Source organism: Pelophylax lessonae, assembly GCF_965119305.1.
Source record: "Pelophylax lessonae genome assembly, chromosome: 2".
NCBI classification, from domain to species: Eukaryota; Metazoa; Chordata; class Amphibia; order Anura; family Ranidae; genus Pelophylax; species Pelophylax lessonae.
In genome coordinates, this window is record NC_138769.1 from 49,936,832 (window position 1) to 50,081,010 (window position 144,179).

General features: G+C 46.1%; 1 protein-coding gene across 1 annotated transcript; it reads left to right on the plus strand.

The window, feature by feature from the left end:
- The first annotated feature begins 3,189 nt into the window (after positions 1-3,189).
- Positions 3,190-109,507, plus strand: BACE2 (beta-secretase 2). The gene is made up of 9 exons (XM_082245628.1): positions 3,190-3,546; positions 39,528-39,616; positions 55,840-56,056; positions 71,744-71,872; positions 75,230-75,364; positions 78,340-78,441; positions 91,445-91,597; positions 101,231-101,399; positions 109,005-109,507. The coding sequence occupies exons 1-9, from the start codon at positions 3,280-3,282 to the stop codon at positions 109,247-109,249; spliced, it is 1,506 nt and encodes a 501-aa protein (XP_082101754.1). The 5' UTR covers positions 3,190-3,279; the 3' UTR covers positions 109,250-109,507.
- The last annotated feature ends 34,672 nt before the right edge of the window (positions 109,508-144,179 follow it).

Here is a 144,179-nt window from a genome sequence, read left to right on the forward strand (position 1 = left end):
AGTCTCTGACCATCACTTGTATCATACTCACAGTCTCTGACTATCACTTGTATCATACTCACAGTCTCTGACCATCACTTGTATCATACTCACAGTCTCTGACCATCACTTGTATCATACTCACAGTCTCTGACCATCACTTGTATCATACTCACAGTCTCTGACCATCACTTGTATCATACTCACAGTCTCTGACCATGTCTTGTATCATACTCACAGTCTCTGACCATCACTTGTATCATACTCACAGTTTTTGACCATGTCTTGTATCAAACTCACAGTCTCTGACCATGTCTTGTATCATATTCACAGTCTCTGACCATCACTTGTATCATACTCACAGTCTCTGACCATGTCTTGTATCATACTCACAGTCTCTGACCATGTCTTGTATCATACTCACAGTCTCTGACCATGTCTTGTATCATGTTTGCAGTCTTTGGCCATCTCCTGTGTTTCACGTCTGTAGTCTCTGATGTTCTCTTGTACTGTATATTGTCCATAGGCTTTAACTACAGTGCATCCGGAAAGTATTCACAGTGCTTCACTTTTTCCACATTTAGTTTTGTACACAAAAACACTGGTTATGCACATATTTAACCCTTTGATTGCCCTAGATGTTTAACCTCTTGCCAGTCAGTGTCATATTTTTAGCACTGATCACTGTGTTAGTGTCACTGGTTCCCAGTGCCTGGACAAGCTCATCTAGAGCCCAGGGCAAACGTGCCATACTGCTCCCCTCCCCCACCCAAGATGTATGATTATGTGTCAGGAAAAATCCCTCCCCCCAAAAAAAATCGAGCACTAATTTGCATGCTCCCCCTAAGCATAAATCCCCCTTCCTCCCAGAATAAATCCATACCCCTGTTGAAATCCCCTCTCCTGGCACAAATCTTTGCCCCCACACCCCCAGCTTAAATCCTCTCTCTCCCCATATGCCCTTAGCACAACCCCCCCCCCCCCCAAAAAAATAAATAAATAAATACTTCCCCCTCCTAGCACAAATCCTCTACCCCTCAAATTTCCCCTCTGAGCACAAATCCTCTCCCCCATTCCAAATCCTCCCCGCCTAGCACAAATACACCCCAATCATCCCTACTAGCTTAAACCCCCCCCCCCCCCTCCAAAAATAAAAATTTCCGATCTTAGCACAAATCCTCCCTCCCTACCATATTACCTGTTCTAGCACAACCCCCCCCCCCTTTCCTAGCACAAATCCTCTTCACCTATCCCCCCCTCCAACACAAATCCCCCCAAATCCACTCTCCTAGCACACCTTCCCAAATTTCCCCACCTAGAACAATTTTTACCACCTACCACCCACCAGATTCCCCCTCCCAACACAAATTTTCTCCCCCAATCTGCTTATGGTGCCCCCCTACCTCACATAAAACCACAGTGTCCCTCCTACCCACCCCTTGTCCCGGCCCTGCTGGTACCCACAAAGTGTCAGTTAGTGTCCGATTGTCTGACGCAATAAATAACTGATCGATGTTATTACTGGTATAAAAAAAATAGTAATTCCAGTATATATCCCATACTTAGATGCCAAAACTTTTGTGCAAACCAATCATTATATGCTTATTGAAACCATAAATATGTTGTATAATAAATATTGGCCTAAATTTATGAAGAAATTCGATTTCTAAAATGTTTTTATTGGATGTTATATGTTATAGAGCAGAAAGTAAAAAAAAAAAAAAAAATTCTCAAAATTGTTGGTAGTTTTTTGTTTATAGCGTAAAAAAAAAAAAAAATCCCAGTGGTGATAAAATATCAGCAAAAGAAAGCTCTATTTGTGGGTGGGGGGATTACATCAATTACAGTGTTGCATGACCGCATAATTGTCAGTTAACCACTTTGCGACCACCGCAAGTACATATACTGCGGCGGTCAGCCCTGGCCAGGCAAAGTGACGTACCGGTACGTCACTAGCCTGTCACCGGCTTGTGAGCCAATAGCCAATATTCTCCCCTGTGTAAAAATGGAGATCAGACGGTTCTACTATGTAGGACCGTTGATCTCTGTTCTTACACCAGTAGCCATGTCCAATCACAGTTAGAAACACGCCCCTAGGACACACTTAACCCCTCCCTCTCCAATACAGTTAACCCCTTCCCTGCCAGTGTCATTTTTACAGTAACAGTGCATATGAATAGCACTGATTACTGCAGTAATGTCACTGGTAACCCCAAAAATGTCAGTCAAGGGTCCGATCTGTCCGCCGCAATGTCGCAGTCCCGCAAAAAGAAATTGCAGATCGCCGCCATTACTCGTTAAAAAAAAAAAAACACCAAAAATGACAAAAATCTTTCCCTTTGTTAATAAACGCAATAACTTTTGCGCAAACCAATCAAAATACGCTTTTTGTGAATTTTTTTTTACCAAACATATGTAGCATGAAACAAATTGGCCGAAAATGTTAAAAAATTTAGATTTTTACATTTTTTTGGGGAATTTCATATGAAAAAATGTGAAAAATATTGTTATTTTTGCAAAATTGACGCTCTTTTTTTGTTTATAGGGCATGATCAAAAAATCGCACAGGTGATCAAATACCACCAAAAGAAAGCTCTGTTTGTGGGAAAAAAAGGACATCAAATTTGTTTAGGTACAGCGTCGCACGACCGCGCAATTGTCAGTTAAAGTCACGCAGTGCCGAATCACAAAATAGGCTCTGGTCAGGAAGGGGGTAAAATCTTCCGGGGCTTAAGTGGTTAAAGTAACGCAGTGTCGTATCGCAAAATATGGCCTGGTCATGGGGGGGGCGTAAATCTTCTAGAGGTCAAGTGGATATTTTTTCTAAAAAAAATATTGTGTTTGTTGCACTCATTTTGTATTGCATTTTTCCCTAAAAAAATGTGTTTAATAAACAGTTGTTAAAATACTTAAAAAATTGTAACTGCCACTATTTTATTCTCTAGGGCATTCACTTTAAGTAAATAAAGAATTGTTTGTGGGGTTTAAAGTAATTTTCTTGCCCAAAAAAAAAATGCTTTTACGTGCAAAGCATGAAAAGATTTGCTATGCGGTGCTATGCGGTGTTATGAAGCTGCGCTATGCAGCGCCCTGCAGTACACATAATCCTCCATGAGAGGGCGCACACACACCTCTCTGAGTTGCTCCTAGGAGTTGGTAACTTTGTGACAAGTTGTAGAAGTTTGTTGCAGACTCCTCCCCGCCATATCCGTTGTTCTATCCCCAGGAGGGGGGTACAGAGGCGATCTCCGGGCGCTGTGTGCCGGGCAGTCATGCGGAGTGTATAGCGGACAGTGGACAATGAGGGGGGCTCTGCACACCCTCACCCTGCTGCTGGCAGTGCTGGGAGGGGCCCGGACCAAATTCTCCTTCCCTCTCCGGATCTCCCCTGCATTGGTCAGCCAGCCCCAGCCTGTGTCCACCACCACTGCCAAGGATATCATGGGGCTGGCCCTGGCCTCCGACCCCAGCGGGAGGATCAACTTCATGACTATGGTCAACAACCTGGAGGGGGACTCTGGCAGGGGGTACTACCTGGAGATGATGATCGGGACCCCCCCACAGACGGTAAGTCACCATACAGGGCATGGGGGGGGGGGGTATATAACAAAAGGCATCAAGGGCTGCTCAACCCTCCAGACAATTGTCAGTGGGTCTGGACAACTAAATCTTTCAACCCCATTGGGGTAGTTAAGGAGTTGTGCAATCCCCCCACCACATTATTAATGGGCTGTGCAATCTCCGCTTCCACTGGGGTAGTCATAGGAGTAGTGCAATCTGCCCATACCCCCCCCCCCACCACCGCCCCCCACCACCATAGGTGTGCACAGCTTATTGCATTAGGGTGTGCACCCCAAATTTTTTTTAAAATGGGCGGTGTCAGTGGGGCAGTAGAGGGCATTAGTGGGGCAGTGGAGGGTGTCAGTGGGGCAGTGGAGGGTGTCAGTGGGGCAGAGGAGGGTGTCAGTGGGGCAGAGGAGGGTGTCAGTGGGGCAGAGGAGGGTGTCAGTGGGGCAGAGGAGTGTGTCAGTGGGGCAGAGGAGTGTGTCAGTGGGGCAGTGGAGGGTGTCAGTGGGGCAGTGGAGGGTGTCAGTGGGGCAGTGGAGGGTGTCAGTGGGGCAGTGGAGGGTTTCAGTGGGGCAGTGGAGGGTGTCAGTGGGGCAGTGGAGGGTGTCAGTGGGGCAGTGGAGGGTGTCAGTGGGGCAGAGGAGGGTGTCAGTGGGGCAGTGGAGGGTGTCAGTGGGGCAGTGGAGGGTGTCAGTGGGGCAGTGGAGGGTGTCAGTGGGGCAGAGGAGGGTGTCAGTGGGGCAGTGGAGGGTGTCAGTGGGGCAGTGGAGGGTGTCAGTGGGGCAGTGGAGGGTGTCAGTGGGGCAGTGGAGGGTGTCAGTGGGGCAGAGGAGGGTGTCAGTGGGGCAGAGGAGGGTGTCAGTGGGGCAGAGGAGGGTGTCAGTGGGGCAGAGGAGGGTGTCAGTGGGGCAGTGGAGGGTGTCAGTGGGGCAGAGGAGTGTGTCAGTGGAGGGTGTCAGTGGGGCAGAGGACGGTGTCAGTGGGGCAGAGGACGGTGTCAGTGGGGCAGAGGACGGTGTCAGTGGGGCAGAGGACGGTGTCAGTGGGGCAGAGGACGGTGTCAGTAGGGTAGAGGACAGCCTACCCCCTCTCCCCCACCCACTGGGTTATTAATGGGGCTGTGCAATCCCCGCTTCCACTGGGGTAGTTGTAGAAGCAGTGCAATCTGCCCCCTACCCATAGGTGTACACAGCCTCTTTGATCAGGGTGTGCACCCCAAATGTATTAATACATGGGCGGTGTACCCAGTCCATTGGTTTAGTTGTGGGGAAGTGCGATGTCCCCTTGCCCTGGGGTAGTTGTAGGAGTAGTGCAATCTCCCCCCCCCCCCCCAGTCCATAGGTTTAATTATGGGGAGGTGCAATGTCCCCTTGCACTGGGGTAGTTGTAGGGCTCCCTTTATCCTGCTGGGGTAGCTGTGGGGGAAGTAACCCCCCTACAACGGAGGCAGTTGTAGGAGTAGTGTACCTTCCCCCTACCCACTGGTTTAGGTATGAGGAAGTGTAATTTCCATTTCCACTGGGGTAGGAGTAGTGCAATTTCCCCCTTTCCCCCCACCCACTGGGTTATTAAAGGGGCAGTGCCATCTTTGCCTTCACTGGGGTAGTTGTAGGGGGCAGTAAAATTGACACCTCCACCCCAATGCCCCAATGGGGTAGTTGTGGTGGCAGCAAAATCCCCTCCCCCTTCTTTCTACTGGGGTTGTTGTAGAGGCTGTGCAATCCCCCCCCCCCCCCCCCCGTCCCGTCCCCATTCACCACCTCACTGGGGCGGTATGATTGCCCTCTACACCCTGTGCTGGTATTCTTTTAGGGGCAGCAAAATCCCCCCCCCCCCCCCCACCGGGGTTGTTGAGGAGGCAGTGCATTTCAGTTTGATTTACAGTCCCAACACCGACCCCCCCCCCCCCCCCCCCCTCGGCTGGCTCTTGTCGGACGAGCCAACCAGCTCCCGGTCAGCGCTCTGACCGAAAAAAACTTACAGCAAGTCATGGGGCAGCTACAGTATGTCCCCCAGTAATTTCCTATTTTACAGAAGCCCCCCCCCCTCCCCCTGGATGTTATAGAATGCATTCTTTGCATGTACCCAATCTATGATGTGGATGTATTTGTTGTTGGTGATTCCTGATTTTCTGACATTGTTTATAAACTGAACTTTGTTTTTCCTTAATAATAATATACAATAATGACAATAATAATGATACATTGTGCCTACTCCCATTACTATACCAAGCAGAAGAGAAGAGTCCCCAGAACCCATCTGAGCTCCTCCTTGGTATACTGGGACCTCTACTGGAGAACCAGACCGGGGGGTCACACGCCAGTCTTTATTTCCCCTTAGTGGGGGGCACTGTACTGGAGAAGATTGCCTCTTCCTCCCCATCCATTATACAAATTCCATGTACAATTTTCCTGTAGGGTCCTTTCACACGGACTCCGTTTTTCTCAGTGGGGGATTGATCCGCTGATCCCCGCTGAGCAGGCGGATGACAGCTCCACCTCCGCGCTCTGTGTGCGGAGACGGAGCTGTCAGATCCCCATTGTCCTCTATGGGGGAATCGGATGAGAACGGACCGCTTGTCTGTTCTCATCTGATCCCATCCGATCCGGCCAGACGGATGGAAAATAATGTTTCCATCCACCTGGATTTCACGGACAGGATTGGATCGGATGGTAGCTGGTGTCAGCGGACATGTCTCCACTGACATCCGCTGCCCCATAGGGGTGCATGGAGCATCCAATCAGGTCTACCTGAAAAACTGACAGGCCAATCGAATCGGATCATTCATGTGAAAGGGGCCTTAGATTTACCAAAACCGTATAATATGAGGACAAACCTAAACACTTCCTATTTGTATGCAATCAGGCAGGCCCTTGCCTACGTAGTAGAAGGTAGATCTAAGGCTCCATTCACATATTGGCATCCCAAGTCGCGGGCGGAATTGCGACCATTCTGCCCCCATTTCCGAATCACAGCAAAACGCAGGATGCCCGCCCAATTCCCGTCACTTCCAATGGCACCCCAAATGCAGGGCGATTTTGCCATGATTGTTGCCCGACGAATCGCAGTAAAACCGCGCAAACAGAAAGGAGGGACTCCTGTCGCTGAAGAAAAAAAAAAAATAGAACTTCTTTTGGGGCGACAGGCATCCTTCGATTCTGTTTGCGTGATTATACAGCGCTTCGTCAGGGGACAAATGCGGCAAAATCTCATCACGTTTAGAGTGCCATTGGAAGAGATGGGAATCGTGCTGGACACCAATATGTGAACGAAGCCTATAGGAAATTGTAGAAGAAAATTGTATAATGTATGTTATATTCATGGGATCTGGGGGAAGAATATAAGGAGGGCCTGAGCATCCTTTTTGGGGTGTGTAGAGTCCATGCAGAGTCCGTACATCCCTGAGATGAGATTTTCGGGGTGCTCTCTATAATGTGTCAGGTGCGGCGTTGATTAAAAAGAAGCAATATTTTTGGGCAGTTTAATCATAACCGTCAGATGTAAATTTCATAGTTTTTTTTAAAAATTCCATAAAACATTTCTTCTCTCTTCTTTCACCACCTATTCTGCCCCGGCTGTGCTGCCTAAACCAGATATGTTGGTGCCCCTTGTACCCAACCAGATATGTGGGTGCCCCTTGTACCCGACCAGATATGTGGGTGCCCCTTGTACCCGACCAGATATGTGGGCGCCCCTTGTACCCAACAAGATATGTGGGCGACCCTTGTACCCAACCACATATGTGGGTGCCCCTTGTACCCAACCAGATATGTGGGTGCCCCTTGTACCCAAACAGATGTGTGCTCTTTGTACCCAACCAGATATGTGGGGGCCCTTTGTACCCAACCAGATATGTGGGTGCCCCCTTGTACCCAACCAGATATGTGGATGCCCCCTTGTACCCAACCAGATATGTGGATGCCCCCTTGTACCCACAGAGTCTCTCCAGAGTTGGTGTTTGTTCCTGTTTAGAACTCCAGTCTTCTATCACTTGGGTTCAGATGATCTCCCTTCAATTCTTGTCCTACAGGCTTAAAGCAGTATTAGCCCCGTTCACATTGGAGCGGCTTGTCATGCGATTTTTACAGGTCGATTCGCATGACAAGTTGCAGCCTATTGCTGGCAATCGCACGGTTCAGATCAGTGCGACCACCGACGCTGCGGTTCCGCATCGATTTGAAAAAGTAGTTCCTGCTCTACTTTTAGCAATTTCGGGTTTTCGGGTGCGACCTGCATAGACGTCTGAGCATGAAGCTGCACAGATGTCTTCCAAGTTGCACGATTCCAAGGCCGCAGTCAGCCTTGTGAACACAGACATCGCATGTGATTCGCACTGCATTGTTGTGGAGATTACATGCGATGTCTGTACAATGTGAATTCAGCCATACAGTTTGTATGGCTGAATTTGCATTGCATTTGCATAAAAATTCTGCAGGAACTTTTTTATTCCCGCGCTGGAATCAGAACACCCAATGCGATCCGATTCCTGTCCGAATTCACAGTTTGCACTGCGATCTGCGAACCGATGTGCATGGACACACAGGATAACATGGAAGGGCGTTTAGAGGCCCCCGGAACAGCAGCTGTAAAGACGTCCCGTGTGGATGAGCCCTAAATCTTTGGATGGATTTGTGAATAGCGTTGTCTGCCATGATGGGTCCGGACACTGGAGGGGATTTCCTATCTCAGGGGAGGTGATAAGCCGGTCACACTGTGTTTGGGTGTCACCGGCCTTTTGTGGCTTTTGTTTGATCTGAAAATAATGAGCCAGAATTAAAGGATTTTCACAGCTCTAATCAGATCTGGGCTGACCTGCAGCCTATAGCCCCGGGTCTCCAAAAAAGCCTTATTATAGAACAAAGGTGCACCACGTGGGGGGAGGGGGAGCAGTTGCAATAAAGTTGACAGTTCAACCAGTAGTATTTTAGTTGCAAATTTCCATTTTTAGAATGTTTGTTGTATTCTCTAATAATTACAGGGGGCAAACTGGTGATGATTTTCGTTTGAGTGACAAGAAATTTTGAAGGAGCTGGATGGCATTTTTTTCTGAATTTTACTGTGTGTAGTTTTATGGGGTAGAGACCAAGGAATGCATTAAAGTAAAACTATAGGCAAAATCTTTTTATTTTTTTATTTTTATTTTTTTATTTTTATTTTTTTTGGATGGATAGAGAGAGGGAGGGTTATAACCCCTGGCATATGATTTTTTGCCATCTGTGTTCCATTGGGGGGTAAATTCATTCACTTCCTGATCCATAGCGAAAACAGGAAATGAGAAAATCCCTGCAAATCTAAGGAACATCCTTGGAGACCTCCAGAGTGTCCACATTGAAAGATCCCCCCCCCCCCCCATTACTTTTCTGGGGACAACCCAAAATTTGGGACTTTCTTTTACAAGAATTTTATTGTGGTTTTGAAACAAAATACCATTAAAGAGGTTGTAAACCTCAGATTTTTTTTTTTTTTAAACGAACACCTGAAAGAAAAACACTTAATGAGCTAGTATGCATCGCATACTAGCTCATTATGAAATACCTAAGAACGAAGCCCCGAAGTGCCGACCGCTCACCTCTCTCATGGGTGACATGTTCTGTCACCCTTCTTCCGGGATTGCGGCATCCGGCCATCTGATTGGCTGGAGCCGCGGTGACGTCACTTCCGCGCATGCGCTTGGGAGCCGACGGTTACGGCACAGGGCTCTGAAGGAACTGCACCAGCGGCCGTTCCTTCAGAGCGCATGCGCCAGTGACGTCACTGGCTGCATGTAATGAAAAATATCTCCTAAACGGTACATGATTAGGAGATATTTACAGTACCTATAGGTAAGCCTTAATATAGGCTTACCTATAGGTACAAGTTGCAGAGGAGGGTTTACTTCCTCTTGAAGGCCCCTTTCACACTTGTGCGACTTGTCCTGTGACTTGGGACTGCCAAGTCGCATGACACATCATACCCCATGATTTCCAATGAGTACCGTGCATTTCTGTGCGATTTTAAGTCGCAGAGACTTCAAAGTAGTCCCTGCACTACTTTTGTCCGACTGATGTGTCAAAATAACAGCAAAATCGCACAACTTTTTAGGTCGCACAAATTCTTTTTTTTTTTTTCTTTTAAACCCTGGAGAGTATACATTACCAGTTGCCGACCAGCCGCCGCAGATATGCGGCAGCAGGTCGGCAGGTTCCCGCAAATCGCTGTACCCGTATGGCGGTTCGCGGGAGCGACCGGGTGTGCACGCGCCCCCTCATTCACCAGTGGGGAAGCTGATCTTCGGGTCCCGGGGCCACGATTGGCGCCGGGCACCCACGATCGCTCCCCATGGAGAGAGAACGGCGGTTTGCCATTGTAAACACGGCAGACCGTTGTTCTCTCTGCTATCAACACAGAGCTCCTGTGTTCCTGCTATTTAGGAACACAGGTCTCTGTGTTGATTCCAAAAGCGCATCCCCGCCCAGGTAAGAAAACACCCCCTAGGCATACATTTAACCCTTTGATCGTCCCTGGTGTTTACCCCTCCCCTGCCAGTGTCATTATTACAGTAAGGCCCCTTTCACACAGCCCCTCCGTTTATCTCAGCAGGGGATCCATCCCCCACTGAGCAGGATGACAGCTGTTCTCTGCGCTGTGTGCGGTGACACAGCTGTCAGGTCCCCATACATCTCTATGGGGGAATCGGATGGGAACAGACAGTCGGTCCGTTCTCATCCGATGCCATCCGATCCGATCCGCTGGACTGATGAAAAATAGGGTTTCCATCTGTCCAGATTTGACGGATCGGATCGGATGTCAGAGGACATGTCTCCGCTGACATCTGATGCCCCATAGAAATGCATGGGGGGACCGTTCAGATCGGCCAAAAAAACGGACAGGCGGATCTGAACAGTCCGCCTGTGTGAAAGAGCCCTAACAATGCATATTTTTAGCACTGATTACTGTAGTAATGTCACTGGTCCCCCAAAGTGTCAAAAATGTCAGTTAGTGGGCCGATCTGTCCGCCGCAATGTCGCAGTCCCACTAAAAATCGCAGAACACCGCCATTGCTAGAAAAAAAAAAAATAAACAAATAAATAGAAATCACATAAATCTTTCCCCTAGTTTGTAGATGCAATAACTTCTGCGCAAACCAATCAAAATACACTTATTGCGATTTTTTTTTTTTTTTTTTTTTTTTCTTTTTTTTTTTTTTACGTAAAATATGTAGCAGAATACAAATTGGCCTAAAATTATGAAAAAATTTGATTTTTAAATTTTTTTTTTTTATTGGGAATGTTATATAGCAGAAAGTAAAAAATAGTGTTTTTTTTTTTCAGAATTGTCGCTCTTTTTTTGTTTATAGCGCAAAAAATAAAAATCGCACAGGTGATCAAATACCACCAAAAGAAATCTTTATTTGTGGGGGGAAAAAAAGATCTCCATTTTATTTGTCGAACTACCGCGCAATTGTCAGTTAAAGTAACGCAGTGCCGAATCGCAAAAAATGGCCTGGTCATTAAGGGGACAAATCCTTCCGGTCCAGAAGTGGTTAAACAATGCAGTCCTGTATCGCAAAAAATGGCCTGGTCATTAACCACTTCCCGCAAACCGACGTGCCTGTGATTGTACCGGGATGATGCCCTCACCCTGTTACCATTTTTTTTAGAGCCGGCGGTCGGCTTTCTGGAGATCACCGATGCGGCTCAGCAGCTGCTCGGCCATTATCCCAGTAAGCAGGAGGGGACATCGTCATCCTAATTATCCCCCCCCCCCCCCCACACCTTCCGCGGCTCTGCCCGGGTCTCCCGTCCCACCAGGAGACCTGAACAACCAGCCGGCATGTCCACCGGCTGGTTGGAGTCCCGAACGAAGCTGGATTCGGTTTCAATCGGGTCTCTGATCAGGTAACTTGGAGGCAACAGGACAACGTCACTTCCCGTTTGCTTGGCTGCCTACGGTGCTGAATTAAAAAAAAGTGTCCGTATTAAAAAATGCAGATTTTGGCATTTTGAATACATTGAAGTGCAGAGGAGGGGTTTGGGGTCTTTTAGACCCCCGATCCCTCCATAAAGAGTACCTGTCACTGCCTATTACTGTCACAAAGGATGTTTACATTCCTTGTGACAGCAATAAAAGTGATCAGATGATTTTTTTTGTTAAAAAATAAAATGGCAAAAAACATTTTTTTTAAAGTGCCCCTGTCGCCGTGAGTTCACGCACCAAGAAAAACGCATACGTAAGTCGTGCCCGCGACTGTAAACGGTTTTCAAATCACACATGTGAGGCATCGCCATGATCACAAGAGCGAGAGCAATAATTCTAGCAGAAACCTCCTCTGTAAGTCTAAACTGGTAACCGTTAAAGATTTTTTAAATGTCGCCTATGGAGATTTTTAAGTACCGTAGTTTTGTTGCCATTCCACGAGTGTGCGCAATTTTAAACCACAACATGTTAAGTATTTATTTACTTGGAGTGACATCATCATTCACAATATACCAACAATATACAAAAAAATTGGGCTAACTTTACTGTTTAGGTTTTTTTTTTTTTTTTTTTTTAATTCAGTGAAATTTATTTATTTTTTAAAAAAAAGTTGCGTTTGAAAGACCGCTGCGCAAATACCGTGTGACAAAAAATATTACAATGACTGCCATTTTAGTCTTTGCTAAAAAAAAAAATATATATATATATATATATATATATATATATATATATATATATATATATATATATATATAATATGTGTGTAATATATAATAATGTTTGGGGGTTCAAACAAATTTTCTAGCAAAAAAAACTGATTTTAACTTATAAACAACGTATCAGAAATAGGTCTGGTCCTTAAGTGGTGAAGGGGGTAAAATCTTCCGGAGCTAAAGTGGTTAAATAATTTGATTTTTTTTTTTTTTTTTTTTATTATTTTTTTTTTTATCCAGTATTTTTTTTAAAGTTGGTGACAGGTTCCCTTTAAAGTCCCCGTTCCATTCTATAGATTGGATCCCATGGCTGCCTTTCCTTGTGGAGAAGATTGTGCCGGGACGGAGCCGGATTCCAGGATCGGAGGCTGAGCAGAACTCTCTGATTGTGTAAACATGTTCTCTTGTACGGGAAGGTACGGCCTGTACACATGAAAGGCAGGGAGCTGTACAGAGAACACAGCCAGGGGCCACATCATTCCTTTCCCAACCTGCCTAATGGCAGCAAGTATGCAGAGAGCGGAGGACGCCAGGTAGTGGGCCGGGGTGTTGGGCCTGGGGCGGTGGGCCGGGGCGGCCCCTTCTCGTCGGCTCTTCCTGTATTATAATGATCTTTTGGCCACTTTCAGCTTGTTTAGATCTTTTGTGGATACATTTTATATCCGAGCCAAGTGAGTGAATCATGGGTTTAGCTGAGTTCTCTTTGGAGAGCGTCACAAAAGGGTTCAAATTTCTTCTGGGAATCCGCTTAAAGCAAAGCAAACACGGTCACCCTACTGACTTAAAGGATAACTCCACTTTTGTGGCAAATAAAAAAAATAAAAAATATAGGGTATACAATTGCGACACAAGTCATATTGTAATTGAATGTTATTAACTACTTTAATACCGAGCACTTTTACCCCCCTTCCTGTCCAGGCCAATTTTCAGCATTCAGCGCTGTTATACTTTGAATGACAGTTGGCGTGGTCATACTACGCTGTATCCAAATAGATTTTTTTATAATTTTCTTCACACAAATAGAGCTTTCTTTTGGTCGTATTTAATCGCCACTGGGTTTTTTATTTTTTGCAAAAAAAAATGAAAAAAAGCCAAAAATCTCGAAGAAAAAAAAGGTTTTTCTTAGTTTGTCTGAAAATGTTGTAAAAAAAGTCATTTTTTATCCTTCACTGATGTGTGCTGGTGAGGCTGCACTGATGTGTGCTGGTGAGGCTGCACTGATGTGTGCTGGTGAGGCTGCACTGATGTGTGCTGGTGAGGCTGCACTGATGTGTGCTGGTGAGGCTGCACTGATGTGTGCTGGTGAGGCTGCACTGATGTGTGCTGGTGGGGCTGCACTGATGTGTGCTGGTGGGGCTGCACTGATGTGTGCTGGTGAGGCTGCAGTGTTGGGCGCTGGTGAGGCTGCGCTGATGTGTGCTGGTGGGGCTGCGCTGATGTGTGCTGGTGGGGCTGCGCTGATGTGTGCTGGTGGGGCTGCGCTGATGTGTGCTGGTGGGGCTGCGCTGATGTGTGCTGGTGGGGCTGCGCTGATGTGTGCTGGTGAGGCTGCGCTGCTGGGCGCAGGTGAGGCTGCGCTGCTGGGCGCAGGTGAGGCTGCGCTGTTGGGCGCAGGTGAGGCTGCGCTGGTGGGGCGGCCCCTGTTGGGCAATACTGATGGGCACTGAAAGGCAGCACTGATGGGCACTGAAAGGCAGCACTGATGGGCACTGAAAGGCAGCACTGATGGGCACTGAAAGGCAGCACTGATGGGAACTGATGGGCACTGAAAGGCAGCACTGATGGGAACTGATGGGCACTGAAAGGCAGCACTGATGGGAACTGATGGGCACTGAAAGGCAGCACTGATGGGAACTGATTGGCTGAACTGATTGGCATCGACTGGCGGCACTGTTGGGGCTGCATTGTAATCAGTGCCCTGATTACCTTTACATGCATTCCCTGTGAGGAGATGCCCCCTATTCGCTCTCCTCACCTTACACTTGAAGAAAAAAAAAGTTTTTCTTAGTTTGTCAGAAAATGTAAAAAAGTCATTTTTTATCCTTCACTGATGTGCGCTGGTGAGGCTGCACTGATGTGCGCTGGTGAGGCTGCACTGATGTGCGCTGGTGAGGCTGCACTGATGTGCGCTGGTGAGGCGGCACTGATGTGCGCTGGTGGGGCGGCACAGATGTGCGCTGGTGGGGCGGCACAGATGTGCGCTGGTGAGGCTGCACTGTTGTGAGGCTGCACTGTTGGGCGCTGGTGGGGCTGCACTGTTGGGCGCTGGTGGGGCTGCACTGATGGGCGCTGGTGGGGCTGCACTGATGGGCGCTGGTGGGGCTGCACTGATGGGCGTTGATGGGGCGGCCCCTGTTGGGCGTTGGTGGGGCGGCCCCTGTTGGGCAATACTGATGGGCACTGATTGGCTGAACTGATGGGCACTGAAAGGTAGCACTGATTGGCACAGACTGACGGCACTGTTGGGGCTGCATTGTAATCAGTGCCCTGATTACCTTTACATGCATTCCCTGTGAGGAGATGCCGCCTATTCGCTCTCCTCACCTTACACTCTGTCAGTGCGAGAGAGGAAAAGCCGATAAACAGCACTTCCTTGTTTACATGTGATTGGCTGTGATTGGACTCAGCCGATCACATAGTTAAAGAGCCGCAGCCTTGGCTCTTTGCTGAGATCGGGGTCGCACCGTGTCGCAGGAACACAGTGAACCCGCGATTGTGCCTTAACTGGACGCCGTCATATGACAGAATGAGAGCCGCACCTCTTTGCCGTCATTTGACGGCAGGCGGGTGGCAAGTGGGTAAAAATGACCTTTCCTTTTCAATCTGCAGGGGTGTAATTTTCTGAAAATGCAATATGGCTGCCTGGAGCTGTTCTGTACACAGAATGTATACTGACCACTTGTGTGATTGGCTCACCAATTTTCCCAGAACCCGGCACTAAGATACAAGTCAGATTTCCGGCATCCCCTGCAACAAAAATGGCATTTCTGGTGAGATATTCCCAAAGGCAAATCCTGTCTAAAGGGACACTTTTCTCATTAGAACCCTGCAGGTGCAGCAGGTGCTTGATGATTATAAAAATCACTTCCATACATATTTACTCAGCACTTCTTCAGTTACTTCCCGGTTTCTTGCATAGGTAAATGTCCTACATCCCAGGAGTCTTCAGGAAGGGAGAACGTTTTTTTTTCTCAGCTAAGCACACCCTCCTGCCTGCATGCCTGAGTTAAGGGCATATGAATTCCAGGAAGTAAATGCTGCATGAATCATTTGTCTATACTCCATGGCCATGAACCGAAATGCTAGGGGGTTGTTTTTCAAACTGATTTCTCAACAAAATAAAACATGGAGACATGGATGGGGGAGTTTGCTTTGAATATTGAAAATGAAGTAAAGTTCATCTTTTGTAACATATTACAGATGTGCTGGCCCCCCACACCACAATGCAGTGCACTGATTCTGACAGCTAGCGGGGGATCTTCTCCTCCTCGCTAGCTGTCACAATCTGCAAAAACGCGGGGGCTCCGCCTGCCTGCGTCATCCATTCACAGTGTTTTGTAAATGGGAAAACTACAAGTCCCAACAGCCTTTGTGGCTGCCAGCTTGTAGTTCTATCTCCAATAAATACCATATAACTGCCTGTATCAGAGGTACAACCAGACAGATACACAGACAGTCTGCAGGATCTTGGCATTACACCTGCTGATCGTGGGTGCAATGCTTTACAGTTCCATTACAAATAAAATAATTAGTGCATATTTTTTACACTGCGGCAGGCAGCTGCTCCTGCGCAAACCGAGGTAGGTATACGTCAGTCACGCGCCTGCAGCTAGGGGGCGAGCGCGTCCCGCCCCCGCTCGTCAGTGGGGACTTGATGTGCTGGGCAGGCGGATCCGATTGCCGCCTGACACCCGCGATCGTTCCCTGCTGAGAGAGAAGGACGGTCGGCTGTTGTAAACACAGCTGACCGTTCTTCTCTCTGGAATGACCACAGAGTGCCTGTGATCCTTCTATATAGGAACACAGGTCTCTGTGATCATTTCACATGCCATGCCTCCATACAGTTCGAAACGCGCCCCTAGGTACACATTTAACCCTTTGATCACCCACAGGGTTAACCCCTTCCCTGCCAGTGTCATTATTACAGTAACAGTGCATATGTATAGCACTGATTACTGAAGTAATGTCACTGGTACCCCCAAAAGTGTCAAAAATGTCAGTTAGGGGTCCGATCTGTCCGCCGCAATGTCGTAGTCCCGATAAAAATCCCAGATCGCCGCCATTACTAGTAAAAAAAAAAAAAAAAGACAAATCTTTCCCCTAGTTTGTAGAAGTGATAACGTTTGCGCAAGCCAATCAAAATATATTGCTTATATTGCTATTTTTTTTTTTTTCACCAAAAACCAAAAATATGTAGCAGAATACAAATTGGCCTAAAATAATGAAAAAAAAAAAAAATATATATATATATATATATATAATTATTATTATTATTATTTTTTTTTTTTTGGGAATGTTCTATAGCAGAATGTGAAAAATATTGTTTTGTTTTTTTTTTGTTTTTTCTTTCAGAATTGTCGCTTTTTTTTTTTTTTTGTTTATAGCGCAAAATCTAAAAATCGCACAGGTGATCAAATACCACCAAAAGAAAGCTCTATTTGTGGGGAGAAAAGGAAATCAATTTTATTTCGGTACAGCGTCGCACGACCGCGCAATTGTCCAATAAATTAACGCAGTGCCGAATCGCAAAAAAAATGGCTTGGTCATTAAGGGGGGGTAAATCCTTCCAGTTCAGAAGTGGGTTTTGGTGCCCAGATGCTGTGAAGATCCCCTTCAACCTTTAGGGTACATTATGTACTTTGGCTCTATGCCCTCTTTCCCCGCATATTCCCCCACTACCATCACAGTACAATTTTCTTCAATTTTTTTTTTTTTTTCCGGAGGGTTGAAGAGGACCAGGATGGGGGCTCTGGACACCTGAACGGTGGATCGATGCAGGACAATGCTGGATCTGCCAGGCAGGTGACTGCATATTTTGAATTTAACCCAGAATACTGGGGGGCGGGGGGGTTTAGAGGGGAGTGCCATCTTAAGGGCATTAAAGGGCCCCGGACAATGCAGTGCATTGAGGCCCCGCCTACACAATCACCCACGAGAATAAAAATGCAAATTATTGTTAACGATATATTTATTGGTACAGCAGTGCCAAGCTAATGACAGCTTCCAAGTTCGGCGGCTGGGTCCGGTGAACACACACATGGACGGGAGTCAGACTCCACTGTCCTGTGTGTTCCTGTTACCATGGGGGTGGACGGGCATTCCTGCACTTGTGGGCTCCCCCTCCATGGCCTCAGTGGCCTGACAGCAGCGCAGGGCCGACAGGCACTTGCCACCTGCTAAGTTCGGTGGCGTGATGCACACGGGAATCGGGACTAATGCTTGGCTGGGGCTGGGCGGGCCCTCGGCAAGTGGGGCCCCAGGGCAACTGCCCAGCGTGCATATTCGGTAAGATGGGCCTGATAGAGGGGAATCAATAGGGGGTCAGTAAGTTCCACTTTATTTGCTTTCTGTAATCAGTAGTTGTTAGCACTTTCCCATGTGAGCTCCATCACATAGCCTGCTTTGGAAGGAGTTGGTTTCATGGTCTATGTGACATTTGTCTCTCTCGGCATTTCCCTTTTTTCTGAGGTTCTGAGGAATAAAGACATTTCTGGTCAGTGAGATGTAAAGCTCCGAGTCATGAGCTTCCATGTGATCATCAGAGACTCTCCGGAATCTCTCAGCTGATGGTGCCGCACACAGAGGTCAGTGTTCAAATCTCAAGACCCACCCAACAAGACCTGAAGGATTCTCAAATGAGTTTTATCACCTGACATTCCCCATGTGCCTGACATAGCATGTGACTTCTGCCAGCCGTTGTGATGTCATTGTAGAATGCAGTGTGAGAGTCGCACAATGGGAACAGAAATGTCTCTTTACACAAGTCAGCCATAACTTTATGACTTTAAACCCTAAAAAAAAAAAAAAAAAAAAGGAGAAAAAAAAAACTTGTTAAGACAAAGGCATAATGAGCTAGTGTGCATCGCATACTAGCTCATTATGAAATACTTCCCTTAAAACAAAGCCCTCGCAGTGCCGCCCGCTCAGTGACAGGACGGCCAACATGCCCGCCCGCCCTGCTACCTTGTTCGCGTCCTCTGGCCATCTGATTGGCCGGAGGCGCGACTACATCACTCCCGCGCATGCGCACGGGAGCTGCCGTTCACGGCACGGGGCTCTGAAGGAACAGCACGGGTGGCCGTTCCTTCAGAGCACATGCGCCGATGACGTCATCGGCTGCATGCACTGTAAATATCTCCTAAACGGTGCAAGTTTAGGAGATATTTATAGCACCGATAGGTAAGCCTGAGGTCCGGTTCACACTTATGCGATGCGGGAAGGCTGCGAATCCGCAGCCTGTTCTCGCATCGCAAACGCACCCCCGGCAGTTCACACTGCCATATGCGATACGCTGGGGGTGTCAATGTAATCTTAACGACACCCCCAGATTGATCGCATATCGCAGTGCAATCTTGCAGTTCGCACAGGATCGGATCGCACAAGTGTGAACCGCTGTGCGATCCGATCCTGATGCGGCTGCCAAAAAGGGTCATGTGCGAGTTTGGTGCGGGTGCGAATTTAGCCATACAAAGTGTATGGCTGAACTCGCACCGCACAGCCGATCGCATGTAATGAAGGAGCAGTGCGCTCCGACATTACATGCGAACCCCGCACACGCACAAGTGTGAACCGGGGCTTAATATAGGCTTACCTATAGGCAAATGTCAACAAAGTGGGTTTACAACCTCTTTAAGTGAAAAACATTAAATATCTTGTTACAATTGCATCTGATTAGACAGCAAGTAAACATGTTGTCCCTGAAGTTGATGTGCCAAAATGAGAAAACTTTTTTGTGGTGTATGATTATTATTATACAGGATTTATATAGCGCCAACAGTTTGCACAGTGCTTTACAATATAAGGGAAGACAATACAGTTACAGTACAATTCAATACAGGAGGAATTAGAGGGCCCTGTATGGGGCTGTGTAGTCGCGGACCGGTCAGGGTGCTCTTGCTGACCCTGTGTCTACAGCCAAAAACACTTACAATAGGCACATGAGTATCAGAACTGGACCATAGAGCAATCAGTGGAAGCAGGTGGCCTGGTCTGATGAATAAAGTTTTCTTTTACATCATGTAGGTGTGTGTGTGTCACTTACCTGTAGATAAGGTGGCATCAGGATGCAGTATAGGGTGGAGGCAGTGTGATGCTTTGGCCAATGTTCTGCTGGAAAACCTCGGATCCTGCCATTCATGTGGATGTTACTTGACACGTACCACCTACCTAACCAAGAACGCCCCTTCATGGAAACGGTGTTCCCTGATGACAGTGGCCTCTTTCAACAGGATAATGCGCCCTGCCACACTGCAAGAATGGTTCAAGAATAGTTTGAAGAACATAAGGATGAGTTTGAGACATTGACTTATCCTCCATATTCTACAGATCTCAATCCAATCAAGCATCTGTGGGATGTGTTAGAAAAACAAGTCTGATCCATGGATCCCTCACTATTTGTTGGGTGATCATGCTATGGCTGGCCGGTGTATATGGTTATATAATTGTATTATAATCCTAGTGGTCGGTCATGTTGGGGTGCAGTGTTCTATGTATAGAGTGCAGTAGAATGGTATTATGGTCATGTCCAGTGGTCGGTCATGTTGGGGGTGCAGTGTTCTATGTATAGAGTGCAGTAGAATGGTATTATGGTCATGTCCAGTGGTCGGTCATGTTGGGGTGCAGTGTTCTATGTATAGAGTGCAGTAGAATGGTATTATGATCATGTCCAGTGGTCGGTCATGTTGGGGTGTAGTGTTCTATGTATAGAGTGCAGTAGAATGGTATTATGGTCATGTCCAGTGGTTGGTCATGTTGGAGGTGTAGTGTTCTATGTATAGAGTGCAGTAGAATGGTATTATGGTCATGTCCAGTGGTCGGTCATGTTGGGGTGCAGTGTTCTATGTATAGAGTGCAGTAGAATGGTATTATGGTCATGTCCAGTGGTTGGTCATGTTGGAGGTGTAGTGTTCTATGTATAGAGTGCAGTAGAATGGTATTATGGTCATGTCCAGTGGTTGGTCATGTTGGAGGTGTAGTGTTCTATGTATAGAGTGCAGTAGAATGGTATTATGGTCATGTCCAGTGGTCGGTCGTGTTGGAGGTGCAGTGTTCTATGTATAGAGTGTAATAGAATTGTATTATGGTCATGTCCAGTGGTCGGTCATGTTGGGGTGCAGTGTTCTATGTATAGAGTGCAGTAGAATGGTATTATGGTCATGTCCAGTGGTCGGTCATGTTGGGGGTGCAGTGTTCTATGTATAGAGTGCAGTAGAATGGTATTATGGTCATGTCCTGTGGTTGGTCATGTTGGGGGTGCAGTGTTCTATGTATAGAGTGTAATAGAATTGTATTATGGTCATGTCCAGTGGTCGGTCATGTTGGAGGTGCAGTGTTCTATGTATGGAGTGTAATAGAATGGTATTATGGTCATGTCCAGTGGTCGGTCATGTTGGGGGTGCAGTGTTCTATGTATAGAGTGTAATAGAATTTCATTATGATAATTTCCAGTGGTTGGTTATGTTGGAGGTATATACCTCGTTTCCACTGAGCGAATCGGTTCGGGTCGGTTCGGTTTGGTGCGCTAATTTGAGTGTTTCCATTATAAAAGTGGCCCATACAACCGAACCAAACCGCACCATTCCTGGTCCTCCTTCAGATGTAGGACCATAGGAAATGGTACGGTACGGTTAGGGCGGAGCTACTGGCGTCACACGATAGATTCCACTGATTGGCGGACAGGAAACCATCAATGCTCACGTCAAACGAAAGCGCAAAACAAACACCTTATTTGGTGTAAACCCTGCATGGTCCCTGGTGGCCCGACTTGCAGTGGAAACGCTCACCTGAATAGACCGGACCATTCTAACCCTTCCAAACTGTACCGACCCGAACTGTTCCGCTCAGTGGAAACAAGGCATTAGTGTTCTATGTATAGAGTGTAAAAGAATTGTATTATAATCATGTCCAGTGGTCGGTCATGTTGGAGGTGTAGTGTTCTATGTATAGAGTGTAATAGAATTGTATTATGATCATGTCCCGTGGTTGGTCATGTTGAAAGTGTAGGGTTCTTTGTATAGAGTGTAATAGAATGGTATTATGATCATGTCCAGTGGTCGGTCATGTTGGGGGTGTAGGGTTCTTTGTATAGAGTGCAGTAGAATTGTATTATGGTCATGTCCCGTGGTTGGTCATGTTGGGGGTGTAGGGTTCTATGTATAGAGTGTAATAGGATTGCATTATGATCATGTCCAGCGGTCGGTCATGTTGGAGGTGTGGATAGTCAGCACTAGTAAGGATTGTAGGTTATAATTATACGTTCTAAGATGGGTAGCATTGTAAGTTGTCAGGGTATGTTACAGGGAAGAGCTGTAATGTGTCACATAGCTGAACTTATCATGTTAATGAAATGCCACTGCACAAGTCTGACAGGTTCCCCGGTCTGTTGTCACAAACCCATGACCACCATGAGATTGGTTCACTGACAATGGAATTTTTATTTTTTTTCGCTGGAAACCCTTTACAGAAAACAACACAGAGACAGACTGCTGTAACAGAATCCATACTAATAAAATATTCCCTGACTTCTGCTGGACAACCCACAGGAGAAGTCCATAGGGTCCATTATATTGCATAAAGGTCACAGTGGGTTATATGTATACAAGGGTGGAGAAAGTATAATGTGTGGGCTGTTGCAGTCAGATTCCATATGTTATCTTCACTCACGCTGGTTGGTGTGATCCAGTTTTTTCCCATTTTTTTACTTATTTTTTACACTTATGCGTACACAATAATGTGTGCTTTTGATGCATGTTACAGCATGCATTATGTATGGACTACCTCCTAGCTGTGCAAGGTATGGCATTTAACAGTCAATGTTCTAACTAACTCTGACATTTAGAAACTGAAGGTTTTGTTTAGAATGGAGAACCTATTATCATGTAAACCTGTCAGAGCCCACTGATTCAATGGCTGACATGTACACGACTCAAGATTCTTGAGAGCCGGTTCACACTGCTGCGACCACCAAAGTCGCCTCATAAGGGGCGACTTCTAGCGCGACTTTTAGCGCGACTTGACGCGAGGCAACTTTGTAGGACTTTGTATTTGGCCAATCAGAATATGATGTGTTGTGACCTAATTTCCCTTTCCTTTTTTTTTGCTAGCATTTATCGGGCATTTTTTGGGCGTCTTTGGAGGCAGGCATGTCTTTAATGTCTGGGGGGGTCTAAAAAGTGTACCTGTGAAGTTTCATCTCTGTAGCATGTCCAGAACCAGAAAAAAAAGAGCATTTTTCTTATAATTTTTATGAGCGCATGAATATGGCTTCTCTCCACCTGGGCGTTTTTCTTGCAGGCATTTATCGGGCATTTTTGGAGGCATTCAGGACTTTTTTTTGGATTAGTGTCTGGGGGGTCTAAAAAGTGTACCTGTGAAGTTTCAGCTCTGTAGCATGTCCAGAACCCCAAAAAAATATAATTTTTCTTATAATTATTAATACAGCAGTGTGGCGGCTTCTCTACACGCATTTTTTATTGCTGGCATTTATCGGGCATTTTTTTGCCGTCTCTGGAGGCAGGCATGACTTTTTTGGATTCAGTGTCTGGGGTGTCAAAAAAGTGTCCCTGTGAAGTTTCATCTCTATAGCATGTCCAGAACCAGAAAAAAAAGCATTTTTCTTATAATTATTAATACAGCAGTGTGGATTCAGTGGGTTCAGTGTGGATTCTGGACATGCTACAGAGCTGAAACTTCACAGGGACACTTTTTAGACCCCCCAGACACTAAATCCAAAAAAAAGTCATGCCTGCCTCCAAAAATGCCCGATAAATGCCTGCAAGAAAAACGGCCAGGTGGACAGAAGACATATTCATGTTTTAATAAAAATTATAAGAAAAATGCTCTTTTTTTCTTGTTCAATACCATTTTTATGGAAAGTCGGATCACAAGTCGCTTCAATTATGATAAGGAGGCGACTCCCATTGAAGTATATGGGACAAGTCGGATCACAGGTCACCTCAAAGTAGTATAGGACCCTTTTCTGAAGTCAGAGCGACTTCAGTAGTGCCAATTAAGACGGCACTGATTCTCATAAGTCGCCCTAGTGTGAATGGGCTCTGAAAGTGCCATTTGACAGCTGAATGATAGGAACTGAAATCTGGCATGAGGACTTTTAGCATATGTAAGAGAGGTGAGCTGTTGTCCAAACTTTTGTATTTAAGAAGAGTAGTAACTCTGTAGAGTTTACTCTGTAGACTTGTTGGCTAAAAAGGCTTGTCAAGAAATTCTAAATTTTATCTCAAAAGCATCTCCGACTAATTGTCCAACCGACGCTAAAAGTCCATCAATGCAGGACCTTACCAGTGGGCTTTTAAGGTATCATAAGGCACTTGTGCATTTGGGTACTTTAGATTAAAAACTTGACATTAGGATTTATTCTCAACTTGACAGCAGTTGAGGCCCCATATACAGTGCCTTGCTACCAAGACACAAGTTCAATTTGAAGAGTAAGGGTTGTAGGTCAACAGGTTTTTATTTGCTTCAAGTGAAAATTCTGTATAATTCTATAGGAAGGCCAAACTTGCATGAGCCAGGTCAGAAGGAGTTCTCCTGTAGGTCAGAAGGACTTGTAAAGAATTTCTGGGTGATCTCAAAAGCATCTCAAACTAATGTCCAACCAATGCCAATCTCGCAAGCCAAAAGCCATCATAAGGCACTTAGGTACTTTAGATTAAAAGCTTGGCATCAGGACTTATGCCTCGTAGACACGCAACGATTATCGGCCGACCGATCGTCCGACTTTTGTCCAGAGTAGTGTTTCGTTGGTTGGAATGTGCCTAGACTGCACACGAATTTTCTCGGCCAACAAAAATCTACTTCAGAAGTGATGCCATGTGCTGGTTTACTTTCCGTGTGTTTTTTCTTCTCTGAGCATGCCCAGTCTTGCTCATCAGATTTTTGTCTGCCGAAATCTGTACTGACTGATGGAAAATCGGCCGTTGTGTTGACAGCCAACAGAAATTTTATAGCCTGCACACCAGATTTTTTTCGGCCGAAAAGTCGGAGTCGGTTGTCGGAAGCATCATACTAACAAGCTGAAAATCGGCCGATCGGACATTGGCCGAAAATTCACGGCCAATAATCGATGCGTGTGTACGAGGCATAAATCTTGACAGCAGTTGAGGCACGATGTACAGACCTTGCCTATCAAGGCACAAGTTCAATGTAAAGAGTAAGGGTTGTATGATGACAGGCTTTCGTTCGCTTCAAGCAACATTTCCGTTCTTTTCTATGGGAAAGCCAAACCCACTTGAAGCAATTTAAAAGCAAGTCAAAAGGACTTGTCAAGAAATGAAGGATCTCAAAAGCATCTCAAACGCCAATGACACAAGCCAAAAGCCCATCAACACGGGTCCTTACCAGGGTGCTTGAAGGTATCATAAGGCACTTAGATACTTTAGATTAGAAACTGTTTTCTAAGTGAACATTAATTTAGTTAAAATTTTTAAAAGTACAAGTTCCATAAAAGTAAAAGTTCCACCTAAGTTCCACCTAAGAGCAGACCCCACAAGACGCCCTCATTGTACCTTTTTTAGATCAAAAAGCTGCTTCTGTGCCAATTTAGGTCTTATTCAAATGATAGGCTTTGGACTGCACTGAAGCAGCCTTGCCCAGGGGAGTCCCAACACAGAGACAAGGCTATTTCCCTTGAGTCCTAGAAGTTCAGTTTACAACAGCATACTACACAGCCTCTGTATGAAAATACCACTGGTGTGAACAACACCCTTGTTACAGGTGCCTAACTTTCCATAACTAATATTAATCTCTGCCAACTGCCACATCCCGGAGGTTAGAAGTGCCTTTATTGCCTATGGATGTAGAATGGCAGTTGATGGGGTTTAGCCATTCGCTTCAGCCCCAGCAACAGTGGAACTAATTTAGAGAAGGACACAAAAGAAGCTCTTCTGAGTAATGAAGAAGGTGTCTTGTGTTGTGCTCACAGTACTCTAAAACATTAAGATGGAGTGAAGGTTTCACCAGGGGGGGGGGGGGGGGTATTGTGTACAGAACACCTCCAGGTAGCCATATTGCATTGCATTTCACAGAAAATTACAGAGCTGCAAATTGAAAAGGAAAGGTCGTTTTTAACATTCATTTACAATATGATTTGTGTCACAGTTGTATACACTATATTATTATTATTTTTTTTTTTTTTATTTGCTATTTTTTCCCCCACGAGAGGGGAGTTACCCTATAAAGAAAAATACCAGGTTTTGCTAATATTCTACATTGGTCCACCTTTGACCAATGTAACTATGTATATTCCATACCTGGCCGATGCCCATGTAAGCTGGATATTACGGAAGTAGACACTGCTTTTGGGTCCCAGCCGAGCAGCTCTCCTGCTTACTAAACACAGGAAGTTGGCATGGGCATCGTTCAGAGAATGCTTTAAATCTTGACGGGGGGGGGGGGTCTGCACGGATAATAAACGCAGTGATTATCAGTGCAGACCCTTCAGGATTGCCAACCTGTGCCCATTAGAGATGCCGGTCAGTTCCTCCTCATCAGTGCTGCCTGTCAGTGCCATCTATCATTGCCCATCAATGCGCCCCCCCCATGACTATTATTCAAGCGCCCCCCATGACTATTATTCAAGCGCCCCCCATGACCATTATTCAAGCGCCCCCCCATGACCCTTCAGGGTTGCCAACCTGTGCCCATTAGAGATGCCTGTCAGTTCCTCCTCATCAGTGCTGCCTGTCAGTGCCATCTATCATTGCCCATCAATGCCGCCCATCATTGTCCATCAGTGCTGCATATTAGTACCTCATTATCAGTGCCCCTTCAGTGCAGCCTCATCAGTGCCCGTTAGCGGAGGAGAAAACCTACTTCATTTCCATTATAAAAGTTTGTAAAGAAAACAAAGAAATTGAGACCCAAAGCAACCATAGTGACATGGCTCCATCCCTAGTAATGCATACAAACAAAAATACAAGGTCAAGGGACTTTGAATGCGGAAGGTCACTTTCCAAAAATAAGTATAAGAATATAAAGAAAAGATACGTATAATTTCAAATTTATTATGAACCATTATTATTAATCATTAAACACTATTCCATGATCATACACAATGCACAATGACAATTCCAAAATATGATACAAATGTCTAAAAAGAAGCTGACCGGATGTCCAGATTTTTTGTCTGTTATATCTATATCAGTCATGCATTTTCAATCTCTCTTGTATATATTTTTATGTATCAGCTCAATATGAATTTATTCTATCAACCATGAATTTTTATGTCAGCATCTTTTTTAGACATTTGTATCATATTTTGAAATTGGCATTGTGTATGATCATGGAATATTGTTTAATGATTTAATTTTTATTCTTATATTTATTTTTGCAACGTGACCTTCCTCATTCAAAGTCCCATTACCTTGTATTTTTGTATGTATATAATGGCAATGAAGAAAAACTTTTTTTTTTTTTCAAAATTTTAAGTCATTTCGTATTCGTTTTGGCAAAAAATAAAAAACCCAACGGTGATCAAATACCACCAAATGAAAGCTCTATGCGTGTGAAAAAAAGTTTCGTATGGGTACAGTGTTGCATCACAGCGCAATTGTCATTCAAAATGTAAAAGCGTTGAAAGCTGAAAATTTGGCCTGGGCCGGAAGGGGGTGAAAGTGCCCAGTATTGAAATGGTTAATATGAAGCCCAAATTGGTAATATAATGGCGGTTGATGAAAACTCAACTGGTCCACCTTGTTTTTGTTCTATAACTGCAGGTCAGAAGTTGGCTATATTGGCGCACATGCCCCCCATGACCATTATTCAAGTGCCCCCCCATGACCATTATTCAAGTGCCCCCCCCATGACCATTATTCAAGTGCCCCCCCATGACCATTATTCAAGTGCCCCCCCCATGACCATTATTCAAGTGCCCCCCCCATGACCATTATTCAAGTGCCCCCCCCATGACCATTATTCAAGTGCCCCCCCCATGACCATTATTCAAGTGCCCCCCCCCATGACCATTATTCAAGTGCCCCCCATGACCATTATTCAAGCGCCCCCCCCCCATGACCATTATTCAAGCGCCCCCCCCCCATGACCATTATTCAAGTGCCCCCCCCCATGACCATTATTCAAGTGCCCCCCCCATGACCATTATTCAAGTGCCCCCCCCCATGACCATTATTCAAGTGCCCTCCCCATGACCATTATTCAAGTGCCCCCCCCCATGACCATTATTCAAGTGCCCCCATGACCATTATTCAAGCGCCCCCCCCCCCATGACCATTATTCAAGCGCCCCCCCCCCATGACCATTATTCAAGCGCGCCCCCCATGACCATTATTCAAGCGCGCCCCCCATGACCATTATTCAAGCGCGCCCCCCATGACCATTATTCAAGCGCCCCCCCCCCATGACCATTATTCAAGCGCCCCCCCCCCCATGACCATTATTCAAGCGCCCCCCCCCATGACCATTATTCAAGCGCGCCCCATGACCATTATTCAAGCGCGCCCCCATGACCATTATTCAAGCGCGCCCCCATGACCATTATTCAAGCGCGCCCCCATGACCATTATTCAAGCGCCCCCCCATGACCATTATTCAAGCGCCCCCCCATGACCATTATTCAAGCGCCCCCCCATGACCATTATTCAAGCGCCCCCCCCATGACCATTATTCAAGCGCCCCCCCATGACCATTATTCAAGCGCCCCCCCATGACCATTATTCAAGCGCCCCCCCATGACCATTATTCAAGCGCCCCCCCCCATGACCATTATTCAAGCGCCCCCCCCCCATGACCATTATTCAAGCGCCCCCCCCATGACCATTATTCAAGCGCCCCCCCCCATGACCATTATTCAAGCGCCCCCCCATGACCATTATTCAAGCGCGCCCCCCCATGACCATTATTCAAGCGCGCCCCCCCATGACCATTATTCAAGCGCGCCCCCCATGACCATTATTCAAGCGCGCCCCCCATGACCATTATTCAAGCGCCCCCCCATGACCATTATTCAAGCGCGCCCCATGACCATTATTCAAGCGCGCCCCCATGACCATTATTCAAGCGCGCCCCCATGACCATTATTCAAGCGCGCCCCCATGACCATTATTCAAGCGCGCCCCCATGACCATTATTCAAGCGCCCCCCCATGACCATTATTCAAGCGCGCCCCCATGACCATTATTCAAGCGCGCCCCCCCATGACCATTATTCAAGCGCCCCCCCCCATGACCATTATTCAAGCGCGCCCCATGACCATTATTCAAGCGCCCCCCCATGACCATTATTCAAGCGCCCCCCCATGACCATTATTCAAGCGCCCCCCCATGACCATTATTCAAGCGCCCCCCCCCATGACCATTATTCAAGCGCCCCCCCCCCCCATGACCATTATTCAAGCGCCCCCCCATGACCATTATTCAAGCGCCCCCCCATGGCCATTATTCAAGCGCCCCCCCCCCCATGACCATTATTCAAGCGCCCCCCCCCATGACCATTATTCAAGCGCCCCCCCCCATGACCATTATTCAAGTGCCCCCCCATGACCATTATTCAAGCGCGCCCCCCCATGACCATTATTCAAGCGCGCCCCCCATGACCATTATTCAAGCGCGCCCCCCATGACCATTATTCAAGCGCGCCCCCCATGACCATTATTCAAGCGCGCCCCCCATGACCATTATTCAAGCGCGCCCCCCCCATGACCATTATTCAAGCGCGCCCCCCCCATGACCATTATTCAAGCGCGCCCCCATGACCATTATTCAAGCGCGCCCCCATGACCATTATTCAAGCGCGCCCCCATGACCATTATTCAAGCGCGCCCCCATGACCATTATTCAAGCGCCCCACCCATGACCATTATTCAAGCGCCCCACCCATGACCATTATTCAAGCGCCCCCCCCCATGACCATTATTCAAGCGCCCCCCCCATGACCATTATTCAAGCGCCCCCCCCATGACCATTATTCAAGCGCCCCCCCATGACCATTATTCAAGCGCCCCCCCATGACCATTATTCAAGCGCCCCCCCATGACCATTATTCAAGCGGCCCCCCCCCGTGACCATTATTCAAGGGCCGCCCCCGTGACCATTATTCAAGCGCACCCCCCCCCCATGGCCATTATTCAAGTGCCCCCCATGACCATTATTCAAGTACCCCCCCATGACCATTATTCAAGTGCCCCCCCATGACCATTATTCAAGTGCCCCCCCATGACCATTATTCAAGTGCCCCCCCATGACCATTATTCAAGTCCCCCCCTATGACCATTATTCAAGCGCCCCCCCTGACCATTATTCAAGCGCCCCCCCATGACCATTATTCAAGCGCCCCCCCATGACCATTATTCAAGCGCCCCCCCATGACCATTATTCAAGCGCCCCCCCATGACCATTATTCAAGCGCCCCCCCCCATGACCATTATTCAAGCGCCCCCCCATGACCATTATTCAAGCGCCCTCCCATGACAATTATTCAAGCGCCCCCCCCCCATGACCATTATTCAAGCGCCGCCCCCGTGACCATTATTCAAGCGCCGCCCCCGTGACCATTATTCAAGCGCCGCCCCATGACCATTATTCAAGAGCAGTTGAGTTGCGTTTTAATCTCCTATAAATCGTGAATTTAAAAAAAAATCGTCCAATTTTACAATATACAGCTGTTTGTGCGTTAGGATGTTTACAGTACATAACCGCTAAATCCAGTGACATTGATGATTGCTTACATCTCGGCACAGGATCTTGCTTTGTAAAGTCTTACTGTTTATTATTTTCTTCCTAATTTTGTTCCTGCGGATTGGGGGATCCTCCGACAGATGGCGGTATGGCTGGTAGAGACATGATGCATGACATGGCGCCAGGCAGCTCCTTTGACGAAACATATGTTTAAACAGATGAGCTGCTTTCCTCATTATAAAGTGCCAAAAGAACATGATTAACAAAATGAGCGCCAATAATAACATGTAATAATGGCGCGCAAAACCCAGCCGAGCCGGGCCAGAAAGCGATTGAGTGTGCGGCGCTCGCAAGCCGTTTTTTGGAGCAGATGGGCTTGTAATGTAATTAGGAATCTTTGTGTTCAATGAGGCATTATTTAAATTGGCTGCTAATTTTCACATCTATTAACCCGCTGAAAAATATAGAGAGCCGCGAGATCTTTTAAAGTGATTTCTGGTCGTTGAGCAGTAAAGAAATGTTTAATTTTCTATCCAGCCAGCTGGAGGGAGATGCTGATGGACGATGATGTATAGGGAAGGAAGGAAACTCTTCTGTGTTGCCCAATCAACCAATCAGAATCCAGCTGTCAATTTTTTTTATGACAAGTCAGAGACTAAGGCCCATTCAGACCTTGGCGTCTTGTTGCGTTAACGCACGTGCACGTTGCGTTTTGGGTCGCTGATTCCAATAAATGAGTCAGAAAAACATTCCCAAAAAACTGACATGCAGCATTTTTGTCAACGCAACACAACTCAAGGCAGAGCATTGCAGCTCATGTGCGTTGGATCTTTGTTGCCTTGATGAAGCATTAGTATGCGACTGCACCACACTGGAAAGGTGTGAATGGGCCAGCTGATTAGTATGCAGTGGCATAAAATAGAAGCTGTGGTCCATTATAACTAGGAGACTAGGAGTTGTGACGGACGCGGGCATCCAACAAAGGACCAGCCAATCCCACAATGAGCTGCCATTTACGTGGCTCGTGGGACCACAATCTAGGTGGCAGCAGGCTGAGAGCGATTGTCACTGGGCTAAAAAGGGAAAGGACCAGCCAATCTCACAACGAGCTGCCACCTACGTAACAATGCCACTCTCAGCTACACCCTGAACAAAGATTTTCCAGCTCGTGGGACCACAATCTAGGTGCCAGCAGGCTGAGAGCAATTGTCACTGGGCTAATTAGGCACCTAACCCTTTAAATGCCACCACCTCCATTTGGTCAGAGTGGGAAAAAGATCGTCATTTTAGAAATACCAATTTTGCTTTTAGAATATAGTCTGTAACACACAAGGTCACCACAGACATGTATGTTCAGAGGATTTATTCTAATAGAATAGCACTCTTCAAGAGACAGGTTCTTTGTTAGCTTGCATTAAGAGCTTAAGGACAAGGTTAACACTTTTTAAAATAAGGCTTTAATAATGAAAAGGTCAAAGTTGGTGCAAATAAAATATTTACAGAAAAAATATTTACAGAAATAAAGTATTTCATAGAAAAAGACAATTCAGCAATAGAAAAAATAAGGTAGAATTGAGGAGGAAGAATGCTTGCAGTCAATGTCCTGGGTGTTATCAGAGTTCAGTCGATGAGCCAGGTGTTATTGGTTCTCAAACTTGACAGATGTTCCTGCTTTGATGATGCCATGAGAACTCCTAACTGGCTAGGAATCTCCATTTTTGTCTTGGATCAAAGGGGTGTTGACAGATGTCCCTGACCAATAAAACGGAGTGGCCATTGGCATGTCCTTAGTTTGACAATATCAGGTCCCTCCTCTATAGACAGTTTTATACCACTATTCATCTATTCCAATATGTACCGGTTGTATTCTTGAAAATGATACATTGTTTAGCATTGAATTTTGCATCCAGGGATACTAAACGCAGGGTAGCTCAGATATACCTGTCACCCAGGGAATATCTGACAACTATCTTGCCTTCTGTATGTGCTAGTGTGGTCATGTATGACCCTAATTTGTTCAGTACGACATTTCTCACCCAAATATATACTTATTACTAATGTGTCAACGTTCCTGTCTGAGTGAATGAATTGTGTGTGGATTTGTTAAGTTTTGAATTGGGCAGGGCTCTATGATTGCCTTTTACGATCCCCATAAATTCTGGTTACCCTTAATGGGTTTGGTCATAGTTTTACGATAGGCCTGGACAGAAGAAACAGAAATCCTGCCAGGACTCAATTACAGGTTTACAGCTCTAACTGCTGTTTTTTTTTTTTTTAAGTCTCTGAGTTCAGATAACGGCTCTTTGAAGTGTAGAACCTATGCATTCGATGAATTAGAGGAGAAGGAAGGGATTAACCACTGTGGCATTGTGTAACTGTTCTGCAAGACTGGCATGGCTGACCTACAATGATTGAACAACATGGCTATTTGCTACAGCTTTTGTGTGTCCAATATGGGATATCATTACAGGAGTGATTTTATAATTATCAGTTGCTGCACCTGCTGGGGGGCGCTCTGTACACATTCTGTGTAGAACAGCTCCAGGCTGCCATATTGCATTGAATTTTACAGAAAATTAGAGCGCTGCAGATTGAAAAGGAAAGGACATTTTTGATTATCTTCAATTACAATATGACTTGTGTCACAATTAATTATATAGGCTATATTATTATTATTTTTTGTATTTGCTATTTTTTCCCCCCACAAAAGTAGAGTTGCCCTTTAAGCCCCTTAAAGTGAACCTTTGATTATAGAATAATGGGAGCTTCCATTGCTGTCATAGTCTTTAAACAATATCTAAAACCCCAGAACAAAAATGTATTGTAGCTTACCAGATGTGGTAAATTTTTATAAGCCAGGTCCTCTTCTCCCTAGCACAACGTAATATACACGCTTATTATTTAATGACCCCCCTTCCCCCCGCTGTGTAATATGTTAGTTTTTTTTATATCTAAAGGATGATAACTACATAATTGTAAGAGCTATAGAAGGCAGACGGTCCTGAAAAATCAGATCTAAAGAATGAAAATGGTGTTTCAAGTTGCAGGAATCTAATCAAACCTGAACTGACCTTTCCTAGTTGAGTGATATGTTAAAGTGCAATGTCAGAATAAGTTTTGGATAACGTGGGAACGGATTTTTACTGCAATCTATAGAGACAACTCTAATCACTTTTGTACCCTCTGACAGTGCGGTCACCAGACAGGAAATGAGGCAAAGTCTGTAATAGGGAAATAATAATATAATGTGTATGTGTATATAAGAATTTTCTATATATTCCCCCCCCCCTTCCAATCTTAAAACTGCATGTCCTCCATACTTACAGCCCCGGTTCACACTTCTGCGAGTGCCGGGTTCGCATGTAATGTCGGAGCGCACTGCTCCGACATTACATGTGATCAGCTGTGCGGTGCGAGTTTAGCCATACACTTTGTATGGCTAAATTCGCATCGCACCCGGAGCAAAGACGCACAGGATCGGATCGCACAGCGGTTCACACTTGTGCGATCCGCTCCTGTGCGAACTGCACGATCAAACTGGGGGCGTCGTTAAGATTACATTGACACCCCCAGCGTATCGCATATGGCAGTGTGAACTGCCGGGGGTGCGTGTGCGATGCGGGAACAGGCTGCGAATTTGCAGCCTTCCCGCACTCGCATAAATGTGAACCGAGCCACAGAGCTGTTCTCTGCTCACTCACAGCTGTCAAAAAAAAAGAGCCTCCAAATGTTTATCAACAAAGGCTGCTAGATAACTATAAACACAATGTTTTACAATGCATCATTTCACTCTTTTAGGCTCGGTTCACATTTACGCGAGTGCGGGAAGGCTGCGAATTCGTAGCCTGTTCCCGCATCGCACACGCACCCCAGGCAGTTCACACTGCCATATGCGATACGCTGGGGGTGTCAATGTAATCTTAACGACACCCCCAGTTTGATCGCATATCGCAGTGCGATCGCGCAGTTCGCACAGGAGCGGATTGCACAAGTGTGAACCGCTGTGCGATCCGATCCTGATGCGGCTGCAAAAATGCCTCCTGTGCGTCTTTGCTCCGGGTGCGATGCGAATTTAGCCATACAAACTGTATGGCTAAACTCGCACCGCACAGCTGATTGCATGTAATGTCGGAGCAGTGCGCTCCGACATTACATGCGAACCCGGCACTCGCAGAAGTGTGAACCGGGGCTTAGATCTAATCGCCGGTTCACATACAATCGACGCTACTTCCCGGGGCGACCCCCGAGATCGCGGTGCGAGCAGCGCGCCGCGACCTCGGAGCGGCCGCCACGGACTTCATAACATTGAAGTCTATGGCGGTCGCCTCCTGGTCGCCCCAAAGAAGCTCCGGACCCTTTTTCTAGGTCGGAGCGGCTTGTGTCGCTCCTATTAGAACGGGTCCGCAGCTTCCCTATGGGAGGCGACCTGTGAGGCGACCAGGTCGCCTCACAGGTCGCCCTAGTGTGAACCGGGGCAAAGGAATGAACTTCTGTCTGTAAGTGAGGGCAGTTTAGCCTCTTAAAGACTAAGCCTGTTTCTGACAATTGTTGCTTACAAGTTAAAAATCAGCATTTTTTGCTAGAAAATTACTTAGAACCCCCAAACATTTTATATATATATATATATATATATATATATATATATATATATATGTATATATTTGCAGAGACCCTAGAGAATAAAATGGCGATCGTTGCAGTGTCACACTGTATTTGCGCAGAAGTCGTTCAAACGCAGTTTTTTGGGGAAAAAATACACTTTTATGAATTAAAAAAAAAACTAAACGGTAATGTTAGCCCAATTTTTTTTTTTGTTTAATGGAAAAGATGATGTTACCCCAGGAATCGTGATCTTTATTCTAAGCAAAAAAATTGTGATTCTCATTTTATCCAGAATTGTGCAACTCTAATATATAACTTACAAAGCCATCTACGTCTCGGCCCTGGTCACGTCACTAACTCGGTCTCAATATACCAACCTAATCGCTCTCATCATTCCTCCCAAGACCTCCTGCTGTCAAACTCCCCCCATCACCTCCTCCCATGCTTGCCTCCGAGACTTCTCCAGAGCCTCTCCCATCCTCTGGAACACCCTACCCCAATCTGTCCGATTTAGCTCTTACTCTGTTCACTTTTAGACAATCCCTGAAAACTCTCCGATTTAGAGAAGCCTTTTTCTACCCCCACCTAACAACTGTACATTTATGTTCTCCATCAGCTCATCCCTCACAGTTATTGCCCTTTGTATTACTTGACCCTTCCTTCTAGATTGTAAACTCTAACGAGCAGGGCTGTCTGATTCCTCCTGTATTGAATTGTATTGTAACTGTACTGTCTGCCCTCATGTTGTAAAGCTTTATGCAAATTGTTTAATTTATTATATACAGTGCCTTGCGAAAGTATTCGGCCCCCTTGAACTTTGCGAACATTTCCGGCTTCAAACATAAAGATATAAAACTGTAATTTTTTGTGAAGAATCAACAACAAGTGGGACACAATCATGAAGTGGAACGAAATTTATTGGATATTTCAAACTTTTTTAACAAATAAAAAACTGAAAAATTGGGCGTGCAAAATTATTCAGCCCCCTTAAGTTAATACTTTGTAGCGCCACCTTTTGCTGCAATTACAGCTGTAAGTCACTTGGGGTATGTCTCTATCAGTTTTGCACATCGAGAGACTGAAAATCTTGCCCATTCCTCCTTGCAAAACACCTCGATCTCAGTGAGGTTGGATGGAGAGCGTTTGTGAACAGCAGTATCTCACAAAAGTGAGTACACCCCTCACATCTTTGTAAATATTATATCTTTTCATGTGACAATAATAAAGATATAATACTGCGCTAAATAAAAAACCTATATCAACAGAAAAAAGCAGCTTTCACCAATCCTGAAATGTGGATATAAATGAGCTTGCGATAACATGCAGCGCTTTTTATATTAAAATCCACAAAAGAACAATTGGGGATCAGAGGGAGACTCAGATCAGAGGGAGACTCCTCATAGTATAGTACATCAGACTAAGGTTTATTAAAAGTAAAATTGGCCACTTACACATTATCCAGTAAAAAACAGCATGAAATGATTTGTAAGCCGATCAGTAGCTCTGGACTCCAAAAAGATGGCCGCCGGATCCTCCACAGCAACAAGCGCCACGCCGGTCAGGCTCCGCCTACATGTTTCGTCTTACACAGACGTCATCAGGGGGCGTATATGTACGTGTGTATGTGTGTGTGTGTGTGTGTGTATATATATATATATATATATATATATGTGTATATATATATATGTATATAGATATATATATTTATTATCACATATGTATGTATATTAAGATAATATGAGAACATAAAAAATATAAGAATAGAAAATAATATAGAAATATACTATAATTAATAATAATAATATTCTAGTTTTTTATTTTTCAATATCAATGATAATCTTTAAAAATGTTATTTATTTATATATACAGTATGTATGTATGTATGTATATATGTATATATATATAAAATATTTTTTTTAAATAACTTCTATATTAATATAATCTAAATTAAAAAAATGAATATAATAAATAATATTTTATAGATTCATAAAATGTATTATATTCTTATGTGTGTGTGTGTGTGTATGTGTATGTATATATATGTATATATATATATATATATATATATATATATATGTGTATGTATGTATGTATATATATATATATATATATATATATATATATATATATATATATATATATATATTATAACATATGTATGTATATATTAATATAATATGAGAATATAAAAAAAAATAAGAAAAGAAAATAATATAGAAATATACTATAATTATTAATAATCTAGTTTTTATCTTTCAATATCAATGATCATCTTTAAAAATTATATATACCGGTGTGTGTGTGTGTGTGTGTGTGTGTGTGTATATACACTGCCTTTTTATAAGGTTGATATTTTTGGCAGAAAACAGGACAGGCCAGTCTTATGAACTGTATTACATTTTCAGGACTGGCCTGCCCACTCCCCAATGGCTGTTATTTGGTATACAATGCCCCTGTGTGGCCTTTGCCAGGCCCATGTGTGGGTGATCCTGGGTCGTGGGAGGAGCCATGAATGCGTCTTTTCTATACTGCTGAGGAGGAAGCCGTGTAACATTCCTGATCAGCACAGAGGAACTCCGCATATTTCTCCCTAACATGAGATCTGACCTTTCTGTAAGATTAATCGGCCCATCGTAAGTTGTATTCGGATTTTCCATATATTGTTGTATTAACATATTTCCAAAACTGCTCGCTCAGCGCTGTATTAATCTGCGCGCTGTCAGAGCCATGGCTATTTAAACGTTGGCTCACGGTCAACCTTCCCATTATCACATTCTTGTTAAAACCTCCATGTGCTTCTGTCTCCAGGCCCGGGTGCCGGTAGTAAATCCACGTAATTAATACGTTTATACATTCCTTTTGTCTTTGCTTCAATTATTCATGTACATGGGAAGTCTATCCCACAAATCTGCTATTTTAGTCTAGCTTTAGTTTAGCTATTGTAGTCGATTGTATTGGGATTTTGGGCCTTTGTAAGACCAGAATAATGTGCAAAAAGGAAACCAAAAATAAAAATAATCCAAAAGTACCAACTGTGTTTCAGTGCCGGCACAAGATCATCCAGCGCCCAGGGCAAAGATGCCAAATGGCCCCCTTCCCCCATTCATGATCCATTCATGATATGCAATTTTAGAGGGTCCTACACTCAGTTAACCATAGCGCCCAGGGCAACCGGCCCTGCTGTGCTTGCCATGCCAGGCCTCATTAATAAAAGTTTACGTATGGCAATTTTTGCACCGTTACATTAGTCCAGCTTGGACCAAAGTATGTATATAAAATCAAGCATCCCAAGAATTCTGCGCTCGGTGTCTACCACAATATGCAAACTCAATCCTGTGTACATGGACACATGGGCTAACATCCTGGGGCGTTTAGAGGCAGGAAAATAAAAAATGCTCCCAACAGCCACATTAAAAATATCCAGTGTACATGAGGTGAAAAGAGCGATCTATGTTTGGGTTGCTCTTCAGAGAGCATTTGTCAGGTGGTGACCTCACTTTCTGCTTTAACCCCTTGGACCCTGCACTAGCTGCTGCATACGTGGTTGTGGGTTAGTTGCAGAGTGTGTCCCATTCACTTGAATGGGTTGCGATCAGCAGGCGGTAGCGCCCACCGAAAGGCACAGAGGGTATCGCTCCTGCTGCAGGCACTGAAGCTGAGGATGGAACGTAATTGGGAAGCTGTTGTAAAACTACAGCTCGACTGTGGGATTTTACTGCAGCCCAACAGCTAGTGTAAACCAACACGAAGGGGTTCAGAGCACAGTATGTTGTCTGCTTTGACTGCAAATTCCAAATCTCATTGGGCAGAAAATAACTGTCACTTTTTGGCGAATAAATGTCCTCATCCTGATGGCTTTACTACTTTGTTTGCAAGACTGTTTAGTGTGTACACTAATCTGCTCAATCAGTGGCAGCCCATCCATTGGGGGGCACATGGGTGCCACCCCCCCTATCCATACGTCCGGTCCCCTAATCTACATGCAGGGCGCCAGATGCATGGATTCCAATGGGGTTTTTTTTTTGAAGCATATGATTAGAGCCAGAGGCTCTAATGGGCTTTAAAAAAAGGTCGGCTCAAGGTGCAGACCACTGCACCCTGAGCGCACTCAGTTGTGTGACAATAGCAAATGAATATTTACTATTGCCGCACTGATTCTCCTCCTGGCCAATCAGGAAGCGGGTACTGAGACCTGTATCCCAACTGGCCGAAAGGAGAAGGCATCCTATTGGCCAAGAAGGAGAGAGGAGACGGCCGCTGAGAGGGAACATGGAGACTGAGGGGGAAGCTGCCGCTGCTTGTCAGTCCCGGGGAGCAAGGTAAGTAAACTGGCACGTATGGTGGTGTGGGCTGGAGTGATTGGGGGGGGGGGGGGGTCCGTCTGTAACAGCCACCCCCGCCCCCCCCCCCCCCCCCCCGCCGACTGCTGGAGCACCAGCAACCACTGCTGCTCATGCTCAGCTTGATGTACAATCCTGCCATCTACTGGGTGGTAGAATAAATGACAACTTGCGTGCCAGATTTATGTCCGCCAATCCCACCAGTCCAGATGGGCCAGGATCCCAAACCCAGGGGAAGAGCAGGCCTAGATGTCGGCACTGGCGTGGGAGCTTGTAAACTTCCCAGCCCTGGGGCAATGTGAGTATTTGCATACATTAATTCTATTTTAATTGATAAGTAACTGCTTAAATAAATGCTGCCTTTGTTTATGGCCACAGTCCTTTAGGTTTGCCATCCACTTTTGAATTTGGAGTAAAAGCGCACCATGTTTGGAGCCCCCTGCTGTACGTATGTGGTATTACATGTGTTGGGACTCACTGGATACATTTTGTTTCTTTTTCAGGTAAATATTTTGGTGGACACGGGAAGCAGTAACTTTGCAGTTGCCGGAGCTCCGAATCCTGATATTTCCAAATATTATGACTCTACAGCGTGAGTGACCTACTATTACTTTACCTTCAATGCATATTGTATCGTTCCCTTTCTGATTATAATTTGCCCTCCCATCAGCATGCTATTTATTTTTTTCTCTCTATTTTGATTACATATGTATTTTGAGATCCTGGACATCATCACTGGGTCTCTGTTCTTCTTTATGCAATGCAGGCAGATCATGGCTGGTGGGAGGGTCCAGCAGGTTACTGTACATAGCGTCCTGCAAACATCACAGCGCCTCTCAAAAGCCCTCAGCTCTGATGCTAACGGTGGTCTGGCTTTTGGGAGGAGTTATGAAAACAAAATTACTTTGATAGGTGTGTCATTTGGAGAAGTAGGTGTTCCTAGGCAGGCTGCATGTAGACCACCCTAGGTAGCGTCACCTGTCTGCTGAGCCTCCATGATTGAAAGAACTTAAATCCAATAAATGCAAACGGCAGGCCAGGGACACATTGGGGAGGAAAGTGCTAAATGATGCTGGATGTCCCCCAGCCAGGAAATGAGGTGTGCTCTATCTGATTGGATGTAGCTTTCAATTCACAGTGTAAGAAGCTTAAAGTGTGCAGTGAAATCGGAGGAAGCCATTTCAGTCCAGGAGAGGAGTCTGTACAACTGTGCAAGACTGAAGGCAAGGCTGGGGTTCAGATTTAACCACTTGCCGACCGTATAACTTACATATACCGCGGTATGGTGGCACTGCTGCATCGGATCACATACGTAGTACATGATCCAACACTTCTGGGTAGGCGGCTGCTGGCCTGCGGGTACTGTGGACTCGATGTCCGCCGGGACCTGCCCATCCTTCGGTACAGAGGGGTAGCGGCAAACTCCTCTCCGATGGGTTCCTCTGGGTCCCGTCAGATTGGGTTCCTCTGGGTCCTGTCAGATTGGGCTCCTCTGGGTCCCGTCAGATTGGGCTCCTCTGGGTCCCGTCAGATGGGGCTCCTCTGGGTCCCGTCAGATTGGGCTCCTCTGGGTCCCGTCAGATTGGGCTCCTCTGGGTCCCGTCAGATGGGGCTCCTCTGGGTCCCGTCAGATGGGGCTCCTCTGGGTCCCGTCAGATGGGGCTCCTCTGGGTCCCGTCAGATGGGGCTCCTCTGGGTCCCGTCAGATGGGGCTCCTCTGGGTCCCGTCAGATGGGGCTCCTCTGGGTCCCGTCAGATGGGGCTCCTCTGGGTCCCGTCAGATGGGGCTCCTCTGGGTCCCGTCAGATGGGGCTCCTCTGGGTCCCGTCAGATGGGGCTCCTCTGGGTCCCGTCAGATTGGGCTCCTCTGGGTCCCGTCAGATTGGGCTCCTCTGGGTCCCGTCAGATTGGGCTCCTCTGGGTCCCGTCAGATTGGGCTCCTCTGGGTCCCGTCAGATTAGGCTCCTCTGGGTCCCGTCAGATTGGGCTCCTCTGGGTCCCGTCAGATTGGGCTCCTCTGGGTCCCGTCAGATTGGGCTCCTCTGGGTCCCGTCAGATGGGGCTCCTCTGGGTCCCGTCAGATGGGGCTCCTCTGGGTCCCGTCAGATGGGGCTCCTCTGGGTCCCGTCAGATGGGGCTCCTCTGGGTCCCGTCAGATTGGGCTCCTCTGGGTCCCGTCAGATTGGGCTCCTCTGGGTCCCGTCAGATTGGGCTCCTCTGGGTCCCGTCAGATTGGGCTCCTCTGGGTCCCGTCAGATTGGGCTCCTCTGGGTCCCGTCAGATTGGGCTCCTCTGGGTCCCGTCAGATTGGGCTCCTCTGGGTCCCGTCAGATGGGGCTCCTCTGGGTCCCGTCAGATGGGGCTCCTCTGGGTCCCGTCAGATGGGGCTCCTCTGGGTCCCGTCAGATGGGGCTCCTCTGGGTCCCGTCAGATGGGGCTCCTCTGGGTCCCGTCAGATGGGGCTCCTCTGGGTCCCGTCAGATGGGGCTCCTCTGGGTCCCGTCAGATTGGGCTCCTCTGGGTCCCGTCAGATTGGGCTCCTCTGGGTCCCGTCAGATTGGGCTCCTCTGGGTCCCGTCAGATTGGGCTCCTCTGGGTCCCGTCAGATTGGGCTCCTCTGGGTCCCGTCAGATTGGGCTCCTCTGGGTCCCGTCAGATTGGGCTCCTCTGGGTCCCGTCAGATTGGGCTCCTCTGGGTCCCGTCAGATTGGGCTCCTCTGGGTCCCGTCAGATGGGGCTCCTCTGAGTCCCGTCAGATGGGGCTCCTCTGGGTCCCGTCAGATGGGGCTCCTCTGGGTCCCGTCAGATGGGGCTCCTCTGGGTCCCGTCAGATGGGGCTCCTCTGGGTCCCGTCAGATGGGGCTCCTCTCTGATGGGGCTCATCTGGGGCCCCTCTCTGATGGGGCTCTTCTGGGGCCCCTCTCTGATGGGGCTCTTCTGGATCCCCTCTCTGATGGGGCTCTTCTGGGGAACCTCTCTGATGGGGCTCTTCTGGGGCCCCTCTCTGATGGGGCTCTTCTGGGGCCCCTCTCTGATGGGGCTCTTCTGGATCCCCTCTCTGATGGGGCTCTTCTGGATCCCCTCTCTGATGGGGCTCTTCTGGATCCCCTCTCTGATGGGGCTCTTCTGGGGAACCTCTCTCATGGGGCTCTTCTGGGGCCCCTCTCTGATGGGGCTCTTCTGGGGCCCCTCTCTGATGGGGCTCTTCTGGGGCCCCTCTCTGATTGGGCTCTTCTGGGGAACCTCTCTGATGGGGCTCTTCTGGGGAACCTCTCTGATGGAGCTCTTCTGGGGCCCCTCTCTGATGGGGCTCTTCTGGGGCCCCTCTCTGATGGGGCTCTTCTGGGTCCCGTCAGATGGGGCTCCTCTCAGATGCAGTCACTATTTGGCAGTGGCAGCAGCCACGTAAACTGTGGCTGCCTGAATCTAATGGTGGTTCCTTCATCCATACTGTCTATTGTTGGTTGGGGAAACAAGTCATTTTCTCAAGTCGTCTTCCAGAACAGCCCATGAGACCTAGGGCTCCACCAGGACAGGAAACACATTCCAATCAAATAAAAGACGTCGCCCTAGTCCTCACCTTCAGTATTAGTGTTTCCTCCGGACCGGGGGTAACATGTTCCTAGGAACTGAAGCTCCTGGTCTCATGGAACTGTCCTAAAAAGACCGGGATTGAAAGAATGCATCTTCTCCAGCCCAAGTGCGGTACCCTGATTTGTTGCAATGGGGGCTTACCGCTTTGTCTCCTGTATCTCGTGGTCCATAGGGGAAGGACTGTGGATGTCGTCAGTGGAATTGCAGGGGGAATCTTCTCCGTTTGTGGCGGTGTCCTTGGAGCAGCACAGGCTGTGTACCTGTAACGACACCAATTCAGCAGGGAAACCTGCAAGTTTGAATTTGGCGCCACGAGTGGAGGGGGCGGAACTCCGGCATTGCACCCTGGCCCCAGGAAGCGGACCAGGGCACTTCCGGCGCAGCGACGACATCCGCAGGCGCCGGAAACAGTAGTTCCAATTTCCTAAAGGCGCGAACGGGAGATGTCTGGGCCACCGGTGTAAGGTGAAGACCCAGCACAGGCTGCGGACCACCACACAGAGCAGGATGGATTGCGGCATCCGCTCAGGCGGTAGATCCCCAGTTTAACAGTGGCCATACATGCTTTGAAAAACATTGATTTATTTTCTAATCAATCTTCTCCAATCAGCATAATTGATCTATAGTTAGCATAATTGATCTATAAGACCCATGCGATCGATACGCCACACACAGAGAAGGAGATTTTGATCAATAATTAAGTTATGATTGTAACTTGCAATCATCTCTGTTTTCACCATGTAATCTCATCATCAGTCAAAATACGATCACATTCATGATCAAGTATCTCAGTTCTGCTGACTGTTGCGAAATGATTATTTTCTGCTATGGCCAATCGAATTTGATCGAAATTGAGTCCAAACCATTCGAAAGGGATGTTATGGCTATTCTATTTTTTGCAGATCTGATTGCTTTGATGTAGTTGCAGAAAGATTGGTTAAAAAGAAAATCGCTCTTCTCCGTTAGGGTTTGCCCCGCTGTGACCATTTTCTATAGCCTGGTATCTGGTAATGAGCCAGACTCTTCCTATAAGGAATTGCAGGCGGAAGGGAAGTGAGATAGAGTGGAGTTTCAGGTTACTAATCTGTCTGTGAAGCTGACAATGCGATAAGATCGGAGAATTTTCTCTAAAGCCCAGAGAACTGTTTTCAGTCAGTTTGTTTGTCCTCCACACACCTCCTATCCTTGTGCAACAGCGGCGACACACGTAATGGGAACCGCGCTGTTTACCAGGAAGGCAGTGACACCGCTGCTGATCCACGTCTGTGTACAATGCTGACGTGCCGAGGATATGGTCATTGTATGATCAGGAACAACTGACCTTCTAAAAAGCTATGGTCTTTTCTTAGGGGAGAAAAACCTAAAAAGAGCATGTCATAATTTTTTAATTTATTTTCCTTATTATAGTCAGGACGTCTACATTTTTATTAAAAAAATAAAAAATTATTGCAAATTAATAAAAATTATCTATTTGGCTTACAGGTACTCCTCTTAACATGTTTCCAATTTCTTTAAGTTCATAAAAAGGAAGAAAGTTGTTTACAGGGTTCAATAGCTCAAGCTTAAATTTGCACTCTAAAATGATCCATCTATCAGGCATCTGATAGATTTGGCAAGTTTTAGGCATGGTTTACACCTATGCATTTTTTAGTGCGATTTCAGTTTGGCAGAAACTACAGTCCATGTAACATGGTTTCCTATGGGTCCCTCACATTCACATCTGTGCATTTTATGGAAGGGCCAGGGACCAGCAGGGTTGTATTTTTGGTTCCAAAGACTTCAATGGATCAAAAACGTGTATTAAAAAATGCTAAATGCACCTGGAGTATTGAAACTGCAACCTGCATAGTTGTGAACCAGGCCTAAGGCAGCATTTCCCAACCTTTTTAACAAGGAGGAACCCTTGCAATAACTTTGTGGTCTCAGGGAACAGCACATTAGATTTTTTAGCACAGTACATTAGTGTGTTGGTCAGAGTGAAGAATGCTCCTTACATTTGATGTCATTGGGAAGAAATAACCCCTACAAATAGCTAAAATGATCGTTGGTGTCAAAGGTTACTTACCTGAGAGGTAGACATTGCTTATTGCTCAAGGAACCCCTAAAAAACCTCTGGAGGAACCCTAGAGTTCTATAGAACCCTGGTTGAGAATGGGTGATATAAAGACTTGTTCTCATCTGCTGAGTTATGATTAAGGCCTTCTGAGGCTAAAACACATTTGTGCTTTTTTTGTATACTGGAACCTTTTTATCATGCATTTCTAATAAACAAAGTTTTGTTGCTGTATTATTACAGCAATGCCAACATCCCCTTTATCTGTATGGAGACATTGCTCATGGGGACCCTAGCAACCTCTGGTGGAACCCTGGTGTTCTATGGAACCCTGGCTGAGAATGGGTGATATAAGGACTTGTTCTCATCTGCTGAGTTATGACTAAGGCCTTCTGAGGCTAAAACACATTTGTGCTTTTTTGTATACTGGAACCTTTTTATCCTGCATTTCTAATAAACAAATTTCTGTTGCTGTATTATTACAGCAATGCCAACTTCACCTTTATCTGAATAGAGACATTGCTCAAGGGGACCCTAGCAACCTCTGGAGGAACCCCGGTGTTCTATGGAACCCTGGCTGAGAATGGGTGGTATAAAGACTTGTTGATACCTGCGAGCATATGTAATGCTGTTAAGGTTAAAGGCAGTGGCGGCTGGTGCTCCATGGGCCGGGGGGGGGGGCGGCAGATGGACCACACCATACCCCCCCCCCTCCCTGGACCACACCAGCTCCAGCCCGCACACCCCCCCCAGTCGCCGGCTCACTCACCCTGGGCAGGCAGCGGCGGTGGGTTCCCCCTCAGTCTCGTCCATGGGTTGGGCTTCCCCTGCGTCTCCTCCCTCCTCCTCCTCCTTCTTTGCAAATAGCATGGCTTCTCCTTTCAGCCAATCGGGAAACGGGTCTCAGGACCCACTTCCTGATTGGCCAGGAGGAGAATCAGTGTGGCAATAGTGAATGTTCATTCACTATTGTCACACAACTGGGTGGGCTCAGGGCGCAGTGCTCTGCGCCCCGAGCCCACCCTTTTTTGAAGCCTATTAGAGCCTCTGGCTCTAATCGCATGCTTAAAAAAAAAAAAAAAAAAAAACCCCCATTGGAATCCATACATTCAGCGCCCTGCATGTAGATTAGGGGCCCAGATGCATGGATAGGGGGTTTCGGCACCACTGCGCCCCCAATGGACGGGCCAGTACTGGTTAAAGATATGACTTTTAAACTCTTACCACCTCCCCGGTGCTCACACATGCCTGCCAGTATACATTTGCTGTGTGCGGTGAGTGTTGGTTTTGACGCTCGCTGACCGTTCTGTGTCTGCATCTCAGTAACTAATTATATGTTTGGTTCTTTTTCTCACCCACACCGGAGAATGACGGGATTTAGTTTCTGTTTCTGCTTTCCTCTAGTTCAGCCTTTCCTAACTTTGGTTTCTACTGAGGTTCCTTTGAGTACTTTTCTAATGCGGAAATTTTTAAATTTTTCTTGCACGTGGTAAATTCTACATTTATTGCAAGAAAATGTATTTATACCCCAAACAATTCCAGTTTTTTTTTTTTTCTTAAAGCGGGGGCCCTGGGTGATAAAATAGTGGCAGTCACAGTTTTTTTTATGTTGCACGATATTTACACAACTACTTATCCAATGCATGGTTTCAGGAAAAATCATAAGGCACAGAGCAACTCTGATCGGTTCTGTGCAATTTGCTTGTGATTTCCGCTGTCTAGCATTGTGCATGTGGACAAGCAGTAAACCTAGTGCTGTTTTTAAACTGCTCCAGTACATTTCCATCTGCCTGCCATGTTTTTTTGTTTGTTTGTTTTTTGTGGTAGTATTGGAGCTAAAGGCAATGCTTTTATTTTAAAAGTTTATAATGGAGTACAGATTTAGTGATTTATAAAGGGATTTCTTTTTTTAATATCAAACATGTCATACCTGCTCTGTGCAATGGCCTTGCACGAAGAAACACTGATCCTCCTCTTTTCTGGTCCCCCCACCGCCATTCCTGGATCCCCCCCCCCCCCCCAGGGGCCCCAATAGCAAGCTGCTTGCTATGGGGGCATTACTGCGGGCTTGATCCCTGGCTAGGCAGTGTGTGTCCCTTGACACATAGAGCGTGACTTGGCCCCGCCCCCAGCTCTTTCCTCACAGGCTGTGATTGACCGTAGCAGGAGCCAGTGGCTCCAGCTGCCTCCTCCATGGCCAGTGAGGAGGCAGAGAGCTGCTGCTCTCATGCACAGCACTGGATCGAGATTGGGTTCAGGAAAAAATTAGGAAAGGGAGCTGCACACAGAAGGCTCATTACCTTAATGCAATAAAGTATAGCTAAAGGCAATTTTTTTTTTTTTTTTTCCTTAGTTTTGCATAGAGTGGAGAAGGATTTAAACACCAGTTTTCATTGCTCTCTGTGCTCCTATAAGGGACATCCCCCCCCCTCTATTTGTCCTGTTTAGCATTATCATCAAAGGTGAAAGTAAAAGAAAATCCCACATTTTGGGTTGTCCCCAGAAAAGAAATAGTGAGGAAATCTTCCAATGGGGACCCTAGTTCTGGTGACCTGGGAGTCCCCAAGGAATGCCCTAAATTTTCAGGGACTTCCTCTCACTTCCTGTTAGGCTACGGGATAGGAAGTGAAGGAAAAGCTCCGCAATAGGACACAGATGGCGAAAAAAAAAAAAAAAATCTAACCCTCCCTTACTCTATCCGAAATGAAAAAAAAAAAGTTTTGCCTATAGTTCTGCTTTAAGTTAAAACCACTTTAAAGGTAAACCATTCCACTTACTGAAATAAAAAAAAAAGCTGTAAAAGATTGGCGGCCGTTTTGCTGTAGTCATGCTTTAATTTCCCGCAGATGTACTAATAAAATGTAGCACAGCATGTTCTACCAGATAAACTTCTATTTCCTTTCCAATGGTGAGTGCAAACATTTCTTTAGTAAGACAAAATATGTGATATCTTCTCTTCCTGCAAACGGCTGGCCACGATTTCCTTCCAGCTCAGTTGACATTCCATCACCTTCATTGTCAGCTCTGCTCTATATTAGTACAGCTCTGTATACTTTGATATATCATTAAATGTATCCTCTTAAATTCATGCTGTGTACGTACCTGAATTTGATCTGGTATCAGCCTCTTATAGTCACTGTACAGCAGAGCTTTGACTGGGAGAAGAAGCAGTACAATCAGGTGTGTTGTGGTGCAAGGGACATACTGATAGAAGGGGAGAGCAGAGTGACTAAAAGAGGAGCTCATCAGTTTACTGCGTCTTCTGTCACTGTCCAATCACAGGCTGGGGGAGGGACAAGACCAGTAAGTGTTACTAAACAGCAGCGGAGGAAAATCGGATCTTTCCCCTCCCTAATCCCAGAGCTGTGCTGTGTAATTCTCTTAAATAGATGGGCAGAAATATGACTTTTTTGGAAGTTAAACTTTAAAACTGCTTCCTTTTCTGTTTTTAGCTGTATGCTTAAAATTCAGCATTAAAACGAATCCTACCTTTAGTACTTCTAGTGCAAAGTAAGAGCATCCCTAAAGGGTAACTCCACTTTCGTGGGGAAAAAAATCAGCAAATAAAGAAAAAACAATATAGCGTATACAATTGCGACACAAATCGTAATTGAATGTTATTAAAAATTACCTTTCCTTTTCAATCGGCACCTGTTATAATGTTCTGAAAGTGCAATATGGCCGCCTGGAGCTGTTCTGTACACAGAATGTATACTGACCACACCCCAGAAAGATCATTTCCTGCTTGTGTGATTGGCTCACCAATTTTCCCAGAAGTCTGCCTAAAGCCCCGTGCACACGCAACGATTATCGGCCGACCGATCGGCCGTCTTTTGTCCAGTGTTGTTTGTTGGTTGAAATGTGCTCTAGACTGCACACGAATTTTCTCGGCCAACAAAAATCTACTTCAGAAGTGATGTCATGTGCTGGTTTACTTTCCCTGTGTTTTTTCTTCTCTGAGCATGCCCAGTCTTGCTCATCAGATTTTTGTCTGCCGATATCTGTACTGACTGATGGAAAATCGGCCGTTCTGTTGACGGCCAACAAAAATTTTATAGCATGCACACCAGATTTTATTTGGCCGAAAAGTCGGAGTCGGTTGTCAGAAGCATCATACTAACAAGCCGAAAATCGGCCGATCGGACATTGGCCGAAAATTCACGGCCAACAATCGTTGCGTGTGTACGAGGCATAAGATACAAGTCAGATTTCTGGCATCCCCTGCAACAAAAATGTCATTTTTGGTGAGATACTCTCAATAGGAACACGTCTAAAGGGATGCAGGCCCAGCAGATTTCCTCATTAGAGCCCTGCAGCTGCCACAGCTGATAGATAATTATGAAACCACTCCCATTAAATCCACTCAGCACAGAGGCACAAACAATTTCTTTCTTCAGAATAACAAAAGGTAGGAATCTGCAATAAAGTTTGTTAAAATTCTTGTAATGTACAGAGATCACCCAGAGGGGAATGTTTTTTTTTCTCAACAAAAGTGGAGTTACGCTTTAACTTCCGCCCCTCCCCTGCAGCATATACTCGCCCTCCTGCCACTCCCATTAGGGTAGATTTAGATGTGCGTTTTAATCCCCCTTGCCTCTGAACTCGCATCACGGTCCAGAGGCTACTGACAGGCGGTGAGGAGGCGTCCACACCCCCTGTTTTCACCCCATTTTTGCCGACAAACATGCACGCGGTTTCATAGTGTTTGTGGCATTTTCCCATTGACTTGAATGTGTATCATTTGGCAGCCTTGCCACCCAGGACAGGATATGAAAGCCCTTTAAGAACTCCAAATAGTCAGTGCTTATTTAGAGTGATGGACCTCTTAACCTTCTTAGCGGTATTCCCGAGCGTGGCTCGGAGTTAAATTTCAGAGCCAAAAGCGGTAACCCCGAGCCACACTCGGGGTACCGCCAGAAGCATCGCTGGATCCTGTAAGCAGGGTTACTTACCTTGTCATCGGGATCCAGCGATGTGCCCCAGCGGTGTCTTGCGGCGGATCTTCCTCCCGATCCTCTTTCCGTGCCCCGACTTCCGTCTCTTGTGACGTGACATTCGTAGGGGGGGTGGAACCGGCGGCAAATTCAAATGTAAAACACACCAAACACACTGATACTATTCAAAATAAAAAAAAAAATCACATTAGTTTGCCCCCCCCAGTGCCCTTTCCTGCAGTTTTACTGTACTTTTGATGTGTGTGTGTGTGTGTGTGTGTGTGTGTGTGTGTGTGTATGTATATATATATATATATATATATATATATATGTGTGTGTGTGTGTGTGTGTGTGTGTGTGTGTGTGTGTGTGTGTGTGTGTGTGTATATATATATATATATATATATATATATATATATATATGTATATATATATATATATGTATGTGTGTGTGTATGTATATATATATATACGTAATTCTTGTGAATGAGCAGCCCAAACCAACTGTTTACATTTATTATATATATATATATATATATATATATATATATATATATATATATATATATATAAAATAAATGTATATAGTTGGTTTTGGCTGCTCATTCACAAGAATTACATGCAAAATAATGGTACCGCTTTCAGCACCTTAAATCCAAAAGAATCATACCGCCAGGGAGGTTAAACCACCCCATGTGACAGATCTGAGCTGGTCACACTAGTCCATGCTCTGAAAAGCGATCTCTGGTGGGGCCCATGTCAGGCATTCAAAAGGTGATCCTGCCGCCTACTGAATGCCTGTAAATTCCAATTTACAATGGGTCAAATTCTCTGCATTACAGTGGAACTAATGTGCCATGGGTTTGGTTTGCGGTTAAGCCGTGGCCCTGTTGACTTGAATGGCTGAGTTTGACAGGTGGTAGTGCCTGTCAGCTTGGTTAGACTTGGCTGCAATGCTTTGTGCATGAACAGTTACCTCTGACTGTATTTTAGAGCAGTGTTTCTCAACCTTTTTTTTTAGTTGAGGCACCCTTTAAAATTATTGACAGTCTCGAGGCACCCATTCTAAAATGTAAAAACTGACTAATAGGTTTACACAATGCAGCAACATCCACACGTAGGACACCCAACCCTTAGAGGTAATTTATTCTTTCAAAGAAAATACGCTTTTGCACACTGGTACTGACTAGTATTCCATTGTTTCTCTTCTCCCTCTCAGCCAGCTAATGTCACCCCAGTGCCGAGGGAGAGGGGCACAGGAGGGTCAAACAAAGATGCTGCGGTGGTAACAGACATCCTCCTAATTAACTGATGACATCACTGGTTGTTAGGATATCAATGTCTAGAAAGTCGTAATGGTGCACAATGAAAACCTGTGGCTTTGTGTAACTGAAAGGCAGGCTTCATCCACCTACTTGCTTGTATACAATTTTTTTTTTAAATTCTTTTTATTTCAATATGTGCATAAAAACGAACATTCCAAACGTCCTTTCAACAAAGGGACAAAACAATATAAAATAAAAAAAATATACAATATCCAAATAATTATCTGTTTACTTAGTATTCATAATCTCTTTATGCCAAGGTATATCCATTTAGCTTAATTGATCGCCGTTGTCCCGGTGTGCCCCAACCCCTTGCTCCATTGCATTCATAGATTTATTTCCTCATCATACTATGTGCATCCCTCAATATCCTCTTAGTTATCTCCTTATATTCAACCATTGGTTAATGTTGATTGACTCCAATTATCCCAAATTTTATTATATTTCGTTGAGCATCCTCTATGCATATACAATACTTTTTCAAATGGTAAAATCTGATTTACCGCTCTTATCCAGTTCTTAACAACAGGGGGCTTCACTTGAATCCACTTAACTGTGATTGTTTTCCTTGCCATAAACAGCGTTTCTCTAAGCATTATCTTGTGCTTGTATACAATTTATGATACATTTTTAGGCATTTTGCCAAGGTATCCCTGAAGAAACCTCAAGGCACCCCAGGCTGTTTTAGACTTAAGTTACGTAAGTGGTTGGGTTGTGGGTGAGAAACCTGCAGCTCAAGCACCATTTTTACTGCCTACAAGCCACCTGTGTGAAAGTGGGCGAACCCGCACAGTAGGAGGAATGAGTTGCATGCTCACCCGTAACTGTAGGCGGTGGCTATTTCAGTGTACTCCCAGGAGTCGTAGTGGAGCAACGGACAGGTGAGTAGATACTGCTGGGAAGGGTTGGAGAAAAAAAAAAAGACCCCTCTTTTCTTTGCCCTGCTTGGATAAAGGAAAGGGTCACTTTATAATAGACCTCCATCTTTGTCTTCGCGGCTCTTACCCTGCAAGGCTCAAGCGAACACGGAGCGCTAAGAAAAAACTGGCAAGTGCAAAATAAAAAGACTAAGGAAGGAAAGAAGGGAAACCACCAGTGGCACCCTGGTCCTTTTTAAAAGCACCATAAAAAGAAACCGACATCCCATCAGTGCCCCCTCCACCAGTGGTGGGTAAGGATTTGCTGAATGACCACATCGCTCTCCTACCTTAGGGCCTGGATCAGCCTGCGTCCCCCCCCAAACACTTCCTCTGCAGCAGCCAACTCCATTGATGTTCAGAGAATGAAGGATCTGCAGTGTCCTTAAATGCATGTGGAACGCCTGGCCAGCACGGCCCCTCTCTGTGCTTGCAGGTCCCGGACCAGCCCCTGTGGATTGGGGGGGACCATTCCCATGCTTCACAGCTCTCCATGCACCCCGTTATTCTGGCCTGTGAAGACAATCCACATTAGTATAAAAACCAGATGTGAGTCAGCCTAGGGTTCCTTGGTATTTTGTGTTTCCTTCGGCTTGACAGGGTCGCTACAATTTTTTGTAATTTTTTTTTTCTGTCAGGCCTCCGTGCTAGGTGGCAGGAGCCTCCCAACCATGGCTTCTCCCTTACTGGGGCAGTGTCTGCTGAATTCGTCCTCTCCCATACCATGGGGGGGGGGGGATTTAGGGGACCCCCCCTCTCCCCCAACTTTTTCTTTTTGTCCTTATGGGTCATCCCTGAGCCGGAAATGATACACGGCTCTGGCGTTCCCCCGCTCCACCGAGCCCTCTGGCGTTCCCGGCTCCACCGAGCCCTTCAGCCATCGCAAAACACTCCATGGCGTCTGGGTAGATGAAGCCACATGCTCCCAGCATCTGGACTGCATACTCTGCAAACCCCACACTGACAAGGTAAGGCTCCACTGAGGCTCTCCTCAAAGACCAAAAAATGGGGGAGAGGGGGTCCCCCAAATTTCCCTCCCCTGTACCCACAGTATGGGAGAGCCCGAATTCCCCAAAACATCTCCCCAAGGGACACTGTACCAGTATGGGAGAAACCAGGGTCGGGAGGTTCCTGCCACCTAGAACGGAGGCCTGACAGAAATAAATTACAAAAAGTTGTATCAGTCCTGTCTGGCAGGGGAGGACTGGGCCAGAGGGCAGGGGGGCAGTAGCCCCCTGGGCCCATCTGATTCCCAGTAAAAAGGCTGCACTGCTTCTGCCACAGACATGCCTAAAGGATTCCTGGTGAAGAGAAGTAAAAAGCCCCTGCCTCTGACCTATTGAGTGCAGGTTAAAGACAAGGACAGAGAGCAGCCATCCCCCCAGCATGGATGGTGTAAACTGTCTCTGAACAGAGGCCGGTTTAATGCCCCACCTTAGACTCTCCTGCCCCGGCCAGCCCCAACCAAGCTGTCCCATCTCCCCCAACTGCCCCCTGCTGGCCAGGTCGGTAGCCGGGATTCAGCCGGAGAGTAGAGAGTACTGGGAGCGGAGCTTCAGCCTGGAATGCGGGTCAGGAGTAGGACTGGAAGTGGGAGAGTAGGAGCGGGGCCGAGTCGCTGCACCATGGGCTTCTGGTTTGTACTTGCCCCCTGGGCTGAAAGTGGCCAGTCTGCCCCTTCTGTCTGGCCAAAGGAAGCACAAAATACTGAGGAACCTCACAGGCTCATACCTGGTTTTTATGTGTTAGGTGGGAGGAGCCTCTCTCTCGTTGAGCCGTCCTGGAAGATGACTGGGGAAAATTGAAGTTATATGGAACTTTTGGAAATCGTAACTGTGCCTAACCCTGAAAAAAAATACTTTGCTTTGAATTCCTCCTTAAAAATAGTAGACAGCTTCCTAGTATGTGAGGGTGTCTAGTTATTCCTGTGCTTTCATAGCTTTCTACCTGCAATGTGAGATCTAAGGCACTTATACCTCTGACTGCTAGTCTCAGGAGATTTGGGGTGAGATTTGGTGATGTTACCACTGTGCAGATTGCTGTTCTCCTTGCTGGAGGCTCTGACAGGAGGAAGCAAAGCCCTTCATATTCAAAGATGGCCGCCTCCATACAGAGAAATCAGTAATGGTGAAAAGTGTAAATAAGGGGTGCGCTGATAAAAATAAAGCTGCTACCTGAACTATACCTAGTGAAATAAATGTTAAAAAATAGGTGCGCTAAACAATATCAAAGTGACACAATGCACAATGTGAATAAATGAACATATATATATAGTAATAAACATATAGTTCAAAGTGATGGTGATCCGGTGATTCTACAAAAACTCAAATGAGTGCAATAACTGATATAAGTCCACAAAGTCCAAATATCTTCACCAAGTGATACATAAAGTAGTGAAAGAACTTTAGAGTGATATTTCCAGTGCTTGTGAAATGAAGATCCCGCCACCAACAGGCTTTCCTCCTTACCAGATGGGATAAGGTTAGGCGCAGAGTAAACTCTGATCAATAAGTTGGAAAAGGAGGAAACTTCACTAAAATTCCACCCTGTGGTATGATGCAAAATAGCCTCTTACCGAATGGCAAATAAATCAAAGCACAGGAGATTCTCTTATATGGATGTCCTTTCAGTTGATCGGATACCAATGGCTATCTTCCGCTACCAGTATACGTCCGTGCTCTTATTTGCTCCCCAAGATGACATGTGTGGGACAAGGAATAAGCGGACAATAGTGTATTACCCCCGAGATGCGTTTATTAAATAAGGTATTACACTTGCATGAAATGGTGGGAATACAAGCGACAGTACCGATAAGTCCGCCTAGCCCGGCTGCAGATCGGGCAGTGCGTGACGTCTGTGGCGGCTCGACACGCCTCCTCTCTGACGCGTTTCCTCTGACAAGGCTTCTGCTGTCAGTGAATGGTGAAAAGAGCAGCTGCAGGAGACCACAGGCAAAACTTATGATTAGACCTTTGCCCCTTCCTTATTTATTTATTTATTTATTTATTTTTGAGCGCTGCCTGTAAATTGTTTTTGCCGCAAATAGTTTAATGCGTCTTATTTCTCTACAGGGCTTGATGTAGTTCCATCATCACCTGTATTCTGCCAGATATATGCCAGAAAACATGCATGAATCAGAGGCGTAACTAGAACCTTCAGGGCCCTGGTGCAAGAAACCATGAAGGGCCCCCTCGACCCGGGGCCCTTCCCTTCAAGCCTGGGGCTCTTCCCACTGATCCTGGGGCCATTTACTTTAGTTGCGGGTGCCCTTTATTACGGTCCCGCAGCGGGACCCTTTCACAAGTTCAGCAGTGGGCCCCCTTCCTGCCATCTTGGGCCCTCCCCACGGTGGTGGAATGCCAAGGCCCGGTTGCAAGTGTGACCTTTGCGATCCTGGAAGTTCACCCACTGGTGTCAGTAGTTTTTATTTTTTGGTATTTTAGTTGTATTATTTTTTATCATTTTATTTTATTTTTTTTACAATGTGACTGACCATGACTCTGTCCATTCAGAAAAGGAAGAAGCTGGTAAATTACATATTTACCGACCCCTTCCTGGTTCTCTATTGTGACACATCCCCTGCAGCAGCTGAAAGGATAGGGGAGGAGGGAGCACAGTAGGGGGGAGGGGGGGGAGCACACAGGGGCCCAGAGACAGCAGAACACAAGTGAACTGGATAGGAGGGGCGGCGGGGCCAGCATACAGAGGAACCATTCTCCTCCATTTTCCTCCTGCAGCTACAGGAGGAAAAGGGAGGACAGTGATTTCTCTACATGCTGCCCCCACCGCCCCTCCTATCCAGGTGTACAGGGGAGCTGCACAGGCCCCCTGGAGCATGGGGCCCGGTTGCAATTGCAACCCCTGTAGTTACGCCCCTGGCATGAATGTTTATAATTTTCATTTTTTGTGATTTGTATAAGTAAGTGGAAGTTATTTCAACGTCCATGCATACCATGTGGCTGCAAGGATTACATCATGTGTTGGTTTTGCAGGTCCTCTACGTACCAGTCTCTTGAAACAGAGGTAACGGTCAGGTACACTCAGGGAAGTTGGACTGGAGTTCTTGGGAAAGATGTCATCAGCGTCCCGAAAGGAGTAAATGGGACGTTTTTGGTCAACCTCGCTTCTATCTTGGAGTCTGAGAGTTTCTTCATGCCGCAGATCAACTGGCAAGGGATTCTGGGACTGGCTTACAGCACTTTGGCCAAGGTGAGACTGATTTTGGTTTAAATAGGATCATGTTTTTATTCAAACTCCAGTTTTATGTAAATGCATACAAAGACAGCTATAGGCTCCAACTTGACGTGGTCCTTTGCTCCCCCATGGAATTTAACCACTTAAGCCCCGGAATATTTTACCCCCTTCCTGACCAGGGCCTTTTTTGCGATTCGGCACTGCGTGTTTTTTAACGGACAATTGCGTGGTCGTGCGACGCTGTACCCAAATGAAATTGATGTTCTTTTTTTTCCCACAAACAGAGCTTTCTTTTGGTGGTATTTGATCACCTGTGCGTGTTTTTTTTTTTTTTTTGATCATGCGCTATAAACCAAAAAAAGAGCGACAATTTTGCAAAAATAACAATATTTTTCACATTTTTTCACATGAAATTCCCCAAAAAAAATGTAAAAATCCAAATTTTTTAACATTTTAGGCCAATTTTTTTTCTGCTACCTATGTTTGGTAAAAAAAATCGCAATAAGCGTATTTTAATTGGTTTGCGCAAAAGTTATTGCGTTTACTAACTAAGGGAAAGATTTTTGTCATTTTTATTTTTTTTTTTTTTTGTTTTTTAACGAGTAATGGCGGCGATCTGCAACTTTTTTTTTTTTTTGCGGGACTGCGACATTGCGGCGGACAGATCGGACCCTTGACTGACATTTTTGACACTTTTGGGGGTACCAGTGACATTACTACAGTAATCAGTGCTATACATATGCACAGTTACTGTAAAAATGACACTGGCAGGGAAGGGGTTAACTTTATTGGAGAAGGAGGGGTTAAGTGTGTCCCTAGGGGCGTGAATCTAACTGTGAAGGGATGTGGCTGCTTGTGTAACTACAGAGATATACAATCCTGCATAGCAGGACAGTATGATCTCTGCTGTTACACAGGGGAGAATGACAGGCGGCTTTGTTTACATTAGCCGCCTGCCTTTCTCCCTCTGTAACGGACGATCGCGAGTGACGGCGGACATCGGGTCCGCTGGTCACACACGCGGGGATCCCAGTGAGTGAGCGGGGGCGGGAGCGCGCCTACGGCGGCGCGCACTCGCCCCCTATTGGCTCGCAGGCGAGTGACGTACCCATACGTCACTTTGCCTGCATGGGGCTGACCTCTGCAGTATATGTACTTGCAGTGGTCGGCAAGCGGTTAAAGTTAAAAATGAACCCGTTCTGGACCACCCTATAGCAGATTAACTTCTACAGGGTAGCCCTCCTGCACATGATCACGTATATATTAATCACAGCAGAAGCTGATCTGCGGATGCCGGGCACTGGATGTTCGCCGGCACGCACCTGCCAATAATCAATATAACACACAGATTGGAGATCTATCTATGTAAATAAGGCAGATCCCCTTTCTGACAAAGAGGAAGGGATAGGTTTTGTGTCCCTGCAAAGCAGGGGATAAAATCCATCTCTTCCCCTAGTAAAAGCAGTGCGCACATCACAAAAACACTGGCTAGGCACACAGTTAACCCTTTGATCACCCTAGATGTTTAATCCCTTCCTAGCCAGTGTCATTAGTACAGTGACAGTGCCTTTTTTTTTTTTTAGCACTGATCACTGTATTAGTGTCACTGGTTCCTGCAAAGTGTCAAAAACGTCAGCGTCTGCCTCAGTATCACAGTCCTGCTACAGGTCCCTGATCTCCACCATTACTAGTTTAAAAAAAATAAAATAACATTTTCATAAATATATCATAGTTATTAGACGCTATAATATTCACGTAAACCAATCAATATACGCCTATTGGGATTTTTATTTTACCAAAAATGTGTAGCAGAATACATCTTGGACTAAATTTATGAAGAGATTCAATTTTTTTTTTTTTTCATTTTTTTATTAGATATAATTAACAGCAGAAAGTAAACAATATTGTTTTGTTTTTTTTTTCTTAAAATTGTCGGTCTTTTTTTTTTTTGTTTATATCGCAAAAAATATAAACACAGTGGTAATCAAATACCACCAAAAGAAAGCTTGATTTGTGGGAAAAAAAATGCCAGAAATGTTATTTGTGTACAGCATTGCATGACCGCACAATTGTCCCTTAATGTAACGAAAGTCCTGTATCACAAAAAATGGCCTGGTCATGAAGGGGGGTAGATCTTCCAGAGGTCAAGTGGTTAAAAAAAAAATAATAAATTCTTGTGCAGTGCCAAACTTGCACCCCACCCCTTGGCACTGCAAGGGTTAAATGCATGGTAGGTCTAGGGCAGTGATGGCGAACCTTGGCATCCCAGATGTTTTGGAACTACATTTCCCATGATGCTCAACTACACTGCAGAGTGGATGAACATCATGGGAAATGTAGTTCCAAAATATCTGAGGTGCCAAGGTTTGCCATCGCTGGTCTAGGGGTATAGGAATAAGCTGTAATACCTTATTCCTTGCTCTGGCAGGCTTCCTCCATGCAGTGTGACCGGTCCCTCGAAGACTCTTCTCAGTGGCTGGTGGTCACTCTTCAATATCATTACATACAAAGCAAGACCAATAATCCTGCACTGTGCAGAAGGGCAGTGTGGTGCTTTGCTCCTCCTTTCTTCCAGGGGTAGAAGAATAAACTGTGATATCTTATTCCTTGCCTCGCTAAGCTTCCAAAGCTCACCAACACTTCAGGTTGTGGGCAGACCCACGCTGTTCTCTGATACAGTGCAGGGCTATTGGTTCTTCTTTGTATGTGATGATGTCACAGTGTGATAGCCAGCCAGAGTACCTTAGAGCAGTGGTCCTCAACTCCGGTCCTCAGGGCCCACTAACAGGGCAGATTTTAAGTATTACCTTGGGGAGATGCAGACTAGAGTGCTGCAATCACTGAGCAGCAAATTATATCACCTGGGATGTATTTCAGTTATCTTGCAAATCTGGCCTGTTAGTGGGTCCTGTAGGCCAGGGTTGAGGACCACTGCCTTAGAGGAGAGTGTTCGAGGAACCATGGATACTCAAAGTAAAGAAATGTCATCGGCACACCAAGGATTCCTCGAAGGGTCCAAAGTTTTACTTCGTGGTCACATAATAGATGTGTAGCAATGTTTTAGAGCCACGCAGGGCCCCTGCCTGATGAAGGGGCCCTGCGTGGCTCCAAAATGTTGCTACATATCTATTATGTGACCAAGAAATAAAACTTTGGACCCTTTAGAGGAATCCTTGGTGTGCTGATGACATCTCTTCACTTTGAGTATCCACAGTTTCCAACCTATGGTCATTACAGCACCCAGCATCACTGAACTGTCGGTTATCTTGAATGTGTGTGTGTGGGGAATATTGCATGTTCAGGGAACCAGTCACATGGCATGGAGGAAGCATGCCAGCATGAGGAATAAGGTAAATTTTATTATTTTTCTTTCATCCACCCTAACCTGTCCTGGATAGATAGAAATCTACAATGTGGTGAACCTGGAGCTTAGAAGGTAATGATTTCCAATGGGGGCAGGGACTGGGCATTGTAGCAGGGCCATCTTACCGAATGGGCATGCTGGGCACCTGCCCAGTGACCCAGCCCAAGCCAAGCTCTAGTCCCAATTCTCATGTGCATCCCGCCACGAACTTAGGTGCCAAGCGCCTATCGACCCTGCGCTGCTGTTAGGCCACTTGGGCAGTGAAGGGGGAGCCCACAACTGCAGGAATCCCTGTCTGCCTCCACGGGATCAGGCACACACAGGACAGTCGAGTCTGACTCCCATCCGTGTGTGTTCACCGGACCCAGTAGCCGAACTTGGAAGCTGTCATTAGCCTGGCACTGCTATACGAATAAATATCGCCTTATTGATAATTTTCATTTTATTCTCATGGGTGATTGTGTAGGCAGGGCCCCAGTGCACTGCATTGCCCGGGGCCCTTTAATGCTCTTAAGATGGCATTTCATTGTAGTGATGCCATGCAGAACTTGTGTTTGAGAAAGCTGGACAACCCAAGGCACGGGGAGTTGCTAAAACAGCGGATTGCGTAAAAAGCCAAACCTGATTTCTGTGTTTTTCCTGTGTCGGGTTTATAGGCGATATGTCAATACTTATGTTTGCTCTATGTTAGAATAGTTCTCTACACCCAAAGTCAACACAACGTCCACACATATGAAGTCATTTACCTGAACTGCTTATCTTCGTCCCTCAGACTCCCTCCCTCTACACATGCTGGTAGACTCCCTGCTCCGTCATCGCTAGAGTAAAGGAGTGTAAGGTGCAACAGACTGTTACTTGGTGACAGTATTCGAGATATAAAAGGAAAACAACATTTTTTACCATCATTGTAATAATCTCCCTCCACTTAACAAATTCTCCTATTTAAATCCAAAAACAAAAATTTAAAGGATAAGTTTACTTAAAAAAAAAAAAAAAAAAGTAAATTCACATTTATTTGCAGGCAAAAAAGAATTTGCATTTATTATTTTTTGTTACAGGAGCCTGGAAAGCATTGCACCAGTGATCAGCTTGTATCGGCATGCTTGTACCTCGTACGAGGAAGCCAATACATTTTGACTGGAGGACTCTATGAACTACCACAGCGCCCTGGTAGCTCATTGAAAACTACAAGCCGACAGCCGCAAAGGCTCCTGGACCTTGAAGTTTTCCATTTACAGAGGACTTTTGTGAATTGGGGTAGAGGAACCCAGGTCACAGCAGTGATCGGTAGGGGGGGTCGTGCATTCAGAACACGTTGCATGTTACACCCTAAATATGGTTCATTAACTTATCCTTTAATGTACTGCAACTTACCAGTCCTTTGATGTGGTGGTTGCATCAGCTTTGTATTACTTTTCAGTTCATTAATGGACACAACAGAGATCCTGATCTCTGACCGTTGGTTTATTATGCCATCTTCAAGTCAGAGTTTTTTTAATTTTTGAAACAATTTATTGAAAAAAGGATCAGGAGCATTACAGAAAATCAACGCCATATACAACAGTATAATCAAAAACACTACAATCAAAAACACACATTACATGTCAGCCTATGAGCAGCATAAGAGGAGAAGACCTCCCCATCAGGCATAGACAACATGAGGTCCATGGAGGTAGAGACCAACATAGTAAACAGAAACCTAAAGTAACCCAGTAAGATCAGAGTGTGTCCATGGACACATGTAGTGCATAGATACAGTAGGTACAGACGTTGAGGCTACAGGGGTACAAGTGTTCCAGGGGGGACCTGACGTGGCGTCCTCCCCCACCCAGGGTTTCGGCAGGCCAGACACGCGAGGGGAGGAGGTGGGGAGGGGGGTCTAGAAGGCCTAGTACCTTAAGTGGGCATTAGGGGAGGTGTAAAGGTGCTCGCTACCTGGCAAAGCCAACCAGCAAAAGAGCACATAAGCCAGAAGAGGGAGGGCAAGGCATGAGAGGGACTGGGAGGGATAGGGGAGGGAGGAGGAGGAGGGGGTAAAAAGAAAAACACACTCAACAAATACACACCACAACACGGGGGGGGGGGGGTGGTAGCACACAGTCAAGACATGAACAAACAAGGGAAAAGCCGTAAGATAGTAATAGTGAACCGAAAGAGAGATCACCATTTACGAGGATAAGCCAGCAAGAGCACAAGCAAGGCGAACATCAGCAGGGATTCACAGGCCAAGAGATAGGGGCAAACGGTTGCCACATTAAAAACTCAGTGTAGAGAATTCCGCCGTGCTAGCGAAATGAAGCCAGCACGCCCATTTCTTATGATATTTAGCGGGGGTATCCTGAGCAATATGGATGAGTTCTTCCATCTCCGCTATTTACGGACACCCTACGAAGCCACTGTTTGATCGTCGGGGGCTGCGTAGAGTTCCATAGCACAGGAATACATTGTCGGGCAGCATTGATCATGTGGATCGTAAGTGATTTTGTGTAGGAAGCATGCGACGCAGGGGTGTGGTGCAGAAGAAGTTGAGCAGGCGAAAATTCCAGAGCGTATGTGGTCACCTGTGTGACTATTCTATGCACTTCCTGCCAAAACGAATGCAGTTTCGGGCAGGACCACAGAACGCGAAGGAGGGATCCATTATCAGACAGACACCTCCAGCAAGTGGAGTGGACAAAAGGGGAGAATTTGTGCAAAAGCGTCGGGGTACGGTACCACCTGGATACAATTTTGTATCCATTTTCTTAAGCCGATACGTTCCGTGAGCATTTGTAAATTCTTAATAAAGATTTGTTCCCACTCCTCCTCCGAGAACGAGCAGGACAGCTCTTTTTCCCATGCTTTGCACCGTTTACTCACAGTCCGTCCCGAATGCTCAAACAGGAAGGAGTGGGTTATCGAGATAAGTCTGCGAAGAGGACCCTCTTGCTGACAGAGTTTGTCAAATGGGGATAGAGAGTCTTTGCATGGGAATTTGCGAATAAAAGATGTAACAAAGTGGCTGAGAAGCAGGAAGGTCCAGGGTGGAATGGGAGGGCTTTTGGCCTTTTTCGCGATCGAGGAAGCTGGAAAGAGCTTCACGCCATCACTGACGGGATGAATACGCAGTTGGGCGTCAGGCCAGTGCTTGGCAAGGTAGGTGCGGAGCATACGCGGAGGGAAATCAGGGTTGAGTTTAATTGGGGTCATCGGGCCCAAGTGTGCCGAGACCGCTCTCGTTTTGCACGCCTGGTGAAAAGTACGAAGTGTCGAACTTCTCAATGGGTGGGGGGGGGGGGGATGGGAGCACACAGTCAAGACATGAACAAACAAGGGAAAAGCCGTAAGATAGTAATAGTGAACCGAAAGAGAGATCACCATTTACGAGGATAAGCCAGCAAGAGCACAAGCAAGGCGAACATCAGCAGGGATTCACAGGCCAAGAGATAGGGGCAAACGGTTGCCACATTAAAAACTCAGTGTAGAGAATTCCGCCGTGCTAGCGAAATGAAGCCAGCACGCCCATTTCTTATGATATTTAGCGGGGGTATCCTGAGCAATATGGATGAGTTCTTCCATCTCCGCTATTTACGGACACCCTACGAAGCCACTGTTTGATCGTCGGGGGCTGCGTAGAGTTCCATAGCACAGGAATACATTGTCGGGCAGCATTGATCATGTGGATCGTAAGTGATTTTGTGTAGGAAGCATGCGACGCAGGGGTGTGGTGCAGAAGAAGTTGAGCAGGCGAAAATTTCAGAGCATATGTGGTCACCTGTGTCACTATTCTGTGCACTTCCTGCCAAAACGAATGCAGTTTCGGGCAGGACCACAGAACGCGAAGGAGGGATCCAGTATCAGACAGACACCTCCAGCAAGTGGAGTGGACAAAAGGGGAGAATTTGTGCAAAAGCGTCGGGGTACGGTACCACCTGGATACAATTTTGTATCCATTTTCTTAAGCCGATACGTTCCGTGAGCATTTGTAAATTCTTAATAAAGATTTGTTCCCACTCCTCCTCCGAGAACGAGCAGGACAGCTCTTTTTCCCATGCTTCGCACCGTTTACTCACAGTCCGTCCCGAATGCTCAAACAGGAAGGAGTGGGTTATCGAGATAAGTCTGCGAAGAGGACCCTCTTGCTGACAGAGTTCGTCAAATGGGGATAGAGAGTCTTTGCATGGGAATTTGCGAATAAAAGATGTAACAAAGTGGCTGAGAAGCAGGAAGGTCCAGGGTGGAATGGGAGGGCTTTTGGCCTTTTTCGCGATCGAGGAAGCTGGAAAGAGCTTCACGCCATCACTGACGGGATGAATACGCAGTTGGGCGTCAGGCCAGTGCTTGGCAAGGTAGGTGCGGAGCATACGCGGAGGGAAATCAGGGTTGAGTTTAATTGGGGTCATCGGGCCCAAGTGTGCCGAGACCGCTCTCGTTTTGCACGCCTGGTGAAAAGTACGAAGTGTCGAACTTATCAATGGGTGTTGCCACAATGCATTTGGAATCAGGGAAGCCTTACTCCACGGAGTTGTGGATAAGTCAAGTGTGGTATAACCTCCTTCTATGGAAACCCAATCCTAAAAGGGTTTGTGGACATTCCAGTCAATAATCCCCGTGAGATGACACGCGATATGGTAATTGCGGATATCCGGGAGTCCGATCCCCCTTTATGCTTGGGCAGGGAAAGGAGATCGTAGTGAATACGAGGTCGCTTGTTCTGCCAAAGGAACGCAGTCGTTAGCTGTTTGTAGGTGTGGAAGAAGGGCTTCGGGATAGTCATCGGGATTGTTTGGAGGACGTAGAGCAGCCTAGGCAGGACGTTCATTTTGAGGACTGCAGACCTCCCGAACCAGGAGAGAGGGAGCTTGGTCCATGCGGACAAATCTGTCTTAATTTTGGCTAGGATCGGGGGGAAGTTGCAGGCGAACAAATGGTGAAGGTTGGAAGGGATCTGAATTCCCAAGTATGTGAGAGAGTCCTGCTGCCAGGCAAAGGGAAAGTTATCTTGCTTTTCTGCTCATTAAGCCTGCGGTCATGATTTAAAGTAGTGCAATTTAAAGTATGACTTCAACACTACTTCAGCAATACTTCTTTGAGATTTGTAACGATTTGATAAGACTTCATGGCTAGTTCAGGGATAGGGGCTGTCCATGTCACACTGAGTAAAAGTGATGTTATGAACAAAATTGAAACTAGCAAAAGGTTAATATTTAACTTCTTTCAGAGCTCAAGTAGTGCTGATATAGGCACAGGTAGGATTTGCAGCTCAATTTACATTATAATCTATGGCAGTAAAATCCTGCTGAAGTCCTGAAAAAGTAATACATGAACTACTTCTCAAATCGTACTACTTGAAATTGTATCTACTAAGTCACTGCCACTTCAGTGCTACTATTTTATTATTACTATTAAATGCTACTTTAGGTACAATTTGTAAATCGTATGTCGTGCCTGAAGTCGTACCGTGTGACCAAGGGCTAAAGGACACAGCAGAGATCTTGATCTCTGATTTAAAGGTGCCGTCATAACCCAAAAGGCCAGAAATCATGATCTCTGACCATCGGGTTATGAACAGGTTTATGGGTAGTAGGTCAGTACTTGGGTTACAGCGGCACATTGAAGGACACAGCAGAGATCCTGATCTCTGACTATTAGTTTATGATACCACCCTCAATTCCGACATCAGGATTGTCCTTCAATGTGCCGCCGTAACCCAAGTACTGACCTATTACCTATAAACCCAGTCATAACCCGATGGTCAGAGATCATGGTCTATGGCCTTTTGGGTTACGGCAGCACATTCAAATGTCGTGCGATGCTGTACCTAAACAAATTTCACGTCCTTTTTTTCCCACAAACAGAGCTTTCTTTTGGTGGTATTTGATCACCTGTGCGATTTTTTGATCATGCGCTATAAACAAAAAAAGAGCGTAAATTTTGCAAAAATAACAATATTTTTCACTTTTTTTTTATATGAAATTCCCCCCCAAAAAAATGTAAAAATCAAAATTTTTTAACATTTTCGGCCAATTTGTTTTATGCTACATATGTTTGGTAAAAAAAAAATCGCAAAAAGCGTATTTTGATTGGTTTGCGCAAAAGTTATCGCGTTAACTAACAAAGGGAAAGATTTTTGTCATTTTTGGTGTTTTTTTTTTTTTAACGAGTAATGGCGGCGATCTGCGATTTTTTTTTTTTTTTTTTTTTTTGCGGTACTGCGACATTGCGGCGGACAGATCGGACCCTTGACTGACATTTTTGACACTTTTGGGGGTACCAGTGACATTACTGCAGTAATCAGTGCTATACATATGCTCGGTTACTGTAAAAATGACACTGGCAGGGAAGGGGTTAACTGTATTGGACAGGGAGGGGTTAAGTGTGTCCTAGGGGCGTGATTCTAACTGTAGTGGGACATGGCTACTAGTGTAAAAACAGAGATCAACGGTCTCAACCGTCTGATCTCCATTTTTACACAGGGGAGAATGACAGGCGGCTTGTTTACATAAGCTGCTCCGCCTTTCTCCCGCTCTACCAACGATCGTAGTGTGACCGGCGGACATCGGGTCCGCCGGTCACAAAAAACTCCTCTGTGAACGAGCCGAGGCGGGCGCGCGCTCACCCGCTATTGGCTCAAAACCCGGTGACAGGCGATGCTACATATGTTTGGTAAAAAAAAATCGCAAAAAGCGTATTTTGATTGGTTTGCGCAAAATTTATCGCGTTTACTAACAAAGGGAAAGATTTCTGTCATTTTTGTTGTTTTTTTTTAACGCGTAATGGCGGCGATCTGCGATTTTTTTTTTTTTTTTTGCGGTACTGTGACATTGGGGGGGACAGATCGGACCCTTGACTGACATTTTTAACACTTTTGGGGTTACCAGTGACATTTCTACAGTAATCAGTGCTATACATGTGCACTGTTACTGTAAAATTACACTGGCAGTGAAGGGGTTAACTTTTTTTTAGAGGGAGGGGTTATGTGTGTCCCTAGGGGCGTGATTCTAACTGTGATTGGCTGTGGCTTGAGGTGTATGAACAGTGATCAACGGTCCTACATAGTAGAACCGTATGATCACCATTCATACACAGGGGAGAATGACAGGCGGCTTTGTTTACATTAGCCGCCTGCCTTTCTCCCTCTGCACCGACGATCGCCGAGTGACCGGCTGACATCGGGTCCGCCGGTCACACGCGGGGGAGGGGGAGCGTGCCTCCGGGGGTGCGCGTTCGCTCCCTAGACCCTCACAGGCTAGCGACGTAGTACTACGTCGCTCTGCCTGTGAGGGGCTGACCGCCGCAGTAAATAGTCGTGCGGCGGTTAAAGTGTCCCTATGGCATCGGAGCAGCCCGTGTGACTATAGAGTAGCACATGTGGACATATACACAGTGGTAAATGACAGCCCACTCGCTCCTCCATGCCCACTGACCAGCTAAACAAAATGGGGGCGAGATTTTAGCTGTAGATTAAAGGAGGCTTCACCTCCCTGTTATTCTAAGTGACTGCCAGAAATCTGCCCACACCATGTTATTGCCACTTAATAATAAAGATTTGATTTCAAATATATATTGGTATAACATTTTAAATCAGTTTGATATTATTATTTTTTTATATACTCTGTATTCCAAAGTTTTTGGGGTTTTTTTTGAGCATGTGACCAGCAGTAGAGAACTAGAAGCTCCTCCTGCTTATGTTTCCCTGCAGACAGGCTGGGAAATGGCTAGGTCATGTGACAGCTGTATATCGATTAGGAAAAAAAGGTACTTCGTTTTTTTTAAATTTAAAATAATTACAGTACCATTACCCTCATACAGAAATAGAAGCGACAGTGAAAATAAAACTGTGTGTTTAGTATCGCTTTAACATTTGATTTTGGAATAAATGGACTTAAGCAAAATTAAAACTAAAATTAAAACTATTCACTTTTAGGAATTCGTACGTTCAAGGAAAAGTTTCCATCCTGCCCCTTTGAAATTTCTCATTCCTGCAGAAAAACAAACAAATGTCAGACTGACCCCACTAAGGATTAGAAAACCGAACAAATGTTCTTATAGAATTCTTACAAAGAAAAATGTTGAACAAAATTCTACTAGTGTATGGCCACATTAAGAAGCTAAAGTTCTGCACTGTTGTCCAGGAAAGCTTTTTTTTTTTTTTTTTTTTTTTTAACTAATTTTAGGTCCAACGTTCTATTTTATCCTTTTTGCCTCCTTCCCCTGACCTGACCTACCCCTGTCCCCCACCACAAATGCATACTTGCCTTGATGCAGCAGCCAGCAGTTCTGCACATTAGGTCTCCAAAGACTTCAATGGAACTGTGTTCCAAGGCCAGAGATGATCACAGCCGGTCCCATAGAAGTCCATGGGACTGTAATGAGCAGGAGCAGCCAGGATAGTGAAGACTTGCAGCACTGGATGCATAGGCGTGCGCACAGGGTGTGCCAGATGTGCCTGGGCACACCCTAATCATCCTATCTGGCACAGATTTCACCTGTTTAGATCCTAAAAATATTGTTAAAAAAAAATAATAAAAATAAATCGAAAAAATAATTTAAAAAAATTAATAAAAAAACTACAGTCGCCATCCACTGCCCTACTGACACCAATCTCTGCCTACAGACACTGTCAGTATATATACACATGCACATACACATACAGTATGTGTTTGAGCTTTGGGGTGCACACCCTAATGCCATAGGCTGTGCACACCTATGACTGGATGTAAACACAGCAGAATCGCTGCCGTCAGATTCAGGTAAGTATGCATCTTTTGAGGAGGGGTTTGGGTTAAGTCGGAGTAAGGGGACAAACCGGATCAATCGACTTTGTGTCAAAGGGCACTTTCCCCTTTGGGTGATCTCTGTACATTACAAGGATTTTAACAAAACGTTGTTGCAGATTCCTACCTTTTTGTTATTCTGAAGAAATGGCTGTGTGTGTGTCTGTGTCCATATGCAAAGTGAATGTGTATTGGAGTGGTTTTATAATTATCAATCAGCTGCTGCACTTGCAGGGTCTGCATCCCTTTTTAGATATGATTTCCCATTGAGTATCTTTGTACAAAATGCCTCCAGGTGGCCATATTGCATTTAACAGAAAATTACTGAGCTGCAGACTGAAAAAGAAAGGACATTTTTTTAATAAAGCGGTTGTATACTCAAAAAAAAAAAAAAAAACCCTGCAGGACAAAGGTATAATGAGCTAGTTTGCATCGCATACTAGCTCATTATGAAATACTTCCCTTAGAACGAAACCCCAGCATGGTCGTCTGGACAACGCTGAGGGAGCAGACATGCTCCCTCAGTGTCTCTTCTTGGTTTGGTGGCTCCGGCACTGTGAGTGGCCAGAGCTGCGATGACGTCACTCCTGCGCATGTGCACGGGAGTTTCACTTTCCCGCAAGATCCGGCAAGGAACTCTGAAGGTCCGCCGGACCTTCAGAGCGCATGCACCGCATACGTCAGCGGTTGCATGCAGGTTGAATATCTCCTAAACCGTGCAGGTTTAGGAGATATTAATTGTACCTACAGGTAAGCCTTATTATAGGCTTACCTATAGGTAAAAGTCAAATAGCGGAGTATACTACCTCTTTAACATTGAATTACAAAATTACTTGTGTAGAAATTGTATATGCTAAATTATTTTTTTGTTTTTACCTGCTATGTTTTTCCCCATGAAAGTGGAGTTACCCTTTAAAACAGGTCTCCAAGATGGCCCGTGGGCCAAATGTGGCCCTTTGCCTGCCTTTATCTGGCCCTTGGGGCACTATTTCTCCACTGAAACCAACAATGTGGTACTAAACTCCCTGCTGACACCAGAGCTGGGGAACTAATTCACCCACTGACACCAACAATGGGGCACTATTCCTCCCACTGCCACCAATGAGGTAATTTTTTTTACCCCCATTGACCACCAAGCCTATGGCATTGTTTAGACCCCCCCTCACCCCCCAATGCCAGGGCATTTTCTACTACCAATGGTTACAGTCTGGCCCCCCTAAATTTTGAAGGGCTGTAAACTGGCCCTTTGGTTGGAAAGTTTTGAGAGCCCTGCTTTACAGCCATATGCAGGAAACGAGAAAATTATCCCGTGCAGTGGGGCGGTGCCTGAACTGAAAGGGTTAACCACTTTCAGTTTAGGGGACAGGGATTTACTTACCTGATCCTCTGTGTTGCTAGACTGGTCCCGACAGTGTCTTCTCCCCCTTGCCTCAGTGGTCTGCAATCCTGCTGGCATCAAGGCCGAAGCAGGGGAGCATTGTCTGCTGGGGGAGTGGAGGATCAGGTAAGTAAACGTCTTCTAGAATTAACAAGCAGTTGATCCTATGCATTGCAATTTTTACATTTCCCCGAGTTGGGACATTACCCAACTGAAGTCCCTCCTCTTTTTCCCTTACAGTCCAGTGCTGACGTGTTATAATTTTTAGCTACTTTTGACTTCGAAATGTCTTCCATTACCACCTTCTTTTATTGCCACACAACCTTATCACAGGAATCCTCGTACACACCGGTACTAGAGAAAGAAAAGGGGGTGGTATGTCTAAAAAGGGCAATGAGAGCAGTGCTTCCCAACCTCGGTCATTCAGGTACACCCCAACAACTTTTCACTTCCCAAGACCCATCTCCCTGCTCCTCTTTGCCTCCAAGCTTCTTGAACGCCTTGTCCACAACCGTATGAGTTGCTACCTCACTGATGACAACCTTCTCAATCCCGTACAGTCCGGCTTCCGCCTACAGCATTCCACTAAAACTGCCCTACTAAAACTCAACCAATGTCCTAATAAAACTCAACCAATGTCCTACTAACTGCTAAAACCAACGACCAGTACTCCATACTCATACTCTTGGACCTTTCTGCTGCCTTCGACAAAGTTGAGCACCCGTTCCTTCTCAACAAACTCCACTCCCTTGGCCACCGTGATTCTGCTCTTTCATGGTTCTCCTCCTACCTATCTCAGCACACTTTCAGTATCGCATACAACACCATCTCCACCACGCCTCTTCCTCTTTCTGTTGGGGTACCCCATGGCTCCGTCCTTGGGCTCCTCCTTTTCTCTCTCTATATCTCTTCCCTGGGCCAGTTGATGACCTCCCATGGCTTCGAATACCACCTAAATGCTGACTACACCCAGATCTATCGCTCCACTCCTCAACTTACCCCCTCAATCTCCTCACGTATCACAAACTTACTGAGTGACATATTCGTATGGATATCACACCACTTCCTCAAACTCAATCTTTCTAAAGCTGTGCTTGAAATATTTCCTCCTCAAGGATCCCCTCCATGTGACTTTACCATCAAGATCAACAGCACAACCATTGCTCTAAATGTGATGCGATTTGCCCGCGATTGTTGTGCGATAGAATCTAGCGGCAAAACTGGCCTTTATTAATCGTGTGAAACTTGTCGCCTTAAGGCCCCATTCACACCTCCGCGCTCGAAGCTCCAAAACGCTGGAGGAGAAATAAATCCGTTTTTCTCTATGGAGTTGGTTCACATCTTAACTATGAGACGCCTGAAGCTCAAAAAAGTTCTGGAGCTCTTCTTCTTTTTTTTTTTTTTTTTTTTTTTTTTTTTTTTTTTTTTCTTTTTTTAGCTCGAATCTGCATTTTTTGTTTCTTAGAAATGCATGGAAATACTTGATTTGAGCGTTTTTGAGTGTTTTAGTGTGTTTTGTCAGGCATTTCTTAATGTTTTTCTGCTCAAATGCAATAAATAAATAATTAAATAAAATGCATAATAAATAAATAAAACCCAAATAATACTAAAAATAATAAAAAAGAACCCTAACACTTGTATTAATCCCAGACCCTAATATTAAGCCTAATCCTAACCCCTAACAAAATAAATAATAAGTAAATAAATAAAAAAAAAAAATGTATCCCCTAACCCTTACCATAACATTTAACCCCTTACAAAATAAAGTTAAAAAAAATAATAAATAAAAGTGGATGAAAAGCTCAAAAACCTAGCAACAAATGATGAAACTGATATTTTTCTCTACTGGCCAATAAAAAAACGCTGTACAAAAATGCTCAAAAACGCCCATACAAATGGTTTAAGAACTTGTAAAAAAAACGTAGCGCTTAGGTGTGAATGCAACCTAAAAGGAGCAGGAGCTTCTTTTCGGCGACAAAGGCGCATAGGACAGCCCATTGAAGTGAATGGACTGCCCTATGTGCAATGCAGGAAAATTGCCCACACAAAATCTTGAGCGGGAATGCGAGTTACGGCTTCGCAAAGTGTGAATGGGGCCTTAGTTATGAGGAACTTACTTGTCGACAGTTCTAAGTGAATGAAAATGTATTGCTATAAGTAATTGTATGAAACCTTTTTAATTTTTTTCTATCTAACTTTTGCAGCCGTCAAGCTCTGTGGAAACGTTCTTTGATTCCTTGGTAAAGCAGGCAGATATTCCGAACATTTTCTCCATGCAGATGTGTGGGGCTGGTCTGCCCACGACAGGGGCCGGAATCAATGGAGGCAGTCTTGTAAGTAAATCCAGAAGTGCTTTCAGCCTATACTTTTATTTATTTTTTTTTTTTAATGTCCTCATGTAGTTTTGTCCAAAAAAAAAAAAGCTCTGGCTGCGATACTCGTCTTTAGTGTAGAGCTGTCTCATGCAGTACCTCTTCATAACCACAAGATGTCCTCAGATATGGTTACCAGAATCTCTCAGTTGGACTGTATGGCATGATGACCTTGCATTCATTTACAGTACAGCACTGATGTCAGTATCCACAAAATATTACTGCATTGGTTTTAAAAAAAATAGTGATTGGAAAGTTGCACCACTAAAGTTAGCTATTCATCACAATAAAAACAATAGTCTGAGCCTCGGTTCACACTAGGGCGACCTGTGAGGCGACCTGGTCGCCTCACAGGTCGCCGCAGGTCGCCTCCCATAGGGAAGCTGCGGACCCGTTCTAATAGGAGCGACACAAGTCGCTCCGACCTAGAAAAAGGGTCCGGAGCTTCTTTGGGGCGACCAGGAGGCGACTGCCATAGACTTCAATGTTATGAAGTCCGTGGCGGGTGCTCCGAGGTCGCGGCGCGCTGCTCGCACCGCAATCTCGGAGGTCGCCCCTGGAAGTAGCGTCGCGGTAGTGTGAACCGGCGCTTAAAAAGTGTTGCGCTATCCAACCAATACAGTGCATCAAAACATCACATTCACATGACACACAAAAAGTCCAAAAAATAGTGATGTAGGGTAAGGGTCCTCCTTTCCAAAGTGAAATCTCTCCACCTGGTGAATTCACCGCCACCACATATATGGATGCCCTCTTGCCCTGGAAGAAGTCCTGTTGTGACGAAACCTCTTGCCCCGGAAAAAGTCCTGTTGTGACGAAACCTCTTGCCCCGGAAAAAGTCCTGTTGTGACGAAACCTCTTGCCCCGGAAGAAGTCCTGTTGTGACGAAACCTCTTGCCCCGGAAGAAGTCCTGTTGTGACGAAACCTCTTGCCCCGGAAGAAGTCCTGTTGTGACGAAACCTCTTGCCCCGGAAGAAGTCCTGTTGTGACGAAACTGGTCGGGCGGAGGTACATATCCTTGTCATCGCAGCTACCGGGAAGTGATAGCGGTTGCCATATCTAGTGGATTCGTTTATATGCCTGTTGGAAGCGTGAACCATGTAAGTGCACGGTTTATCATTAATAAAGAATACTCATAAGAGGTTTTACACTATCAGCGCTAATCTCTTTATTGGATTCACACCAATGGCTATGACGGTCTGAGGCGTTTGGAATAGTGTCAAGTTTGTGGGAAATCCTAAATGGTCCCTTTCAATTTTATGTTGGAACAACATCAGTGGAAACGCACTAGCCTAGTTGATCTTCCGTGATAGGAGGTCCATACTCTCTGCTAAGAGGACATCCATATATGTGGTGGGGGGATTTCACTTTGGAAAGGAGGACCCTTTCCCTACATCATCACTATTTTTGGACTTTATGTGTGTCATGTGAATGTGATGTTTTGATGCACTGTATTGTTTGGATAGCGCAACACTTTTTAGGACTATTTTTATTGTGATGAATATCTCACTTACTGGTGCAACTTTCCAATCACTATTTATTTTTTTAATACAAGTGCAGTAATATTTTGTTGATACTGACATCAGTGATGTACTGTGGATGATGCCATAGGCATACAGTCATAGCCCAACTCTTTCTTTCTTTCTGGTCGCCTTATCTGAGGACATCTTGTGGTTGTGAAGAGGTACTGCATGAGACAGCTCTACACTAAAGACAAGTATTGCAGCCAGAGCTGCTTTTTTGTTTTGTATTTTTTGGATAGCGCAACACTTTTTATGACTACTGATGTCAGTATGTCATTGCCAATTTCTGCATCGATAAGGACCGGCCATCCTAGAGAATAGCCAGACAGGACCCTGCAATGTGATGTGACTGGCCTGAACCCATCAGAAAAAGTTTATAAAAAGTATATTATATAGTCAGCCTTAAAGGGTGGGAGCATAGTGCCTTGGAAGGGCTTTCTTGAAGTTGGCCCAAAGTTTTGGAATTCAGTTAAGATGGTCTGCGTCCCCCTCTGAGAGATTTTCCTTCATTTCCTGCTATGCCACTGGAACAGGAAATTATGGGATTTCATAGATACATGGTTGGCTTTAAAGTGATTGTAAGCCCTTACATATACCCAGTGAAGTGACTGGTCTTAGGTGATACACAGAGATTAAACAAATCCTCCTGCATAGGTTGTACCTGTCTATCTGCAGTCTTCTCACCTCTACATCTGTTCAAAGTCCGGAATTTGGAAATAAGGGGGCGGAGAGCTAAAATATACACTTCCTCAATTGAGGACAGCTCTGAGAGCTGATAGGACGGAAGAGAGACACCGCATCCACACAGCACACAGGAACAGAGCTGAGGCTGTCAATCAGCTGGAGATCCCTCCCCTGTCCCCTTTTTTCTTTTGGTGGCAGGAAAACTTGTCAAAAGGGATTTATGCTGATAGCAGAGGAACAAGGCAGCAAATTACACCTAATTGAGGCAAGTACACACAATAGAGGGATATGCTTTGTTCATATTTCATGTCTGAGGTTTACAACCACTTTAATCATTGTTGTAGCCTTGTTCAAAATTGAATACATTTTAAAGTGTACTCCCAGACATTGACCAAATTTACTCCCAAACCTCCCTCTCCCCCCTTTAGATCTTGTCCCAGAATTTGTTTTTCTCTTCTATTGTTCCTGTAGCAAGAAACAAATTTCATTGCTTCCTGTGACATCACCATGGAAAGAAATACCCAAAAAAATGTAGGCAGAGGGCAAAGCGGTAGTCACTAGTATTGCCTGTGGTCTCCCTGCAGCTCATCGCTTCGCCATTATAGACTTACTATGTCTTGTTCTGTGCCTCTGCGTGAAGGTGGCCATCATGGTAGAAGAGAAGGACTCCTCATGCCAAAGCTGCTCCCCTGATGACCAGTGATCAAATGTCTGGTGGGGTCATATCCAAGAATTAGTAGGGATTCTTGGAATATAAGAGGAAGCCCAGATGCACAGAATGAATGAAGCCGGAGCAGGGAGATCCTTGCACTGCAGGTCCTCAGGTACAGCTTCCTCTCCAGCAAAGAGAACCGTGATCAGCACAGTTATGAGATTACCAAATCTCACCCTGAACCTGGAGCGACAGGCAGTTGGATGCAGCAGTGCCTTGGATGCTCCTACACTGCAGATATATAGAACTATGAGGCTAAAGGCACAGGAAGTGCACTTCTATTGCTCAATAAAAATTCAAGACAAACCATGTATTTTTTTTGGGGACACAATTAACAGTTTTAGAAGATGGCACATTTTTACTTTTTGAGATCATATCCAATTTGTTTGCATTTGCAGGTCATGGGTGGGCTAGAACCAACGCTGTACTCAGGGGACATCTGGTATACCCCCATCACTGAGGAGTGGTATTATCAAGTGGAAGTTCTCAAGTTTGAGGTCGGGGGGATGAACCTGAACCTGGACTGTAAAGAGGTACGAGGTCTATTAAGGATGTGTAAAGTATTTGTCTTATTTATGTATTCATACTTTTTGTGCCATTGTTATCCATTGAGTAATGCAGAAAGTTTGGAGCTTAAAGATGGACTCCACTCTTGCTATCAAAAATTTAAATTTCAATCCTTAAACTTGTCCCTGTATAAAAGTGGGAAAAAAAACATACTTATTAGTCCATGGAGTCTGGTGTTGTCTTGCTTGTAGGGAAAGTTCTCCCTAAACTGCTTATTTCTGGCACCATAATCTTTAATTCATTTCCGGCACGTGCACAGATGTACAACGGGGATCTTTGCTAGTTCTAGACCGGGCAGATCTCTGTTGCATGCGCTGGACCCATTGCGCATGTGCAAACGCACCGCAAACTTCTGGCAGACATCCTGCACCATATAATCCCGCAATCTGCACCCTGAAATGAGTGATGTAGAAATCCTAGGAGGCAGTTTGTAGGACCATGTGCATTTGCAGAAACGCTGCAACGAATCCCAAAGTAAACCCCCCCCCCCGTATTCCGTACATGTGTAGGGGCTGAATATATCGCCCCTGGCTAGGCATGAATGACAAACCTGAACTGTAGGGAAAGATAATTAACTTAAAAACATTAAATAAATAAAAAAGGTTAAAAGGGTGGAGGTCTGCGTTAAGTGATGCTCTTTATTGGCTAAATTGATGCAAGCTGATGGGGCCCCCTAGCTCCCAATAAAATCGTTAATGTTTGTTCCTCCTTGTAACCAATTTCAGTATTATTTAAAAGCCCAAAGATGGGACCCTGAAAGCCTGCGTGCGTAACAACGTTTTATATGTATTTATATGCACAATCAGAACATTATTACTATGCGTGGCAGTTTGTTTTATGAGACTGTAAAACTGTTTACAGATTAATCTGCTTGTATTTCCTGTAGTGCTTGGTAAACAAGGTGTCCATATGTTTAACCATTAAATGTCGGATCAGGTTTTTCTGGCTGCGCGAGTCCGTAGAGGCTCCCGGGGCAGGGGAAGGCGAGTATGCAGAAGAGTAGGTCTTGATGTCCAGGCTTACATTAGGGGTTAGGTTAGTGATGGGCTCACTTTAGAAGTGGGCGAGTGGTGGGCAAACTTTAGTGGTTAGGTTAGTGTTGGGCAAACTTTGGGGGTTAGGTTAGTGTTGGGCTCGCTGTAGTGATTGGGTTTTTGTTGGGTTCACTTTGCGGGTTAGGTTAGTATTGGGCTCACTTTTTGGGTTAGGTTAGTGGTGGGCTCTTTGTAAGGGGTTAGGTTAGTGGTGGGCTCTTTCTAAGGGGTTAGGTTTGTGGTGGGCTCTTTGTAGGGGTTTGGTTTGTGGTGGGCTCTTTGTAAGGGTTAGGTTAGTGGGGGGCTCTTTGTAAGGGGTTAGGTTAGTGGTGGGCTCTTTGTAAGGGGTTAGGTTTGTGGTGGGCACTTTGTAGGGGTTAGGTTAGTGGTGGGCTCTTTCTAAGGGGTTAGGTTTGTGGTGGGCTCTTTGTAGGGGTTAGGTTTGTGGTGGGCTCTTTGTAGGGGTTAGGTTTGTGGTGGGCTCTTTGTAGGGGTTAGGTTTGTGGTGGGCTCTTTGTAGGGTTTAGGTTTGTGGTGGGCTCACTTTGCAGATTAGGTTAATGGTGGGCTCACTTTGCGAGTTAGATTAGTGGCGGGCTTTCTATGGGAATTAAGTTAGTGGTGGGCTCACTTTATTGTTTAGGTTAGTAGTAGGCTCACTTAGGGGGTTAGGTTAGCAGTAGGCTCGCTTTAGGGGTTAGGTTAAGAGTGGGCTCATTTTGGGGATTAGGTTAGTGGTGGGCTCACTTTAGAGGTTTGGTTAGTGGTGGATTCACTTTGCGGGTTAGGTTAGTGGTGGGCTCACTTTAGGGGTTAGGTTAGTGGTGGGCTCACTTTGCGGGTTAGGTTAGTGGCGGGCTCACTTTGCTTGTTAGGTTAGTGGTGGGCTTACTTTGCGGGTTAGCTTAGTGGTGGGCTCACTTTGCAGGTTAGCTTAGTGGTGGGCTCACTTTAGGGGTTAGGTTATTAGTGGGCTCATTTTGGGGGTTAGGTTAGTGGTGGGCACAGTTTAGGGGTTAGGTTAGTGGTGGGCTTGCTGTGGGGGTTAGGTTAGTGGTGGGCTCACTTTAGAGGTTATATTAGTGGTGGGCTCACTTTAGGGGTTAGGTTAGTGTTGTGCCTTCATCCAGAGTGGGGATTCTCTAATACAGGAGCTGTGTTTCTGGGCAGATAATCAGCTGAAAACAGAAGAGGAAAAAAAAAAAACGAATGCAGCCACCACATCTAATGATTGCAAAATATTTTATTTGTGGTTTAGGATTTAACGTGGTTGCAAAACCAGAAGGTTTTTTATCGTAATGCATTCTATGCATCAAGATAAAAAAACCTTCTGTATGCAGCAGCTCCCCTAATACTTACCTGAGCCCGATCTAAATCCAGTGATGTTGCAGGAGTGTTTCTGCTGCCAGGGACTCTCCTTCCTCATTGACTGAGACGGCAGCGTGGCGCCATTGGCTCCTGCTGCTGTCAGTGAGCCAATAAGGACAGAAGGGCTGAACCACAGCTCTGTGTCTGATCGGATACACAGAGCAGTGGCTCGGCTCGGCTCGGGTGCCCCCATAGTAAGCTACTTACTGTTTGTTATTTTTTGGGCCAGTTTACACCACATAAAGCCCAGTGCTTTTTTTTCTGCAGCAAAAACGCTTGGAAAGTAGGTTATATAGTTTTCAATGGCATAGTTTACACCAGTGTTTACAGTTCCAGTGCGTTCCAGTTCCAGAAAAAAGTAGAACATGCCTCATTTTTCCTGCACTGGACTGTACTGGAACACTATAAAATGCACCAAAAATGCATTGGGACACACATGTCCTTATTTAGTTCCAGTTCACACCACATGCAGTCCAGTGCATTTTTTTCTGCATCGGAGTGACACGATCACAATTTATGGCTTATTTCTTTTCTTCCAGTACAACACCGACAAAGCCATTGTGGACAGCGGCACGACACTCCTGCGTCTCCCAGACAAGGTCTTCAATGCCATGGTGGAAGCCATTGTTCAGACATCTTTGGTAAGCTCTTTTTATATAAAGAATAACTGCTGTCCCCTATATGGGGTGTAACCGAATCGCGACCCCCACAATGTGCTTGTGTGCTTCCTTCACAATACATCTACCTTCAGTATTGAACATAGATGTCAGATATTCTAGCTGCCCCCATACAAAACTAGCCAAGAATAGCTTGTATAAGATCTGGAACCTTTGTTGATCAACTCACACCAAATATATACCCCACCGGGTCAGGTGCCTGATTACATTATCCTATGCAAATGAAATTGTGTACAGAAATATAATTAAAATATCTAAGGAACAACCAACACAACCAGTATCCTACTTTCCCACTAGCAACTAATAGATGACAGTGGTTTAACCACTCGCTGACCGCCCCACGCATATTTACTGTGGCAGGGCGGCTCGGCTGCACATAATCGCGTAGATCTACGCGATTATGTGCACGCGGTCTCGGCAGCGCACGCCGCCGGAATGATGCTCCCTGTGTCTTAGACACAGCGGGAGCCAGACAGCGGGAGGAGTGGGCTGGATTGCCGCTGGCCTCCCACGATCTTCGGGGAAACTGACAGGAGAGCTGCCTGCCTATGTAAACAAAGCATGCGGCTCTCCTGTCAGACTGGCACAGTGAGATTGTGTGTCTCAGCTGAGCTTTCACAGAGCCCCCCAACCACCCCACAGTTAGTAAGCACAATTAGACAATTTTTCAAAATTGTCGCTCTTTTTCTGTTTGTAGCGCAAAATCTAAAAACCGCACAGGTGATCAAATGCCACCAAAAGAAAGCTCTACTTGTGGGAATAAAGGACATAAATTGTATTTAGGTACAGCGTCCCAGGACCGCGCAATTGTGAAAGTTAGGCAGTGCCGCATCGCAAAAAATGGCCTGGTCATTAAGGGGGTAAAACCTTCCGGTGCTGAAGTGGTTAATTAACTTGAGCTTATTAACTAGCAGACTTGCCGTCATCAAGCTACTGAAGTACAATACACCTTATTATAAGTGTAAACACATCACACCTTCATACACAGACAATAGCAGGAGGCCACCAGTAACAGACTGTCCATCTCCTACGTTGAAGAACATGGAATCCACATCAAGGCAAAGCCCTGATTATTCAGAAGTCACAGACTTTATGGCAACGGTCTACAACAGTCTATGAGGCAAAGCTCATACAATGTTCTATCATTCTGATACAGTGGAACTAATGTATCATAGGTTTTTTGAGGGATATTGTGGAGAAGTATCAATGTCCCATTTGAAGCAATCAAAAACACCATTCTCAATGTCCTTTAAGTAGTTGTCCATCACTTTCTTGGTCACCCTGTGCCCCTAATAGACACAGGGTGACTTACACATAAGAGGGACCTAGGGAGCTGAGAGAGGGATTTATCAACCTCTCTAAGGTAAGCTGGGTTCCACGGGCCCCCCAACCAAAGTGACTCCCATCACATGGGGGTCCTAAGCAGCCCATATGTTCATGAACACACGGGTGGTATACCACAAGGTTTACTACAAGAAAGTGAAGGAATAATAGAGACATTCCCATAGGTCTAGTTCACACTATGACAGTGTGGCCCCCACCCAGCAAAAAAAAAATCTGATTTACTCAAAGCCAAATTCGAAATATGGTTTTGCATATTGATGAAAATTTTGCTGGACATGCTGATGCAGGAAGTGAAATTTTAGCTGTCATGTTTTCCAACCTTTTGCATTATTTTTTTTTTTTTTTTAAGGTAAATATGTTAGCAATGTGAAGCAATGTATCCTAACCATTTAAAGTGGTACTAAAGCTTCATTTATTTTTATTTTTTTTTAAACAAACCTGTTCTACTTACCTGCTTTGTGCAATGATTTTGCACAGAACAGCTCCAATCCTCTTCTTTTCGGGTCCCCCGCTGGTGCTCCAGAAAAAGTAGCTTGCCCCAGGGTCACCACTGTGTGGTTGCTCCCAGGCTGCTGCTCTATGCATTTATAAGACACATAGAGCTGTGGCTCGGCCTCACACGCTCGCTCTCTCCTCATTGGCTCACTGGCTGTGATTGACAGCAGTGGGAGCCAATGGCCTCCTGCGTCTGTCTCAGCCAATGAGGAGGGAGAGTCCCTGGACAGCCCAGGCTTTGGTGCACATTGCTAGATAAGAGGGAGCTCAGGTAAGGATTTGTGTGGGGGGGGGGGGACGCTGCACACAGAATTTTTACCTTCACGCATAGGATGCCAATTACCCTGCCATGCACCACTGTACCCAGATGAATTTTTATCCCTTTATGAGCTTTGAGCACTCACTGTGTTCATTCATAACTGAAGCATAGTAAACTGTGTTTGCTGTGCTTCAGTTTGTGAATGAACAGGAAGCCACTCAGCACAGAGCACTTCCAATTCATTCACTGTCCAGTGCAGCTGCAGAGAAAGGGACTCAACAGTGAGACATAAAGGGTCTGTTTAGATGGCACTTTAAACCCTCCATCTCCTCCTTTATTAATCAATCAATACCATCTTCATTGGTGGACAGTGGCCCTTTAAGATCCCTCACCTTTACTTTCAATCTGTCACAATCCTCCTTCCTGTGTTTACACACAATCAGCCTATATACAGTGGATCAGGGGAGCTGAATGTTTGTAAACATCTCTAGTGTTTATGCTTGTGATGGCTGTAATTGGCCTACAGTGTTCACAAGGTACAGAGGTACTCTGAGAGGCTCTGTACATTGTGACTGTGATCTGAGCTGTCACTAGCCATTCGCAAGCGTGTGGTTTCTGAAGTGCCATTTTATAAACCTCACTTCAAAACTACTTGTCCCTCCACCCCTTTTAATTCCTTCCCGCCTGCTGCACACATATATGCGGCCCATCGGCTGGTTGGCATTAACACCAAGTGGCTGCATATATGTCTATGTGTAAACCATTTATTGTGCTGAGAGCATCCTCCCAGTGCGCTTCCAGCACAGTAACTAAACTGTCACGAAAAGCTCCCGATGCACTTGCAATCGGGAGCTTTTGATCATGTGATCGCTGTGACAGCCAATCACAACCGTTACCTGATCGGAATGCCTCCACCTCTTGGCACTTTAATCCCCTTAAAGGGCTGGGAGGCTGTGGTGGGAAGGGGTTAATCTAAACCCAAGCTATAACCTTCTTCTTTTTTTTTTTTTTTCATCGAATGATCCTTTTTCTGACACCGCATACCACAATGCACAGTAGTGCCCTTGCAGTGCAATGCAGAGCTGCTTTGGGGCGTTACTGCAACACATACGTATGAAGGGGCCCCTGGTGATCCAATCCCGTGTTAGCAGCTTTCCCCTGATTACTGTGCATAGTGAGCCTCTGCTAATTTAGTAAAAGGATCTCCATCATGTAGAAAGAGCCTTGTCTCCTTCTCACACTCTTGAAATATTTTGCATGTTTGCGTTTGGTACCACTGGCTGCCTAAAAGGCCTGGAGGATGCATGTACGGCAATGATGGTCAACTTTCTGGATATGGGGGGTCTCAAGTGCGCCCCCTGACATCACCAAATGGCCACACATAAAACAGCACACGCATAACAAGATATAGTCAAAGACTATGGGGATGATACAAGAGCTGGTCAGATTACAGACATGATACAAAAGATAGTCAGAGCCTGTGGGCATGACACCAGAGATGGTCAGAGACTGTGGGCATGACACCAGAAATGGCTGAAGACTGGGCATGACACCAGAGATGGTCAGAGACTGCAGGTATAATACAACAGATGATCAGAGACTGCAGGCAAGCTGCAGGACATGGTCAGAGCCTGGTACCACACTTCAAAAGACAGTCATAGCATGACACAAGAGATGTTCAGAGACTGCAGGCATGACACGAGAGATGGTCAGAGACTGTGCACATAACACAAAATGATTAAAGACTGTGGACATGACATAAAAGATGATCAGAGACTGCAGCCATGACACAAGAGATGGTCAGAGACTGAGGACATGAAACAAGAGATGGTCAGAGACTGAGGACATGACACACGAGATGGTCAGAGACTGAGGACATGACACACAAGCTGGTCAGAGACTGAGGACATGACACACAAGCTGGTCAGAGACTGAGGACATGACACAAGAGATGGTCAGAGACTGAGGACATGACACAAGAGATGGTCAGAGACTGAGGACATGACACAGGAGATGGTCAGAGACTGAGGACATGACACAGGAGATGGTCAGAGACTGAGGACATGACACAGGAGATGGTCAGAGACTGAGGACATGACACAGGAGATGGTCAGAGACTGAGGACATGACACAGGAGATGGTCAGAGACTGAGGACATGACACAGGAGATGGTCAGAGACTGAGGACATGACACAGGAGATGGTCAGAGACTGAGGACATGACACACGAGATGGTCAGAGACTGAGGACATGACACAGGAGATGGTCAGAGACTGAGGACATGACACACAAGCTGGTCAGAGACTGAGGACATGACACAAGAGATGGTCAGAGACTGAGGACATGACACAAGAGATGGTCAGAGACTGAGGACATGACACGAGAGATGGTCAGAGACTGTGCACATAACACAAAATGATTAAAGACTGTGGACATGACATAAAAGATGATCAGAGACTGCAGCCATGACACAAGAGATGGTCAGAGACTGAGAACATGAAACAAGAGATGGTCAGAGACTGAGGACATGACACACGAGATGGTCAGAGACTGAGGACATGACACACAAGCTGGTCAGAGACTGAGGACATGACACAAGAGATGGTCAGAGACTGAGGACATGACACAAGAGATGGTCAGAGACTGAGGACATGACACAGGAGATGGTCAGAGACTGAGGACATGACACAGGAGATGGTCAGAGACTGAGGACATGACACACGAGATGGTCAGAGACTGAGGACATGACACAAGAGATGGTCAGAGACTGAGGACATGACACACGAGATGGTCAGAGACTGAGGACATGACACACGAGATGGTCAGAGACTGAGGACATGACACACGAGATGGTCAGAGACTGAGGACATGACACACGAGATGGTCAGAGACTGAGGACATGACAAACGAGATGGTCAGAGACTGAGGACATGACACAAGAGATGGTCAGAGACTGAGGACATGACACAAGAGATGGTCAGAGACTGAGGACATGACACAAGAGATGGTCAGAGACTGAGGACATGACACAAGAGATGGTCAGAGACTGAGGACTGTCACGGAACCATGAACCAGACGTACAACAACAGATAAGTGAAAATAAGACAGCTTTATTGAAAAACAAGCTATAAAGCAAAAGTCCAAACGGATGGCGAAACCAATGCAGAGTCTTTGCGAAGCCAGGGGTCAGGAACCAGCAGGGTAGTCAGACGAAGCCAGGATCAGGAACCAACAGGGTAGTCAGACGAAGCCAGGATCAGGAACCAACAGGGTAGTCAGACGAAGCCAGGAACAGGAACCAGAAGTAGCAGCAGTCTTAGTAGCATGTGAACACAGGAGGACCAAGCAGGGAACTGAAGCCACAGACCTCCTATATATATGAGCTAGGCATCCAGCTCCTCCCAGTGGGAAGGAGGAGCCGCAGGGTGGGAGGCTACAAGAAACCCAGAAACCAAGATGGCCGCCAGCACATGTCAAACGAAGGAGAACAGCAAGAAGGTAAGACCATGACAGTACCTCCCCCTCAAGGGCCCCTCCTCCGCGGAGTAAAGAACGGTTTCTGAGGGAAGCGTGCGTGGAAGGCTCGGAGCAAGGCAGGAGCATGGACATCTGCGGAGGGAACCCAGGAACGCTCCTCTGGACCATAACCACGCCAATGAACCAAAAACTGCACCCGACCGCGGACCAGGCGTGAGTCCAGGATATTGCTCACCTCATACTCCTCACGATTGCCCACTCGGACGAGGCCGAGGAACCGAGGAAGTGAAACGATTACACACCAGAGGCTTCAACAGGGAGACATGAAACACGTTGGAGATCCGCATGCCAGGAGGAAGCGCAAGGGCATAGGCTACCGGGTTTACCCTGCGAAGCACTCGGAAGGGACCAACAAAGCGAGGCGCCAGCTTGGGAGTGGGCACTCGAAGGTTGAGGTTGCGGGTGGACAACCATACACGGTCTCCGGCCTGGTAGGAAGGAGCAGGCGCTCGTCTGCGATCAGCCTGGAGTGTCTGGCGCTGCGCAGAGACCTCAAGGGACTTCTGGATCTGTACCCAAGAAGCACGTAGGATGGAAAGGTGATCCTCCACAGCCGGAATATCCTGGGGAGAGAATACCTCCGGTAACACGGCAGGTTGGAACCCATAGTTGGCCATGAAGGGAGACGTCCCAGAGGAAGAGTTCACCGCCGTGTTCCTGGCAAACTCAGCCCAAGGCAGGAGGTCAACCCAATTGTCTTGGTGATCGGAGACATAGCAACGAAGGAATTGCTCCAAGGCCTGATTGGATCGTTCTGCGGCCCCATTGGACTGAGGGTGGTAGGCCGAGGAGAAGGAGAGATGAATCCCCAACTGGGAGCAAAAGGCGCGCCAGAACCTGGACACAAACTGACTCCCCCGATCCGACACAATCTCCTTTGGCAAACCGTGCAACCGGAAGACCTCCCTGGCAAAAATCGTGGCCAACTCCTGTGCAGAGGGTAACTTCTTGAGAGGAACACAGTGACACATTTTGGAAAACCGAACCACAATCATGAGAATGACCGTATGGCCTCGGGATGCAGGGAGGTCCACAATGAAATCCATCCCCAGGTGTGACCATGGGCGCTCCCCGGTGGCTAAGGGTTGCAGAAGGCCCAACGGAAGGTGCCGAGGGGACTTACTCTGGGCACAAACGGAGCATGCCGCTACATATGCGGCGATGTCGGAACGTAGGGAAGGCCACCAGAACAGACGTGAAACAGCCCAGGACAGCTGATTCTTTCCAGGATGCCCCGCGGTCTTGGAGTTATGGTAGGTTCGCAACAACCGAGTGCGCAACTCCTCAGGCACAAAACATCTGCCGTTGGGTCTCCCAGAGGGAGCACCAGATTGAGCCGCCAAAATCTGCTCACCCAGGGGAGAGGTCAGGCTGGTGCGAATGGCAGCCAGGATCTGATTCGGAGGTATGACCGAAGTCGGAATCGACTCCTCCCTGGACAGGTCGGAGTACTGCCGTGATAAGGCATCAGCCCTGATGTTCTTGGAACCGGGTAGGTAGGAGACCACGTAATTAAAACGTGACAAGAACAGAGCCCATCTGGCCTGACGTGGTGTCAATCTCTTGGCCTCAGAGAGGTAGGTCAGATTCTTGTGGTCCGTCAGGATGAGGACCGGAACCACCGAACCCTCGAGCAAGTGCCTCCATTCTTTAAGAGCCTGCACGATGGCCAATAACTCCCTGTCACCAATCTGGTAGTTGCACTCCGCGGAAGACAGTTTCCGGGAGTAAAACCCACAAGGAAGCAGAGGACCCTCTGGTGTTCTACGCTGAGACAGAAGGGCGCCTACTCCCGTCTCAGACGCGTCCACCTCGAGGACAAAGGGCAACCCAGGGTTGGGATGCGACAGAATCGGAGCCGACACAAAGGCGGACTTTAGAGCCTCAAAAGCTCGGATGGCCTCGGGCGGCCAGACCTGGGAATTACTGCCCTTCCTGGTCAGATCCGTGAGAGGCTTGGCTAGCATGGAAAAGTCCCTGATGAACTTCCGATAATAATTGGCGAAGCCCAAAAAGCGCTGCAGGGAGCGAAGACCACTGGGCTGGGGCCACTGTAAGACAGCCGAAACCTTCTCAGGATCCATGGAGAACCCCTCAGCGGAAATGATGTAACCTAAGAAGGTTACCTGGGATCGGTGAAATTCGCATTTCTCAAGCTTACCGAACAGCTTGTTCTCTCGTAACCGTTGCAACACTCGTTTGACATCCAGAATGTGGGTCTCCATGGACTCAGAATATACCAAGATGTCATCCAGGTAGACCACCACACACTGCTGCAACAGGTCACGGAAAACATCGTTGATGAATTCCTGAAAGACTGCGGGCGCATTGCACAGCCCAAAGGGCATAACCAAGGATTCATAATGACCGGTCCTGGTGTTAAACGCGGTCTTCCACTCATCGCCCGCCTTGATCCTTACGAGGTTATATGCCGCCCTCAGGTCGAGTTTGGTAAAGACCGTGGCCCCTTTAAGGCGATCGAACAGCTCGGAAATCAAGGGTATCGGGTAAGCGTTCTTGATCGTGATGCGATTGAGACCCCTGTAATCGATGCAAGGCCTCAACTCACCGCCCTTCTTTTTCACAAAGAAAAATCCAGCCCCTGCCGGGGACGAGGATTTGCGAATGTGTCCACGTGAAAGCGCCTCCCTCACGTACTCCTCCATGGCCTCATTCTCCGCTACCGACAGTGGATAGACTTTGCCACGAGGAGGAACGACACCAGATTGTAACTCGATGGCACAATCGTATGGGCGGTGCGGAGGTAGGGCAACCGCGCGCACCTTATCGAATACATCCCGGTACTCCTCGTATTCAGGGGGCAACAGAGAGTCCGAGGAAGTACACAGCAACTTGACAGGCCCATGGATGCAACTAGTCCCACACAGCGGTGACCACGAGAGGATCTCGGCCGATCTCCAATCGAAAATCGGATTATGCTTCTGGAGCCAGGGGTACCCCAAGACCACCGAGTAGTGTGGAGACGAAATAACCTGGAAGCAGACCGACTCTCTGTGGACGGCACCAATAACTAACCCCACTGGAAGGGTCTCATGAGTCACGTGTGGCGGCAGAAGGGGTCTGCCGTCTATCGCCTCAAGAGCCAGAGGAGAACCTCGAGCCTGCAGAGGAATGGAATTGGCGGCAGCGAACACACTATCAATGAACAAACCACCAGCACCAGAGTCCACCAACGCCTGGGTCGTCACCGAGCCCCCGACCCAGGAAAGGACAACAGTGATCAGTGGTTTGTCAACACGGGAAACCGGGGACGAGGAGACTCCACCCAAGATCTGCCCCCGACAGGATCTCAGGTGCGAGCGTTTCCCTGGACGGTTCGGACATGCCAACCGAAAATGCCCACCGAGACCACAGTACATGCATCGGCCCTCGCGTCTCCGGAGTACCCTCTCCCCCTCGGACAGGCGAGCAAACCCCAGCTGCATGGGTTCACCCCCAGACAAGTCATCCCCAGGAGGCGTGGGAGGAGAGGGAGGCACGGGTGGGACAACAAAGGTAGGCGCCAATCTGTTAGGAGGCCTCCGCAGACTCTCCTTAAAGGAAGGTCTCTCCCTGAGTCTGGTGTCAATCAAAATCAGGAAAGAAATAAGAGACTCGAGCTCCACTGGTAGGTCCTTAGCTGCAACCTCATCCTTCAAGGCATCCGAGAGACCATGAGAGAAAGCAGCGACCAGAGCCTCATTATTCCAGCCCACCTCTGCTGCCAGGGTACGAAACTCAATGGCGTATTCAGCTACGGATCGTGAACCCTGTCTGATGGACATAAGGAGCTTCGCAGCAGAGGCAGCACGAGCCGGCACATCGAATACCTTCCGAAGAGAAGCAACAAAACCGGAAAACTCGGCAACCACCGGATTGTTGTTCTCCCATAAAGGGCTGACCCAGGCCAAGGCCTTGTCCGAGAGCAGCGAGATTAAGAAGCCCACCTTTGATCTCTCAGTAGGAAAGGCATGTGGCAGCAACTCGAAATAAATGCCCACCTGGTTAAGGAAACCTCGGCACTGAGTTGGCTCTCCCCCAAAGCGCTGTGGAAGGGGGGCAGAACCGGACATACCCCGAAACACCGCGGGCGCAACAACAGGTGTCGGGGTAGACTCTGGCGCAACAACCGGAGCGGCAGTAGGAGCGGACCCAGGAGCGACAACCGACCCATCGGCAACGGGGAGCGAAATGAACCGTGCGTTCAAGCAGGGTTTGCAACGCCACGGCGAACTGACCCAACAGGTGATCCTGCTGATCAAGTCTGGCAACCAGCGTGGGTAGTGAGGATGGCCCTGTACCGTCAGAATTCATGGCTTGGTCCTAATGTCACGGAACCATGAACCAGACGTACAACAACAGATAAGTGAAAATAAGACAGCTTTATTGAAAAACAAGCTATAAAGCAAAAGTCCAAACGGATGGCGAAACCGATGCAGAGTCTTTGCGAAGCCAGGATCAGGAACCAACAGGGTAGTCAGACGAAGCCAGGATCAGGAACCAACAGGGTAGTCAGACGAAGCCAGGAACAGGAACCAGAAGTAGCAGCAGTCTTAGTAGCATGTGAACACAGGAGGACCAAGCAGGGAACTGAAGCCACAGACCTCCTATATATATATGAGCTAGGCATCCAGCTCCTCCCAGTGGGAAGGAGGAGCCGCAGGGTGGGAGGCTACAAGAAACCCAGAAACCAAGATGGCCGCCAGCACATGTCAAACGAAGGAGAACAGCAAGAAGGTAAGACCATGACAAGGACATGACACAAGAGATGGTCAGAGACTGAGGACATGACACAAGAGATGGTCAGAGACTGAGGACATGACACAAGAGATGGTCAGAGACTGAGGACATGACACAAGAGATGGTCAGAGACTGAGGACATGACACAAGAGATGGTCAGAGACTGAGGACATGACACAAGAGATGGTCAGAGACTGAGGACATGACACAAGAGATGGTCAGAGACTGAGGACATGACACAAGAGATGGTCAGAGACTGAGGACATGACACAAGAGATGGTCAGAGACTGAGGACATGACACAAGAGATGGTCAGAGACTGAGGACATGACACAAGAGATGGTCAGAGACTGAGGACATGACACAAGAGATGGTCAGAGACTGAGGACATGACACAAGAGATGGTCAGAGACTACGGGCATGACACAAGAGATGGTCAGAGACTACGGGCATGACATAAGAGAGGTTGGGTAACATGCTTCAAAAAACAGTCATAGTCTGGAGACTTATTACACAAGATTGCTAGAGATCACTACTATAACCAGGGGAATGTGGAAATAGATAAGTGACTGTAGGGGCCCTGAGGGCCACACTAAAAGTATGCAGAAGGTTGGGCTCCAGGGACATATGGAAACAATATGTAGATAGTAAATTCTTTTTTCATATTTTCCCATATGTGGAAGGGTGCATGCAGTTCATTAAATTCCAGTGACAAGGAAATGTCAGAGCTGTCTGTCCGGATCAGAGGCGGCATTTTCCAATGACGTGTTTTTTGTTTGTTAAAAAGGGGGACGTTGTGATGAAATAGCGCAACCTCACTTTCTAGAACCACAGAGGCTGCAAGACAGAAAATTCTACAGAAAGTTTTTCCATTTTGCCATTTTCAGGGCTTAGAAGAAACCAAAGTCTACATTTTTCACTTATATAGATAATAAAAGATTATTGTTTTAAAGTAGCTTAAATCCATTTCATAGCATAAACACATGTACAATGCCCCATACTTTACCCTGCAAGTACAGAAAAATACCTACGGATCTGCCATCACTTGGCTCCTAAAGTCCTGCCATAGGCTGACAGCACAATACCACCTTCTAGGTTGAAATTGCAAGAAATGGTGTCAGCCCTGCCCAGTTGTCTTTTGCGATACTACCCAAACCCACCCACTCTGACATCGCCACAACATAGAAGCTAATCATTCTGTACATCCAAGATCAGAACTAGAAGGGCTAAGTAGACTCTAAATTTTTTACATGAGTAACATGTATTTTTTTTGGCACTTACTGATAGAAAAAAACACTTTCAATGGTATATTTGAGACTGAATTTCAGGATAAGTAAATCTTTTCTTGGTTTTTGTGAATTTCTTCCAGATCTATGCAGTAATCCAGTGTGAGACTTTGCATCTGTGCAGGAGCTTCCTGTAATAAAGACCGCTCACTGCTGCTCTCTCTCCTTGTGCAGAGGGACTGGTCTTGTCTCCGCCCCCTCCTGTAGTCAGCCTGTAGTGGGTGGAGCCTCCTGGGCCCCTCCCACAGCTATGCTCTCTGCTCAGGCTAAGTACAGCACAGTGATGATGTCACTGGTACTTTTTCAAAGTAATATCTGGGTTTGAAAACACATTTGACACAAGTAGGGTGTCAAAAGTCACTGGCCTGAAACTAGCATTCATCCTGTGTATGTGGGAATCCCAGGCTCCATGCTTGTTCCAGATCGGTGAGGCAAGTCCTAGGAAGACAGCCCTGGAACTTGCATCTTGAAAAACAAGTTGGTAGTGGCAGCTCCTGTATGTCTCTATTGTTTGCGCTGGATAGGACAGCATCTTCCAGCAACACTAAGCAATTATTTTGATGTTCCTGATGAAGTATTGTTCATTTATAGGTATATATAAAGCTGATCGCCAGTCAAAAATAAAGAGATACACGTGAATAGCCCATTAAAAAAAAAAAATAAAAAAAAATAAAACCAGCTGTCCTGAATGGACAGTACGTGAGGTAGGCTGAATATTCCTAGACTCTAGTTATAGGCTGTTTACTGTACTGTACTTCCAATATAAGGAATTTACAGGTAAGTCAAATTCATTTTTTTTTTTTTGCTACAATATTCAGCTTCAGTCCTTAGATTTCCCCACAGCACTTTTTTTTCTGCCACTAGATGTCCTCGCTCTGATGACATCATTCAACCCACTTCCTCTGAGCCCAGGTCATCCTGTACCCACCCCCATCCTGTGACTTGACAGTGAAAGAAAAAGCCGCACTGTGATGAGCTCATCTCTCTGTCAATCTGCTCTCTCCTCCTCTCAGCATATTCCTTGTCAGCGCATAAACTGATTGATTGGCTCATTGTACTGCTTTCTCTTTGCTGTACAGAGAATGTGAATGGCTAATACCAGGTTGAATTAAGGGACTTGCACTGCTTGCAATAAAAAAAAAAAAAAAATGTAATGATGTATTAAAGATTACATTGTTTCATTGCTATATACATTTGTGCCTGGAGTTCAGCATTACAGTGACCATTGATACAATGATTCTGTTTGTATTATCTTCTCATCCAGCAAGTGTCCTTTTTCCAGATGTAACGAGTCCCTCTGTCCTACAGATTCAGAACTTCAATAATGAATTCTGGACGGGTCTGCAGTTGGCGTGCTGGGAGAAAACAGAGGAGCCATGGACGTACTTCCCGGATCTCTCCATTTACTTGCGTGACAGCGACAACGCCAGCCGCTCCTTCCGCCTCACCATGAAGCCTCAGGTTGTCTTTCTGTTCATTGCTTCTGTTATCTCAAACTTTTGCTGTTTAACATAGTTCCAGACAGGAGGTGGCCATAAGCAGGCCTGATTTGTGGCAAAGAGGTATGGATGCTGACCTTGGGTGTCAGACTGACCCTTATTTAAATTTTTCTCATAAATGTCTAGCTATGCATGACCTTGTACAGAGATCTCCAAACTTTTCAGTGCAAGGGTCGCATTGTATGTTTTATATATCAGAGTCCTTCCTAAATCGGATTTACCATCAGAGTCTCCCCTTGTTCAGGATCCCCGCCAGAGTCTCCTCTCACATCAGGATCCCGTCAGGGTCTCCTCTTGCATCAGGATCCCCGTAGGGGTCCCCCCTTGCATCAGAATCCCCGTCAGGGTCTCCCCTTGCATCAGGATTCCCGTCAGGGTCCCCCCTTGCATCAGGATCCCCGTCAGGGTCCCCCCTTGCATCAGGATCCCCGTCAGGGTCCCCCCTTGCATCAGGATCCCCGTCAGGGTCTCCCCTTGCATCAGGATCCCCGTCAGGGTCTCCCCTTGCATCAGGATCCCCGTCAGGGTCTCCCCTTGCATCAGGATCCCCGTCAGGGTCTCCCCTTGCATCAGGATCCCTGTCAGGGTCTGCCCTTGCATCAGGATCCCCGTCAGGGTCTCCCCTTGCATCAGGATCCCCGTCAGGGTCTCCCCTTGCATCAGGATCCCCGTCAGGGTCTCCCCTTGCATCAGGATCCCCGTCAGGGTCTGCCCTTGCATCAGGATCCCCGTCAGGGTCTGCCCTTGCATCAGGATCCCCGTCAGGGTCTGCCCTTGCATCAGGATCCCCGTCAGGGTCTCCCCTTGCATCAGGATCCCCGTCAGGGTCTGCCCTTGCATCAGGATCCCCGTCAGGGTCTGCCCTTGCATCAGGATCCCCGTCAGTGTCTGCCCTTGCATCAGGATCCCCGGTTGTAGTGTGCATAGAGCAGTACACATTAGTGCTATTGAGAGGAAACTGTTTGCCCTAAATCAGATAAGTGCCGGGTTCACTTCAAAGTCGACATAAGCTAACAGCCTAAACTTATTTTATCTCATCCCCATTGAAGTCCCTTTGGCTGATATGATATGTAACGCAGTCAAATGCTCAGCTACCGACAGCCCCAGGCTGTCTATCTACAGTACAGGCGTGGTGGGTCACATAGGTGCTCTCACATGGTTCAGGCGTTGTGGTATGTCACATAGGTGCTCTCACATGGTTCAGGTGTGGTGGTGGGTCATATAGATGCTCTCACATGGTTCAGGTGTGGTGGTGGGTCATATAGGTGCTCTTGCATGGTTCAGGCGTGGTGGTGGGTCACATAGGGGCTCTCACATGGTTCAGGTGCTGTTGTGGGTCATATAGGTGCTCTCACATGGTTCAGGTGCTGTTGTGGGTCATATAGGTGCTCTCACATGGTTCAGGTGGTGGTGCGGGTCACATAGGAGCTCTCACATGGTTCAGGCGTGGTGGTGGGTCACATAGGAGCTCTCACATGGTTCAGGCATTGTGGTGGGTCACATAGGTGCTCTCACATGGTTCAGGCGTTGTGGTGGGTCACATAGGTGCTCTCACATGGTTCAGGCATTGTGGTGGGTCACATAGGAGCTCTCACATGGTTCAGGCGTTGTGGTGGGTCACATAGGTGCTCTCACATGGTTCAGGTGGTGGTGCGGGTCACATAGGTGCTCTCACATGGTTCAGGTGTGGTGGTGGGTCACATAGGTGCTCTCACATGGTTCAGGTGTGGTGGTGGGTCACATAGGAACTCTCACATGGTTCAGGCGTGGTGGTGGGTCACATAGGTGCTCTCACATGGTTCAGGTGGTGGTGCGGGTCACATAGGTGCTCTCACATGGTTCAGGTGTGGTGGTGGGTCACATAGGAGCTCTCACATGGTTCAGGCATTGTGGTGGGTCACATAGGTGCTCTCACATGGTTCAGGCGTTGTGGTGGATCACATAGGTGCTCTCACATGGTTCAGGCATTGTGGTGGGTCACATAGGAGCTCTCACATGGTTCAGGCGTTGTGGTGGGTCACATAGGTGCTCTCACATGGTTCAGGTGGTGGTGCGGGTCACATAGGTGCTCTCACATGGTTCAGGTGTGGTGGTGGGTCACATAGGAGCTCTCACATGGTTCAGGCATTGTGGTGGGTCACATAGGTGCTCTCACATGGTTCAGGTGGTGGTGCGGGTCACATAGGTGCTCTCACATGGTTCAGGTGTGGTGGTGGGTCACATAGGAGCTCTCACATGGTTCAGGCATTGTGGTGGGTCACATAGGTGCTCTCACATGGTTCAGGCGTGGTGGTGGGTCACATAGGTGCTCTCACATGGTTCAGGCGTGGTGGTGGGTCACATAGGTGCTCTCACATGGTTCAGGCGTTGTGGTGGGTCACATAGGTGCTCTCACATGGTTCAGGCGTGGTGGTGGGTCACATAGGTGCTCTCACATGGTTCAGGCGTGGTGGTGGGTCACATAGGTGCTCTCACATGGTTCAGGCGTTGTGGTGGGTCACATAGGTGCTCTCACATGGTTCAGGCGTTGTGGTGGGTCACATAGGTGCTCTCACATGGTTCAGGCGTGGTGGGTCACATAGGTGCTCTCACATGGTTCAGGTGTGGTGGTGGGTCACATAGGTGCTCTCACATGGTTCAGGCGTGGTGGTGGGTCACATAGGTGCTCTCACATGGTTCAGGCGTGGTGGTGGGTCACATAGGAGCTCTCACATGGTTCAGGCGTTGTGGTGGGTCACATAGGTGCTCTCACATGGTTCAGGCGTGGTGGTGGGTCACATAGGTGCTCTCACATGGTTCAGGCGTTGTGGTGGGTCACATAGGTGCTCTCACATGGTTCAGGCGTTGTGGTGGGTCACATAGGTGCTCTCCCATGGTTCAGCCAAACTGTGGCTCTGCCTGAACACCCATCCCACCTCTGACAGTCCTTCTGCCCCAGATGAATGGAGCCCGGAGCTTGCTGGTGGTTTTTGCTTTATATGTTCTATTACAAGGCAGCAAATTTTGGAAAATCGACTTAGGGTAAATTAAAACATGGAATCCCAAGGAGCTTTGTGCAGTTGTTTTTCACGATCTCTTACTACAGTGCCTTGAAAAAGTATTCATACCTTTTTTTTTTTTTTTTTTTTTAATTTTCCACATTTTGTCATGTTACAGCTAAAAATTTAAATGTATTTTATCGGGATTTTATGTGATAAATCACGCAAAGTGGCACATAATTGGGAACTGGAAGGAAAATGATAAATGGTTTTTACAATTTTTTACAAATATATGAAAAATGTGGGGTGCATTTGTATTCAGCCCCCTGAGTCAATACTTTGTAGAACCAACTTTCACTGCAATTACAGCTTCAAGTCTTTTTGGGGATGTCTCTACCAGCTTTGCTCATTTACAGAGTTACATTTTTTCCCATTCTTCTTTGCAAAATATCTCAAGCTCTGTCAAATTAGATGGAGAGCGTCTGTGAACAGCAATTTTCAAATCTTGCCACATAATCTCAATTGTATTTAGGTTTGGACTTTGGTTTTGATCTCATCTGACCAAAGCACCCTCTTCTACGTGTTACCTGTGTTCTCCACATGGCTTCTCACAAACTGCAAATGGGACTTCATATGGCTTTCTTTTTGAAACTCTTCTATAAAGGCCAAATTTGTGCAGCGCACAACTATGAGTTGTCCTGTGTTCGTCACACCTAAGCTGTGGATCTCTGCAGCTCCTCCAGAGTTACCGTGGGCCTTGTGGCTGCTTCTCTGATTAATGCTCTCTTTGCCTGGCCTGTTATTTAGGTGGACGGCCATGTCTTGGTAGGTTTGCAGTTGTGCCATACTCCTTTCCATTCTCGGATGATGGATTGAACAGTGCTCCGTGAGATGTTCAAAGTTTTTTTTTTTTTTTAACCTAACACTGCTTTAAACTTCTCCACACCTTTATCCCTGACCTGTCTGATGTGTTCCTTGGCCTTCATGATGCTGTTTATTCACTGAGGTTCTAACAAACCTCTGAGGGCTTCACATAACAGCTGTATTTATACTGAGATCAAATGACACACAGTTGGACTTTATTTACTAATTTAGGTGACATCTGAAGGCAATTGGTTCCACTAGATTTTATGCCCCGTACACAGGTTCCGATAATTGTACGATAAAACTGGCTTTTGACCTGATCGCACGATAATCTGCTCGTTAGTACACAGCTTTCGACAGCCGATTACCACAGTTGGTCCAACAAAATCCGAAGGGACAAACAGGAAAACGTCTGTTGTACGATAGCCCTGCGAACGACAATCGTTTCATCAGTACAGTATGTGTCCGATAAAAATCGATCGACAAAGACCGCGCATGATTAGAAACATGAAAATAGCACTGAAAAAGCCTGGCTGCCATTGTTTTTGTTTTGCACCATCTGATACGTAGCTAAGCAACCAGGAAACTTTTCCAGAATTGTACAACAAAAATCATACGGTTTGTACGCATAGTTGAATTCGATGTTAGTATCATGCAACAAAATGCGAATGATAAGTCATCCGATTATCTGATCGTGTGTACGGGGCATTAGTTAGGGTTATCAGAGTAAAGGGTGCTGAACACAAATGCACGCCACACTTTTCAGGTATTAGTAAAAAAAAATTGAAACCATTTATCATTTTCCTTCCACTTCACAATTATGTGCCACTTTGTGTTGGTCTATCACATTAAATCCCAATAAAATACATTTTCGTTGTTGGTTGTAACATGGCCTGATGTTGAAAATTTCAAGGGGTATGAATACTTTATTAAGGCCCTGTAGAAGTGGAGAACGTCTTTAATAAATATAAATGCATGTATATTATATTTGTAAAGCTCTGTAATCATGGGGAGTTCTATAATAGATGTTATCTAGGGAACTGGTTCTCAACCTTATTTAGAGCCGGACCTGGTAAATTCTTCCAAATACTTCCATGCCCCCCAAAAAGTAAAAGAAGTTAGGTACTCAAACATAAAAGCATGGACATACAGAATATGCATTGAAATTCTGGAAGTTTCTGGATGGGGCTGGGTGTCACTTCTGGAGGGGGTGAGTAGACTCTGCAACTGACTTGGTGGCCCTTTAGGGAATCATGTTTCTGGGGGGGGGGGGGGGGAGAGAAACTGTCAAACCTGTGGGGTATGGTGTCTCTGGAGGGGCTGTGGGTCTCTCAAGAGTTTAGGGCTTGACATTGGAAGTCTGGGGTTGCTGCAGGGGGTGGGGCACTGTTGGAGGCTGGGAATGGGGGCGACTGTTAGAGGTTTAGGGGCACTATGGGTAGATGGATGATCTGTAGGGGTACTGTGCACTGTAGGGGAGTTTGTAGACCACTGTGGAAGGTTTAGGGGCACTGCAGGCCACAATTGAAAGTTGGGGGGACTATGGGTAGCTGGAGGATTTTGTAGGGGGCTGGGTGGCACTGTGGGATGAGAGGGACACTGAGGAAGTTAAAGGGGCTCTGCAATCCACTATGGAGGGTTGGGGACCCCATAGGTGTTGGGAAGCACTGTGGGAGGTTCGAAGATCTGCAGCTGGCTGGTGGCCTGATAGGGAGGATCCTGGCTATGGCCTGGTGGTTGAGAACTACTGACCCGAAGCAGCCAGGACATGTTCCACATCCAGCCAGGTTCTGGGTGAGCTGGATTTCTGTCTATAAAGCACCAATGTTTGCACTCAGAGAAGTAATCTGTTGTTTTAGTTTGTGATTTGCTAACCGCTCCATACAAAACTAGAACATTTTTTTCCATGTTGTGAAATAGGCTTTAGCCTGTCCAAGCCTGCAGACAGTGAGACACAAACCCTTCTCAAAACAGCATACAGAAAGCTGCATGGAAAACAGATTTGGTCCATTGTCGTTTGAAGTTTATCCAAACCCCAAAAAAAAAAAAAAAAAAAAAATCATCATATAATAAATTACGTCTCCCCAGTTCTTAAATTTGGTGACTGCGTTCGTTTTCCGGATTTTCTTCCTTTATTTTTACCTGTTGATCCTGCCAGTAAAGCACTACTTGTCCTAGTTGTGTCAGTACTCAGTCAATGTACTATATTTGTGGAGAACTAGGATGGGACTACTGACCCCCCCCCCTTCCTCATCTGCATTGCATAGGGAGGAGGTGTTCTGTAGTTCATAGACGGTGTCTGGGAAGGCTGATAACATTGTTTTGAGGGATCAGTTCAGGGCACAGGAAGTTGGGAGGACACAGGAATTTTCTGTATTTGCAGAAAGAAAAACAAATGCAATCACCACATCTAAGGACTGATGAGCTGCAATATATTAACTGTTTTCTTCTTGGGTTTATATACTTTAATTTAGTTCATCCTAAAAAGGAGCCCATTATATGAGAAATATGGCGCTGCCAATGATGGTTTGTTTTACCGTAACACGTGTTCAGTGCATTGGTACTATGCTGTGTGGTATCTGAACGACGTTCCAACGCACCTTGCGACAAATGTGTGCAGTGCAGTGTAACACGCAGCAATGCACTGCCAAAATCTGGTGCATGAACTATTTTTTGCCAGCGCACCACACCACACCATACCACACTAAAGCTGGCCAAAGATGCTGCTGAATTGGCCGAATTTCGATCTTTGTATCAACGTTCCAGCTACGATTGAACTTCTTTTGTCTATCAGCAGCTGCAGCCACATTGATCTGTGTACTCTGACAGTGGAGGAGTCCTGCTGTCAGAATACAATGGCACAGCTCCATCCACCTCTAGTGTGTGGATGGGGGAGTCTGTTCCGTTAATGGCTGATTGAAAAAACAAAGTTCTCTATGGCCAACCTAACGTGCATGGACACCTATTGTGCTCCACTGCAGCTCATGCCCATGAAGGCATATAACATGCATTGCAACTCATTGCAGTAAAGCGTTTGGTATTTGTGTGCATTACCGTAATGACATCATAAGCTGGGATTCTCCGATCACCAGCTTACAGGCAAAATGGCATCAACTGGAGTACAGCTGAAGAGGATGGAGTTGTTCAGAGCCTGAAGTTGGGCTTTAAGTATACAGATGGATATTTTCTTGTGTATGTAGATTTTTTTGTAATGTTGTATGAGGCTCTAAAGAAAGGTGGGACCCCTGAAACGCGTCGGCTGTTACAGTATTTGCTGCTTGTGGATGCTAGAGGTGTGCTTCAGACATTTTATCCTTCCAGTATTCAGTTTCTGTTGATCCGTGGAGTTATATGCTACTATGTTTTATGTGTGTGTGTGTGTGTATATGCTACTAATGGCGCTTTTCCACTGCATGGAACCGAACGGTTCGGCTCGCTTTTATGCTTTTCCACTGCTGGTACCGCATGGTACGGTGTCGGAACGGTTCGATACGGTACGGCGGCGCTCTCTAAAACAGTACCACCTCGATTGTGGTTCCAAGAGGTACCATACCCGGTACCATATCCCACAATCCTTTGCATGCAGTCACTACTAGCCACTGATTGGTCAGAGAATCGTTGTTATCCCACCCACTTAAATTTAGTACTACTTTAGTGGAAAAGCAAACCATACCAAACCGTACCGAACCGTTCCAACACCGTACCATGCGGTACCAGCAGTGGAAAAGCAAACCGGGCCAAGCAGGGCCGAGTAGAACTGAGCCGGTACTTGCAGTGGAAAAGTGCCATTAGTTTTATATGTGTGTGTATGTATGTGTGTAATATATAAATATAAATATATATATATACACACACTTCTCAAAAAAATTAAACCAACACTTTGAAAACGCATCAGATCTCAATGGGGAAAAATATCATGCTGGATATCTATACTGATAGGGACTGGGTAATGTGTTGGAAACAAAAGGATGCCACATCATTTGATGAAAATGATCAACCTACAGAGGGCTAAATTCAAAGACACCCCGAAAATCAAAGTGAAAAAAATGATGCAGCAGGCTAATTCATTTTGCTGAAATTTCAATGCAGCAACTCAAAATGGTACTCAGTATTTTTTTTACCACTGAGCTCCTGAACAGATTGAGGTGCAACCTGGCTGGTGTCGGATGGACCGAAACATAATGTCCCAGAGGTGTTCTATTGGATTTAGGTCAAGCAAGCGTGGGGGGCATTCAATGGTATTAACTCCTTCATCCTCCAGGAAATGGCTGCATACTCTCGCCACATGAGGCCAGGCATTGTCGTGCACCAGAAGGAACTCAGGACCCACTGCACCAGTGTAGGGTCTGACAATTGGTCCAAGGATTTCATCCCGATATGTTTTGGCAGTCAGGGTGCCATTATCTAGCCTGCAGAGGTCTGTGCGTCCCTCCATTGATATGCCTCCCCAAACCATCACTGACCCACCACCAAAACCGATCATGCTGAACGATGTTACAGGGAGCATAACATTCTCCACAGCTTCTCCAGACCCTTTCACGTCTGTCACATGTGCTCAGGGTGAACCTGCTCTCATCTGTGAAAAGCACAGGGCGCCAGTGGCGGACCTGCCAATTCTTTTTTTTTTTTAATTGCAAATGCCATTTAAGCTCCACTGTTCCGGGCAGTAAGCACAGGGCACACTAGAGGACGTCAGGCCCTCAAGCCACCCCCTTGAGGTTTTTTTTTTTTTTTTTTTGATTGTTTGGTCAGAGTCCTTCACACCAGTGGCCTGCTGGAGGTAATTTTTTAGGGCTCTGGCAGTGCTCATCCTGCTCCTTCTTGCACAAAGGAGCAGATACCGGTCCTACTGATGGGTTAACGACCTTCTACAGCCCTGTCCAGCTCTCCTAGAGTAACTGTATGTCTCCTGGAAATTCCTCCATGCTCTTTAGACTGTGCTAGTAGACACCGCAAACCTTCTGGCAATGGCACATATTGATGTGCCACCCTGTAGGAGTTGGACTGCCTGTGCAACCTCTATGGCAGGGTTCTCCAAACCACGGCCCTCCAGCTGTTGCTAAACTACTTATTGCATGCAGCATTGTAAAACTCTGACTCCTACAGACATGATTAGGCATGATTGGATTTGAAGTTCCTGAACAACTGGAGGGCCATCGTTTGGAGACCCTCGCTCTATAGGGTCCAGGTATCGCCTCATGCTATCAGAAGTGACACTGACCCTAGCCAAATGAAAAACAGTCAGGAAAAAACATTCCTCTTTTGGAGGTCGTCTCATTGCCCATCTAGTGCACCTGTTAATTTTCATTAACACCAAAGCAGCTGAAACTGATTAACAACCCCCCTCTGCTACTTAACTGACCAGATCAATATCCCAGGAGTTTAATTGACTTAATGCTATACTCTGATTAAAAAGTGTTCCTTTAATTTTTTTGAGCGGTCTGTCTGTCTGTGTGTGTGTATAGATAGATAGATAGATAGATAGATAGATAGATAGATAGATAGATAGATAGATAGATAGATAGATAGATAGATAGATAGATAGATAGATAGATAGATAGATAGATATGTATATTTTTTATGTGTTTATATACATATATATTATAATTTTTTAAAATTATTTTTATATTTGTTGTATTCATAGGAAACGGTTAAATTAGGCGAGTGCACTTTTTCTTTCCTGTAATATGGTATTTTTGTCTGTGTATAAATCTGTACACGCACTGTTGTGATGACATTTTTACTTTCCATAGCTGTATATCCAGTCCGTGATGACCTTCCGTACGGACATGAATTGTTACCGCTTCGGCATCTCGCCCTCCTCCAACGCGCTGGTTATCGGGGCCACCGTCATGGAAGGCTTCTACGTCATATTTGACAGAGCAGAGAAGAGGGTCGGTTTTGCAGTCAGCAGCTGTGCAGGTGGGTGAAGCTGCGCAAAGAGATTTCCTCCTATCGGGAAGTCAGAGAAAATCTTGCCAATGGTGATGTGTCACAAATGGAAATAAAAAGTGGACAGGAATGTCTATCCCCACTCCCCAAAAACTGAACTTGTATCTCAGGGACTTTTTATTTTTAAAATGTTTAATTGATGTCATTGCAAAATAAAACAGAAAACATGCATCCCTGCAGTACATTCACATTTCCCTTTTAAAGATCCTACATGTACAGAAAACTAAATTTTAATCTACCAGAAATGCACTCTTGTGGGCTGACAACACAGCGCCTTCTAGACTGAGATTGCAAGAAATGGTGTCAGCCCTGCCCAGTTGTCTTTTGGTAAACTACTGAATCTCTCCTCCTCCTCTCCTCTCCTCTCCTCTCTCCTCATCTCCACTACATAGGGACTAATTGTTCTTTATTCCAATATAAGAACAGGGAGGGCTGATTAGACTCCTTGAAGTACAATTCCAGCCTCAATCTAACTAGCTTTAATAATGCCCCCCTAACACTAAGGCTCTGATCACCCCTAAGTGATCCAGATAGTGGGCGGAATCAACACAATTCCAGGATTGCGACAAGCCACGTGTTTGCGATGCCATCATTTCCTAATGGAAAATGGCGCCTCAAACGTGGGCCGATTTTTTTTTTTTTTTTTTTTTTTTTTTTTGTGCCAATCACAGCTGGTCACATAGTAAATAGGAAGAGTCGTTGATCGGCTTTCCTTATTTCGTGCCTGACAGGCAAGAGTAGAGGAGAGCTGACCTGTGGCTCTCCTGACAGGGGGGGGGGGGGTGCCACTAGAGCCACCAGGGATGCCCACCAATGACCACCAGGGATGCCCACTATGGCCACCAGGGATGGCAATAAGGGCTCAGGGAGCCTGCCAGTGGTGCCCTCCCCCTCAGTGCTGCCCACCATTGCCATCTATCAGTGCTGCCCACCAGTGCCCATCATTTCCATCTATCAGTGCTGCCCACCAGTGCCGATCATTAACGCCTATCAGTGGCGATCAGTGCTGCCTATCAGTGCCCACCAATGCTGCATATCAGTGCCGCATATTAGTGCCACCCCATCAATGCCACCTCATCAGTGCCTGTCAGTGCAGCCTCATCAGTGCTCATCAGTGCAGGAAAAAAACGTATCAATTTACAAAATTTTATAGCTTGTTTTTTCGGTCTTTTTTTATTTGTGGTGATCAAATACCACCAAAAGAAAGCTCTATTTGTGGGAGAAAAAATGACATACATTTGGTTTGGTACAGTGTTGCATGACCGCGCAATTGTCATTCAAAATGCAACAGCCCTAAAAGCTGAAAATTGGCCTGGGCGGGAAAGGGGAAAAGTGCCCTGTATGGAAGTGGTTAAGCATTTATAATATTTGATTGCCTTTTTTTTTTTTTCTTGCAATTGATGACAGGGTCCCTTTAAAAATGAATTGGCTCTGTAGTATTAGGATATATATGGTGTGTGTATCACAGGTAATCCTAGCAGAGCAGAAATGTAAATCTTGAATTGTTCTGTTTACCTGCTGGCTAGATCTCTGTTTATATTGGCGTCCTCCGCTGCCCCGTCTTTTCTAAAAGCTTCATAATGTGTTTTTGTAGCAGCCAAATCCTGTATTCTAAAAACCTCTTTACATCGGACTTTATTCTGGAGGAGGAAACGTTTACCAACAACTTAAATAAGACCTCTTAGATTTAATTTGAAGTATAAATGCCTCAGAGGATATCTGCACCTATGCGCTGGTTTGGGGCAATTAAACGGGCAAACAGAAAGTTGAACCAACTTAAAAATAAGATTGCGCCTGGAGTGATAAAAATTCCTTGACTAGGGTACTAAAGACGTCTTGTGCTTCCGCTTTGACCTGTACCATACCCTCCAACCCCTTCAATAATCACACTGACAACCAGGTGGAGTTCATGGCCAAAGTAGCCTTTTATTAACCAAAGTAATAAATAACAAACAACATAACTTAAATACCAGGTAAATACAGTGTAACTGGAGCCTCAAGGTCCTAGAAGGAGTTACTCACAAGAAAAATACCTGCGACCTACTTAACAGACCTCCAGCCGCAGCACCACCGACTCAAGACAACCCGCCGCAGATACCTCCATTAGCACAACTGGGAGCTGTACCTCAGACGGGTCCTTACCAAGTACCTTTTTTTGGTGCCCACAGTAACCTACAAGGACCTTGCACCCCGCCACCACCACACAAACATGACACCTTATGTTTGTGCGGCCCTCCACACCCACAGGGCCCTTTGAATGCCCTCTTACAGGCCCAAAACACCACAAGTCCATCCCAACCTCATTCAAATGCACACCATCCCAGGCAACTGACCAGACACCACTTTCCACGTCAGACGTTATAAGGCCACCCGGCCCCGTTTTGAAGAACTAACCAGTTCCCCAATGCGCAAAGCCCAGAGAAAGGCCAATGCAAATGCCGCCTTAAATAATACTATCTCATAAGAGGATGAACACACCCTAGGGAGAATGTTGAACAAGGAACCCAGCAACTCAAACGACACAGGCCGTCGTGCTTCTGCTGGGCGCCTCCCCTTCCGGTACCCACGCACCTCTTGCCTAACCAAAAAATCCTTAGTATAGTCAGTACCGCCCAAAAGTTTAAATAAAAAGGCTAAACCCGACAATTTACGGTTCAGCACTGACACTGAAACCCCATTCTGATAATTTCTACAAACAAAATGCAATACCCGCAACACAGCTTCCTGTTCCAATAACACCCTGCGCTCACCACCCACCGAGCTAAACCACTCCGTCCACACCTTGGAATAAGCTGACCGCGTAGTCTCGCTCACCGAACGGTGAACCAGCGGCTGTTATTACAAAGTAATCTTCCACAGCCATTCCGGACAAGGAACTTCCAATTGCTCCGCCTCCGGTGCCAACTAACAAAACTTGTTCCATTGAGACTGAGAGCGTCGGCCAGTGTATTAGTACAGCCCGGAATATGCACACCATACAAAGAGTAAACAAGTCAAAACCAAATGCCAAAGCAAACAAACTACTGGAGGGGGATGACGCAGATACCCTGTTGATCGCCCCGACCACTCCTAAATTATCACAATTAAAATGGACCCTCTTGTTCTGCAAAAACGAGCCCAGCAATTCCATTTAAAGCACAATCGGAAACAATTCCAACAGCACCAAGTTTTTAGTAAGGCCCGCTGCCTTCCACTCCTCAGGCCAAGGCCCTGCACATGACCAACCGCCAAAATACGCACCGTATCCGGCTGATCCAGCGGCGTACGTCAAAAGTTCCAAATCACAATTGCCCATTGCTTTCGATATCCACACTGACCTGCTGTTATAAAACTCCAAAAAAGTCTCCCAAACTAGCAGGTCAGCCTTGAGATTCCTCGTAAGTCGGATGTGATGCCCAGGAGCCTTAACCCCTGCTGTAGCCGCTGCCAACCGCCGGTTAAACATCCTGCCCATGGGCATGATACGACAAGCAAAGTTATGCTTTCCGAGAAGGGATTGAAGTTGTCGTAGCGTTACCTTATCACTCTTCGTTGTCAACGAAACTGTCGTTTTTAAATCCTCCAACTTGTCCTCTGGCAGACGGCACTCCATGGCCACTGTGTCAATCACAATACCCAAAAAACTTAAAACCGTTGAAGGGCCCTGCATCTTATCCGGAGCCAAGGGAACACCGAAGCGATCAGCTACATGTTGCACCGTCATCAGAAGAACCCGGCAATGAGAAGAAGACGCAGGACCAAGACACAGGAAGTTATCCAGGTAGTGAATGACGGAAGGAATCCCAGACACATCCCGCACCACCCACTCAAAGAAGAACTAAATGTCTCAAACAACGAGCAAGAGATGGAACAGCCCATAGGCAGACAGCGGTCCACATAAAAACCGTCTAACCACCTACAACTCAGCAGATGAAAACTGTCTGGATGAATTAGAAGGAGATGAAAGGCCGCCTTAATTTCAGTTTTGTCAACAGAGTCCCCTGACCGTAGCACCGAGCCAAACAAACCGCTGCGTCAAAAGAGGTGTAGGAGACCGAACACAAATCAGGATCAATATGTTCATTAACCGATCCACTTTTTGAAAACAAAAATAATGAATCAATCAAAACTTGTTGGGCTCCTTCTTTGGGACTTCCCCCAATGGAGAAATCACCAAATTTGGCAAAGGAGGAGAGCTAAAAGGACCCGCTATTCAACCCAACGCCACCTCCTTCTAAAGTTTCTCCGTGACCACAGCAGCGTGTGCCCGCCGAGCGTAAATTGTCTGAAGGGGAAGGGGTGGAAGCAAGACTGCAGGGGATCCGAAAACCAAATGAGAAACCCTGTTGCAGTAGACAAGCCGCTTTTTGGTATCTATTTAGAAAAGGAAGCATCCTTGCCATTCTCACCGGAGTCTTCCCTTTTTCCCCGAAGCGTTGCTAGACCTACCTTTTCCTTTTTGGGCACACCGAGTATATGAATGAAAGTCTCCGCAGCCGGAGCACTTATGCTTGAATCAACACCTGGATCCAAACTTGCAGCTTCCCCCTTTGAATTGCCAGCAATACCCCTTCTTACCGGCCAGCTGACCCGAGGTATGGGCTCCACCGGCCCCAGACTGAAAAAACTGATTACTAGCCCGCGTCAATGTTATCAGCCGCATCCACAGATGTCCTTATGATCCCAGCATAAGGATTGACAGACAGCCTTCCGTTGGCGGAACTGTTCATCGTAGTACAGCCAGGCCAGTCCCCTGCAAATACAATGAGCCTCCCCTATCGCATCCAAATAATAAAACAACAAGGAGCAATGCTCTGGCGCCTTTTCCCCTATGACGCCCGCCAGAATTGCAAAGGCTTGTAACCAATTTGTGAAGGTAGGTGGGATCAGGCGATACCGCCGCTTCTCCTTGTCTTCCTTTTTGCTGTCGTCAGACTTACCCCTATCCAGGTTGAACTTTTCAAGTGGAAGCAACGAGAAGATGTCAACGTCACCCTTCCAAATCTTATCCTTCACCTCCGGCTTTAAATGTGCCCCTAACGGACCCTCGAAGCAAACAAACTTTGCATCCTACAGAATCTGCCAGCCTAATGCTGTCAGCCCTTGTCGCGGAATCCTTACCTGTCTGATCCAATGTCCGGACCTCCTCAGCAGGACGAGGGGCCTCCGTAACCGAGCAGGAACCGGATCCACACTCGCTGAAGGAGGAGAAATGGCTATCGTAGATGGCCCAACAACAACCAAGCCACTAGTGGCCCCAACAGCCCATGAGGCAAACCCTGGCACAACACGGCTTCCAAGCAGCCCAGAAGTTCATGAACACCCGCCAGCAATTCCCTCATCCCATAGTCCCCCTCACTACTAGACCCAGAACCGCCGTTACCCCCCCCCCCCAAATCGCCAACAAATCCTCCAAGGCTTAATGACAATAAGAAGACCTTCAGAAAGGAGACTTACCAGGCTGCGCTGGGATAGAGGGTCCCCCAGCCGTAGTGCAGAGTTCCACCGCAGACACGTCCTCCCGCTCCTCACGCCCAGAGTCACTGTCATCCTCTGCTGGGCTGTCTCCCAAGGCACCATCTTCCTGTCTCCAGCCCGCATCATCCCCCGACTGGCTGCCTACATCCTCCACCCACAGGACTGACCCTGGCTCGTGGGGCTACCTGCACTGCAGAGCGGTGCTGAGATCCTGCCACCTCTGCCTGTCCAGAAGCCGCTCCTCCGCTGACACTCTTCCTCCCGCTGCCGACTGCTGTCTCTACCACTCTGAGCAGATGCTCTGCTGGAGCTGGATGGGAGGAAGAGATAGGGACAATTGCACAGTAAAAATGTCCAAATTGGGCCCAAAGTGTCAATATTTTGTGTGGCCACTATTATTTTCTAGTACTGCCCTAACCCTATTGAGCATGCCGTTCACCAGAGCTTCACAGGTTGCCACTGGAGTCCTCTTCCACTCCCACATGATGACATCACGGAGCTGGTGGATGTTGGAGAACTTTCGCTCATCCAACTTCTGCTTGAGGATGCCCCACAGATGCTCAATAGGGTTTAGGTCTGGAGACTTGCTTGGTCAGTCCATCACCTTTACCCTCAGCTTCTTTAGCAAGGCAGTGGTCATCTTGGAGGTGTGTTTTGGGTCCTTATCATGTTGGAATACTGCCCTGGGGCCCAGTCTTCGAAGGGAGGGGATCATGCTCTGTTTCAATATGTCCCAGTACATGTTGGCATTCATAGTTCCCTCCAATGAACTGTAGCTCCCCACTGCCGGCAGCATTCATGCAGCCCCAGACCATGACACTTCCACCACCATGCTTGACTGTAGGCAAGACACACTTGTCTTTGTGCTGCTCACCTGGTTGCCGCCACACACACTTGACACCATTTGAACCAAATAAGTTTATCTTGGTCTCATCAGACCACAGGACATGGTCCCTGTAATCCCATGTCCTTAGTCTGCTTGTCCTCAGCAAACTTTTTGCAGGCTTTCTTGTGCATCATCTTTAGAAGAGGCTTCCTTCTGGGATGACAGCCATGCAGGCCATCTTGATGCAGTGTGTGGCATATGGTCTGAGCACTGGCAGGCTGACCCCCCACCCCTTCAACCTCTGCAGCAATGCTGGCAGCACTCATACATTTTTTTCCCAAAGACAACCTCTGGATATGACACTGAGCATGTGCACTCAACATCTTTGGTCGACCATGGCGAGGCCTGTCATGTTAAACCGCTGTATGGTCTTGGCCACCATGCTGCAGCTTAGTTTCAGGGTTTTGGCAATCTTCTTATAGTCTAGGCCATCTTTTATGTACAGCAAAAATTTTGTTCAGATCCTCGGAGAGTTCTTTGCCATGAGGTGCTATGTTGAACCTCCAGTGACCAGTATGTGAGAGTGATAACACCAATTTTAGCACACCTACTCCCCATTCACACCTGAGACCTTGTAACACAAACGATTCATATGACACCGGGGAGGGAAAATGGGTAATTGGGCCCAATTTGGACATTTTCACTTAGGGGTGTATTCACTTTTGTTGCCAGCGGTTTAGACATTAATGGCTGTGTGTTGAGTTATTTTGAGGGGACAGAAAATTGACACTGTTATACAAGCTGTACACTCACTACTTTACATTGTATCAAAGTGTAATTTCTTCAGTGTTGTCACATGAAAATATATATTAAAATATTTACAAAAATGTGAGGGGTGTACTCACTTTTGTGAGATATTGTATTTGTATGACAATTTTAAACAGTTTGATATGAATTGTTTACTTTTAGTCTCTATTCCAAAGGCTGTTTTTTTATTTTATTTTGAACAAGTGACCAGCAGCAGAGGATGAGAAGCTCCTCCTGCTTATGTTTCCCTGCAGACAGGCTGGGAGAGAGCTGGATCATGTGACAGCTGTATATTGATTAGGAAAAAGGTACTTGTTTAGTATTTTCTTTATTAAAATAATTACAGTGCCATCATCCATATACAGAAATAGAAGGGACAAGGTCAATTAAACAGTGCGTGTTTAGTATCACATTAAGTGGAAATGTCACAATTATTGGAGATTACACAAGATTATTCTCATCTTTCTTTTGTTTTTTGTTTGCAGAAGTGAATGGCATACGGGTCTCAGAGATGGCCGGTCCGTTCAGCACCGCGGACATATCCAGTAACTGCATCGCCAGCAACCCGCTCCGAGAGCCCATCATGTGGATTGTATCGTATGCTCTCATGACTTTTTGCGGCATTATTCTGCTGGTGCTGGTGGTCTTGCTGCTTATTCCTAACAGACGGAATGACGACCCAGAGGTTGTCAACGATGAGTCTTCTCTGGTACGCCATCGTTGGAAATAGCCAAGAGGACTCTGTACACCAAAAAGGAGCTTTTGGCCAGCGGACATGGTGTTTTCTCACCCAGTTACTTTATTTTTTGCTGCTGGGAATGTCGCAGTCACAACCAAAGCTGTCCACAGCAAGTGGCATTTGTAACTTATTACCTTTTCACGTTCCGTACAAATTTCAAAGTACGCCACCAGGGCGATGTCTTACTACTGTACTGATCATTTTCTAACTGGATGCACTGTGGACTTTGATGTTTGAAAAAAAAAAAAAAAAAAAGCCATGACCACTTAAGCCATAATGTTGGTATCCTTGCTACTCTTAAAGTGAACCTCTACTTAGGAGGCATAGTAAACTTTACATGGATTTTGAACAGTCTGAATCTTAAGGCACCCACACACATTTCTGACATTCCTGGAACCCCTTCTAAGTGGAACTTCAACCCCCTACACACCAGCCTTCGCAGTGTAGGATAAGCCAGAATGTCCCAACCACAATGACCTGAGCAGCCTATAGTCAATACCACGTGTTGCCACTTATGGGTCTGGAGGCAAGCCTTGCATTAAGTAGAAGTCTACAACATATATTTTTTTGATCCCCTGCAAGGCTTATATTTTTGTCTCTGTCCTCTTTTGGGTTATACTTGCCCTCACTATGGATAAAGCATGTATTGGGTAAAGTCAAAAGCATTCGCCTAATCCTCAGAAATTCTGGACACATTTTGCTTAATAGGTTGATTTCCTATGATTGTTACCTCCATCCAGTGGCCATAATGTACATATTTTCCTGAAATAACTCAATCAGGCAAATACCACCTTATGGCCACAAGATGGCGCTGACGATCATAGGAAATCAATGCATTAAGCAAGATATGGCCAATATTTTTGTGTTTTGCTTAATGGTCCCACCAGTATCAGGTGGCACTGTAGCATCCATTTAGTACAGGGGTCTCCAAACTTTCTAGGCAAAGGGCCAGTTTACTGTCCTTCAGACTTTAGGGGGCTGGGCTCTGGCCAGTGGGAGTAGAAAATGCCTCGGCATCAGTGCCCCATCATTGGTCTTAATGGTAGGACTAGTGCCCCATTGTTGACATCAATGAAAACAGTACTGCCCCACTGATGTTGTCAGTTGGGGAAATGGTGCACGATTATTGGTGTCAGTTGGTTGAGGGCAAGCAAAAGGCCACATCCGGTCCCTGGACCACAGTTTGGAGACCACTGATTTAGTAGAATGTGGAAGGGTTAGAACTTAGAGTTAACTTTGTGTCCTAATTACCATTTCCACGTAAAACAGGAAGTGATGTTAAATCTCCGCAATTGGAAAATGGCAGATATACCTGAAAAAGGTTCTATTACTTCCCTTTCCATATGTTTATGGTAGACTTCTACCTGATCAATGCCAGCTTATAGAAAATCTATCTTTTCATAGGATATTTGGTAGGACTGGAGCAGTGGTTAGAAGGGGTTTCCAAAATAGTTCTAATTGTTCTTGGATACCTTTTACAATGCGGTTTGTTCAGTTTGTTATTCCTTTTAATCTTGGTACAGGTGTACTTTTAAGTTTTGTAGATTATTGATCTCTTTGCACTTACTTTTTGGAACCCAGTTGATGTCTTCTTCTCATTACAGATGTTGTTCTTTATAAACCATTACACTCACACAGAGAGACTGTAGAAGGCTTTATAGACCTCAGCTCATTAGCCCACAATGCAGAGCAAGGACTGTTGGAAGACTGGATGTTATTTGAAATCAATTGTGCTAAGACTGGTTGTCGACGGGGATGCCACAGAGCTAAATCGAGGATCTATGGCAGCCCCTATCCAAGCACTGGTAAATTAAATTAGAGAAGGGTTTCTCAAGCTGGGTTCCTCCAGCGGTTCTTCAGGAACCACTGCTATCCACTTTGGCTTCATCGGAAAGCATGTCCAGCACATACTATAATCCTGCCAGCTCATATTTCATATCTCATAAATGTGTCTTTGGTACAGTGTGTCATGATACACTGGTATCCCCTGAAGAAAATGAATTGGCACTCTGAGGTCTATTTTGAAAACATGTAGGCTGGATTAATTTTCCCCGTAGTGCCTGTAATACAGGGGTCCCCAACCCTCGGGCCCTGGACCGGCGAGTCTGTGTCCTGTTGAGAGCCGGCCGTGCAGCAGGCGGTTGGCCGAGGGCAGAGCAAGCTGGCACAAGCTGCACTGCCACCCTCCGAACACTAGAGAGCACCTGCTCCCCTTCTCCAAGCACAACTACAATTTTCCTTCTCTGTCTAATCTGATCTAATAGCACTGGTGAGACCCGAGGTGACAGGCTGCAACTACCACCACTCCCCTCTTGCTGCAACCCCTTTTCCCGGGTTTTTTTTATTTTTTTATAAATTAACCCTTTAGTGTTCGAGTGTGTGTCCCTCCCTCATGTGCTGTGGTTTCACCGGCTGACATAATGGGAGAAACCACAGTATGCAGCATCCCCTGAAACTTTGAAGTAAAGCAGAATTTGACATTCCAGCCACCCCACAGGTGTGTATTGATGTATTGATCATCTTATTTTACAGTCTGCCCTTGGTCTCTTTTCTTTTTGCAAGGTGACAGGATAATGGCCAGTTGTGCAACAATTATATAAACTCAGGTGTAAAAAATGTGTAACATTCAATGCATATAGGGCCCCATGATCAAATGATGACCTTACCCTAGATGAAAGTGATTCTGGGGCCCTTTGCTCAGGTATGAACCTTACCTTCATGGGATTCCACGCCAATGGCTGAAAGTTAAAGCAGAATTGCAGGAATTTAGCCACTTTGTAAAAAGCACAGGCACACTGAGTTACGTCTAAGGAGGTTCATGACCTCTTTTAAATTTATCTCTATAATTTATATCTGACAAATTTATGGCTCCATCAGAGCAGAGCATACACCAACTCTCAGGGCTGTGAGAGAGGAAAGAGAGCTATTCCCCCGAAGATGCCCATTCAGGGAAGCCTTTGTATTTTGTGAGAGATTTCACTTAATACAAAAGCTTCTGTGATTGGGAATAAGGAGGGGAGGGGCAGGCATAGCAGCTGCACTGACTCTAATGCTGAAGAGGCTTAGACCTAAAGCATCAGCATTGGACTCCTGGAAAAACAGTGCTAGCCATCTTCTGGGAGTGCAATAAAACTGTCAGATGTAAATATTAGAGATAAGCCCAGGAGATTTCATGCACCTACAGAGAAGCTAAACTCCTGGAATTCAGCTTTAAATTGCATACATTTAAGATGGTGCAAGAATAATTGTTCTGTTTAGCAGTGTTGAAAAAAAAAAAAAAAAGAAAAGTCCAATGAGAGAGTATGTGTCATAGCGTCTTGTGATTTACACTCCTTCCGCTTCATGCTCAATAAATTGGCATCACCATAAAGCCAGTGACAAAGGAAGCTTTGAGACTCAAAAAGTTAGGCCTCCTGCCTGGCTCTGCAAGATGGGATGAACAGGACCATAAATATTTTGGCAGGTGACCAGTTCATATAGAATATTTCAACTGTGTAAATAAGCCATTTTCAGCCAGCGTTCTGTAGAACTCTAGGGTTCCTCCAGAGGTTGCTTGAGTTGTTGCTAATTGTCCTCCCATCTGGTATTGCCCGCATGGTTCCAGGACCAACACCACCTGGCAAGCCAAGCAGCATTTTAACTTCTTTAACTTCTGTTTTTTAAGGATGGCAATTCTGATCACCACTATAAGGGTTGCAATCTTCCTACTTGCCAACAATGTAGAGGAAATTTGTCCTATGGAACCTGTAGTAATCCTTCCCCAAGACCTGAAAATTGTTTGAGGTTCCTCTGGGGTACAAAGTTTGAGCAAGGCTGATGTAAATGTCTCTTGTAATTTTTAACTTTTGGAACACTACCGTTACAATATGGCTGCTAAAATGCCAACAGGTAAATCATGGAGAACATTTCATAAAACTAAGACTGTACGATCGAACATTAGCAAAGCTCTGAGAACAGTACACATCATTTTACTCAGATTCCATCCTGATTTATAGTACGGATCAAAGGCTCTACCAAACCAGTGGTGATCCTTGTACAAGCTGGTCTTTGTATTTTGTATGCTGGCTATTGAATGCTTTATCCCCTCAGGCATTGTAGCACTTACAGAACAAATGTAATTTAGTATTGAACATAATGCTGCAAAGGAGGAGCAAACCAGCATGCTTGGGTCCTCCAGTTATGGATGGTTGATGTATTTCGGCAATGTCATGTTTGTCACTGGTTCTTGCCTTACGAAACCCTGTACTGTTTAAAGGTTAAAGGTTTCAGTGGCACAAATCAACAAGATGTAATTATTTGCTCTTTACAGTCAATCAACCATCATATACATCAAATAACTCTGATTTGTGCCATTTTTGAGTCTTTGTGACTTTCTATTATGTTTTAGGCCCTGAAGAAGTAAGTCTTTGAGTCCATGAAACATATTTTCATTTTTGTCTAATGTTTTCATTTGTGAACACATAGTAACATTAAATGTTTTTGGACTCTTAGGCTGTTTGGTGCTATCAATACATTGTTTTACATGTAAATCTTCAAATTTGGGCCTGGCTTCCAGTTTGATGGATGTCCCGTTATTGTCAAGAACCGCCACACCGGAGCCATTGTGACTTATCAGGATCTGACTGATCTTTTAATAATGCCAATCCAGGGCCTCCTTTTTCCCCTTTATTTGATGAAGAGGGCCTGCCACACTGGTGGGAAGAGAGTGAGACCCACAAGTGTCTGGTGAGGTGGTATATGAACACATGGGACAACGCCTGCATTGATGCCACACAGAACCTCTTTTCTGTTTTTTCATAGAATGTGGAACGTTTAGAAAGTGTCTGGTTTTTATTTTTGCTCCTGTCTCCATTGGGGAGATTTACCATAATGTACTTTCCAGGGTGTCACCAGAACAGGAAATTGAGTATCTGATGTGTGCAGACACACCAACAAAAACCACCTAAAGCTGATCATTTTGATCAGGGGTCTCCAAACTGTGGTCCAAATGCGGCTCTTTGCTTGCCTTTATCTGGCCTTTGGGTTGCACTGATCCAAGGCACTATTTTTCCATCTGACACCAATGGTGGGGTGATATACCTTTCATTGACCCCAACAATGGGGTGCCATTCTTCCCATTCACACCAACAATGGGAAACCAGATATCCCACTAATAACAGTTATGGGCCACTATTCCTCCTACTGACCGTAGGCGCTCTGTCATTTTTTTTTATATCTTCAACTGACCAAGCCTGAGGCATTGTTTAATGGCCACAGTCTGGTCCCCCTAAAGTCTGACGGTCCTTTGTTAAGGAAGTTTGGAGACCCCTAATTTAGATGGTAATACGTTGAATCACAAACTGGCTACAGGTATCACCCAAGGTTCAAGTCGAGAGATTGCCTACCAATGCAGTTTGCTTTGTCTAACTGTATCACTAGGGTCTCACACCTCATATTGTGGCATGGAAAGTCTCACTTTTCCTGCTGCATTCTCTATATTAAAAACAAATGGAAAGTTCAAACAGGGATCATGGGGTTTCTGAATACCTACAGCCAATGGGTGAAGCTGGGGACTCAAGCACACGGATATCCACACTAGAGTTCCAGGAAGATAGGAGGAGGAGAGTCAAGCTGCCTCGCTCTACCAAAACTGAAATATAATTTTGAAGTGGATTAACTCTTAAGTTCTCCATTGTACAATGAGGCTTTATCACGTATATGTTGGGTACGAGTTGTGATGATTGAGGAGAGATGTCTAATCTTTTTCTTGCTGCTGTAATTATATGTTAATATTTTCTGTAATACTGCATCCTTCAAAGCCATTGTGGCCAAATAAGAATCCATAAAAAGTGATTTACCAAATCTGAATCTGTTTCTGTTTATCTGATGTGTATTAATTTTTATCATTTTTGTATATTGTGAAGCATTTCCATCAAACTGAGGGCCTATTTGCCCCTGTGTGTTGAAAAATACAAGCATATCTAAAGGGGAACTAAACCCTCCTATTCTTTTAGCCAAGAAAGCTGCCATCTTGGTTTCTGTTTGATCTGCAACTGCCATGGTGCTGTTGGGGTGATCAGTTATGACACCAGCCATTTGATGATTGACAGTTTGGTTGACAGCACAACCAAATGTGACAGCAATCCCGGCATGCCCTGGATGTAACTGTTTTTTTAAACTGTTAAATTGATGGGATTGGTTCCGCTTTAATGTGTTTAGGTGCTTTCTAATGCAACGCGCCTCAAACCCTTTGGAATAGCATCTATGTGTTTGTGCTTCAACTTGCAGGGAAAGGAGGTGAGCTGTGCTTTTTGTGTACACTGAATGGTGCCGTAAGCAGAACTCTTTCAATAAGGAATGAATAATTAAAATAACCCATACATTAGCTTTAAATATATAAAATTATGACACTACAGACTTGCATTGGTACAAACGGCCACGGCCTTTATTAAATATTTTTAAAATACTATGTGGGATTTAAACAAAGGTATAGCTTGGCCCTAAAGCCCAAACTAACCACCACTGAAAAATAAACAAATAATACATATATATACTGTAGGCTAGCCAAAAAGCACAGCCTATACCACAAAATAAAATTAAACATCCCACAACCACTAAGCCGTGACAAAAACAGAAAAACAGGGCGGGCGGGAGGGACAAAAAGTCCTGAAGCTATTGTCTGTTGCTCCCGCTGCTGAATGAATTTTAACCGTTAGATTTCCTCTTTATATAGGGGAGTCCAAACGGCTCAAGGTGAAAATTCTGTCACTTTTGGACCAACCAACAACAGGTAATAAAAAAGTAACCAGTAATATTACATTGTCATTGTCCAATCAATAATAGAGTTAAATGACCAATCATATATTCTGTCTTATCAACCAATAGACTGTCTTTAATAACATGTAATTAAATCTTTTTTTTTTTTTTTTTATACCAACTGTCATGCTACGTCCCCACAAATGAATGACAGGTACATTTTATGACCTGTCCTTCATCTTTTTGGTGCCGTAAGCAGAACTCTTTCAATAAGGAATGAATAATTAAAATAACCCATACATTAGCTTTAAATATATAAAATTATGACACTACAGACTTGCATTGGTACAAACGGCCACGGCCTTTATTAAATATTTTTAAAATACTATGTGGGATTTAAACAAAGGTATAGCTTGGCCCTAAAGCCCAAACTAACCACCACTGAAAAATAAACAAATAATACATATATATACTGTAGGCTAGCCAAAAAGCACAGCCTATACCACAAAATAAAATTAAACATCCCACACGCCAAACCCATTAAGGGGATGGCACCACCACAAGGCCTAAGGCCAACTCAATGCAAGATTGTAGGCCTACATTAAAAATATAATTCGCCACATCTGAAAAATGAACCAAATCACTTCTATAAAAACCGCCTAATACCCCCTCCAGGTCAGAGTGTCTATAAGACAGTCCACCTACAGAGGGCATAAATTTAGCCACGGATCGATTTACACGTTTGCGATTTCTCTCCAAAAACAATTTACCTTCAGAGAACCAAAGCAAACGCGAAACCATCTCTGAAAACACCAACCTACAGGAAGGAAAAATAGAATTAAAATACACGAAATCAGACCTGACTTGCAAAATAATATCAATATTCTTGCGATTCCCCAAATCATTACCACCTGCATGTAGAATAATAATATCAGGAACGGGCCACTTCATGCAAAGAGCAGAAAACATAGAACGCATATCAGTCCATAGAAGACCACGAACACCACACCAATATATTTTCACTTATGTAGAAGGAAATCCTAGATTACTGCCATAAGTCCTTAAAACAGCTCTTCTGTGGGCCCAAAAAATATAGGAATGCCCGAAAATCCATACAATTTTAGCACTACCTGCAATTTCAAAATGAAAGGTTAGGTCTAACATAAGATCTGAAAGCATTTGATCTCCACCTGCCAATATTTTGAATAGAGCCACTGGAAAAACCTGCAACAGAAGCAGAAGTGGCAGCCCCAATTCTAAACGAATGAGACGTGATTGGCAAATGGTCCAAATGCAAGTTAGCCAAACATTTTTTAAGAATAGCACTAAATTGAAAGACAGTAACAGGAAGACCATTTTGGTGAATGAAAAATTGACCAAAAAACAGAGGCCTAACTTTCAAATACTGTTCCACCAGCAACACAACACAAATGGTAGTATCAACCTGTTTATTCAAGGAAATCAAAAAACCTTGTCCAGATTGGTCAGTTTTACATTGCCTCAAGCAAATCCTCAAGGACCCGTCAACCAAAGATACATCTTGAAACAGCAAACCATTACATGCTGTAGAAGACGAAGCAAATAACTCGGATACTCTAAAGGCTCCAAAATAACAGACACAAAAAGCAGTCTGAAACAATAAAGATTCAAAATTTGAAAAACAAACTGAAGATGTAGCACCACAAAGACTTTTCAAAATGGACAATGATATGGCAAACCTCTTATCAGAAACAACATGAGCCTTACGATAACCACGCAAAACAACTTTCACAGAAAAATAACTAGCACATGATGGATAACCACTCAAACGTGCAAAAAATGAAATTCCAGCCAAAGTTTTATTTACATAAGCAAAAGAAAAAAACACATTATGAATGAATACATAAGTCATTCAAAAACAACATAACAGACCCCTCATCCACAGGAAGTACAGCCCTCCCTCTCGATAACCAGAAAGAGGACCATAACCCCCACGAGGACAGATAAGACGACCAAGTAGAAGGAGCCAATGAATTCCGAATAGCCGATGCAACGTCAGTCAAACAAGGGTCCACAAGTGGCTGGGGCAAGACAGGCCAATTGGAGCAGCCTGGGGCGCCAACATCCGAAACCTGTGGAACTGCAGGCGGGATAAAGAATCAGCTATATCATTCGAAAAACCTGGGATATACTTCGCTTTTAACCAAACATTCAATCGAAGACACTGCAAAACTAAGAAACGTAATAGAGAAATGACAGGTAAGGAACGAGAGGACAAACAGTTGACAGCAAATACAACTCCTTGGTTGTCAGAATGTAAAATAATCCTCTTATTCCTAAATTGCTGTCCCCACAATTCCAATGCAACAAGCACAGGAAACAACTCCAAAAGCACTATACTAGAAGTCAAACCCCTACTAATCCAATCAGGATGCCAAGAAGCAGCAGACCAATTGCCATCCCAATAAGCCCCAAAACCGTGTGCTGCAGAGGCATCTGTGAATAAATTAAGAGCAGAAGCAGAACAAAAATCATCCTGCCAAACAGAAGATCCATTAAAGTCATCCAAAAACCTTAACCACATCCGCAAATCCTCAGATATAGCAGAAGAAATTCTCACAAAATGAAAAGGGGATGAAAAACCAGAAATGGCTCTATACAAACGTTTACAAAAAACCCTGCCCATAGGCAGCACACGACAGGCAAAATTTAAAAGTCCCAGAAGAGACTGAATAGTCCTCAACTGAACTTTTTTCTTACACAAAATGAATTGCAACAAAAATTTTATCTTTGAGATCTTGGCAGCTGGGAGGCGAAATTCCATCAATACAGTGTCTATTTCAATACCCAAAAATTCAAGCCTGGTGGTAGGGAATACAGTCTTCTCATTAGCCAAGGGGATCCCAAACTCATAACAAATAAATTTGAATTCAGTAAAGATTCTCAGACAATCCAGAGAATCAGCACCCCCAATGAACAAGAAATCATCAAGGTAATGTAAAACATCACCAGAAGACGCCCTACTGGATACTACCCATTCAATAAAACAAGAAAAGAGCTCAAAATAAGAGCAGGACAGCGAACACCCCATAGGCAAACATTTGTCGTAGAAAAACTGATCACAAAAAAAAATTCCTAAGGAGTTGAACGCAGAAGGGTTTATAGGCAAGAGTCTAAACGCAGACTTCACATCAGACTTGGCTAACAAAGCAGAGGCCCCAACACCCCTAATCTTCTTCAATGCATCTTCAAATGTGGAATAGGATACAGAACAAAGAGAAGGGTCAATGTCATCATTAAGAGACAGCCCGTCAGGGTAGGACAAGTGATGGATAAGGCGAAACTCGCCGACCTCCTTCTTTGGGATAAGCCCCAATGGGGAAATGCGGAAATCTGGAAAAGGGGGAGAAGAAAAAGGGCCAGCCATCCTACCAGCATCAATTTCTTTAAAAAGTTTTTCACGAACCAACTCTGGGAATTCACGTACAGAAGGTAAATTTTCAACGACAAAACATCCAGAACCAGAATATGGGGGCAAATAAAAACCAAATCTAAAACCCTCATACAAAATCAAAGCTTTGTCACTGTCTTGGTACTCCATGAGCCAGGGAAGCATTTTTTCCCAGCTCACCGGAGTTGCCGCTCTTTTGAAAAAGCTGATCCTTAGCTGAAGGGACAGAAGGCGGATTATTCTTTTTAAAACAACGAGAAATAGGGTGATTATTTGCACAATGTGAACACTCGTGTCTAAATCTGCAATTAGAACGGGAACACATGCCTTCATTAAAAGCAAAGCACACTCCCTTTCTTAATTGCCCAAAGTTGGAAGAAAGGGCAGATGATCTTGAAGGGGCAGATGATCTTTGTGGCAATAACAAATTAATCCACAACCCCACATCCTTTACTCCTCACTTTAAGGAATGATGAATAGAAAGCTTCTGTCTAAAGGATTCATCATAACTGTACCAACCAAATCCTTGAAAATGTTTGTAAGCCTCCAGGACAATGTCGAGATGTTGAAAAAGACCTGAACATAATTCAGGACGCCTTTCACCTAAAACACTCGCAAAAATACAATAACCCTGCAGCCAATTATTAAAAGACTTTGGAATATTCCTAAGTCTATCCTCACACTGCTTCTCACCATCCTTACCTGCAGTTCTGTAATGAGGTAATAAAGTCAAAAGATCAACAAATTCCCCCCTCCAAATCCGTTCTTTAACCGAAGAAGGTAAATGAAATCCTAAAGGTGAAATATCACAAGGCATACTCTCCTTCATGCAAACAGTAGGTACCAAAGGAGAAGAAACAGGAACAGAGGGGGTAGATACATCATGCAAAGCAGGGCGATCTGTAGGAAGCAACGCCTCAGACCAAACTTCGGTCAGAGGGTCCGCAACAGATGGCCCCTGGACAGGCACATTAGAAACAATAACCTTGTCAACAGGCATAGTAGAACCCACAGCAACAGGAGAAGACATTTGAGAACAAAAGTCAGTCAACATGGCAAAGAAATTCCTGAGCATATGAGACTGACCTTCAGGTACTGCGTCATTAACGACCACAGTACCAGTAGAACACCCAGGCAGGATCCCTGAAGCAGAGCAGTCAGACGAGGAAACTGGAACGACAGGAACCGGGATGGTAGGCCGAGCCGCTGACACTTCCGGACCGACAACCTTTTTCCCGGAATTCCTGCAGGAAGCGGCGACATCATCTCCAAAACGACCCGGTCGCTTCACCGAGCGGAGCTGGCGTCCATCTTGCCTCTTTGCGACCGTCGCCCGGAAATGACAATCCGGAACTGCGTCATCGGGGTCAAAGACCTGACGATCCGGAAATGCGTCACTGGGGTCACGGTCCCGACAGGCAGGAATTGCATCACTGGGGTCACGGGCAGCCTTTCTGACTGGACGACCTCGGCCAACATGACCCGCGTCAGCAGGGAGCGCCACAGACACAGGAGAAACGTCATCAGTAACAGCCGAAGAAGATCGGCAAGGCTCCACCGGCTCCGGGATCGAAGAAAAGGACAGGCAACGCCGCATCCATTCGACACCATCAGCTTCCCCGGCCCGGTTCAAGATCTGCTGGAGAAGGGATTCCATAGCAGGTCAGTAACAACAACAAAAAGTCCTGAAGCTATTGTCTGTTGCTCCCGCTGCTGAATGAATTTTAACCGTTAGATTTCCTCTTTATATAGGGGAGTCCAAACGGCTCAAGGTGAAAATTCTGTCACTTTTGGACCAACCAACAACAGGTAATAAAAAAGTAACCAGTAATATTACATTGTCATTGTCCAATCAATAATAGAGTTAAATGACCAATCATATATTCTGTCTTATCAACCAATAGACTGTCTTTAATAACATGTAATTAAATCTTTTTTTTTTTTTTTTTATACCAACTGTCATGCTACGTCCCCACAAATGAATGACAGGTACATTTTATGACCTGTCCTTCATCTTTTTTACATGAGAAACGCTCTGTATGGGGCCAATAAAACTGTGCAAGGAACACAGTGCAGTATTCAAAGCAAACAATCAGAATTTATCTTGTATTGGTATGACTTCTTTAAGCCGCCTGTGACACCTTGCGGCTTCACCGTTGCCTTCCCACTGTGTATGCCCAAGACGTGCTGCACATTGTAAATGGTCCCGCAGCCTCCTGGGACCTGTGACCTGTCCCACAAGGCTGGGTAAAAGAGAGGGGGGTCAAACTTCTGCCTGGACCGCCTACGGTATCCAAGTAAAAACCCCTCCAAAAAAAAAAAAAGGAACATAAAGCAGGAACACTGCCCCCTTGGAGTCCTTTCACATGGGTGGACCGATCAGGTCCACCTGTCAATTTTTCAGGTGGATCCTCCTGTCTCCTCTATGGATCCATCTGGCCAATCCATGACAGTCAGTTGCAGGCCCGGACTGGCTATAGGGCACACTGGACATGTGCCTGGTGGGCTGGGGCCGCATGTCCTGGCAGGAGCAGCCTGTTGGTGATCAGGCCATGCGGTGGGTATTGGGCGGCAGTCTCAGTCCGGATGGGGCTCACGTAGGCTGCTGTCGCCACTGGCCTCCCACTGTGTGGCCATGCCTGTATCTCCTCTCCCAATGTAGCGTGAAGATCTGTATCCTCTGCAGCAACTGCACTTGCTCCGGATTCAGGCAAATCGAGCCAAGCTGCACCCGAAGAGGTAACTGAACTCAGTTAACTCTTTACATGCCGAATGGTCAGTGGGGACGCTGGCACAGCGCAAGCTGGGGCACCTTGCAGCCGAGTGTGGACACAGTCACGAGTCATCACTATTCTCATTAGTGGGGATACAGGATTTCACAGAAGCTGTAGCTTTAAGATTGGCTGGGGGGGGTCTGTCATTAGGGGTTGGTAGTTGGGTGGGTGAAGGTCTGTGAGAAGGGGCGGTGGTTGGGGAAAGGGTTCTGTCATTGGTGGTAGTTGGGTGGGGGGGGGGGGTGGCAGTTGGTGGTTGCATTGCAGGCCGTGGGACTGGTTCTGTGGTTGTCCCGCTGGGTTACTGCTTGGTAATCAACTTCACCTTAGCACACAGGTGTGGATGACCCTGCTTTCAGTAAGGCAATGCCTTTAACAGTCAGTGAGATTTCCACGAAGCTCCTGCTGGTTACAGCCGACTGCTTTTTGCCTTGCTGAAAAAGCCGCGTGACATCCGGAATCTGTTTACTGTCATCTTGGTAGTTAAACATGTCTGGACACAATAAAAACTGAATTTATCCAGATTTTAAAGCCTGGCATGTTTTTAGAAAAGCAAAATACAGCTGCTGTGATATCAGTCCCTTCTTTAAAGGAAAGCTGTGCTGAAGGAGACAGAGAGGCGGTCATCTGATCCTGTAAATGCTAGATGCCTGGCTGTCTAAGAAACAAGTATGTAAATGAGCACTCTAACTTTTCCTGAGGTAGGTGCTAGAGCGAGAGAGTAAAGTTTTTGGGTCTTTCTGCTTACAGGAGGGATTGCAGGTAAATTTATATTGCTCTCTGCCTACCAGAGAGCAGGATCTGCTAGTGCGGACTGCTCGTGGTGCTCAGGTGCAGCTCCGTTTGTCTGCAGAGTGTTTCACACTGGTCCAATAGGGAGGCATATCGGACAGTGGGAGGAAACCTGATAAATGAGTGCACAGGAATTTAGTACAGCCCTGGTGATTGGCAGAGGAATGTGCCTCGATGCATGGTGGGATACTGTATAAATGCCAGGAGCACATGTGCTTGGGGTCTTTCAGCTGGAAAGCAGGGTCCGGGAGGGAGGGGGCGGCTGCCCCTCTTCTGTAGCAGCGGCCTCAGGTAGTCGACCTGAGGGCCTGAAAGCCAGATAGAAGCTGAACCCAAATGTCCTGCAGAGCTGACTGGAAGGGAGACACTGGAAAGAATCTGATTTTACCTACAGTGAGTAGAGATCTGTGTCATGGGGCCGGTCCTGTGAGGGCCATCTGTTCAGTGGAAGAGTCAGTGGATGGGTGTCAGTGAAGGGGATGCTAGAGAGTGTCCTGAAGATAAAGTAGTTGCATCAAGTCTGCTGCTAGAGAGCAAAAGAACTGAAATTCTTCCATAAAAGTGGCATTATGGTAAAATCAGTGTGTCTGTTTCCACAAGTAATCTGGTGAGGCCAAGTGAGAGTTGTCCTTATCTACTGTGAATAATTCCAGTTGGAGTATCCCACTATTCCCTTCTCCCAGTCAAGCTCCACAATAAATACAAAAAACAAAATCCCCTGTACTGTTTGAGTAACAAGCAAAACGGGAGTAAGGAGGAATATGTGAAAGATTCCCCAGCAACTGTCTGCAGGTAAGCAGAGGGAGGCCTAAGAAGTCAACACACAGGAAGACCTACAGGGACAGTGCTATATGTATGTAGCGCACTCCTTATCTCTGCACTGTGTGCGTAGCGCACTCCTTATCTCTGCACTGTGTGCGTAGTGCACTCCTCATCTCTGCACTGTCTAAGTAGCGCACTCCTGATCTCTGCACTGTCTACGTAGCGCACTCCTGATCTCTGCACTGTCTACGTAGCGCACTCCTGATCTCTGCACTGTGTACATAGCACACTCCTCATCTCTGTACTGTGTACATAGCGCACTCCTCATCTCTCCACTGTGTACATAGCGCACTCCTCATCTCTGCACTGTGTACGTAGCGCACTCCTGATCTCTGCACTGTCTACGTAGCGCACTCCTGATCTCTGCACTGTGTACATAGCACACTCCTCATCTCTGTACTGTGTACATAGCGCACTCCTCATCTCTCCACTGTGTACATAGCGCACTCCTCATCTCTGCACTGTGTACGTAGCGCACTCCTCATCTCTGCACTGTGTACGTAGCGCACTCCTGATCTCTGCACTGTGTACGTAGCGCACTCCTCATCTCTCCACTGTGTACATAGCGCACTCCTCATCTCTGTACTGTGTACATAGCGCACTCCTCATCTCTCCACTGTGTACATAGCGCACTCCTCATCTCTGCACTGTGTATGTAGCGCACTCCTCATCTCTGCACTGTGTACGTAGCGCACTTCTCATCTCTGCACTGTGTACGTAGCTCACTCCTGATCTCTGCACTGTGTACGTAGCTCACTCCTGATCTCTGCACTGTGTACGTAGCGCACTTCTAATCTCTCCACTGTGTACATAGCGCACTTCTCATCTCTGCACTGTGTACATAGCACACTCCTCATCTCTGCACTGTGTACGTAGCGCACTTCTCATCTCTGCACTGTGTACGTAGCGCACTCCTCATCTCTGCACTGTGTACGTAGCGCACTCCTCATCTCTGCACTGTGTACGTAGCGCACTTCTCATCTCTGCACTGTGTACGTAGCGCACTCCTGATCTCTGCACTGTCTACGTAACGCACTCCTGATCTCTGCACTGTGTATGTAGCGCACTTCTGATCTCTGCACTGTGTACGTAGCGCACTCCTGATCTCTGCACTGTGTACGTAGCGCACTCCTGATCTCTGTACTGTGTACGTAGCGCACTCCTCATCTCTCCACTGTGTACGTAGCGCACTCCTCATCTCTCCACTGTGTACGTAGCGCACTCCTGATCTCTGCACTGTGTACGTAGCGCACTCCTGATCTCTGCACTGTGTACGTAGCGCACTCCTGAACCTTGCACTCTGTACATCGCGTACCCCTGAACTCTGCACATTGCACACCCTGAAACTCTGCACACCGCGCACCCCTGAACTCTGCACATCGCGCACCCCTGAACTTTGCACATTGTGCACCTCTGAACTCTGCATATCGCGCACCCCCTGAACTCTGCACACCGCGCACCCCTGAACTCTGCACATCACACACCCCTGAACTCTGCACATCGCGCACCCCTGAACTTTGCACATTGTGCACCTCTGAACTCTGAACTCTGCATATCGCGCACCCCCTGAACTCTGCACTCTGTACATCGCACCCCTGAACTCTGCACATCGCACACCCCTGAACTCTGTACATCGCGCACCCCTAAACTCTGCACTCTGTACATTGCTCACACCTAAACTCTACACTCTGTACATAACACATCCCTGAACTCTGCACATAGCGCACCCCTGAACTCTGCACATAGCGCACCCCTGAACTTTGCACTCTATACATAGCACACCTCTGCTCTTCTTTGGTAAGCATAAAATACAAAATATGCATTGAAAAGTTTTTTCTCGATCTTCTTAACATTTGGTAGTCATATCCCCCCAAACATTCTAAAAAGTATCTCTCTTTTTTTTTTTTTTTTCATGGACGAAATGTGGGAAATAACACATATCCCATACAATCATTCCAAAAACACATACCACATACACTGCATATATCATTTGAGGAAAATATGTTTAAAAAAAAAAAGTATGTCCCCAGATTTCATTTTAAAAATCTGGTCACCTTAATTTAACCCTCGCAGTGCAGGGCAAGCATTTTTCCCTTTGCCCAGAGATAGGTAGGGCTTATAGGGGTTATAATCCCTGTAAGGTTTATTTTTGCCCTCTTTGTCCCAATAGGGAGATTAACCTTCACTTTCTGTCCCACAGCCAAAACAGGAAGTGAGAAGAAATTGCTGCAAATTAAGGGACTCTCTTCCAGGTCTCCAGAACTAGTGTCCCCATTGGAAAATTCCCCTATTACTTTTCCGTGGACAACATTTGGAATTTGCTTTTACTTTAATTTTCAATGATAATGGTAAACTGGACAGAATAGAGATGATAAATCTACATAATGGGGACACAGCAATAAAATCTGACAGGTGTTCTAATGCCTTCCAGTCTATCAAAAACTAAAAAAAAAAAAAGGTTTTGCTTCTAGTTATACTTTAACCTGTCAGTGGACATAAAGTTATGGCTGATCAGTGTGTTTATAAAGCATATTTTAATTGGTTTGCGCAAAAGTTATAGCGTTTACAAACTACGGGATAGATTTTTGGACTTTTTATTTATTTATTTTTTTATTAGTAAAGCATAGTTGCCAACATTTGAAAAAAAATTCCAGGGACACTTTGCAGCACAGCTATCAATTACTTACCACACCCACTTCCCCAAAGCTCCACCCACTCTGCATAATTAATCTCCGTCTACTTCATAAAGAGAGAATTACAGGAAATTGAAAAGGGAATTGAAAACTTGAGGCCAAAGTAGCAGAGTTGGAATAATTCTCCCATTCAGCTGCACTACTTCTGCCTAAAGTTTAAAATTCTCATCACAATTCCCTGCAATTCTAAAGTGTCAGCTTGTCGGAAGGTGCTCTGCCTCCCCCTGCTGGCGGATTTCGGAAAGTGCACCATGCTGACACCCTGCCTCCGGTGACGCGTTAAATTTGCGACAAGTGGGAAGAGTGAGCGGGCACCGAGAGAGAGACAACCTGCTGCCAGAACTACAACACCTAGCTGGGGTGAGAGCGACACTGTGTGGAACTAAATTAAAAAAAAGAATTTATGATTTACATTGTCCCTGATTAACAGGGACAATGTAAATTACCCGGGACAGGCTCCTATTTGCCGGGATTGTCCCGGGAAAAACGGGACAGTTGGCAGGTATGGTAATGGTGGCGATCTGCGATTTTTAGCGGGACTGCGACATTGCGGCAGACAGATCGGACCCCTAACTGACATTTTTGACACTTTTCGGGGACCAGTGACATTACTACAGTAATCAGTGCTAAAAAAAATATGCCCTGTTACTGTATAAATGACACTGGCAGGGAAGGGGGTTAATACTGGGGGTGATCAAAGGGGTTAAATGTATGCCTAATAGGCTTACTCGGATGGGGGGGGGGGGGTTTCTGTGACAGGCACCGACAGATCCCAGTTTCAGCTTAGCTGCTGATCTCTCCCTGCCTGTCTGAGAGAAGATCCGCCTGCTTTGTTTACATAAGGAGGCGGGTCTTCTCTCCGTTTCCCGGATGATCACGGGAGGGCAGCGGCAATCGCCACCGCTCCTCCCGCGGCCCGCCTCCCGCTATGTCTAAACACAGCAGGAGCGCAGCTCCGGCAGCACGTGCGCGTGTGCCGCCGAAATTACATGCACTCCAGTCATGTAGTAGTCATGCAGTAAAGCAGGTGGACCATGGTTTTATTGCCCCTCAACTGCCCACTTATAGGACATAGGATATAGCTCAGGCTGTACACATGTTGCATCAAAAAAAAATGTTGCATTAACTCCACCAAATGCAAAGCATTTAAATGTTTGAGGCTACACCCCAACCGCAAGTCACTTTTCAGAGGGCAGCAACTATAACCGTCCATGTGAATGACCTTTTAGAGGTATGCAAGGGATAAGGTATGAGCGATGAAGAGAAAAACAAAAATGTGGAGAGAGCTCTGTTCAGAATTTTGCTGCTACTTGGATATCTTTGTGCAGTTTTTCTAGCTTTTACCATGCTGTGCATTGCCCGTTTGGGGGTTGGAATAGAGTGTCGACCATTCATATATACGGCTTATTTAATTTGTGATATAAGCAAAGAATCCAAAGAAAAACTGCTGTGTACAATAAAATGTACAGCAAATGGGAAGTACAAGAGATATACAGAAGATGTGTTGGCAGTATTTGCAATTCTGAAAATATCCACTAGAGGTCAGCCAAGTGTGTGAAATAATTTCAGTTATGCTATCATGATAGCAGCTAAAGTGCCTTGAAAAAGTATTCATACCCCTTCAAATTTTCGCATTTTGTCATGTTACGACTAGAGTTGAGCGGACACCTGGATGTCCGTGTTCGGCGGGTTCGGCCGAACTTGAAAAAAAAGTCCGGGTCCGTGTCCCGGACTTTTGCCGAACTTTTCCCAGACACCGATCCCCATTGAAGTCAATGGGGACCCGAACTTTCAGGCACTAAAATTGCTCTAAAACACCAATGGAAAGGGCTAGAGTGCTGCAAATGGCAGCAAAACGTAGTTAAGAGCATGGCAAGTGCTCTGCAAACAAATGTGGATAGGGAAATAACTTAAAACAACCAACAAAAAAACAGAAAAATAAAACAATGTTCTTCATCTCTGAAGGACGAGGCCCATATAGAGTAGGAGGGAGGTTGAGGTGGTGGTGGATGTGGCGGTGTCATAGGCGTGCGCACAGGGTGTGCCGGGTGTACCTGGGCACACCCTAATCACCTAGGGCACATTAGCATTATCGCTTTGTTTGCCAGTGAGGAGATGGGAAAGATCTCCCTCAGACCTGCTCTGCTCTATTTCACTTTGCCAGCAGGGAGAGTAATGTATCGGGGCCATGTACAAGTAGGCAAACACATGCATGTGTATTTCAACTAATGCAATAGGCTGCGCACACCTATGGGCGGTGTAGGTGGAAGCGGTGGTGGAGGAGGACCAGGGCCGGATTAAGAGCATCATGGGCTTGGTGCTGAGGATTTTGAAGGACCTTAAGGGCCGTGCCTTGGCATGCACCCAGAGGAGGAAAAGTGCAGCCATGCATGCCTAATTCAACATGGGATGTTGTCTCTGAAGCCCATAAACACATCCATGCACCGGCAACTGTCCCTCCTTGTCCGGCCTTCGTGCTGTGTGGGGAAGTTCTGAGGGAGCTGCCTGGGGAAGCGAGCATAGAAGCCAGACTTCTGTGTTTACAAGTGACAGAAGAGCGGTAACAGTGAATATGGCCAACCCGGGGCCTATATAAAGGTAGGGGCCTGGAGCTGCAGCTCCAATAGCCCCTACGTTAATCTGACCCTGAGGAGGACGAGGTAGCCAACACTGCTTTTTTTCAGAAATTTTAAATGAGGGTACACCCCAAAAGAGTGAGAAAGCAAAAATAGAACAATGGCTGGGTAAGGTCGGTATCCATCGCTATTCTGCACAAGGTACGGAAAAGTCCCGTGGGATCCATACCTGGTTCATTTTAATGAACGGGAGCTTGTCCACATTGTCTCTGGACAGGCGGCTGCGCTTGTCTGTGATAACGCCCCCAGCCATGCTAAATACCCGTTCAGATAATACACTGGCTGCAGGGCACGCCAGCACCTCCAAGGCGTAAAGGGCAAGCTCAGGCCATGTGCCCAACTTGGAGACCCAGAAGTTGAAGGGGGCAGACCCGTCATTCAGTACGTCTAGGCATGTGCACACATACTGCTCCACCATGTTGGTGAAATGCTGCCTCCTGCTAAGACGTTCCATATGAGCTGCTGGTGCTGCTGTTTGTTGTGGCGTGCTGACAAAGCTTTTCCACATTTCGGCCATGCTAACCCTGCCTTCTGAGGTGCTGGCGGTGCCCTGGTTGCGTTGGCGACCTCTTCCTCCTCCTCTGCCTTGTGCTTCCACTGTGGCCCCGCTGTCAGGTGGAAATGCCAGCAGCATCGCGTCTACCAGCGTGCGCTTGTACTCGCGCATCTTGCGATCGCGCTCCAGTGAGTGAATTAAGGACGGTACGTTGTCCTTGTAACGGGGATCCAGCAGCCTGGCCACCCAGTAATCAGCACAAGTTAGAATGTGGGCAACTCGGCGGTCGTTGTGGAGACACTGCAGCATGTAATCGCTCATGTGTGCCAGGCTGCCCAGAGGCAACGAAAGGCTGTCCTCTGTGGGAGGTGTATCGTCTGTGTCCTCTGTATCCCCCCAGCCACGCAGTAGTGATGGCCATGAGCTGGCCTGGGTGCCACCCTGCTGTGAACATGGTTCCATCTCCTCCTCCATCTCCTCCTCCTCATCTTCCAGAACTGTGCCCCTGCTGGACAATTGTGTCCCTGGCGTTTGTGTGTGCAGGAACCCACCCTCAGAGCCCCTTGCGAATGACTGCCCTGAAAGCCTTGGAAATGTTACCTCTTCATCCTCCTCCTCCTCATCCTGTGCCACATCCTCTTCCATCATCGCCCGAATTGTTTTTTCAAGGAGGCATAGAAGTGGGATAGTTAAGCTGACAACGGCGTCATCGGCACTGGCCATGTTGTTGGAGTACTCAAAACAGCGCAACAAGGCACACCGGTCTCGCATGGAGGCCCAGTTATTGGTGGTGAAGTGGTGCTGTTCCGCTGAGCCACTCACGCGTGCGTGCTGCAGCTGAAACTCCACTATGGCCTGCTGCTGCTCGCACAGTCTTTCCAGCATGTGCAAGGTGGAGTTCCACCTTGTGGGCACGTCACATATGAGGCGGTGAGCAGGAAGGCCGAAGTTACGCTGCAGCGCTGACAGGCGAGCAGCAGCAGGGTGAGAACGCCGAAAGTGCGCACAGACAGCCCGCACTTTCTGCAGCAGCTCTGACATATCGGGTCGTTTTTAAGGAACCTCTGCACCACCAAATTCAGCACATGCGCCAGGCAAGGGATGTGCGTCAAACTGGCTAGGCCCAGAGCTGCTATGAGATTTCGCCCGTTATCGCACACCACCAGGCCGGGCTTGAGGCTCGCTGGCAGCAACCACTCATTTGTCTGCTGTTCCATGCTCCTCCACAACTCCTGCGCGGTGTGTGGTTTTTCCCCCAAACAGGCAAGTTTTAAAACTGCCTGCTGTCGTTTACCCCTGGCCGTGCTGAAGTTGGTGGTGAAGGTGTTAGGCTGACCGGATGAGGAGGCAGTAGAGGATGATGAAGCGGAGTAGTAGGAGTTAGGAACAGGAGGCAAACTGAAGCGCCCTGCAATCCTCGGTGGTGGAAGGATATGCGCCAAATTGCTATCCGCCTCAGGCCCATCCGCCACTGCATTTACCCAGTGTGCCGTTAGGGAGATATAACGCCCCTGACCGTGCTTACTGGTCCACGTATCGGTAGTTAGGTGGACCTTGCCACAGATGGCGTTGCGCAGTGCACACCTGATTTTTTTCCCCCACTTGGTTGTGCAGGGAAGGGATGGCTTGCCTGGAAAAGTAGTGGCGGCTGGGCACGACGTACTGTGTGACAGCCACCGACATAAGGTTTTTAAAACTGTGCGTCTCCACCAGACGGAATGACAGCATTTCAAAGGCCAAGAATTTTGAAATGCTGGCATTCAGGGCCAGGGATCGCGGGTGGGTAGGGGGGTACTTCCTTTTCCTCTCAAGTGTTTGGGAGATGGAAAGCTGAACGCTTCCACGGGACATTGTGGAGATGGTTGGTTTCCCAGGTGGTGGTGTTGCTGACAGATCGTCTTTTTGCGGGGTGGCAGGTGCCGGTATCACTACAGATGTGGATGGAGCGGCCGAGACTGCAGCAGAAGAGGAAGCAGGATGAGCCAGAGACGTTTCTTGGTTTTGAAGGTGTCTACTCCACTGCAGCTCGTGCTTTGCACTTAGATGCCTGATCCTGCAGGTTGTGCTCAGGTTGAGAAGGTTTATGCCTCGCTTCAGGCTCTGATTGCACAGGGTGCAAACCACTCGTGTCCTGTCATCAGCACATTTTATAAAGAACTTCCACGCTAGAGAACTCCTTTGAGCTGGCTTTGCTGCGCTTGTTCCCTTGCTGCGTTGGGCAGTAGCAGGCGTAGTGTCTAGGGCATGGCCGCTCCGCTTCTGCACCCTGCTCCCTCTTCTGCTGTGCTGGTGGCTTTGTGCGACCACCGCCTCTTCCTCCAAACTACTCAGGTCACCTGCATGACCTTCATTCCATGTGGGGTCGAGGACCTCATCGTCCTCCACATCATCTTCCACCCAGTCTTCACCCCTGCCCTCCTTGTCGGTCTCCACAATTCTGAACGCTGCAGCAGTTGGCATCTGCGTTTCGTCATCATCGGAGACGTGCTGCGATGGTCCTTGCATGTACTCATCTTGAGAAATAAGTGGTTGGCCATCGCTGCACTCAATCTCTTCCACTTCTGGGGCAGGGCTAGGTGGATGGCCCTGGGAAACCCTGCTGACAGAGTCATCAAAAAGAAGAAGAGACTGCTGTATGACTTGGGGCTCAGACTGCTTGCCTGATTTGCAAGGGGGTGAGGTGAAAGACGATTGGACATTGGCTGCAGGTGCCAACTCTGACCTTTCTGCAGTAGACTGGGTGGGAGACAATGTGAAGGAACTGGAGGCACTGTCAGCAACCCAATCTACTATCGCCTGTACTTCTTCAGGCCTCATCACGTCTAGAGGCGCATTATGCCCTACCAAATACTGCTGCAGGTTCTGTCGCCTACTCACACTTGAGGAAGGTGTTTCACTTGTGCGTGTAGCTGGCACAGATCGACCACGTCCTCTCCTTGCAACAGGAGCTCTACCAGCAGCACCACGACCCAGGCCACGGCCCCTATTTGACGGTCTCCTCATATTTCTGTAATTTATGATCTTGCCCTAGAAAGGTGTTTATTGAATAGCGGAACAAAACAACAACAGTATCGCACGGGTGTATCTCACAGTCAAATATGCAAACTATGCCGCAATTTAATGTTTTTTACCCCAAAAGGGTGTATATTGAATAGCGGAATAGGAAAAAGGATAAAAAACGGTGTATCTCACACGTACAAACACAGACTAGGCTCCGATTAAAATTTTTTGTACCCTAAAGGGAGGATGAGGAAGAGGAGTAGGAGGAGTTGGGAACAGGAGGCAAACTGAAGCGCCCTGCAATCCTTGGCGGTGGGAGGAGATGCGCCAAACAAATTTAAAAGGTGTATCTCACACGTACCGATACAGACTATGCCGTAATTTAATTTTTTACACTCCAACAGGGTGTATATTGAATAGCGGAATAGGACAAATTTTGACAGGTTGTGATTGAATAGCGGAATAGAAAATATTATCAAAAAAAAGGTGTATGTATCTCATACACAACAGTTCTGTATCTTCGTACAGAACCAGACTAGGCCCCAATTACTATTTTTTGGACCCCCAAAGGCAGGATGAGGAGTAGGAGGAGTTCGGAACAGGCAGCACCCTCAAATCCTCAGCAGTATGAGATGCGCCCCAAAAATTGGAAAGGTGTATCTCACACGTACCGACTCAGACTATCCCGCAATTTAATTGTTTATACCCAAAGGTTTTGATTGAATAGCGGAATAGAAAATATTATCAAAAAAAAGGTGTATGTATCTCACACGTACAGAACCAGACTAGGCCCCAATTACTATTTTTTGTACTCCCAAAGGCAGGATGAGGAGTAGGAGGAGTTCGGAACAGGCAGCACCCTCAAATCCTCGGAAGTATGAGATGCACCCCAAAAATCGGAAAGGTGTATCTCACACGTACCGAAACAGACTATCCAGCAATTTAATTGTTTATACCCAAAGGTTTTGATTGAATAGCGGAATAGAAAATATGATATAAAATTGGTGATTTATCAATAGCACATGTGCACAGCAGTGTCTTATATCAGTCAGCTCTGCTGCAGGCTATGGAGGGAAAAAAAAAATTCCCCTTTTAAGTTTGTAATTTTTAACTAGATTAGTACAGACTATGCCACAATTTAATTTTTTTAACCCAAGGGTGTATATTGAATAGTGGAATAGAAAAAAGTGTATAACTTTTGAAATCACTCAATAATAGCACATGTCAACACAGCAGTGTATTATCACAGTCAGCACAGCAGCACTGAAGGAAAAATGCTGCACACAGTGACTGATAAAAAATACTTTTCTCCCTCCTCCTCAGTGGGCAAAAAAGATTGTGTTCACTGCACCCCACACACAGCAAAATCGATGTGGACCACTGACACCTGCCTATCTCCAGCCTCTCCCTAAAAGGATTGATAAGATCGGTCACTGCAAGCCCCCCCCCCCCACACACAGCAAAATCGATTGTAGAACACTGACCCTAAAAATCAGCAGCCTCGCCCTAAAATGCCCTACAACTCGCCCTGCCTAACACACTCCGACCTGTCCCTCAATTCTATTCGGACACAAATGATTTTTGCTTGTCTGTCCCTAATCAGCAGCCAGCACGTATGATGTGTGCTCTGTCCCTGAACTACAGCATAATGACGCAGCGGCGCTCCGTCTTATAAAGACTTGGTCACATGCTTCAGATGGCCAATCACAGCTACTAATACATTTGTAGGCATGGCTGGGATGGCTTAAGGCACACCAGTTAAACGCTTGTTGATTGGCTGTTGAAAGCCCGCAATGAAAAGAGCGCCAATGCATACAAAACCCGGAAATAAAATGACCAAACACGGATTTTTACCCGAAAAATACATACAGTAAAGTTTTCGGGTCCGTGTTCGGGTAACAAAAATCCAATTATTCGGTACGAACACGAATAATACAGTCCGTGTTCGCTCAACCCTAGTTACAACCAAAATCGTAATTGTAGGGATTTTATGTGATAGACGTGGCACATAATTGTGAAGTGGAAGGAAAATGATAAATGGTTTTTACAATTTATGATAAATAAATATATGAAAAGTATGACGTGCATTTGTATTCACCCCCCCTGAGTCAATGCTTTTTAGAACCACCTCTCACTGCAATTACAGCCATAAGTCTTTTTGGGATGTCTCTACCAGCTTTACACATCTAGAGAGTGAAATTTTTGCCCATTCTTCTTTGCAAAATAGCTCAAGCTCTGTCAGATTGGATGGAGAGCGTCTGTGAACAGCAATTTTTAAGTCTTACCACAGATTCTCAATTGGGTTTAGGTCTGGACTTTGAGTGGACCATTCTAACACATGAATATGCTTCGATCTAAACCATTCCATTGTAGCTCTGGCTGTATATTTAGGGTAGTTGTTGTGCTGGAAGGTGAACCTCCGCCCCAGTCTCAAGTATTTTGCAGACTCTAACAAGTTTTCTTCTATGATTTCCCTGTATTTGACTCCATCCATCTTCCCATCAACTCTGACCAGCTTCCATGTCCCTGCTGAAGAAAAGCATCTCCACAACATGATGCTACCACCACCATGTTTCACGGTGCGGATGGTGTGTTCAGGGTTATGTGCAGTGTTGGTTTTCCGCCACCCATACAGTGCCTTGCGAAAGTATTCGGCCCCCTCGAACTTTGCGACCTTTTGCCACATTTCAGGCTTCAAACATAAAGATATAAAACTGTAATTTTTTGTGAAGGATCAACAACAAGTGGGACACAATCATGAAGTGGAACAAAATTTATTGTATATTTTAAACTTTGTTAACAAATAAAAAACTGAAAAATTGGGCGTGCAAAATTATTCAGCCCCTTTACTTTAAGGCTGCATTCACATGTCAGCTTATAATCGCGGGCAGAACCGCCGCGGTTCCGCCCGCGATTCGGAGATTTATTGCAAATCGCGGGACGCCTAGCGTTGCCCGTTGATTTGCAATAGCCCCCCAAACGCCGAGCGATGTTGCCGCGATTTACGCCCGCCGAATCGCGGCAACATCGCGCAAACAAAATCGCGGGACGCAATACGCTCCAAAGAAGCTCTTGTACTTTTTTGGAGCGTATTGCGTCCCGCGATTTTGTTTGCGCGATGTTGCCGCGATTCAGCGGGCGTAAATCGCGGCAACATCGCTCAGCGTTTGGGGGGCTATTGCAAATCAATGGGAAACGCTAGGCGTCCCGCGATTTGCAATAAATCTCCGAATCGCGGGCGGAACCGCGGCGGTTCTGCCCGCGATTATAAGCTGACATGTGAATGCAGCCTAAGTGCAGCAAACTCTCTCCAGAAGTTCAGTGAGGATCTCTGAATGATCCAATGTTGACCTAAATGACTAATGATGATAAATAGAATCCACCTGTGTGTAATCAAGTCTCCGTATAAATGCACCTGCACTGTGATAGTCTCAGCATAGGTGTGCGCAGCCTATTGCATTAGGGTGTGCACCCCAAAGTTTAAATACACATGCATGTGTTTGCCTACATGTATATGGCCCCGGTACATTACTCTCCCTTCTGGAAAAGTGAAATAGAAGTGTGTGGCACTTTTCTTATGGCAGAGCAGGTCCGAGGGAGATCTTTTCCATCTCCTCACTGGCAAACAGAGCGATAATTCTAATGTGCCCTAGGTGATTAGGGTGTGCCCAGGCACACCCGGCACACACTGTGCGCACGCCTATGAGTCTCAGAGGTCCGTTTAAAGCGCAGAGAAAATCATGAAGAACAAGAAACACACCAGGCAGGTCCCAGATACTGTTGTGGAGAAGTTTAAAGCTGGATTTGGATACAAAAATATTTCCCAAGCTTTAAACATCCCAAGGAGCACTGTGCAAGTGATACAATACAAAGAATACAAATGCACGCCACACTTTTCACATATTTATTTGTTAAAAAAAAAATTGAAAACCATTTATTATTTTCCTTCAGCTTCACAATTATGTGCCACTTTGTTTTGGTCTTTCACATAAAATCCCAATAAAATACAATTACATTTTTGGCTGTAACGTGACAAAATGATGAAAATTTCAAGAGATATGAATACCTTTTCAAGGCACTGTATCTGATAGCTTATCAGTCGGCAGATGTGATGGCTGCATTCGTTTTCTTTTTTCAGCCTTTCATCTCTATGTTTACCTGGTGATCCTGCCAGTAACACACATCCTGCCGTCAGGTGACACCGAAGGAGGTGCTCTGTAGTCCACAGAGAAAACTGGGAACAAAGTAACTGATAGCAGAGAGCAAAAAAAGAAATGATCATCCAATAATTTTAAGGGAAGACAGACTGCAATACGCAACAGCTGGACGCAGTGCCAAGTGGTGGCGTTTTGGGCCCTATACGTTCAGGGATGCATGCCTGGAATGCATTCTCCGGCTCATGGGGTTCCAAATGTTCTCAGGGATGCAGAACATATTTCAAGCATGCGTCTATAACAGATACTAAGCATACCCCTTACACCCTCTAGCTATAAAAAATAAAAATAAAAAAATTGCCAGTCACTTTTTTTTTTGTATACAAACTTTTTTATTAGGGTGAAAAAATTGAATTGAAGAAAGCGTATATTAACAGTGGGGTAAACAACACAAATATATCTTTACGACGTGATTGTGAAAGATGTAGTTGGTAATTTGTAGTAATTTTGTACTTAACTATATGTTCTCTATATACTCTTGAATGTTTACTGCTTTATGCAGTATTATGGAAATTGTCATAGGTCCGCTACTCGGTACCAGTCATACGAAGTCTTATTTTTTCTTGATCCTGTTGTTTAATTATATCTGACATAAGAACTTATACATACTTTCTGTAACAATGACTATTGCCAGTCACTTTTTGAGGTGCTCCCTAGGCAACATATCAAGGTGTATATGGACTGTAATACCAAAACTCACCAGCAGGTGACCCCAGTGACCTACAGAGGTGAGCACACATAGCCAGAAATCATCCATAGAGGTTACCTACTTTTAGGACCCCGTACATTCAGGGATGTATGCCTGACACACAGTCTTAGGCTCATGGGGGTTCTAAAAGTTTTCAGGAATGCAAGGCAGATTGCAAGCAAGGATTTATGACAAGGGATAAGGAGACCCTCTATACCAGGGGTCTCCAAACTTTATAAACAAAGGGCCATTTTACTGTCCTTCAGGCTTTAGGGGGGCCAGACTGTGGCCTTTGGGAGTAGAAAATGCGCCGGTGTCAGTGGGATTAACCGGTTGCCGACCGCCGCAGTATATAGTCTATATACTGCGGCGGTCAGCCCCGGCCAGGCAGAGTGACGTATCGGTACGTCACTCGCCTGTCACTGACTTGCGAGCCTATTGCGGGCGGGTGCGTGCCCGCCGAGGCGCGCGCCCGCCGCGGCTCGTTCACAGACAAGTCAGTGCGTGTGACTCGATGTCCGCCAGTCACACTGCGATCGCTCCTGTGAAGGGAGAAAGACAGAGCGGCTTGTGTAAACAAGCTGCCTGTCAGTTCTCCCTGTGTAAAAGTGAAGATCTGTCCGTTCTACTATGTAGAACGGTTGATCTTTGCTTTTACACCAATAGGAATGTCCCTGCACAGTTAGAATCACGCCCCTAGGACACACTTAACCCCTCCCTGTCCAATAAAGTTAACCCCTTCCTTGCCAGTGTCCTTTTTGCAGTAACAGTGCATATGTATAGCACTGGTACCCCCAAAAGTGTCAAAAATGTCAGTCAAGGGTCCGATCAGTCCGCCGCAATGTCGCAGTACCGAAAAAAAAATCGCAGATCGCCGCCATTACGCGTTAAAAAAAAAACACCAAAAATGACAAAAATCTTTCCCTTTGTTAGTAAACGCGATAACTTTTGCGCAAACCAATCAAAATACGCTTTTTGCGATTTTTTTTTACCAAACATAGGTAGCATAAAACAAATTGGCCGAAAAATGTTAAAAAATTTTGATTTTTACATTTTTTTTTGGGGAATTTCATATAAAAAAATGTGAAAAATATTGTTATTTTTGCAAAATTTACGCTCTTTTTTTGTTTATAGCGCGTGATCAAAAAATCGCACAGGTGATCAAATACCACCAAAAGAAAGCTCTGTTTGTGGGAAAAAAAGGACGTCAAATTCGTTTAGGTACAGCGTCGCACGACCGCGCAATTGTCCATTAAAGTCACGCAGTAAAAAATCGCAAAAAAAACCCTGGTCCTTTAGCAGCCAAATCCTCCGGGGCTTAAGTGGTTAAACAATGCCACATTCTTGATTTCAATGGATGTCTGTGGGATAAATGGTGTCAGTGGGGAGGAATTGTTCCCCATCAATGGTTTCAGTGGGGAGGAATTGTCCCCCATCAATGGTTTCAGTGGGGAGGAATTGTCCCCCATCAATGGTATCAGTGGGGAGGAATGGTGCCCCATCAATGGTGTCAGTGGGAGGAAAAGTACCCCATTGATGGTGTCAAGGTGAAAAATATTATCAGTTAAGAGGAATTGTGACCCATCAATGGTGTCAGGGGGGAGGAATTGGTGCCTCATCGATGGTGTCAGTGAGGAGGAATGGTGCCCCATCAATGTTGTCAGTGGGGAGGAATGGTGCCCCATCAATGGTGTCAGTGGGAGGAAAAGAACCCCATTGATGGTGGCAAGGTGAAAAATATTATCAGTTAAGAGGAATTGTGACCCATCAATGGTGTCAGGGGGGAGGAATTGGTGCCTCATCGATGGTGTCAGTGGGGAGCAATGGTGCCCTATTGATGATGTCAGTAAAAGAAATAGTGCCCCATTGAGGGTGTCAGTGGGAAGACTGGTGCCCTATTGATGGTGTCAGTGTTAGGAATAGTGCCCCATCAATGGCTTCAGTGGAAGAAATGGTGCCCCGTTGACGATGGTGTCAGTTGGAGGAATAGTGCTCTATTGATGGTGTCAGTGGGAGGAATAGTGCCCCATCAATGGTGTCAGTGGGAGGAATGGTGCCCCATCGACGATGGTGTCAGTTGGGAGCAATGGTACCCCATTGATGGTGTCAGTAGGAGAAATAGTGCCCCATTGAGGGTGTCAGTGGGAAGACTGGTGCCCTACCCATTGAGAGTGTCAGTGGGAAGACTGGTGCCCTACCCATTGAGGGTGTCAGTGGGAAGACTGGTGCCCTATTGATGTTGGCCACAGTTTGCAAGCAAGCAAAGCAAAGGGCTACATCCAGCCCCGGTGCGACAGTCTGGAGACCACTACCCTACAACCTCTAGCTCCAAATAAATAAATAAATAAATCACCAGCCACCTTTGTGGCGCTCCTGAAGCACCCATGTATGTAGGATGCAATACTGAAACTCACCAGCAGATGACTTCAGTTACCTACAGAATTGAGTGCATATAGCCAGGCGTCAGCCATAGAAGAGTCAGTATAGGCAAGACGATGGAAAATCTACCCATGACTGGCACACTGGACTGCCCAAAATTCTCATGATTCTCTCTAGGACATCAGAAATTATAATTGCAATAAACCTGCAGAATCTGAAGCATCATGTTCTTTTTTCAGGCAGCCCATCACCCTGCACAAGGAATCTGATAATCTTCAGGTGCCGCACTTCCCCCGCTCATCGTATATTTGCAGCCAATAGAAATGAGTGGAGTGATTTTACCAAACTTGATTCTACTTCGAAATTACAGACTTTATGCATTAACATGCTTTGAATTAAGTCAGCTCAATAAAATGAATGGGCGTCCGCTGCACCAAAATGTCGTTTCACAATGGTGCGATGCCATGTGTTGCTGGCCATTGTATTGTCTTAATGCATTGGGGTTCTATTTAATATGAATGGCGCAGTAACGCATCAATGCATGCACATAGATTAAATTTACCACTGGCTGGATTCACATCTTTGCATTTTTGCTCGATGTGTTTACCATTTAAATCATCAATGCTTTAAGAAGTGCGTCATGGTGCGCATTATAATTCACATCTTTACGTATGCATTGAGACTATCACGTACCTGGTGGAGACCAAGCTGTAGAGGGGGCTTCTCTTGCACCTCCTGTCCAACACCCCTGATAGAGATGACAGGCGGTGTAGGACACAGAGTGGCACGAGGGCCGGTATAGCAGGTGATGTCTTGGCAGAAGACTGATGGCTGTGGATCACCGGATGAACACCTGAAACTGGACCTCGGTGATGCTGGATGAGAAGGCAGGAGCGAAATCGGAACACAAGCCAAGGGGTTGTCAACAGCCGGACAGCACGGGTACAGGAACGTGAGGCAGAAGCGGAGTCAGGATACAAGCCGAAGTCGGTACACAGTCTGGCAGCAAGGTACAAAGGCATAAGGCAAGGCAGGGTCAAAGACAGGCTGAGGTCACAAGGCAGGCAGGAATCCAAGGAGAGTCAAAAGGCAAGCCGGGTCGGTGTAACGGGGAAATCCACAAGCAGGTCAGGGCACAGGTAAACAGGAACACAAGCTGAAAGACCACTCAGCAATGTGCTCCTGTCACCGCCTGGTATAAATAGGCCGTTTGGCGCCAATTGCGTGCGCACGTTGCGTACGCACGTTCGCGCATTGGCGCGTTCGCGCATTGGCGCATTGGCGTGTTCGCGCATTGGCGCATGCGCATTCGCACATTGCTTCCCGTGTGCCTGGGCACGCGCACTGAGCGTCTCTTACATTGCCCCCCCCCAATGGGCGGCCTCCGGATGCCCATCTGCAACATCTTCTCAGGATGAAGCTGAAAAAGGTTTGAATTAGATCCGTAGCATGGAGGTTGGCTTCTGGTTCCCAAGAATTTTCTTCCGGGCCATAGCCCTTCCATTTAATCAGGTACTGGACAGTACCTCCTCTTTTCCTACAGTCTAATATTGCTTCAACCTCGTATTCTTCGTTGCCATCAATAGTTTCAGGCAGAGGTGGATCCGACTCTCGGTCAGGAAATGGATTAGGTCTGGTAGGCTTCAGTAGGGACACATGGAAAACAGGATGAATTCTGTATGTTTCCGGGAGTGAAAGTTCATAGGCAGCAGGATTGATTTGTCTCTTAATAGAGAATGGACCGATATATCTAGGCCCCAGTTTCTTAGACGGACATGACAGTTTTAGATTGATAGAGGATAACCAAACCTTGTCTCCCGGTCTGAGGTTTAGATCTCCCCTCCTCTTCCTATCAAAAAAATTTTTGTTGTCTTGCTGTGCTCTGACAATGGCATCTTGCAATAATTTGTTGTTGGTTTGCAAAAATGTAGCTTTTTCCTGGACTGCGGGAACCAAGGAATCAGGTATTACGTCAGGCATAAAGGCTGGGAAGTACCCATAGTTTGCAAAAAACGGGGCTTGACCCGTGGCTGAATGCACTGCGTTATTATATGCAAACTCTGCTAGGGGTAAAAGTGATGCCCAGTTGTCTTGTGAGAAAGATGAAAAACACCGGAGGTACTGCTCCAGGGTCTGGTTTGTACGCTCCGTTTGCCCGTTTGTTTGCGGGTGATAAGCTGAGGAAAAGTATGTGTCAATTTTTAATGTTTTGCAAAGGCCTCTCCAGAACCTCGAAGTAAATTGCACCCCTCGGTCTGAAGTGATATTACTAGGAACCCCGTGGAGCCGAACCACTTCCTTGATGAAGGTTTGGGCAGTTTCCATTGCTGAGGGAGTTCCCAACATAGGGATAAAGTGGGCCATCTTTGTTAGTCTGTCGACCACCACAAAGATGGTCGTGAATCCTTCAAAAGGAGGGAGCTCAACGATAAAGTCCATGTTTATCATTTCCCAAGGCCTCTTGGGAATGGGCAAAGGTCTTAGCAAACCCAAGGCTTTGGCCTTGTCATTCTTGTTCCGGATGCAGATTGTACAGGTGCTAACATAATTACGGCAGTCGGACCTCAGACCAGGCCACCAAAAGGACCGTTGTACCAGGTCAACCGTTTTAGATATCCCAAAGTGCCCTGCCAAGGGGTGATCATGGCACAGGCCGAGGATCTTGGCACGTAGACCTGGAGGTACAAACACTTTTTGGTTATAGAAAAACAGACCTTCTTTTTCCTGAAGGCACATACCTGATGGTAAAACATCCCTTGTGGACGCCTGCTTCAGCTGCGTTAACAGATCCGCTTGTAAAAGTAGAAAACTTTGGGATGGCAGGATTGTGTCTACTGGGTGACACTCTTCGTCCTCTGGGTACATGCGGGAAAGTGCATCAGGTTTGCCATTCTTGGAGCCTGGCCTGTAGGTGATATGGAAGGTAAAACGAGAAAAGAACAGTGCCCACCTGGCTTGACGTGGTTTCAGTCTCTTAGCTGTTCGGAGGTACTCCAGATTTTTGTGGTCGGTAAAGATCAGGATAGGGTGAGATGCTCCTTCTAATAGGTAGCGCCATTCCTCCAAGGCCGCCTTGATGGGCAGTAATTCCCGGTCTCCAACATCGTAGTTCCTTTCTGCTGGGCTGAGTTTCCTGGAAAAGAAGGCAACAGGATGAAGAAGAGATTTCGTACCTGAACGCTGTGACAGGATGGCACCTATGGCATTTTCTGAAGCATCCACCTCGAGAACATAGGGCAGAGCGGGATTTGGGTGTCGTAAGATAGGTGCAGTAGTGGATAGAATCTTCAACTGGTCAAACGCAGCTTGTGCTGCTGGTGTCCATTGGAAACGGGTGCCTTGCCTTGTTAGCTGGGTGACTGGAAGCATAATGGCGGAGAAGTTCTTGATAAACTTGCGGTAAAAATTAGCGAAGCCAATGAACCTTTGTGTGCTCTTCCTGTCTGTGGGAGTGGGCCATTCGAGGATCGATTTGACCTTTTGGGGGTCCATGGAGATCCCAGAAGTGGAAATGACGAGTCCCAAGAATTGGATTGATTCCTTTTCGAACTCGCATTTCTCAGCCTTTGCGTATAATCCATGGTCTCTTAGGCGGCCGAGAACCTTCTTGACATGTTCACGGTGCATTTCAATGGAACCTGAATAGATAAGAATATCGTCAAGGTAGACAATCATAAACAAATCAAGGAAGTCTCTGAAAATATTGTTCACGAAATGCTGAAAAGTAGCTGGAGCATTGCACAATCCAAAGGGCATGACAAGGTACTCGAAGTGGCCGAATCTTGTGCGAAAGGCGGTCTTCCACTCGTCGCCCTCACGGATCCGTACTAAGTTGTATGCTCCACGTAGGTCAAGTTTTGTGAATACCGTGGCTGCCCTGAAACGTTGGAAAAGTTCAGGAACTAAGGGCAGGGGGTATCTGTTTTTGACAGTAACCTTGTTCAACTCCCGATAATCAACACAGGGGCGTAGAGAATGATCCTTCTTTTCAACGAAGAAAATACCAGCCCCTGCGGGGGACGTAGAGGGCCGGATGAAGCCTTTTTTCAGGTTTTCGTCGATGTAAAGGCGTAATGCCTCAAGTTCTAGTTTAGAGAGGGGGAAGATACGCCCAAACGGTATCTCAGCACCTGGTAAAAGTTCAATTGGGCAGTCATACGACCGGTGAGGTGGTAGGATGTCTGCTTTCTGTTTATCAAAGACTTCCAAGAACTCATGGTAAGCTGCAGGCACAAGTTGGGATGCAGAGGGATCAGGTTGCA

What these genes read in the sequence shown, in the direction of transcription:
- BACE2 (XM_082245628.1), top strand. Translation starts at nt 3,280, where the DNA reads ATGAGGGGGGCTCTGCACACCCTCACCCTGCTGCTGGCAGTGCTGGGA. An exon ending in CTTACAGCACTTTGGCCAAG is followed by an intron (nt 56,057 to 71,743) that starts GTGAGACTGATT and finishes TAACTTTTGCAG; the next exon opens with CCGTCAAGCTCTGTGGAAAC. An exon ending in GAATCAATGGAGGCAGTCTT is followed by an intron (nt 71,873 to 75,229) that starts GTAAGTAAATCC and finishes TTGCATTTGCAG; the next exon opens with GTCATGGGTGGGCTAGAACC.